The sequence below is a fragment of the Drosophila novamexicana genome, unplaced genomic scaffold (assembly GCF_003285875.2).
Source record: "Drosophila novamexicana strain 15010-1031.04,08,12 unplaced genomic scaffold, DnovRS2.1 tig00001209-arrow-arrow-pilon, whole genome shotgun sequence".
Taxonomy (NCBI): Eukaryota; Metazoa; Arthropoda; class Insecta; order Diptera; family Drosophilidae; genus Drosophila; species Drosophila novamexicana.
Genome location: NW_020824843.1, coordinates 999,982 through 1,144,160, shown reverse-complemented (window position 1 = coordinate 1,144,160; position 144,179 = coordinate 999,982). Strand labels below are relative to the sequence as shown.

General features: G+C 39.7%; 11 protein-coding genes across 14 annotated transcripts; 5 read left to right on the top strand and 6 right to left on the bottom strand.

The window, feature by feature from the left end:
- Positions 1 to 11,017: 11,017 nt before the first annotated feature.
- On the bottom strand, positions 11,018 to 13,345 carry LOC115766610 (glycerol-3-phosphate dehydrogenase [NAD(+)], cytoplasmic). Its single transcript, XM_030710599.1, has 7 exons — positions 13,048 to 13,345; positions 12,779 to 12,985; positions 12,528 to 12,716; positions 12,283 to 12,466; positions 12,073 to 12,226; positions 11,917 to 12,009; positions 11,018 to 11,853 (listed from the first exon to the last, which is right to left on the bottom strand). The coding sequence occupies exons 1-7, from the start codon at positions 13,267 to 13,269 to the stop codon at positions 11,823 to 11,825; spliced, it is 1,080 nt and encodes a 359-aa protein (XP_030566459.1). The 5' UTR covers positions 13,270 to 13,345; the 3' UTR covers positions 11,018 to 11,822.
- Positions 13,346 to 14,738: 1,393 nt separating this feature from the next.
- Positions 14,739 to 16,825, top strand: LOC115766603 (facilitated trehalose transporter Tret1-2 homolog). Its single transcript, XM_030710588.1, is given in 5 exon segments — positions 14,739 to 14,829; positions 14,894 to 15,312; positions 15,314 to 15,797; positions 16,175 to 16,460; positions 16,515 to 16,825. Coding segments are annotated over 5 exon segments (1,365 nt in total). The 5' UTR covers positions 14,739 to 14,787; the 3' UTR covers positions 16,649 to 16,825.
- Positions 16,826 to 28,930: 12,105 nt separating this feature from the next.
- Positions 28,931 to 29,405, top strand: LOC115766595. Its single transcript, XM_030710582.1, has 3 exons — positions 28,931 to 29,122; positions 29,180 to 29,260; positions 29,320 to 29,405. The coding sequence occupies exons 1-3, from the start codon at positions 29,038 to 29,040 to the stop codon at positions 29,346 to 29,348; spliced, it is 195 nt and encodes a 64-aa protein (XP_030566442.1). The 5' UTR covers positions 28,931 to 29,037; the 3' UTR covers positions 29,349 to 29,405.
- On the bottom strand, positions 29,406 to 31,226 carry LOC115766594. Its single transcript, XM_030710581.1, has 5 exons — positions 31,065 to 31,226; positions 30,945 to 31,007; positions 30,255 to 30,653; positions 29,883 to 30,190; positions 29,406 to 29,692 (listed from the first exon to the last, which is right to left on the bottom strand). The coding sequence occupies exons 1-5, from the start codon at positions 31,133 to 31,135 to the stop codon at positions 29,448 to 29,450; spliced, it is 1,086 nt and encodes a 361-aa protein (XP_030566441.1). The 5' UTR covers positions 31,136 to 31,226; the 3' UTR covers positions 29,406 to 29,447.
- Positions 31,227 to 34,875: 3,649 nt separating this feature from the next.
- LOC115766557 (mitochondrial cardiolipin hydrolase-like) lies at positions 34,876 to 36,071 on the bottom strand. The gene is made up of 2 exons (XM_030710536.1): positions 36,041 to 36,071; positions 34,876 to 35,984 (listed from the first exon to the last, which is right to left on the bottom strand). Exons 1-2 carry the CDS (start codon positions 36,052 to 36,054, stop codon positions 35,201 to 35,203), a joined length of 798 nt encoding a protein of 265 aa, XP_030566396.1. The 5' UTR covers positions 36,055 to 36,071; the 3' UTR covers positions 34,876 to 35,200.
- An 8,753-nt stretch (positions 36,072 to 44,824) lies between these two features.
- On the top strand, positions 44,825 to 46,321 carry LOC115766570. Its single transcript, XM_030710552.1, has 3 exons — positions 44,825 to 44,974; positions 45,029 to 45,124; positions 45,181 to 46,321. Exons 1-3 carry the CDS (start codon positions 44,938 to 44,940, stop codon positions 45,330 to 45,332), a joined length of 285 nt encoding a protein of 94 aa, XP_030566412.1. The 5' UTR covers positions 44,825 to 44,937; the 3' UTR covers positions 45,333 to 46,321.
- Positions 46,322 to 51,826: 5,505 nt separating this feature from the next.
- Positions 51,827 to 52,664, bottom strand: LOC115766566 (cuticle protein 16.5). Its single transcript, XM_030710549.1, has 2 exons — positions 52,244 to 52,664; positions 51,827 to 52,184 (listed from the first exon to the last, which is right to left on the bottom strand). Exons 1-2 carry the CDS (start codon positions 52,337 to 52,339, stop codon positions 51,918 to 51,920), a joined length of 363 nt encoding a protein of 120 aa, XP_030566409.1. The 5' UTR covers positions 52,340 to 52,664; the 3' UTR covers positions 51,827 to 51,917.
- Positions 52,381 to 57,523, top strand: LOC115766565 (RNA polymerase-associated protein CTR9 homolog). 4 transcript variants are annotated; one of them, XM_030710548.1, is made up of 7 exons: positions 52,744 to 52,811; positions 53,297 to 53,442; positions 53,513 to 55,080; positions 55,138 to 55,354; positions 55,455 to 55,912; positions 55,973 to 56,868; positions 56,954 to 57,247. In XM_030710548.1, exons 1-7 carry the CDS (start codon positions 52,772 to 52,774, stop codon positions 57,160 to 57,162), a joined length of 3,534 nt encoding a protein of 1,177 aa, XP_030566408.1. In that variant the 5' UTR covers positions 52,744 to 52,771; the 3' UTR covers positions 57,163 to 57,247. The 4 variants fall into 4 exon arrangements, with proteins under 4 accessions (XP_030566407.1, XP_030566406.1, XP_030566408.1 ...); XM_030710547.1 differs by lacking the exon at positions 52,744 to 52,811 and adding an exon at positions 52,381 to 52,458 and having other exon boundaries at positions 55,973 to 57,523; XM_030710546.1 differs by lacking the exon at positions 52,744 to 52,811 and adding an exon at positions 52,457 to 52,522 and having other exon boundaries at positions 55,973 to 57,523.
- A 1,667-nt stretch (positions 57,524 to 59,190) lies between these two features.
- On the bottom strand, positions 59,191 to 105,930 carry LOC115766571. Its single transcript, XM_030710554.1, has 14 exons — positions 105,851 to 105,930; positions 91,305 to 91,865; positions 73,409 to 73,544; positions 69,497 to 69,705; positions 69,186 to 69,430; positions 67,265 to 67,337; positions 65,934 to 66,085; positions 65,662 to 65,869; positions 65,472 to 65,602; positions 65,241 to 65,394; positions 64,384 to 65,136; positions 62,837 to 63,136; positions 62,307 to 62,704; positions 59,191 to 60,680 (listed from the first exon to the last, which is right to left on the bottom strand). Exons 2-14 carry the CDS (start codon positions 91,456 to 91,458, stop codon positions 60,105 to 60,107), a joined length of 3,489 nt encoding a protein of 1,162 aa, XP_030566414.1. The 5' UTR covers positions 91,459 to 91,865; positions 105,851 to 105,930; the 3' UTR covers positions 59,191 to 60,104.
- Positions 105,931 to 113,640: 7,710 nt separating this feature from the next.
- On the bottom strand, positions 113,641 to 115,007 carry LOC115766613 (splicing factor U2AF 50 kDa subunit). The gene has a single exon (XM_030710604.1). The coding sequence runs from the start codon at positions 114,940 to 114,942 to the stop codon at positions 113,656 to 113,658; it is 1,287 nt and encodes a 428-aa protein (XP_030566464.1). The 5' UTR covers positions 114,943 to 115,007; the 3' UTR covers positions 113,641 to 113,655.
- Positions 115,008 to 139,141: 24,134 nt separating this feature from the next.
- On the top strand, positions 139,142 to 140,570 carry LOC115766581. Its single transcript, XM_030710567.1, has one exon. The coding sequence runs from the start codon at positions 139,534 to 139,536 to the stop codon at positions 140,488 to 140,490; it is 957 nt and encodes a 318-aa protein (XP_030566427.1). The 5' UTR covers positions 139,142 to 139,533; the 3' UTR covers positions 140,491 to 140,570.
- The last annotated feature ends 3,609 nt before the right edge of the window (positions 140,571 to 144,179 follow it).

Below are 144,179 nucleotides of genomic sequence, written 5' to 3'. Positions count from 1 at the left end.
TCCTTCTAGGCTCTGTCTTTCGCTGCTCCAAGAACCTACCAAATATTTATTTCTTTCTAATTACTAATACATAAATGTTTCTTTTAGCACTGACAGTGTTGATAAACATGCAAATTCAGTTTATCTGCAGGCGCTCAAGTGCTTTCCTTATTCTCTCACGCGAACTGCAGAGAAAATTGCTTGCATGTTCAGCGCTTGACAGCTTAATATGCAACATTTGGGTTGAGACACGGAAATGCCCCTGCAGCTAGGTAGTAAAAAAGACTTTAGATAAGGTTTGCTAGAAATCAATGATAAATTAGAAGTAAGTTATATTCAGCAGTTAAATATTTATATTGCAACAAAAATAAAAGCTATGACCCAAATTAGGCAGAAAAAGAAATAAATGCAGTTCTTATTTATGATAATTACAATTGTTTGTTTTAAACTAAAGGCCAGCAGCTGCAATAAATGCAATATTAATTATACATGGCACTAATCCTTTTCATTAATTTTAAGCTCCGAATAAAACGCAATTTATTCGATTGCTTGAATGAGCGGCTGCGCTGGGCAGCACATGAATGTAATTCGTAATATAAATAAATCACTGCCAACCATCGGTGAACGACAAGCAGACGATACGGTCAACAGACGGGCAAAATGCATAGAAATTTAGAAGGCTATAGACATGCAGCTGACAAAAGTTTATTGGCCTGAAGCTGTTAACAAACAAAAGGCCGACAGTGCTTGGGATGACAGCAGCACAGGACAATTATCATTGCAAACATTCTCGGACAGAACAGAAAGAGCAAATAAATGACAAAAAGAAATTACAGACAATAAACAAATACACAAGCTACAACAAAATGTATCTTTATGCAGTATATACAAGTGCATACATTCTTGTACTTTTCTAATTTGCTCCACATGGTGTATACATAATAAGGAATCTAAATATGCTCATAAAAAATCTAGACAAACAGTGCCATAGGAAGTAATAGCACGAATTGCAATTCCTTAATATCGAAAATACAATTATTATTAGATTTTTTACACGGAAACCTAAAACACAAGTTGAAGGTCAGTTCTTAATCAGAGCTTCCATGTGCATTTCTCGCCATTAAGTCAACTGTCAATTTAAATTTCTAGAGTATCTGACGTTTTTAAATCTCAGACTCTGTCATTGCCCCGTCCACTTGATGTTAAGAGGGCAGCTATATAGTAGCCAACTATCCATTTAGCAAATTCCATCTGCCTGCAGCAAGTTGTTGAGTTCTTAGGAAGCACTTGGCAACAGTTTCAGTTTCAGTTGCAGATTCGGTTTCGAGCTTGAAGCTTCAGTTTGAGTTTTGCAAAGTGCATTAGACAAAGTAATCGATACACATTTCATAGCCCGTGCTTATTTGCTGGCTAGAAATAAGTTTTTAAAAGGATTTTGGTGGTGCCCACGAGTGCATTAAGTAGCTGCTGTAGCGATAAAGTTACTTTAAAATTGCGCTCAAACAGTTTACAACTAATACTAAATATCTACTGGATGCCTAGATACATGTACACATTAATGTGACTTATCAGTTTCAAATTGAAATATTTGCACTTGAATGAATCCGCACGCGTTTCCTTCCGGTTTTGTTGAGGCCTCGTCTGTCTGTCTGTGTTTATTTTATGTGCATGTGTGTGTGTGAGACATGTGTGCGTGTGGATGTGTGACTGTGTCTGCTCGTTTTGCTTATCGAATTTGCGTAGGTAGCAAAGGCATCTTTGCTGAACAGAATGAGAGAACTTTCTCCTCTCTAGCCGTTTTAATGCCAGGTAAGGTAAACACTTACGAAATGAATTAACTTTAAGCCGCAAAATTTGTGCCCGTATGTAACTCTCTTTATGTAATGTATGTGTGAATTTGTGTGTGTGTGTGTGTGGATCTGTGTAGCTGTTTGCTCTTGTGTGCGTGCGCACATAAATGCTCGTAATTGTTTATTTACATAATCTGACGTTAGATTAAATACGCTTTGATTAACGATGCACAGCGACGCTGAATTAAACTGTGGACATTAAATTTTGACAGCTACAATTTTAGATGGCACACACACACAAGCAGATACACACACACACACACAAGCACACACACATATATCACATAAATGGATAAATAACTATTAATTTAGTTATTTAACTTTTCCATACGACAGCCTATTTACGATATTAAATTGACTGCACGTTACGTATAATATGTAAATTGCAACTGACTTATTAGGATCAAGAATCTTACGCAAGCTACTCATATTACAAGTTCTTTGCTCATTTTACTCAAAGCACACAAATATTTTTTACAAAAACTTTTGTGCCAGCTAAAAACTTTGTAATTTTAACGTATTTTATTTTTGAGACTTTTTTATTTTTGGTTTCATTTTTCTACGCGTTTTCTTCTGATTTAATATGCGGCCTCCACTTTTCTGCACAATTGCGAAAACAAAAATTTGACTTTACTTACAGCTCAGACGCTGTGGCCGGGAAACTTATGCAAATGACTTATACAGCACATTTCTCTTGTGATCCCCAATTTCTCCCGCCTCTATCCAAAGCGAAGTCAAATAAATGCGAACTTTTGTTAGTTTGGCTTAAGTGCCGTGCCAAAGGTTGGCGGGGGCTAAATGCTGGGTTGGATTTGCTGGGGTCAGTTCTCCTTGTTTTAAGAATAGAGAATGAATGGGGGAATTGCCATAAAAATACAAACGCCATTGAGTACAATGCTGAAATAACTCAAACGCCTTGGATGAAAAATATTTGGCTGCATTTCATTTGCATTTCGCATTTCGCATTTCGCCAAAGGGGCTGCCAAACATTTTAACAACTCTCCCAAACACGTACAGCTAAACCAGAAAGTGAGACAGAGAAAGAGAGAGAGAGAGAGAGAGAGAGAGAGAGAGAGAGAGAGAGAGAGAGAGCGGAAGATGTGGCAGCAGATAAAGAGGAAATCTTAACCATACATTGCAAAATCTCAAGACCCTGCCAGCCAATTTGTGGCCACTAATTCGGTCGTCTTGAAGCACTTGTGTGTGTTGTGCAAGTGCTGCGAGTACGACAAAGTACTCGGCAGACTTTTAACGATGTCATCGCTATAAACTTGAGACCCTATCCAGCTCAATCTACTTTCTCTTTTGCTCTCTTTCTCCTTGTGTCTCGTCGCGCCCCACCCAGATGTTTCTTTATCAATTACGTTGGCTTTTTAATGATTTCGGCTTTGCTAAGAGCGCAGCAGAGTCCTTTTGGCCCCTGCTCATTTTCTTCTTACTTTCCGCGCTGTTCTTTGCTTTTCTTTCGCTGACAAGTGCACATTTTTCTTTGCTGCCACCACACCACTCCCCGTACGCAAGACCAAGCAGCACTCATACGACGTTAGCTGTTTTATTGCTCAAGAAAAAGCAAACTTTGTGCTGCTTCTTTAGCTGAAAAAAAAACTTTTTTACATCTCTTAGATTTTTTTATATACATACATATAATTTTTTTTTTTGAGTATCGACCAAGTTTGAAGAATGCAGCATTTCATCTTTTTTCTGTTTGCTCAGTTAGCTTTTCAAATTATTCAGCCGTAAACACTTGTGAAAGTGCCTCCTTGGCTTTTCTTTGGATTTCCTGCGTTTTGAGGCTGAATTTTTAATTAATTAGTTGGCATAATTATAATTCGCATCGATAGTAAAATAAAAAAACAAATTATTGTGTATAAAAAAAAAAAATATATATATATATTATGCAATTGAGTAAGGCTTAAGTTTGAGTCCAGTTTTCATTTTTAAATAAATTTTATTTTAAATGAAAACTTAGCTATATTTGTATCATTGCAACTTGTAAAATCACAAAGTAGAAATGCGCTTCCCTTTGATCTTTTTATGCCAGCTACATGTGTAGGACTGCCTTTATATGAAGAATTTCTATGATATCTCGCACAGTGCATCCCTTTGACTGACATTCTTTACAAAATTACAGATTCCTCTTCATGTGTGCTTTACTTCAATGTCCATTCGTGGCAGAAAATTCATATCGCACTGCGATAATCAGTTACACATGCGAATCTACCGTCAAATATACAAGTATATATCACTTAATCTAGGCAAAGGACTGCTGGAATGGGTTGGAGGAAGGCAACATACATAGCTGAGCTGAACACGTTCTGTAAAGAAGCACAAGGCGCAAATGGATGGCAACTTGTTGCAAATGCTTATCAATTAATAAACATCATTGCCTACTTTTTTGCGTTGGCCTTCCCCCAGGGAAATTCATTCGCTGCTGCCCTCTCTCTTGTCTGTACAAGTATTCGTATTTGTTTATGTGCTGAGCTTTTATTTATTACCAGCGTTACGCTTTATCCCCATCATTTATACCAATTTGGGCCAAATAGTTGCCATATGTAAGCAGCAGGCGGCCACTGAACAACAGCTGGTTATTTTATGTCCGCGTTAGGCTTCAGACGTAGTATTTAATACAAATATACGTGATTCATTTGCTAGCGTGTTTTAATACTAAAGGATCCTAATTGAAAACAAAAATAAAAACAACTTCACTAACACAGTACTCTAATTTCCACGTGAAAATGCACAGACATGTTTGCCAATGTGCAACCGAAATGTATTGGAAGGGACATATTAAACTAAATTGTTTTAACTTTTTAATTTAATAAGCCCGAACCTCGAGTCAGCTAATAAACTAATTATATTAATTGCAATATATATATAATGCCCATATTACACAAATAGCTTTAAATACGCTCACAATTTTTGCGCATTATTTATGGTATTTGTGTTTTCAATCAGTTTTGTATAAATGCAAATTAGTATTACAGCCATATATAATTTGTAAATAAAATTGTCTAACATTATTTTAAATAATCTTTGATATGATTTAAAGCAAACGTTTTTAAGCTAACATTGTTTCGTAAACTGCACTCCAGCCGCGACAAAACTTCCCCACATCATGGCCAACAAGCTAAGATACTTTTGAGTTCTGTGCTGTGTAGCAAACCGACAACAATTAGGCAACTTTCAGGGTCTTGTTTAATTGTTCTTGTCGCATACATAATAAACTAAACTGTAGGGAACTTTCACGCTCAAGTAAAAGTGCTTAGGCACTTTCTGCCTCTAATTCACTTGAGGCCGTGGAAGGAAATAGAATAAATTAATATTGGCCCCCGAACGGGATGCCGCCAGCTGTTGCCTGGGATTTTGGCTGGCTTGTGCTGAACTCCAGGCGGCCGTGTCCAGTGCGTAATTAATAAAGTTATTACCTCCGACGGGTTCTCCGACTGGAAACAGCTTACATGTGAACACCATTAAGTTGTAATTATGGCCAGTTGGCGAGATGCGGCAGGCTTATTGCCAGGTTTATTGGAAGCCTCTCGGGAGCACACAATTGCAGCAAAGTAAACAGAACACTTGAGGTATGGAAACCCCCAAATTGAGAAAGTAATCATCAGCACGCATTGCCATTTATTTCTGCAAGTTGTTTGTCAAAAATGAAAATGGTTTATTCTTCTTCTATTTTAATGCCGTTTATTTGTGCTCCTTAAAGTGTGCTGCTGTTTCTACTGATTTTAAGATACAAAGACATTATACTGTCACATTTTCGAAGGGCAGAGACAATATTTTGTATGCTGGCGCTGAGTTGTATTTTAAGGAATGATAAATCAAAACCCACGCACAACAAGGCGTATGTGAAATGCTTACATCTGGCAGCTGACAAGCTAATACAGCTTATTGAAAAATGATTGCATACTTTTCGGTATGGCAAAAGGCTCGCCAGCAAACCACAAGACCTGTACCATGGCAGCTATCTATTCTAATGATTTATGCTGCCGCATTTCATTTATTGCACATAATTCGTGGTAAGCCAGCGCCGCTCGACGGGCCGGCTTCATTTATCTAAACATTTGCAGCTTTCGGCTGGCCAAAAACCATTTGCTAAATAATCGAATGCCATTTTTTAGTGTCGCGTAAATAATATTTATTTACCAGCAACGCCAAAAGTAAAACTTGCACGTACTTCACCTTCGCATTGGCAGTTGGCTCGGGTAGATGTATGGAGGGGACTTGTCGTTAACATATTGTGGCATATTTATTTCTTTCATCCCGCTGCTGTCGCCATTCTCTTCGCACGTCAATTTCGCCAGCAGAGGAGAAAAAAAAAAATAAAGATGGCAGAAAGCAAAAACAAAATGAGAGGCAGCCAAAACGAACGAATTCCTTTTGTACGTGCTCTTACATTTCATTGTTGGGCTGCGGGAGCTGCCGCGGATGGCAGGCTAGGCGCAGGGGTGCCATCAGTGGCAGCAACCTTCAAATGTCGCCTCAAATGCGACTCGATGTCGATACAATAACATTTTGGCCTGTATTTTCTTTTAGAAGTTATCCATTATGTGGGGTATTCCGAAATAGTCACTCAATTTTGTGGGAAATATTAGAAGTAGTTCGATAAAAGATATTAACGCAATTCTTATGTATTTAGTTTATCTAAGAATATTAATGTGCATTTTATATTATGTATACATTTAATTAAACAAAATAATAAAAAAGATCATTGTTATTAATGTCTTCCAAAATTCGGTCTGTTTAACTTTTATGCTTGATGATTTAGTAGAGTATTTTTGTCACATACTAAACCTTTATTTTCCAGCTTGCTTCATTTTGGCTTTCGTTGTTTTTGTGTATTTTTGCCGCTATCGCAATGTGGCATGTCAATTTATTTGTCAAAGAGAAAAATAAGGCAGGTAAAAGTGTAAGCAGGTAGAAAAGCAATGGCAATAGCTGAAACATAAAAGCGTCACAGATACGAGAGCAAACGACGAAGGCGAAAACAATGACAGCCTTAAGTTGCCAGCTATTCTGGTATGCATGCGTGTGTGTGTGTGAGAGCCCATGTGTGTGTATATGTCCAATTGGGGGCGTGACTCGTGTGTCTAGTTTGTGTGCGGCTGTGTGTGATGGCAGCTTTAAGCACTCGCGGGCTATGCCTGCCAGCAAAGCAATCGATATTTATAGTTATGGTAATCGCATCGAGAGAATCGAGAAGCATGCCCAGTCCCCGCCCAACGGATGAGTATCACGTTGGCCCAAAGATAAGAAATAATATCGTACATTGGCATGAAAATACATGCAGGCATATAAAATGTTAGACTCCATCATATTTCTCGGTTGCCGTGACACCAGGGGTGAAGCTTCCTACTTTTTTTTTTTTTTTGCTCTGAATTGTAGCATTTAGTTTTAATCTATCAATTTTTAGAGCAAGCATATTTTTACTTCGTTGGGAATAAAGCTGTGGCCCTATGATGCGTGTGGTAGGCCATACTTGGCGCTCTCCACTTCCTTGCTAAAATGTGATATGACAGCTAAGAGAACTGACAGCTTAAACAGTCAGCTCTAATAATAAAACCCTGACACGAATTCCTAATGGCAGCTCAACTGAAGACAGCTTTGTTAATTAGGATTACGCCTAAGGCTGTACATTCGTTAATTATAAGCAGCGAAAGGTTAGCAAGAGAAAAAGAGTGTGTTATTTTTTAAATTCTTTTTGCTAGACTCTATTCTATAACTATATTCTAAACAAGACGTGTTTTCAGTCGTCAATCATGTGTTAAAATATTCTACACGTCTTTCATGATTGGAAACATCTATTAAATTATTCCACACAAATTACTCGAACCTGCTAAGCATTGTGTTTTGCCCATGACGCAGTTGTCGAAGTCTTAGATGCTGCTTAGCAAATTTTCACAGATCATTTTCAAAATTTGCTTCAATTGGCAGCTTTTCAATGTTACACTGCAAAGAATTCTGTATGAATATATTTTAAAGCTGTGTTTTATTATTATTTGAAAAACACCGAAAGCCCAACATACAATTTTAGAATAATTATCATGAATGCTGTACAATATTCAATTGTATTTTAAAATGCGTTTTTTCTTAGTGTATCAACTGTGAGTCATTTGCAGCTCTCATTCAATTGACTTTGACTGCGCAATGATGTGAACCGTGTAGATGCTTAACTTGCTCAGCTCATTTTGTCGATAATGTGCTGCATTATTGACAGTTTATTAAATTGATTTCGTTTCGAATTTAACAAACATGTCATGCTGCATCGTCATCGGTATCATCATCATCCTTAACTTCATCATTCGAGGCGCACGCACAACTTGCCATGACAAAAGCAGCTTCTCCAGTTGCCGCCACCCCTAAGCCAATTGAAGGTTTTCCCCCACAATGGAGAGTATAGCTACCCGGTATGCTGCTTCAACTCATATGTGACTTTTTATTGCAAATGTCTGCTTGTGGGTGTGTGCTGGGGCCAAGTTAAGTGCTCATAAAATATTTGCAAATGTTTCTACTGCGCGCCGACACACGACATTTTAAAGCATACTCACGGGCGTTGAAAAATGTTGATTTTTTTGGTTTCTAATGCTGTCAATTAGGCCCTGTAAATAGTTAAACGCTTTGCCAAACAATGGCCCATTAACAGACACAAGCTCTGCAATTGTGCTTACCTCCAAACTCAACCAACATGGCTACAAAAAACAAAAAGTTCTTGTTTTTGCTATTCCCGATTGTTGGTTTTTCACTTTTTCGACTGGAAAGTGGTCAAAGTTTATACGCTCAGCGCGTGTCCATACGTAATGTGTGTGTGTGGACATTTATCCACAATAAACTCTCATAAAACTTTTTCTTTTCCCTGTTGCCTTTGCTGCCAAAACATTTAACAAATTAATTAGCCAAAGGAACGAATCATTTTGCATTTGATATGCGAAAAATGCGAAATGCCACATTGAAAAGTTTTTGAGAAAACAATTACAAAACTGGTCACACAACTCGGGAACTACATAGTTGGATGTCTAAAGAAAAAACATGTCCCTTTGAAAAATCTAAAAATAAAATTGCACATGCATAAGATATTGATAAATTGCGGATATTCATTAAATTCAATTCCCTTTAGAAAAGGGAATTTTAGTTACAAAATATTTTTCAGCTCAAAAAACAGAGGCTGAAGCAACGAATGAAATCCAAAAGCAACTAGTCCCTGAAAACGTATTAAAAAAAAGGAAACTAAGGTCCTTAATTAAAATATAGCACAAAGCCTGAAAGTTATGGAAATCCGAAAATACGCAAGAATATTTGTATTTGCTAACTATCATTAACTGCTTCTACCTAAAGTGAATATATTTCTAAGGCACATAGCTTTTTGTTTTTTCTCTGTATAGGCGCTATTTGTTCAATTCATGGAGAGGAGAATCAAATACACATACATGCACAGATGGAAGCAACAACAAGCATGGGCAGAACGACAGCCCATTTGTAGTGTTGTCTATATGAAGTATTTGCCAAGTAGGTGGCTCTGGTGTAAAACAGGAAATGAAGTATACTTTTAGGCGCACTCCACGCACGCAAACTAACACCCATACCAACATACACAAAACACACGCACACAACGTATACAGGCAGATACGTTTACATAAGCAGAACGACGTGTGTTACGTACAAAATTGTTATTTATTTTTTGAAGTGCTTCGCAAGCATGTGTTTGTGTGTGTATACTTGAGAGCAGGTGGCCTCGTATCTGTATCTGTATTTGTATCTGTGTACACACCCGCAAATACATTTGGCGCGCCCACTCACACACACACACACACACACACACACACACACATGTAGTGCGTTCTGCTACATTGTGCATCTAGTTTGCTATTCGCCGTCACATTTGCCAAATTTACCGTGTAATTATCAGCAAAAACGAGAGACGCGTTTAACGCTACCCAAAATGCAACAAGAAATGCGCAAATAAAACCCCTACCTAGCAAGTCTCTCCATGCTGTCTGTTGATATGCAAATTTTGTAGCTTTTCATATCTTTGTATCTCTGTTACTGTTGGCTTTATTTGTTTGTCTAACTGGCAAGTTTGTCCAGGCGGACCGACGGATAGACCAGCCGAGCGCCTAAACGTTTGAAATTCGTTTTGAATTTTCATTTTCATTTCTACCTGTTTTTCTCATCACGTAGAGCGGAGCTTTGGTTGACTGCCAACAAATGCAACGAGACCAACAATAAAGCAATACAAACGTCAGCAGAAACGAATTGCGAATAAAACATTATTTTTAGTTACATATTTTCAGGTTGTCTATTTCAAATAAAAATTTAACATGCCTCTTTTGTAATCTGTAAGCATTACAGTAAACTATATATTTTGATTTTTTTTCTCATATATTTTTATATCCTGAACCCATTAAAAATGGGTATAAGGGTATATTGTATTTGTGCAAAATCCAAATGTATGTAACAGGCAGAAGGAAGCATCTCCGACCCCATAAAGTATATATACTTGATCAGCATCAATAGCCGAGCCGATCTAGCCATGTCCGTCTGTCTGTCAGTCCGTCCGTATGTATGAATGCAAGGATCTCAGAACCTATAAGAGCTAGAAACTTGAAATTTTAGATGTAGGTGCTCCTAGTGCCTGCGCAGATCGAGTTTGTTTCCGATAATCGATGACTTACGCCATTTCTAAGCAATCGATACAAATCGATATCGATATCCTGTTTTTTGGGCAATTTTGGTAAATAATAAAAGCTAGAGTCACCAAACTTGACATATAGCTTCTAAAATAGAATATATATATGCATTTGATGTTGGAAGAAGAGGGTTCAGGGTATTCCCTAGTCGGGAGCTCCCCACTAGAACCAGTTACTTGTTTGATATGTAAAATTGCGCCTACGCCACTTGTTCACTTGCCGTTGCCTGTGGCTACTATAATGTAATCAAATTGAGTAATTTTTCGATTTGCACAAATCCATTTGCAAAATCCCGATACGCATAACAAAGTCAGCGCTAAGCGCCCTTGTCAGTTGATTTAATTATGCAGAAAATATAAGTCGCGTATTACGTAATATTGTTAAAGTGTAACACAAAATCTAAATAAATTGCATACATAATTTATCAAAATAACTATTGACTTAAACAATCGCGATTGGTTCTAATGGCATAGTCAATGCTCACGCCAAGCTCTTTTATTTGATTGTTTTGCAATTGTACTATGACTCATATAATATTTATTGTTAATGCCCAGGAATTATGAAATCAGTTAAGCACAAAGTTTTGGAATTAGATGAAATTATTGAAATACTAAAAATGGATGAGCCCTAGCCAAGAGCAGCTTAGCTTATGATAACCGAGCATATGGGTCATTCATTTAGATCTATGGATAGCCTGAGGCAAGCAGCTCACCAGCTGCCTTTTTAGAGATTACAACCCTCAGCTGGTGTTCCCATTTTCCACATTTTCCATTGAAGCACCCAACCTAAACAATACCAAAAACTATTCGATACATAGTTGAGAAACAATAGCACTGTGGTTTTTCTTCCTTCTTTCGTTCTTCACCCCCTTTTAACCATTTTGCTTTACGCATTTATGAGTGAAGTGATTTCCGTTGTAGTTCAGCAGTCGTGCTCAGAGAGTTGCCTGCAAGTGCTTCGAGCGCCTGTGCATTCAATGGAGTGCACTTTCCGCAAGGAATACTTGAACCCCAAAGAAAAGACGCACAACAATAAAATGTAGTACATGGCTTTTGTTTGGAATACTCGCACCGAGTTATGCATTCAGTCTTGCCAGGAAGCGTTGCATACATATTTGTCAGTTCATTGGCATTGTTCCTCATTTTGCATACAGAGTTCGAGTATCCCCAGCAATTGCTCTAAAATATGGGCTGAATTCCGCTATTGTTTGGATATCATCTATCAAATGAAGTGAATTTCTGTTTTATTGACGCTTGTCATTAACAAAAAATATACACGGGAATTTTCATCGGACAAGCTTAAATTTTTACAGCTGGAAAATGTGATTGGGATGATAGCTAAGGGGACATGGAGGTTACATTTATAAAAATTATTTAACGCTACTTTGCATTTGTACTCACATGTCCTCGCGCGCAAAGCGCAGAGTTTCCACCAAGCGAGAAAGTGGATAAACGCCTGTGCATATGCGATAAATAGTGGTGAAAAGTGGAAATCTATAGAACAATAAAAATGATTAGGTGAGAAATGTTTTTTTGGTACACTTTGCTGCCGCCTACTTGTCTTCAAGTCCTTTCTTTTTAAGCATAATATGTACCAGCTCGGAGGTAATGGGACCCAAAGGTTCATGTCCTGGAACGAGAATGTGCTCCAGTTCGCTTAATGGTTGCCCAGTTTTGACAAAAGCCTCAGCCAGTTTGCGATTGCGATTGGCTACAAAAATGAGTCGTGAATACCGTGGAGTATATTTCAATTATTATAAAGTCTACAATAGCAGCTGGTAACTAGATCCGACAAACCGCACGATTCAAAGAAAGTGGCCAAGCGACTGCCTGGATAAAACACATCCACAAATTGTAAAATCTCCAGAAACCCACGTCTTATAATACCAGCTTTGGTGTTCTCATTTAAATCCATCCCATCTGCACAGCCAGCGCCAAAAGCAATGACATTCTAAGTGCAGGAAAATTCCGAATGAGCTCAGTTATGAATGAGGACCAGACAACTTGCTTACCCTTAGAGAGGAACAGATTTCGACACAGTCAGCATCATCTGTGACGACCACACGAAACGTTGCCGATTTGAATATGTCCTGCAGTATGCGCATATATTTCTGATCCCGGCAGCCGATCGTGCCCTCTGCAAAATTGTCATTGGAAATCTCATGAGCCAGATTGCAGCCTACTAGCACCGAGCAGGGTATCTAAAATAGAAATAATTAATAAATATCCTCTCACTCACTCTCTTTCTAAATATTATACTCACCTTCAACTGTCGCATTATAAGATGAGATATCAAAAGGATTTGACCGTCGTCACCGCGCTCAAATCCCTTTATAAGAGAGACTGCATGAGCCAGGGGCTTCACCTTGCCCAGAAGAGTTTTGCAGCAGCTGCTCACAAATGTTGGTGGTATGGCAAAGATCAGAATGTCAGCATCACGTGCTGTTGTTACCACATCATCCAATGCAAACTTGAGCGATAATCACTGGGTTGGGTTATCTGTTCGTAAGGAGCAGCTGGCGAATAACTTACCACATTCGGCGGCAGTACAAAGTTTGGCATATATTTGACATTGATATGCGTGGTATTGATAATCTCTGTTAATTTTCGGCCATCGATGTACTCCTCGTATACGTACATATTTACCTTAGGTTCCATCAACTGGGAATTGGCCACATTGATGCCCACATTCCGTGCAATAGTCGTGGCCCAGTTGCCAGAGCCAATAATGCACACGTTTAATCGATCAGTCATAGCTTCTCAAAAATTGTGTTTATCTTTTTTAAAAACGAAAAATAACGAGTTCTATAGCAACATCAGTTAGTAGAGCAGTATAAAGTTGTCGATTAATTCAACTATGCCAACTTGGCCTCAGACTATGCCCTTTTCCTGCTTGGAGGTTAATATTGGGTTAAATTTGCAATTCAACTATAGCAGCCACCGTCTCACGGTCAGCCAGTGGGCTTTAAGTGGGGTAATGTAAATTACATATTTATGCATATTTATATTTACATATATTCATTTATGTATATGATTCCGTGTGCCAGGCGCACACAAAATGCCACGCATGCATACATACAAACTGTGCATACTTATTGATTGAGTGCCGGGCAAATAATTCATCAGTGAATGCACACATTACATGCGTACATACATGCGCATATGTATTTTATATATTCGCACACCCACCCAGCCAAGCGGCAGATAAGCATATGCGATGGGTGAAAAATTACGCATACGTCACGTTCGCCAAACTGGCTGGCAAATAATTAACTGTGGCCAGCTCGCTGGTCCTTTCAGGCCAAATTTTATTGTGTATGCGAATTCATTGGATATCCATTCAATAATGTTTACCGTGTAAAATATGAAGCAGCAATTTGTATGTACATTATTTTTTTTTTAATTACGCGCCCGTTTAAGGTTCACTGCAAAAGTGGGGTAGGAAAGATGACAGCAGAATAAATAAAATTTATTTAATTGCGCAAGTTAAAATTTTGCAGACCAAAAGCCAAAGTGAAAGTTTTACACAGCGAAATCAATGTGGCCAAAAAGTAAACACTTTGAAATTGTACACTGACAGCAACGACGACGACGACGACGAGGGCGACAGCGACTGCAACTGTGACTCCGCTGCAGAACGTAACGAATTGCATACACACAAACCACCCAAAATCCCAATGGCCCACAGCTGCAACTAGCACACGTACGCCCCACTGCCCTACGATAACCACTCGACTATGAAATCAAAATGGATGATGGGCGAAATGAAAATGGAATTTTTAATGAGTTGGCGCAGGCAAAGGCCAAACGAACAAGCAAAACAATGGCGACGCTGCCTACGTGGGAGGCAGCTGCAGTTAAATGGGCGTGGCTGCCGGCTGACTGACTGACACAATGCTTGAAGGCAAAGTGAGATATATATTTGTAAACTATCCGCGGCTTAAATATTAAACAAATGAAAGCAATTATATTTATCTAAAAATGTAAACTTTTTGAAGGTATCACAACCAAACTAAAAAAACCTTTTAGGATAAATATAAGTTTTCGAACCACCTTAATGCCTATTTCTCTCTACTGGTAAGGGAGAATACATAATTTTATATCTGATATATAGCTACCCAACTCAACTCGTATTGCTGATCAATAAGGTATACACTTTGTAATATCCTCCTTATTCAATTGCTTCAAAGTAGGCTGCCATTCGTCTAAAACAATTTGATCCGTTTTGAACTTAATGTCTATTAATACTAACAAAATTTACAATTTTCAAGAATGGCTGAAGACTCTCAAAAGTCTGTGATAAGCCTGTCTCAGGTAAGCGAATGCTGGATGGACTATAATAGATCTTCAACTCAAGCAATTGACCAAATGTAATCAGTTTGTGGCAGCTATTGCTGTTGCCTTGTGCTCGTTCTGTGTTGGCTTTACGAATGGGTACACCTCACCGGCGCTGCCCTTGATGGAAGATCGATCTAAGACAAACTTTGAAGTTAGCCAACAGGCCGGTTCGTGGATAGGCGGCATAATGCCACTTGCTGGCTTAGTAGGCGGCGTTTGTGGGGGACCGCTAGTTATGTATGTGGGCAGAAGGTTAACAATTCTGCTGACATCGGTGCCCTTCATACTTTCTTGGCTGCTCATCGGATTCGCCACTTCGGTGTGGCTTGTGCTCAGTGGCCGCTTGATAGGCGGCCTAGCCGTGGGAGTGTCCTCACTAGCATTGCCCGTCTATCTGGGTGAGGCGCTGCATCCGTTGGTGCGCGGAACACTTGGTTTGATGCCCACGTTGCTTGGCAATCTTGCTCATGGTCTATACAGTTGGCACATTCACCACCTGGGCCCAGCTTGCTTTTGTGGGCGCCGGATGTTGTGTGCCCTTTCTCATTTTAATGTTATTTGTGCCAGAAACTCCACGTTGGTATCTTTCGCGTGGCAAACAAGAAAAGGCCGAGAAATCGTTGCAGTGGCTGCGGCGCAAGAATGCGGATGTGAATGCTGAGTTGCAAGGAATGGCAGGCACCTAGAGCGAGGATTCAGAAAACATCAAGGATACTTGTCGGGAATTGTGTAGTAAAAAGAATAGAAGACCTATTTTAATATCCCTCGGCCTGATGTTGATTCAACAGTTCAGCGGCATCAATGCAGTCATATTCTATACCGTCAAAATCTTTAAAGGTGCTGGCTCAACCATTGACAGCTATCTGTGTACCATTATTGTTGGACTGGTAAACTTTGTGGCCACTTTGATAGCCACATTGATTATAGATCGCGTGGGCAGAAAGGTGAGAGCTAGCTTAAATCTTATTCAAGTTGTTCAAACCCTGAAATGTAACAGGCAGAAGGAAGTATCTCCGACCACTTAAGAGTTAAGAGGAACTTACTCGACCAGTCTGTCCATCCGTCTATCTGTCCGTCTGAGTGAATATACATATACGCAAAATGTTTTTGAAAGTTTTAACATATAATAACATAAAACTACTCTTTGGTATTTACACACTTTTGGGCGTCATATTTATGCTCTGAAAATTCCAATGTAAAATGAAGAAGCACAGAAGGAAGCTTTTAGCTCAGCGCGGTTTTCAGGGTCTTTTTTGGTCGGGTCCACCCGAATAGAGGTTTCTAACTCATTTTTTTTTAATAATTACAAATTTATACGCAGATACTGCTTTACATCTCAGCTGTGACAATGATACTCACACTTTTTTTACTGGCCGTATTTTTCTATTGTAAGTATAAGGGAATGAAAACTTCAGAGTACGGCTGGATACCGTTGGTTTCTTGTGTGGTCTATGTGATGGGCTTCTCCGTGGGATTTGGTCCAATACCCTGGCTAATGATGGGCGAAATTCTACCATCACGCATTCGAGGCTTGGCCGCATCTATTGTCGTCGGCTTTAACTGGGCATGTGCCTTTATAGTGACAAAAACTTTTCAAGATATGATTGGTAACTTCGACATGACGTAGCTGCGATCATTTTAACTTAATAATTGCTGTGCAGATTCAATAGGCAGCCATGGTGCATTTGGAGTTTTTGGTAGTGTATGCATCCTCGGCTTACTGTTTGTTATATTTTTTGTGCCTGAAACAAAAAACAAAACGCTTGAAGAAATTGAAGCAGAGCTGACAGCATAAAAACTAAATTATTTTCGGAGTTCCAACCACATAACCTTAAAACTGTATATACATATTTACCTTATAATCATTACTGTATTTACTGCCAATCCGCATCGCAAACACATTTCAGGGTCACACATCTCCGCCGAGCACCGCATAAGAAGGGAATCCTCACCTCCAAAAGTCTCAATTTGAGTTTTTATACCCTGAACCCATTAAAAATGGGTACAATGGTATATTGTATTTGTGTGAAAGCCAAATGTATGTAACAGGCAGAATGAAGCATCTCCGACCCCATAAAGTATATATATTCTTGATCAGCATCAACAGCCGAGTCGATTTAGTCCGTCTGTCCGTCTGACCGTCTGTCCGTCTGTTTGTTTCTATGCGAACTAGTCCCTCAGTTTTAAAGCTATTTTAATGGAACTTTGCAGAACTCCCTCTTTCTGTTGCACGCAGCACATATGTCAAAACCAGCTGGATCGGACCACTCTATCATATAGCTGCCATAGGAACGATCGGTCGAAAATTAAGTTTTTGTATAGAAAACATTTTGTTTTTCAAGATATTTTGACCAAACTCGGCACATTAATTTTACTATGCTCCTCCTATATATAAAAAATCCTATTCAGATCGGACCACTATATCATATAGCTGCCATAAGAACGATCGGTCGAAAATTAAGTTTTTGTATAAAAAAACATTTTGTTTTTCAAGATATTTTGACCAAACTCGGCATTTATTAGTTTTACTTTACTCCTCATATATAGGCAAAATCATATTAAGATCGGACCACTATATCATATAGCTGCCATAGGAACGACTGGTCGAAAATTCAGTTATTGTATGGACAGATTTTTTGTTTTTAACGATATATTGACCAAACGCGGGAATTATTAGTTTAACCATGCTCCTTATATAAATACAAAATCCTATCATCATCGGACCACTATATCATATAACTGCCATAAGAACGATCGGTCGAAAACCAGATTTTTGATTAAAAACCTTTTTTGGCTATCAAGATATCTTGACCAAACTCGGTATTTACTATAATCCCGGTTCTTCTTAGATACGAGCGAAGCACTATGAGCATTATGAAAAGGTTGGGTCTGCAAGGGTGTTATATCTTCGGCGTGATGAAGATAGTCCTTCTTTCTCGTTTAATGATGCATTAAGATACACTAACATAGGCGGCCCCAACCCCATCCGAATCACCATCGCAAACCTCCACAGAGAAAACATCAAGATTTCATAGTTGAATCAAGTAAGCCCTGTCATAAAAGTACGGTAAGACCGGTAATACTTGATTCAAGTATGAAATTCTTATTTTAAGTAAAACTTTAAGTACGAAAACAGTTGAATCAAACTTTGTTTGTTACTTTTTGCAGCCTTATTACGTTGAATTTAAGAACGGAATAGTATTGAATAAAGTTTTCATGATTCTTAATATAAGAATCTTTATACAATCCCAGTTTGAGCTTGAAATAAGTTTATATAAATCTTGGTTTAAGAGCGCAAGAACTTAAATCGAACTGAATTCATGACCCAAAATACTTGTTTTAATCACATTTTGTTCAAGATTCTCTGATCATATTTCATGTGTACCTTAACCTTGGAATTAGATTAATTTAAGCTTGAAACAAGCTCCAATCCCTAACTAAAATAAAACCAAAGTGTGATTATTTTTTATTATACCCTTGCAGAGGGTATTTTAATTTTGTCGTGAAATGTGTAACACATAAAAGGAGGCATCTCCGACCCCATAAAGTATATATATTCTTGATCAGTATCAACAGCTGAGTCGATATAGGACATTCCGTCTGTCCGTATGTCTGTTTCTATGCGATCTAATCTATCAGTCTTAAAGCTATCTTTAGCAAACTTTGCAGAAGACCCTCTTTTTGGTACACTCAGTACACAGGTGGGAACAAGCTGGATCGTATAGCTGAATGATCGGTAGAAAATAAAGTTTTTGTATGAAATAGATTTTTGTTTATCAAGATATCTTGACCAAACTCGGCATTTAATAGTTTATATATCCTCGTATATATGTAAAACTCTATTTAGATCGGACCACTTTATCAGCTGACTAACTGATTGGTGACACAGCCCAAGCCGTAAGAGCTAGGAGGCTGAAATTTTCACTTTAGTGATAAAGGTGCACGTTAAGACGGGGTTTCATGAAATACCACCCGCAAGTATGGAAAAATCGGGAAAACCGCTTGTATGAAACTTTTTTGTTTACCATCCGATCGGCCTCAAACTAAATTTCAAGGCTCTTTGCTCAAATTCAGTTGAGGGGTGTTTCACACTTTTCCTAAAATGTATTCCTCCTTGATGGAAATGAGTGTCAAAGATTTAGTGGGTGACGTTTCGCGCTTAAATTAATTTCCAAGGATTCATAAGAAAAATCATCTGAGAGCTGTTTACATTTTTTGCAGAATTAAAGCATCCTCAGTAAAAAGTGCAATTCAAACAATTGTTTGATGATGTTTTAATTTTTTTCCGATTTGCTTCAAAATTATTTTTAAAGCTACGAATATCAGACAACTGTTTAGTTGTAGTGGACCTCACCAATATGCTGATATTAGGTTTTGATTTTTTTGTCCACTGTTGGTATGCTCAAATGGAAGTTTGGCAACTACGGTAAGTAAATATAAGATTATGTATCTACGGTCTTCGGGCACGGCAGTCACACCTCAAGCCCGAAATAGCTAGGGTCTCGTCTCTCTCTCGGGGGCCATTTGCCCTACGGCTTTTCTATGGGACCACCTCTTTCCATGTGGATCCTTTACGAAGGTTTCTTATTGAATTTGTATTAAGGATCGACAAAAGAAAACGTTTAGTAGCTTTGAACATTTCCGCCAGATGAGGAGCCAGCGGAACGAGCCCCACAAGCAAGCAATTTTATCAATTTCTGTTCATTTTAAAATACCCTGTGAAATTAAAAATTTTAAATAAATGAATAAACTTATATAGTGTTTATCACATTAATAGTCTCTCTATTAACTAATATTTAGGTTAAAGAAGTACAATATAGTGGGCATCTATTTCAAAGATCAAAAGAACGGCAAAATTGCTAACAAGTCTTCAAATCTCAATAATCAGGTTTAGTAAGATAATGCATAGTAGCTTTTAGTCGAGCACACTCGATTTATCGTTTTTTTTTTTTGCAATTTTTGCCAGCTCCATATTTTTCGCCATTCCTCGCATGTGCTACTGCTTGCATTTTATTACATTTAGGTCCAATAAAACTTGCCACCTTCCAACTTGCCATTTCCCTTTCAGACTTGTTTCTTAGTCTGTAGCTAAGCGCACGCACCGAATTCGCCAAGCTGCTTCAAAGACTTGGTAGAGAGATTGGAGGAGGAGCATTGCCGTTCGAGACGGAAGATGATGTTTTGTAGTACAAAGTTGAATCGTAAATAAATTTATGCCTGTGTTTTGTATGCGAGAACGTGATTTTGTCTGCGTCAACGGGAATGGAATTGAGGAAGTCCAAACTAAAATCATAATTCTAGAAAACGACGTTCAATAAAATGGAAAAATAGAAACAGAATAACTAAGAAATTGTGTTTTCATGCTCGCTGCGCATGGGAATCGTGCGCTTTGTTGTGTGTGGAGAAATTTGTGGCACTGTGGCATTGTGCCATTGTGCCAAAGAGCACTTGGCACTTTATGAGTCATTTTTAGCACAGCAGCGATCTGCAGCTGAGTTGCACAATACTAGCTAAACTAAGCACAACATGTGGATTGACACAGCAGCCTGCAGCTTTCTCCCAATCGAAAATGTAATAATCTCTATATATTAAACTGATCAACGTTGTCTCAAATTTGAAAAAAATAGCGGCTAACACATTCTAGTCGGATATATAGGGAAAATGGCTTTAACGAGTAAAAGCCCATCGCTACGAGACTGGCGTAGCCAAAAAATAGCTAAATAAAGAAAGCGCGATGTGTATTTTGCTATTTACGGTTGCCATTAGATAGCTGAAAACTTTGGCCCCGTCTTCTTTAAATGGCATTAAATTACGCGGCAAGCAAAGTTTGACAAAAGTTTAAGACTCCGAGTGGAAATCAGATACAGATGCGGATACAAAACGCACCCTGCTCGGGACTACTACGCCTGGGAATATAGAAATACGAATGCAAAATTGAGCTGGGCAGGCGGCCAGGCCAACTCCTGGCTACTATGCAAACTCAGACTGCACAGCATAGCGTGTGGCTGTCAATGAAATGAAATCAAGATAAACTACTCACAATATTTACTTTTAATTGGAGAAGTTCAAAGAATAAACAAATGCCAAAGAGGCGGCGTGAATAAACAACTTTTGTTTTAGCCACATCGATTGGCACTTGATTAAGACGGGGCCAAATTTTAGATAGTTTAGGTTAACACATTTTACGAGCTGCAATCCCTGCCCTGGATATTTAACGTCTCGCCAGCCAAAATTAAAATTCAGACAACAATTTTTACATTTTGTTGTCTGCCTTTCCCTTTTCAGCTTATTTTGTAGCTGAGACTGAGAGTCTAAAAAATGCAAACGAGACAAGTCTGCAGCTCGCTTTAATGTTTCTTGCTCTTTATTTATTTTGTTTTTGCTTTTTTTATTTTGCTTTTCCCTAAATGGTAATTAAAGTATGCCGAGAGATTCAGGCGGTCCGAGGTCAAATGCAATGAAAGTGAGCTCTTGTGGTGCACAACCGTCATCTAATGGCAAAGTGTGAAAAGGTCTTTTATATCAGCTCTTTCTCCCACTTCGATGCTGTCTGAATAATCTTTGCGGAGCTAGCTAGGGGTGTGGAAAGAGAATTTTAATTGGATGAGCAGAAACTGAACTTGTTTACCAGATGTTGAGCTCAACTGAACTGAAATGCTAAAGGAAAGAAATGTCTTAAATAGAAAACTTAACCACCTTTAATACCAATTTTTACACGGAAATATTCTAATTAAAGGTTTTGTCATATTTTGCCTTATTTTATATAATACTAGCGGGTATTGCCCGGTCTTGCCCGTGGAGCGTTTTGTGCTAAAAATGTAAGATATTTTCATTCCACTAAAAATATGTTTAAAGTGCATCGAATAAAGAACCGAATGTTGAAATCAGAGGTTTCCGCCTTGTTAGTCTTCACCAAAAAATCTTTAAATCGCATTTCTACCGAAGAAGTTTGGATTCTGCGATAAGTGTGAGACACGTCTCAAATGATTTTTTAAATAAATCTTTGGAAATGAATTTGATCGCGAAACGTCACCCACCAAATTTTGACCCCCCTTTCCACCTAGGAGGAATCCATCTTTGCAAAAGTGTGAAACACCCCTCAAACGAGGGGTAAAAGTTTCATACAAACATTTTTCGTTAATTACCCAATGCTGGTGGTGGAATTTCCCGAATCGCTGAAACACGTACTTATCAAGTTCTTATGTAGAGCTCTGAAAATAATTTTGAAGCAAATCGGACAAAACATTAAACTTCACCAAAAAAGTCTTAGAATCGCACTTTTTACCGAGGATGCTTTAATTCTGCGAAAAATATTTTTTATATAGATGCTTGAAAATGAATTTGACCGCGAAACGTCATCCACCAAATCGTTGACCCCTATATTTGGTTAAATCGGGTAAGTATCAAATTTGCCTGCAGCTATGAAAATATGTAAAACATACAATATTTTCAGGAGTGGGCAATAATAAATAAAACATAACATTGTCTCATTAACATTTAAAAACAAAAAACAAGTAATTGGTTCTAGTCGGGAGCTCCCGACAAGGGGATACCCTGAACCCTTAAATGAATATATATATTCTATTTTAGAAGCTATATGTCAAGTTTAGTGACTCTACCTCTTATTATTTACCAAGATTGCCCACAAAACAGGATATCGATATAGATTTTTATCGATTGCTTGGAAACGGAGTAAGTTATCGATTATCGGAAACAAACTCGATCCGCGCGGGAGCTAGGAGCATCTACATCTACATCTCTAGCTCTTATAGGTTCTGAGATCCTTGCGTTCATACATGGGGACGGACGGACGGACGGACGGTACTTTATGGGGTCGGAGATGCTTCCTTCTGCCTGTTTCATACATTTGGATTTTGCACAAATACAATATACCCTTATACCCATTTTTAATGGGTTCAGGATATAAATAGTTCGTATAGAAACAGAAAGCGGACAAGCGGACATGGTTATATCGACTCGCCTGTTGATACTGATCAAAAATATATATACTTTCAGTGATGCCTTATATGCATTACACATTTCGAGACAATATTTAAATACCGTCTGCAAGGGTAAAAAACGACAAACCTTGGTTTATGATTATGGGTAACCAGTCCCACAAGCCGAACCGTCAAGAACTCGGTGTAAGCGACGTTTTTTATGTGGTTTGCAGACCTGATTAAAATATAGTTCTGTACAAAAATATCAGGATTTAAAGAGTTTTCCTCTCCGCTCTTTTTGGGGCTGCCTTCGGGCCTCTTTAAGGCCCTGTCGCCAACGGCTTCTGTTGAAGCATCTGCTCCGGCGCTGAAACTGTGTCAACGGAGCTATTTGCTCCAAACGGCTGCCTACTTATAACAATTCTCTGCACCACTTTGCTGCTGTTGCCGCTGATGGTGGCATAAACATGTATGTGTATATGTGCAGCTTAGTAGATGACGAGCTGCCTGCCCCTAGCCGTATACTCGTTTGTAGGTAACAGCCGCGATGTTCATAAATGTAAACTTTTTCGGCTAGTTTCATGTAATTATAGCCCGTGCCCGGCGAAGTGTGTAATGCTTATGGTTGGAAGGTGTTGGGGGGGTGCTGGTGTAGCCCGGCATATGATGTGCTTTTTGCCAATTTTCATGGGCGTCGTGTCGTGCGTTGCCGAATCAACAGACTATGACATTTTTCACGCAGCTTTTGCGTTTGAGTTGATTGCCAATTTAATCATGCATCGCGAGCAGTTGCCGCGCAAAAGATCCCTACAACTAAGCTGCCCGCAGCTTATATTGAGATATGCACGAGGTATGTATGTGTGTGTGTGTGTGTTTGTGTGTGTGTGTGTGTGTGTGTGTATGTGTGTGTATTTGTGTGTTTGTGTGTGTGTGTGTGTGTGTGTGTGTGTGTGTGTGTGTGTGTGTTTGTGTGTGTGTGTGTGTGTGTGTGTGTGTGCGTATGCGTGTTGGCGGATGGTTGTGGCATGTGTGTCCATGTTCTGCTTCTCGTCCTGGTCGCGGCACATAATTCCGAAACGTGCCTTGCATATGTTTGCTGCCCACATTTTTTCGCGCTTTGAACTGCGTGTTTGAAAGGGACACATGTGTATATGTATGTATGCATATATGAATACGGACATCAAGTGAAAATTCAGGGAAAAGGAAAAAATTCCATTGCATTGAAAGCCTTTTAAAAGGCGAATGCTGTCAAAGTTGCGCGAGCCACTTAATTAACTTGGCGCAGCAAAAAATCGCAAAAGGAAACGCCACAAATAGTTGCAATGAGCCTATACGCAGATGCTGAAGACCTTTTTTATTTTGGGCATACTTTTTTATCTGTGCTGGAATGCACCTTATGCACCTCCTTCTACTATTTTGGCTCTTTTGCGACGTTTTGATTTTTAATAGAACAGAAATAGCATATGATTTGGTAAACGACATAAATGAAAAACAAGCTTTACATTCAATTCTACCTGACTGGTTGTACCTGTGTTTTTGTGTGTAGTAATGTTTAGGTAGGTTTATGTTTGCGCAGCTCACAAGAATTCAGTTGTTAAATTGTTGGCGATTTCTGAACCTAATATTTGCACTCCGTTTATCTCTCTCTCTCTCTCTCTCTCCCTATCTATCTATCTATACTTCTTTTTCTATCTCTCTGCTGGGTGCGTTTTTTGTAGTCTATTTTGTGACGCTCAGGTGGCTGTGTGCACTGCCATTTTATGCTATACACACATAATCATTGCCCCCACACGTGCACATAGTTTTACTGAGCGGGTTTTAGCTCTATTCTTTATGCTTTTTCATTTTCACTTTTCCTTTCTTTATTTTTAGTGATTTGTCTGCGCCGTTTTTCATAGATGTCTTTCATTGTTTTTGGTTATTTTATGCCAGCACACACAACAAATAGACATTTAAGTATTTTTTCACTAAATTTATCTGACTGTTTGGGGCGTTCACACATTCGCATGGCCAGAGATAAGATTTATGACAAAGCACCTGCGGTGCTCCGTACCACAATGGGAGAGACCACGATGAACTGAACTGAAATGCACACAAAAATAAACTCAATTTTCATGTGCACATATTGCTTTTGTGGCATAGCATTATACGATTGACACGAATCATATCTTCGTCACTTAATCAGTGATATGCTAACGCTTTCTGCTTGGCAGTTATTAAGAATTATTTATGAGATAAATGATGTGCTTTTAAATAATTCCAAATTAAACAATACAATAAATACATAAAGGCTGCAGGCGGTTAAAACCAAAAATTTCAATTTATTTTGATTTATCGTAGCAATTGGAAAGAATCAATTTTGAGTAGGGATCAAATTTAGCCCATAACTCTTGTATGAAAATATCTACGGCATGGAACACTTTCAGTGGAAAGGGCAATTATAAAATAACAACTTATTGTTTAATTTCAATTTTTCAAATTCGTGTCAAATTGGGTTCTCAAATAGAGGAAAAATATCTTTTGCGCCAGGAGCCCTGTTTTCGAAAATAAAGTGCTCGTTTTAGTTAAAAAGAGCATCATACCTCGTTTACTGTTTAATACCGCATATGATATTGTTCATTCAAACTCTGTCAAAATTAACCCAACACATTTTAGATTCAGCTACGGGCTGCACATATTTTTGGCACTTTGGAGCTATTTTTATCAAGAGTCTTAATATCAAAGAAACGTATTTTTCGCAGCCATGAACATTTCATTTAAATTTTTTTCTCCTCTTTACTTATGATGAGCTTCATCAAGCGTGGGGGCCTTTAATTTAATGTCTTACCGAATTCAAATTAAGCTTTTTGCAAATTCTCATTTATTTTGGTAAGAGTGCAGGCTGCGTCCATTTATCACCTTTTCGGTTGGCCCCATTTGCAGTTTCTTTAGGTTTATATTGCAATTTGCAGAAAATAGCAACAGTGGGCGACAACAAAACTAAAATACAATAAGAGAATGCAAGTAGTATATGAAAATTTATTTGCAATGCGATTCGCAAATTTATTCAACTTTTCGCATATTTCACTACAATAAACTTGAGCAATTTCAACTTCTTTGGAAATGTTTGCGATGTGCTGCTTTCTTTACTAAATTTATAACGAAAAGTTTTACATTTTGCAAATCATTTTTAACACCTGCGGCAGGTTAAAGTTCAGCCAGCGAAAAAACTTTGTGAATTAGAAGCCAAGGCAACATTTTGATATTTATTTCACGCTCAGCGGACATTCCATTTAAAATGAGTTAAGCCGTTAATGGCACAATAATGGGGAAAACAAAATGCCAAAAGCACAGATTCAGCAAGCGTTAAGTCTGATGTCAGCCATAGATACACGTGAGTTAACAAAACACAGCAAATGCGTTCAGGAAAACATAATGCGACCACGACCGCACACACCCGATCACAGTTCAGAGAGCAACACATGTCTAACTTAGCCCAGATGTGGTCCAGCACAAGATGCTGACCACAAATGACAAGATTTATGGCCAAGTAATCGACACTGCCAGGCCATAAATCTGAGCATCGGTTCGAATGTCAAAAGAGCCCGTCTAAAAGGTGCACGTAAAAGTCAACCAGCAGTAACAAAACGCATATTAAAGTCGTATTTGAATCGAGCTCTAGCTTTGATTAAAAAAAGGCAAAGTATCTAACTGAAAGTAAGCATTTATATAACTAGCTTTATTATATAACCAGCTGTCATATATTTAGATATAGATAGTAAAGCTTAAAACTAAAAAAAAAGTAAATCTTAAATCTAAAAAGGTTGTCACTGCACGTTCTTTTCACATATGTAGCATAGTTGAACACATTTGGAATGTCATCAGCAAAGTTAAAATGCCCTATTGAGAAGATAAAAATATAACATATAAAAAAAAATTAAATCAAGCTTATTAGAAACTTTATGCTAAACTGTTCAAATAAAAACACGAATATTAACGAAAATTTGCAAACTAAAAAAACCATGAAACAGAAAGTTTTATGCAAAAATATTGCGGAATAAGCTCTGTAAGCTCTGGAAAATCTCAAGCTGAGTTGCAAACAATTTACTAAAACAAAAAGGACGAGAAAAATTCGGCAAAATTACTGAAATGAGATGAAAAGTTGCATCAAACTCATTTGGTCAGTTTTTAATGGATTGTTCAATGTGCACTTTTCACGCTTTTTAATTAAATGTGTTAAGAGAAAAGTTTGCACTCAGTTTAGTCAAAAGCCGCCTACTGACACGCCCTACACAAACTACTTTTCAAAGACAATTTTTGACAGTTTAAAGAGTTTCACGCCAGCTTGGCATATTTTATAAATATGCGGCCGAAAAGAATGTTGCAGGAAAAACGAAAAAGTTAGGGGCATTCTCCTAGTCTATTTAATGGGTACCACTGATAAGTTTTCAAAGAACTTCCACACACATATGTTAGACAGCTGAGGCGTACAGAGACCCTAAAAGTAGGAAGAGGTAATCAGCTTAGCCACATCAGGTTGCTTTCAAATTAATTACAATTTGACTATGGGCGACCCAAATTCATTCTAGGACATTATCATCGACATGTGAAATATTTGAAATCCGAGTTGTAATTACCTCTTGGCACCCGCAAACATATAATTTACTCAATGATAACGGGAGGGGCATCCTTCAGGCTTGATTCTGGTTGCGAATTGTGTTTTGTTTTGTTAATAGCTTCCGGTGTGTGCGAAAATGTGTTTCTAGGCCGTTAACGGCAAGTGTAATTGCCAGAAATGTGCCCGACACTTGTGAAATTTGAAACTTTTCAATTAATTTGCACGACTGAAAGCTAGTCGTTCAACACTTGCTTTTGGGCCAATTCCACTCCAAGAAATTTTAACAAACAACATTTTTGAATATATCTGCCACATGGTGATACATTTTAAATTTACACATCATTTGCACCTGCATTGTATCTAAACAGAAACAAAATTGGTTCAAGGACAAAATATAAATTTTAGCTGGATTTTCGGGACTTTAAAAAGCTTTCAATTGTAGACGCGTACACGACTTCCACTCTGACCAAGTTATTTTGGCTTCACTAGCTAGTTGCCAAGTTCTGGCAATGACACTTTATTTTTACGGTCATAATTAAGCATTAGCCAGAAATATGTCACAAAAACGAAATAAAACCGCGTTACAAATTAATTGGCAAAAAACTTACAGTACTCGTTGCGGCTAAAACGTGGTCGCTGGCCAATGCCTGTGACCTCAAGCATTTCACAACTCCAACAAGCCGGCACCCATTCCCAATCTGCATAATGAATGTGTATATGTATGTATACGATATTAACCTAATGATTAAGAGGTTGCTTACGGTATGCGGTGTGAGTTAATGAAATACTGGTCAAAATTACTTGAAGGCAACCATTTTGCCTTTGCAAATATACAAATATGTTGCACTTGTACACCTTTGTAGACGTAGGTAATATAATTTTATCAAGAAATGTCCTACCCCTCAATGTATATGTATTCTCGAACGGATATAGCCCACCAAATATCTCCTCCAAACTCAACAATCACAAGGGTATTTAAACTTCGGAGTTCCGTTCTCTTTGTTGTTCTTGTTTTTGTCTGGCATTGCCCCAAATAATGAATACGATCAATATTTGACATCACAAAACGCAGACTCTATATAAACAGATATACATATATGTATATATATATTCATGTATGTGTGTAAATATATTTTTCCCTCGACGATATTGACCAAATCATATTTTTCGTCATTCAGTAATTGCATATTTAAGGCTACTGCTGAGAATAAGAATAATAATGATGATGATGATGGTTTTGAAGGCATTGCTGATACTGGCTCGGACGGCATATTACAATTATTTGTCCCTCTCCAGCTGTGCGCCTTTTGATGTCGTCCCCAGATCATCTACGGAATGAATGCCAAATATAAGTATCTAATTAAAAGCATATCCAGCCAAGCTTTATCTATTTAATTTATGTAGCATTAATTTTTTGCCAAAATTACCACATAAATAAACAAATATTTACTAAGGTTGTGTTTACCCCGTTAAAAACACAGTAGTCTATGTTAATAGAATCTCACATGTATAAGGTACAAAAATAAAATGTCAGTTGTTTTTCAGCTTAGTATAAGAGAATTAGTAGTAGTAGTAGTTTTATAGATAAACATTTTGCTTAATTTAAATTTATAGTAAAAGTTTGGTGAAAATTACTAGCACGATAAAATGGATATTGAACAAACGACTCCAGAAGTCAGCACGGCTCATACAGTAGATCTGAACAATGACCGCTTGGACTGCGAGCATCTTGGTAAGATCCGAAATATTTGTGAATAATTGATACATATTTCAACAAAAATTCGAACAGACGAGCTAACCGAAAGGTGGGTGGATCCAAATAGACCCTCCTTTATTACGGTGCTGTTGCGCTTCTTCGGCAACATCTTTGGTAAGCAGCACATCGTTGTATGTGGCTGTTATTAATTAACTCGTTATTTGTTATTGCAGTGGATTGCTTCAGAGCCATATTTTCTTAAAAATCTAAGATATGTACCATAATTAAAATTTTGGAAAATAAATATACAATTTCTTTAGTATTGGAATAGTTTATTTGTGGCCTTGTAATTTCACCAGAATCAATGACAATAAACAACGTCGTGTACGGGCATTTTGCAATGGCAATTGCCAAGATCCATCATAATGTCAAAGGCTTCATCAAGAAAATTTTCTAGATTTTCGGGATTTCGAAAGATATCCTTCTCCATTTTTGTGCCGTCCCATATGCTCCACCGTCGCATGCTGGCAATGACATCACCACAAAAATCTCGCTTAGATTTGTCTTTTTGTTCAAGTATCTTTCTTGAATGCGTGTGTCGCTTTCCTGCAATCGAGTTAAAAAATTAAAATCATCTGCACAATTTTCGATAGATCGGCTTGCAATATTTTCAACAGAACATGGCAATGTTAAAAGAAAAATTATATGGCTGAATTGTTTCATTAAAATTGTGAAAATATATGACAAGCCGAGGCTTTGGATTTAAATGTTTGGATTCGAACAAATGAACACTTACTTTCAGACAGCTTAGAACGCGCCATTTTAGAGGTAGCTTCTCGCTGCGATTTTTCATAAGTCTCTATGATTTTATACATTCGCCTGTCCATATCCTTTGTAGTGCCAAGAATATCTTCGCAATGAGGCTTACAATTGCCCTTGTAATTGGGTCCCGAAAAGGGCACTTCCGTATAATGTTTGGCATTTTTAAAATTCGCTCGTTGCCTCTCCAGTATGGCCTTTCGATTTATGATGGCGGCGTGCGCGCGTGCGTTATGGAAGCGATAGTTCATGCTAATCATCAGCTTCTCCACCCGAGACAAACAACTGCAAGATCGATCGCATTCGATGTTAATGCTATACGCGAGTGCGAACTTAGCTAGTTACTTACTGTGAGTTGCGTAGCGAGTATACGCCCGGTATGGAATAGGTGCGTAACAGATAATGGAGCTTGAAGGCCACGCAAGTCAGTAGATCCTCAGCAGCGGTGAGCTGCATTTTTTTCAGCCCGGTCATATCGTGCACCGTATGACGCTGCCACCAACCACGGAAAAGCGCTTGTATCTTCGTTGCCGCCTTATTGTAATGTTGAATCAATACATTTTGTAACTTCTCTTCTACAAACCTCATGTAGTTCCTGCGCACATAAAAGCCACGCCACCAACGCTGTATTACAATGGCTGCCCAATGGTTTTTCTCAGCTGAACGACGAACGTGATATCCACGCCAGTTCTTTTGTATAGTGCGAGAGGCCAAGAATTGTATGTAATCCATGATAAGCAATGGGGTTCTGTGAGTGAAATGTAGTTAGTTATCATGGTGCTGTGAAGAATTTTAACAGTCGGAAAGAAGCATTTCTACGCATCGGGACGACAATCTAGCCGTGTCAAGTTCAAAACTACAAAGGTAAGAGACTTGATGAAAAGAAAATCGGTTTGTTAGGCACAACTTGAAAATTACAAGAGCCTTGCGTGCATGTCCTACTTAAGACAATTTGTTAAGGATCGGACATTTGTTGAGGATCGGACATTAAGCAACGAAGTTATGCAAGACTGTAATTACATTAAGGCCAGACACTTACCGCGACAGCATAGAATTCGCGAGCTGATTATTACTTTCATTCTCATCTTCTTCATCGTAACTACTGCTGAGTATTTTAAGTAGTATTTTAGGTAGATTTGCTGTACAGTTGAATACTTACGGCAACAAAGAATTGGTTGTGTGCGTGCAGCGTCGATTAATCTGATTGACCTGATCGCGAAAAAAAGTCATTTTTGTAACTTAGAATGCACTTGTATGTGTTGTCTGGTTTTAATTTTTTTATATTTTAATTTTTGTCGAACGTTCATATACGTCTGTGGTTTTTATGTTACTGATTTTTTTCAGCATTTTTCTTTCTTTGCTTTTATCAATTCAGGAGTCGAATAGTTTTCAGTATGCTTTGCAATGATAATCTGTGTATACCATTATATTTGCATAAATCTTTGCAGAAAAGCACCGTTTCCCCTGTCCTACTTGCTGTCTTTTAAAAGAAATTCTCGTATTTTATTAAGTTGCCCGTTGTATCAACATGTTGCGCGCTTATCGCCATCAGCTTCAAGGAGCATATTGCAAAATTTACGAGCTTATATATATTTGAAAACGTTGCGCCTGCGGGTATACCATAATAAATATTCTTTGCCAGCAGCCAGAGTTGCATTAAATTGAATAGTGTTTCTGCTGGTCCCAACACGCGACCAGTTGGCCGTTCCCAGTGCCAGCCTGGCAATCAATGGACCACATGCCTGCAGGCGCACAACTGAGATTTCCCATTTATGGTGCCCTTGACATAGTTGTACAGGCTCTAATTGTGCTAATGCTGACAAATGGCAACTGGCCCACTGCAGGTGGGATGGAGGTCAAGTTGTGCACGGTACTGAGCATTGCAGATGCAGTTGTGGGAGGATCATAAATTTTATAATATATTTTGTCAGGCCGAATGCCATTAGATGGATTCACGGTAAAGTGGCTGCTTTAAATGAAAATCAATACGTGTTTAACCTACATTGCCAGGCCGTTCCGGTTTATTTTTTTTGGGTCTTCCTGTTACGTTTTCAAAACTCTCAACCCACAATGCTCATTATGCGCCACAAATGAACCACACAATCTCACACACGCAAACAACGGAAATGAGTCGGAAATTCTCATTTATGGCGCCCTTGACGCCATTCGCTATTTCCACTATCCTATCTATTGCCGGGCTGCCTCCGACAGCCATCGCATGACTGCCTAGGCAGCTGACAAGTTGGCACTGGTTTCTGTTTCAGATTCTGTTCCCGATTCCGCATCTGATTGCTGCAGCCATGAGATTTATGTTCTCTCGTGATATTGACGATGATGAGGCGGCTGTGGCTGGTGCTTCTCCTCTTGTTGATTTTGCGGTCGCTGGTCAATCTCATTGTTAGCATTGTGACTAGGGATGGGAGCGGGCAAACAAGCTCGGGCCCCGAAATTCATTTTCGTACAGTCCCAGGCCTGACCTCAAAAGCACGAAAAGTAATGCACGCCAAACAGTGGCCAATATCTGAATATCACTGCAAATTTTACCCCTATCTAGAAGTGCCAAAGGAAATAATTGAAAGAACCGCCTCAAAACCCAATAAAAATAGTTCCCAATTATTAAATAATATGCCTCGACACAAAATTGTTCTGTTCTGTTGTCAACTAACAAAAATGTAGCACTTTTCTGGAGTTCGTGCCGGGCCAGGCTTTTAAAAAAAAATTTTGTAGTGCATGTTTCTTGCTCGTGCCGGACCGGGCCTCGAGAATGAAGCCCGTGCCCATCTCTTTCAATGACCTACTTAGTAACTGAAATTGCGAATATGGCCCAGAGCGCGAATACCTTGAATTCGCTAAGTAAACAAGATGAGAGATTTTCAGCGCTTTAAGTTACGTTTAAGAAAAAAAAACATTTTTCACACCAGAACAAAAGAAAAGGCAACCATCTCATGTCTCTTTAAAAAACAGTCTGTAAAGAGATATATGTCAAATTCCATCCAACCAATTTTCCATTTAGCCTTTCAACCGCAACGTGGCACCAAATTTATACAGAAAACAAGGCCTAGGGCAAGGTTATTCACCCACGTATAGAAAACTTTTGGGCCATACATTTGCATTAATAGCCACGTACATAAATGGTCTCGAGTCCCTGGTCCCAATGTGTTTGCGGTTTTGCCGTGACCATTGTGCCTTATATAATTTTCTGTAAATTAGTTTATACAGCTGACTGAGCGCAGTACATACCTACATAGTGTATACAAGTCGCTGTCGATGTCTGTGTGCGTCTGTCGCGTGTGGGTCATTGGCTTGAGCTTGAGAGACATGTTGTTTGATCCCTGAAGGCGTGAACTTTATTTAATTGGTTGATTTTTGTTTTAATTAAATTGAATTGAAATTCAATCATAGCTGCTGCATAAGGTCCAGACTTGAAGGCAGTAAGCCTCGTCAACGAATGACTTCGATTATATCCCCCATGTAACTTACAATGTTGTGTTGCCCAGTCGACTACTCTAAATTGTGTTGTGTAAATATTGCAACGTTTTGGGTTCACCTCACATTTTATGGCAGCCAGTCCAGGGGGTGACAGGAAAAGGGCCACAGCGAGGGCTTGGACGTTTTCACGGGCTGCGACCGTTCCTAAATCTAATTTGAAAAGTACTAACCCGCAACGTAGCAATGGCCATATATCAAAAGCGAGCTCTACACACACAACACCCACGCTCACTGAGTTTACCGTGCGAATTTACGAGCGACTCTCCCAAAAAATGTTGGCTATTAAATTTGTCTGGGCACATGGGTGACCATATTGTGGATAGCAGTCGGAAGCTGCATCTGAGCTTTTCAGGTGTGCTCGTATTTTGTTGTGTTCTTCAAGCCATGTGAACATTAACATCTAAAGTCAACTGGCGCGTGGGGTGGATAAATTAAAGCAACAGCCACTTGCTGCACCCGTCTTTAGAATTTGTCGCCGGCTGCGCTTTTTGATGAATGAACTCGTTACGGCTATTGTTGACAAAAAAAAGGTCATAGAGGCAGAAAGTTTAATTTGTAGGCAAATCCTGTGCCTAAAATCTATCAGTTTATTTACCGATTATCCGCCTAAATGCATCTTATAGATTTTAGCAGACAACCGTCTGCCAAGCTTTATTCACCGACCAATTTATCCAATTAGTATACAAAGTGTCGGCTCTTCTGAGAACTATAATACAATCACGTTTTCATTGGCTTTGTTGCCAGTAGATATTAAAAGAAATAATTCAATTTCGTTTACAAATAAACAAGTCAGCATAAACACAACAGACCCACGCGAATATAGACTCTCTTTATGCAATATTGGAACGTATCTGCACAATGGAATATCTTTTAATCGGCGAAAAAATCAGTATTAGTCGAACCGACGGCCGAGTGCATACCGCAGTAGTTGACTCCAAGCAGGATGAAGTGCAGTCAATTACAGTCGCATGGACCGAGGGTTCAAAAATGATGGGCAAGGAAATACCCTGGAGCTCAATAGTGGCTCTCAATCCACACCTAATGGAGCGCACTCAGGCTAATGACGAACTGCTAAAAGTTTCTGAAACACAAGTAAAGGAAGAAATGTTAAGTCTATCTGATCTGGAAAATATTGAAATAGATTTGAATTTGGAGGAAGGTTGATTTTTCCTATTGAGATTTAAGAAGTGTTATTAAAAAGACAAGGGCCAGTGCCTTTCTTTTTGCCCATTTATATTTTTCTACACTGCAACCTACTACTACCTTAGACACATCGCACATAATTACACAATATTTATTTTGGTATTCTTCTGCACAACTTAAATTTATATTAAGCAAAATTGAAATTTGATGCAACTCAGTTGATGATAAAAAAGTGGAAAATAATGCTTATACTTTCGAATTATTCCAGCTATGCTTTTTCACATTGTGGCGCTCTAGTTTCACTTCAAATCGCCCAGGTAAAATAAAAACTTTTTGCCCTTTATATTGGCCATTCTGAAGAAGTAAGCAACTTGCAGCGAGATTTTTTTCCCGCTCGGATACAAATTTATGAGCGACCAAAGTGTAATCAAGACCGAAACAATGGGGAGAAAAAAAAAAGAAAACGTGGTGGATTTGTTAACTTGGTTAACTGCTGAAATTTCCGCATCATGTGTAACAAGTAGACGAGGCAGCCAGAAAAGTTGTGAGAAAAACTTTGCTGCAATAAACGTAGTGGGGTGGCGAAAAAGTATTAAATGCCCTTAAGAATGCATTCAGATGAAATGTTAATAGTTGGACATTTTTCCTTTATGTACAAAAATCTTATTGCCAGAATTTCCAAGGCATACAAGCGATGTCAGGCGCATTATTTGCGAACGTCTTAGTTCTAAAGCTTGTCATATTGAGAACCGGAAAATATTCCCACATATCATCAAAAAGCTTCTGATAAAGTTTGTTGACCACACGATTTGAAGTGACCACAACGTTCTCGTAATTGCTGCCAGTGCCCAGTTTGGTCCAGTTTAGAGAACCTGTCATCACGTAACCCTTACGCCGCCAAAGGCGACTGTGAACGCGGTGCTCCCCTCCATCAAGTTGCAGAACGCGATCGTCTCCATCGATAATGCAGAATTTGTGATGCATCATCACATGCACCGGGGAACAGCGCGCCGGTATTTCGGCCGCTATCAGACGCTGCACCAGCGAGCCCCGGGCGTAGATCATCTGGGAGTCGGTCACCAAGCGTATATTAACGCCCCTTAGCCAGGCAGATGCGATGGCGTAGTAGAACGTGGTATGCGAGAACGTCAAGTGGGCAATGTCAATTGAGACCTTGGCCCTGTTTATGTACATAATGACTCTGTCCACACGACAGGTCTCGCAGTATTTCTTTGGGCAATTTGTTGAAACATGTTGAAATCGACACCTACGCGGGAGCTCGTTGAAGATGACGGCATCTGTTTCATCTGGCTCACCGTAGATCTGCAGCCATAACCGGTATAAACTGTAGTCAAATCCATAAATCAGCTCGACAATTGCCTTTCTACTTAATCGCCCATACTGGAGCTTCAGAAAGTTTATGAATTTGTTTATGATCCAAACACATCTGTAGTAAAAACACTTTAAAACAGCTCTGAAGGTTTTTATCTTATGCAAACTTACAAAACTAAAACCATTTTGAAAGCGGCAGCAAATGGTGAAAACTTTAATTGACGGCAAAAATCCTCAGAAATTATCGAAAGCTTGTGTCTATCGATACATTTACTATAAATGTAAATTATACTTATCTGTTCTGCAATTATTTGCATCGCTGAGATTTACTTGTAGGCCCATCAGACTCCCTTGGCATAATTAAATATTTTAATAGGGACCAATTTTTATATTAAAATTTATTACACTTTCTTATTTAATAATACACATCAGTTATTTTTAGTATAATAACGAATATCAGCAGTATTATTAGAAGCTGCACAACTTCAATTGCGTCGTGCAGTAGATCAGCGATTTTAATGTGGTCGACGATCTGCTCGGGCTCGCATCCCAGATATATGCTGGCATCGTTGCCATTGTATACAATGTGGCCTGAATGGCGCTGTATTTTGACCATATTTGAGTTGCCAGTGATTTCCAGAACTTCAGAATTCACGACTCGGGGACGCTCTTCAATATCAATCACATCCATTTTGGTATTAGCTCACGATTTCGTCCTTGCTTGTAAAATTGCTGAACTTCTAAATGAAATTGTTTTAACATCACACTTCGAAGCTCGATATATGGTCTAATGACAGGGCTGCATTTTGCAGAATGCCGGGCTACATGTCAAACTATTGGAACGATAGAATGAATCACAAAAAAAAGAGAGAACAGAAATTAAATTGATTTTGCAACTTTTGAAACGCATTAACAATCAATTTTCAGAGAATGCGCATAACTTGCAAGTGCTTACAAAATATTTAGCTAGCAGTGCACTTGCTCTGCGAAAACCTCATCAAACTTCCAAAGTGTCATCTTTGGTGATGATGATAATGATGATGATGATGATGGCTCTTAACCACAAGCTGCTGTAGACAATTTCCTGCTTTTCCACTCGTTGGTATTGCTGCAGCCAAATGGTAAAATGTTCCCCAGATGCCGAAAATTGCAACTAATTTCATGCGAAGCCAGAGCCAAATCAGTTGTGCTGTAAACTTTATGCAGACACGCACACACACACACACGCACACATACGCACACACATTCACACTTGCAGATCTCATTTCAAAAACTTTAAAATTAGTTAAGTTACGCTCAGCAGATACCAATAAAGCTGCCCCAAATGTGAACAAACAAATTTATCTACTTATGGTTGAAGAGACTGTCTCCATATATCTTACACTCCCTGTCTTCTTCTCTCATTCTCCAGCTCTCGTGCTCTGTGCTTAAACTTATACGTTTTTGGCTGGGTTAGGTTTGGTTGAATGTAATTGGATCAACTTTGGTTGCTTTTCACGCTTTGATGTGGGCTCGGCATTGCGGCATATCAAAGTTTCTGTTAAACTTGATCAAACTTTCAATCAAATTAGCAGACACGTTGTTCTAGACGCCATACGAAAAAGTTGCGAGGAACATTCTCTAATAGATGTTAATTATTTTTAGAAGCGAAGCTTCTTAACTGATTTTCTCTTTAAAATACAAACATTTCATTTTGTAGGTTACTACTTAGGGGCACAAGTGAAAGTACATTTTACCAATTTTGTGCAACACAAAAAGCCAAAGAAGCAAAGGACAATTTGTGTCCTTACGTTCGGTTGGGAATGTGCATGAAAAGAAAAAGCACAAAAAAATACAAGCAAGCAGCTTTGGCTTTCACAACAAAATATCCACGTAAACTTTGCTGTTGTACTTGTTATTTTTTCGTGTCGGTTGTTAGCCCCTTTGCTTCATTTCGCCTTTAACTTGTTCTCCCTACTCTCGCTTGGTTAGAAGGCTTTAGCCCGACAAAGCACTGCAGTGACAAAGAATTTAAGAGCTAGGCTAGCTATGGACGCTGGAGGGGCCATGCGGCAACTCGAAGCAAAACACTTAAGTTTTAACCCAAATTGTTGCCAACAAAGCGGTTTGTCTAACATTCTTTCGAGAAAATTTTACGAAAAAGTGTTTACTACCAACAAAATACATACACACCCACAAAAATACACGCACAAAACAGTTTTCGCCCAAAGAGTAAGCATTGCCACTAACTAAAACCCAGAGAGCAGCCCAGATAAGCAGGGTACGGTAACAATAAGCGCAACAAGAAAAGTGCAGAAACGTAGCTTAACTAGTTATAATGGGTTCTCAAATTAGAAATGGTATGGAACAGTGGAAATGAAACACAAATTAATTATATATAATACAGAGAAGATATATTAAAAAATTGGCTAAACTAGCTAAAAAGGGTTCTTAAATTAGGAAGTGGTCTGGAGCAGTGGCAATGGCAAGGAATAATAATAAGTAGAGTAGAATATAATAGAGTAATAGAACAGGCAAGTGTGGATTGGAAGAAAACCTTCCAAGTGGGATCGGATAAATGATTCAAATTCAAAAGTTGTCGTAATAAGTGAAAGCTTTATCAAGTTTGTAATTGTTATCGACTATCATCGGTTTTCCCAGAGTAAATAAGTATAGTATATCTATCAAATATCCTTTTCATGAACGAAAAACCACCACTGTAGCCCAGCTTTGAGGTTTCCGGATGCGAAAAGCAATTGAAGTGCACTTAGAGACCGCGCATAGAACTTTTCCACTGGCCAAAAATGCAATTGTAATGAATTACTTTGGGCAAATGAGCACTCAAAGTGAAACTTTTAACAGCTTTAAGTTGCCGTGGCTGAATATTGAAAAGCGAGTTTCAAGTGGAGGAGTCATCGAACTATCCCACTGATAGGTAAACGATTTTAATCCCAAAAATCTGTGCGCACAAAAACGTGGGAAAAGCTGCACACTGCCCGACTAATATTGCGGTCTGGTATTAGTCTAGGACTGTCTGCCTGCCAGCGACATGTTGACCTTAAAAACTTGACGTGTTCAAATGTTGCAAAACAACTCAAGGGCTTTCGACTTGAGCACTTTTTCTGTTCAGTTCGCTTTTGATGGGGCTCTCTCTTTCAACCCCCATGCATCTCTGTCTAACTGTATCACACACACACGGCTCTCTGTTTGACGCACATGAAGTGCCGCACTTGAAATATGCTTTTGTGCCCCGCAGAAATACCAAGAGCTGGAGAGAGGGGCGAGACGGCGGCAACGACAACGTATGGTAGGTGTGGAAAATGTGTTTTGACAAGTGTCACTTATGCCTAGCTACTATGAAATATGCAAACCTGTCAGCCTAGTCACCCAGCCGCCCCCACTTCAATCCAGAGGCTGCTTGTTGTAATTGCAAACTGCACACATGTTGGGATCAGGATGAATTGCATTGAGATGCGGTTATCGAGTGTGCATAAAAAATGAAAGGGGATGTAATTAATTTGCAATAAGCAAAAAAATGTGTGTGAAAAGTGCAGTATAAATGAGAGCAAGGAAAGTAGTTGCTATATCAAAGAGATTTATGAATTCAATATACTAAAGAAACTAGGAAAAAGCCGGATTAAATGGAACGAATCATGTAGGTTATAAAGAAGAAGAAAAACGAACTGTATTAATTGAACACCTTACAGTTGCTGAGTTAAATTGGGTATTTAAAACTAAAACTTGTACTAGATTTGTCATGTCTTTGGCGCCGTCGCATGTTCCTTATAAATAACAGTGCCAAGATAAGTTACAAAATTAATATGCGAACCTTTTGCGTGCTTAAATTTTCAAATAGACACTAAAGCCATTGACCCTTGGGAATATGCTATAAATATTAAACCAAGGCTTCAAAAGGAACCCCAATGCAAAAGCATATTCAATATATTTTATATAAATTTGAGACCACTAAATTCCCAGGGGCAGTCGAACTGGCTCAACTGAAAGCTTGGAACGCGGCATATACGTAATCTGCTATTAATATTTAAGCCACGTTAAAGAACTTTCAGCTGCGTCTTAAAGCGCTAAACAGTTCGTTTGCAATCCTAAATTCCATCCCAGGGTTGAACTCATTTGTCAGCGTTAAAAGTTCTTCGAACTCCAGTGCCACTGTGGCAATAGGAACCCCTATTAATTAGCATTTAACCGCAATCCAACGCGTTTTCTTCGCTCTCCAGTGAAATATTTATTCTATGAATGGAAATTGGCCAAAGGTGTGCTACTTAAAATTAAATATAAACAAATCGCAGAATTGTTCCAGTGAGCAAACTCCCAAGGTTTCAATTACAACGCAAGCTTGGCAAACAAATTTGAGGGTTCAGTTTAAAATTTTGGCGAACATAAAACTCTATGAAACCTGTTCACTACCTCGTCTTCAATACGGAGCCCAGCCTTAGTGTAACTATGAGGAGGAATGAATAAATTTTCATTGGCCACTTTTTCAGCACATACTTCTGCATTGCCAAGGAAATGTTGCCAGCATGTGCCACCTATATCGAAACATAGTCTCAACATTCTTGTTGTTCTACCCCAGCTTTGGTTACATTTGCATAATAACACCTTTGGCTCGTAGTTGTTGTCCTCATTGCAACTCAAATGCAATTTGCCGCATAGCTTTCAAGTTTTTCACACCTTTTGCTGTTTCTTTGGCATTTGCAAGCGTCAATTGGGTCAAATGCGTAAGAATTACGGCAAATTTTTGTACGTTACGTTAGACTAAATACCGTAGGTAACTTTTAACCATAAGCCAGACACTAGGTTTTATTTCTTCTATTTTTCTCTTTCAGCAAATTGCAAATTGCTGATCAAAGGGTCCCCAATTGAGAGTAGGCCTGAAACGCTTAAAAGCAATTACGAATTCCGGCTGTCATTTTGCCGGCGAACCGGAAGTCATTATCATGGCAAACAAAGCGCAACATAGACGGTGCCCACAGCCAACCACAGCTACAACAACAACAAGAACTCAAACACACCATTACATACAACATTTTGCGCCTTTGCGACAACTTGGCTTGGGTCCGGCTTCGACTACGAGTTTGCCCTCATTATCGAGTTAATTATGTGTGTATGTGAGAGAGCTTCTACTGTCGATGTGTGTGTGTATGTGTGTGTGTACGTGTGTGTGCTTGTGACCAAAGGTAATTACAGCTACGCTTCCATTGTTGGCCAGCTTCGGTAGGTTGTCAATGATGTTCTCTGTTCTCTATCGAGTTTTACACCTTCGCCTCATTGTAATTAATTCGCAAGGCGACTGCCCTAATGATGTGGTTTGGTCTATTTACGGTGATGAATATCTCAGCAAGACTGCACACGAAACTCGCCTTCGAGCCGCCCATCAGATTAAGTACAAAGCATTTGCGAATTCATCAGTCAGTGTGTCTCTAGGTATATGTACATATATGCGAGTGTGAGAAGGCTTTCTAGACTGCTTAAAAACTATATGAAATCCTGTTTTATATTGTATTGATCTTTGCTATATAAAGATATAGCAACGGTAACGCCCGCCACCTGAAAGCATCTCGTTTGAAATATTATCGAGAAATAAAAATATTTTATGGCTTACATTACTCTTTAAGCATCCGTCAATCTCGGGTCTGAAGTGAATAATTATTGTAACAATAAATATTTTTAAATTTCTCGTGAAGCTTATACATTTCGAAGCTTGCCAAAATGTTTGTGAAAATTTGCCAACCGTTTGAAGTATTTTAAAACGTACTTACTGACTTTTTCTCTGTATTTCTGTTTCTCTTGCCCTCTCGCTCTTTTATTTTTCTCTTTCTCTCAGTTCACACTCGCCATTTGCCGTTCATTATCAAAGACCCAACTCAATGCTTATCCTGAAGGTTAATTACATTTATCCAAACGCAACTGACCCCGCAGGACATTGACTTAATTTCCCCAGCGTTTTTTTTTTCCACCCCTCTGTTTTTCATTCGTTGCCTGGCCTTATTTCGGCCCGCCTCTGTCTGTTTTTCTGTGCGCTTTTTTAATTTTTTAATGCCTAAAAAATACAGCGGCAACATCGAGCCAAATGGGCCTGTAAACGCTTCGAGCGATTTTGGCGATTTTCAGTATTTTTTCCTTGGGATTCTCTTCTGCTTCTCTCTGGTCCTGTTGTGCTCGTTCAAGCGCCTAAATGGTAATTAAAAATTGTTGCATTGCCGCTCGAATGCGTCTGATATTTATGTAGTTTGGCGCTTTTGTAATTTTCTCTCTTTTACTTATTTGCTCTCATATTGTTTTTTTTTTTTTGTTTTTGGGTTTCTAACGAAAAATTTAATGTTACTTACTGACGGTAAAGTGGTTTTCCGATGCAGCTTCTTATGAAATCTCAATAAAATAGAGTATAGAAAACTCAGAACAGAGAGCACAGCTTCAGTAATCAGAAGCACTTCAGCTTAAAACTGGCTTAATAGAAATTACTTAAAGTTTTTAATTGCTAATGTTCAATGAATATTGTTGAGATGCTCAGAAGCACATAAAGTTTTGCTTCAGTTTATAGTTTGATCCCAGCTTAAAGCTGCGTCCTATAAAATATGCAATCTGCACCAAATACTCCACAAAAGCAACAGCAAACCGCTTACTTTATTTTCAATTTTCGAGATAAAAAAAGACTCGCTAGGGGCTATAGGACGGCCAACTAACCAAGCCCTCTCACGTAGAGCTCGACACTTCTGTCTCTGTTGTCGATTTTCTTTTCCAACCAAATTGCCAAAATCGAATGCACTGCCAAATAAATTTTGATTTTGACAGCAATTTTCGAGAAAAATGCCAACTTTTGTGAGGCGTCAGTACGTTTCGGGTGCTGCATTGGATAGAGAGCGGCACGTGCAGGTGGAGGAGCACGAAAGCTGTGTGTCTGATGACGAAGTTGTTAGCGGGTCGCAAGCCCGTTTCTCTCGCTGCTGTCGCTGGTGCTGATGCCGCTGCCTGTGTTAAGTGTTGAGGCCAGTAGCAACCAAAAGTCTGCCACAGCTGCAAGCTGTGCCCTGGGCAGGAGAGACAGGGTCTAATCCTAATCCTAGTGCACGCAATGGATGGCCACTGGCGCAGTTACAACAGCTGCAAGAGTGGCTACAGCGGCAAAGACTGCCGTATCGTGTTATGAAACATGGCACAAAGCTAAGTTCCCTTTTCTATACCCTGTGCATAAAGTGGCTAAAGGGTATCCACAAATGTTGAGTTGCCAATTTAAAATAAAACACCTAGTCCGATTATGAACTTGGTAAATGTAATTGTGGGAGGGGGTTTGGTCCTTTCTGGTTTGCAAAAGCATACAGCAATACATACAGGATAGCTAAAAGCACAGCCAAGGGTGAGTACAAAGCATTCCAACTGGTTTTTGTCTCTGTGCATGTTGCGCTTTCACATAAAAACCAACGCCAAATCCTGCGCTCTGCCCTACTGCCTTGATGTGAATGCTCTCTGTGTGGAGTGGCTCATTCAGCTGTTGTAAGCTTAAATATTTAATTTTATTACGTCAGAAAGCGAGCGCAGCGGATTCAAACAGATAAATGCTTACTGAGGAGAGATCAACCCGCAGAACTCAGAACAGTGCAAAGGGACTTTGAAAAGAATGCGCCTATAAGGATATATTCATGCCCCATTGAAAGCTTCTTTGGTTTCGTATATGTGCCGACTGACGGAAGCCCTCTATATTGGAAGTCTGCCAGGTGCTTTCAAGCTGCAAGTGGCACTCAGAAGTGAGCCACTTCAAACAAAGTTGCCAGCTTAATTGGGAAGCAGCTAATATGTTTGAAATAGTCAAACGAATTACTAAGCATATTAATTTTGTTGATGCAGCTAAAAGATCTTCATAAAGCAATTTAAATACAGTTTACAGAATACTTTACTCACAACTGAACATCTTTAAATCCACTTTCTTTGCAAAGCAATTGCATTCCTATATAACATTTTCATCTATTGAGTTGGCTTCGCATAAGCCTTAGCTCAGCTCTAGCCGACATAGCCTCACAGACAGCACAACCACATCCGCAGGATATTGCGAGCTGCTCGTCGGCTGATGCCGCCATATGAGGAACATAAAATCTGCTACTCCTGCTTCTACGCGACCTGTCGGATATTTGTTGAATTCAATTAGAGTAGATGTAAGCTGCACAGCAATGGATTGCCCCCAAACGAACCCGAATCCCAACTGCTTGTACTCGTAATTAGTGTAGGTGGGGCTGAGCCTTCCATCTCGACAAATAGAACTCACACGCAAGCCACAGTACACGAAAAATTGCAAATTCGTCTCGAATTTGTTGTACGAAATTCTTTGGGGCGCCGGCAATAATTTCGTCAATGTTATTGTTTGGTTTTCTCTATAAATACGATTTCCAAGTGGATTAGTCTATAACCAACGATATTGATATATGAGCGCAAGTCATGCAATGCGGTAAATGATAAACAGCAACGCCTTCAATAAAAGATACAAACAACTGACGGTTGTGCCGGCAAAATATAGGAGAATGAAAGGTGTAGAGCTTTCGTACGATATGAATACTTAAAATAACGAAACTTTGGTGGCTTTACTTATGATATTTCAACAATATTTAGTTTTACATTCTATGTATATAATATTGCAACAATATTCAAACTTTATATATATTTATATAGTTTATTATTATTCACAAGACAAAAATAAATTATAAGATAATTAAAAATAATTATTTGAGTGGTTCTGTATATGTACGAAGATGGCGTAAAAAGAATTCGATCCAATTTCCATTTGCATATTCATATACGTTTGGGATCTACATCTGATGATTTGCACTTAAATAGCTTACTTATATAATGGCAGAGAACCAGCTGTAAGGTGTTTTTTTTTTTTCTAAAGGCAACATATGTTTCTGATTCTGCCTATATAACTCGCGACATATTGAAGGAGAAGTGCCAGTCTTCATTAGCTGTTTCTAAGCTCAACAAGTTGGCAGTCGGAATCTGACTGGACTTAACAGTGGCCTTAGTCATTTCAAGGTGGTAAGAGGCGGCTCATCTGTCAAATAAAAGCTATAGCTAATCAAACAACAATGTACGATTATGTAAATCTTACAGAAGAAATCAAAGGTTGTAACTATAATCAACATTAAAAAACTGAAAACTTACCTATAAGACTTACAGTTAATACCACAGGCAAGTCTGCCTTGGAAGAACATTCCAAGTACACTTTCATGATTGTCATTGCCACTATCACATGGCTGCTGCTCAGCTGCATAAGTAAGTTATATGCAGAATTATAAAGAGAAGCCCACAAAAATAGAGTCTCATTGCAGGTGCTTTCATTTACTGCTGCAATTACTGGGAGCTGTTTAAACCTTCCTCGAGAAGAGCTGCTACCGACGAGCAGTCGGACCAATCGGAGCAGTCAGAAATGGAGCAACAGAGCATGCTGCTTACACAGGTTAGTGAGGTGAGCAGCACCTGAGGATTGGGATTGTAGCACGAAAGCGCCGGGAAGGTCACAGCAGCGGCAGAACAAAGCAGAAACAAAATAAATAAGCCAGACACTGGCTGAACAAAGCAGAAGGAGTGAGCGATGCAAAGCAGGAGGAAGAGCAGCAGCTGCCGGCGATCAGCTGCAGGAGAGCAATATGGCGGCGTGCAGCTTCCATTTCCGTTTCCGTAAACTTAATTCCACACACACACACACACACAAGCACAGAGTAAAAAATCAGCATGTGCTGCTGTTTTCCTTTCTGTGTTTTCGGCTTTGCGTTTTACACACTGTTTAGTTGTTCATTTTTCATTTCTTCTCGCTTTTTACGCTTTGGCCCAAAAAATATTTTATTACAGCTGCAGCTCCAGTGAAGTGTATATTTTCGGGTTGGTCTTTCGTTCCTTTGCTAGCACTAAAATAGCGTCTTTTATGCAAATTTACAATGCCAGCTGAGAGCGTGGGGGAGCGTGCCGGAGCCAACATGACTTCCGCTACGTAACTGGCTTAATTTGGAGAGTAAAGCGCAGAATAACAAAAATTAAAAGCGACCCGAAAAAAGGTACAAATTCAAGGAAGAGCCACAAGCAGCAAGAAGTTAAAGACATTTTAAGTCTTTTGTGTGAGGTATGAGCTGAGTGAAAGGCTTTAACTCGTTGGGCTCGTTAGAAAATTGTGAAGGGTACTTTTCAATAAATGTGCTCTATTAATATTTAATGCAATGCCAAATTTTCGAATATAATATAGGCTTTTCTGGTGGACATGGTCCATTATCCCTTTTACTTGAGCATGAAAACTTTTTTCACCCTGGACCTGACCAATTATATTATTTTTGTCCCAAAAACATGCCAACACATCAGTACAGGCCGTAAAAGCACATGGCTGCTGGCTATGTTTGTGTTATGCCTGAAAGTTTGAAACTTTTTCTGGCAGCTTTTGTTTAAATTAATAAAACAACAGACAATTTAACGTACTTTGTCGTACAAACAAACTAAAATTAACTAAATTTTCTCAGAGCAACAGCAGCAAAACATTAAGCAAACAGCCGAAAAGTATGCTTTAACTTTGCGCATTAAATAAATTCACACACACACTCTCACAAAAGCTAAGCGAACAAAGGTTGGGAAAAAGAGTGAATGAAGGGACTGAGGAGTGGCACAAACTAGAGAAAGAGCCATAACATTTATCATGACCACTTAAGGATGCTTAAAATACACAAGCAACGCACGCGTCTAGCGTTTAGGGGAGCGGGTCTTGGCGGAGGGAAAGCGGGTGCGTGGGCTGACGTATAAAGTAACCAACAAGCAGCAACAACAATACGCTTTGTTAAATCAATTTGATAAACTGTCAATAATGCGCCATAATTTAATGTGCTCTCTCAAGACACCTACCACCAAACCACCCCAGCCAGGCGGAAACAACCCCGAAGTTGTTTTCAGATTCGCTTTGACTGTTGTCATACGCAATTATGATGAACTTGGGAGCTCAGCCACATCCTCTGACAAGTGCCCTATTAGCACTTTGTAAAGCACAGACAAATTTTTGGTTTGCTGGACAAGCGAAATGTTTGATTTTCTACAGATATCCCCGAGACGGACAAGGAACTTCACTGAGGATAGCGGCGATTTAGGGAAAGTGTCATAAAGCAAGAACACATAAGCAGATGGAGCTTAATCGGGAGCAGGATAACAATGGCAAAACTGGTGAAAATGATGACGACAATGATGACAACGATAGAAAGAGGGAGCAGTGGGCGTGGGTTGGGGTAAGGGGTGCTGAGCTGGTTCTGTGCGTGCGTGTATTGAATCCTTTTGTTCCGTGCGGTGAGGGGCTGTTGGAAACGACCTTCATAAAACAAACACGCCGATAATGAGAGGCAGGCGAAGAGACGCCCTTCGCTTTCGCAGCGGGGTGAGGCAAAAATAGGGCCCGGATACGACTATCATTGGGGGTACCTTCGCAAGTGGCAGATGTCATCGAAAACGAAAGCGCACAGTCGGTGCCAGGCGCCAATTGCCCTTCGCTGCTAATGTGAAGACTTTAGGGCACTGGAAACTGCGCCTTACAGTTCCCCGGGAGTGCAACTAACTAGGCGATAATCGACATTTGATTTGGTGCGGCAAAAACTTTCATTGGGGTAGTTGAGTAGTTCGTGAACGGATTTCCAAAGGGCTTAAGTGAGGCTCTAGATATCGACGAAGGTTCAAAATACGTGACAAACACAAGCGCACAGCCAAAGACATTTCCACAATTTTTCTTTAATAAACCAATTTAAATTATTCAGCATTCATTTAAGTGCAATAAATTATTTATTTACTTTTGGCATTTGTTCCATTGGTACTTGAAAAATAGTAAAGCACGACCTATTTGGTCAACGGGATAATATCAATAATTAAGCAACAGTGTAAATAAATAAATTAAAATGTACATACACATACATGATAATGTTTTTGCTCACTAGAATTACGAGGCAGACCGACTTTTATATACACACATCACATAAGGGATGGGAGAAAGTTTAAAAGAGTATATTAAACATAGAATATGAGCAGAAATAAACTTTTTTAATTTCCAACACAACTTGTTACTGAAATAACTGCTTTATTCAGAGCAGAAAATATCATAGTAGGACGATACGTAAATATTAGTATTATATAATTTGCAGCGGTAAGCAAACATGTGTGATACACACATATTTACATCAGTTTATAGATACATACATATCAATATATGCACTTTAATATATATTCTAGCGGGTATTGCCCGGCCTTGCCCGTGGAACGTTATGTGGTAAAAATTGTTGCCTTCCTTACCTGAATTAGTGGAATCGCGGGATAGAGCAATATTTACAAATACTTTTTTTTTTGTTCATTTTCAGCTCAGCTCATTTTACATTACATTACATTTTACGCACATTTAAATACATGAATTTATTTAATTACATACAAGCCAACACGCATACATACGATTGTAATAGTTGTTACTTTTATTTTGAATATAATATATTGTTATGTTTATAATACGTACCAGACACATTTAAAATTGATGCCGACTTTTCCGCCAAGGCCATATCCACGTATCTTCCAATATTTAAGCCATCGCCTATTCAACTATTCAAGTCGCCTTGTCCTCCTTTGCTCAAGCTGCCTTCTCCACATTTGAAGCCCCTCTTCCACTTAAAGTGGAAATCATGAATTTATGAAAACCGCGTAGCAGGTTTTAAGAATACGTTTTTTTCATAATTGCAGCGCAGATTCATATAAATATATAAAATATATGCATAAACTCATTTACAAATATAAATGAATATATATTAAAATTCATATATGTACTCACTCATGCACTCACATATGTATATATAATTACATACATACATGTATACACACACACATACATACATACGTTCATACATACATACATACACACATACATGCATACATACATGCATACATACATACAAACTTACATACAAACATACATACACACGTACATACATACATACATTCTTAAATGCATACATACATACATGCATACATACATACACACATACATACACACATACATACATACATACATACATACATATATACACACTACATAATAGAGACTTACATACACAACACATTCATAGCCTACATTCAAATTGTATTTAAATATAAGTAATTACTTTCTAGCTTAACGTGCGCCTCCATCATATAAGGTAATTAAAGTGAAAATTTTAGCTTTCTAGCTCTGACGGATTAGGCTGTGTTTTGATTGGCAATCAGCCAGTCAATACAAACAGCCTTATATATCGAGATAAATAATACACAATTATATGAAGAGTTTGGGGAAAATGGTTAAGTTATGAAATGAAATTATGAATTCTTAGACTTCTAAGCCAATATTTTTATTTGAATTCAAGAAAATGCTGGTCGTCATAAAATGCCATGAACCGGGGATTTTATGTAGTCAATATTTTAATATTTGTTTCTAACTTAAGGTTGTACTAGCTTTCGCAATACCTTCACGTAACATCTTTTGACTTTCTGCACAGATGCACTTCAGAGTCATTTGTCATTTGGCTTTGTGCCTGGCATACACGTACGTACCACCACTGCCACCTGGTGGGCATGACTGGCTGAGGACGTGGCCGTGACGGACTCGCCATTGTCAAGGCGTCATGCAACAAACAAACAAATAAACAAACAAGAAAATCAACAAAAGAGCGAACGTGTAGAAGGGTTTTTTCTTTGCCTGAAGACGCTGAGCGAAGGGATTTCCCTCTTGAGACAAAGCCAAATGCACGCGAACGTGTTTGATATGCACTTCACTTGGCATAGGCTTAATTATTGGGCCGGAAAGAAGCTAGCCTTGTTCTGGCTTAGAAATGAACAAACAAAAAATTATAAAATTTAATGAAATAAACAAGAAATAAAGAATTTGGTTTTGGAACTGTCAGAGTCCGCAGTTCAAGCTAGAAAGAGTCAAAGTTGGTGGATCTCCTACAAAATTGAATCTCGGAACAGCACAAATAAATACTTGAGAGGATGTTGTCAATTTATGCGCGGCAACGCCAACACTGGTGGAATGAGAAATGAATATCGGATTAGTTCTGAGCTGTTGCTTTCCACTCAATTGTCATTAGGTTTCTTGTGTTCCTTGCTGTTTTCATTCCATTTGCAATAGACTTTTGTGCAGAAAGCAGGCTTAGGAACACGAGTCCTTAAGGAGATCCTAGTTTCCGTTGCATTATTACTGCGCTCTTCCTTGCGCCACAATTGAGCCGAATGTAGAGTGTAGGCGTAAAATGGATGAATTGGTTGCCTGCCTAATAAGCTGCTCTGATAATAACATAGTAATGGAAATGGTCTTCTCAACAAATTAAATGCCCCTTGTCGCTCGGTATTATATTTTTGGGAAAGCGTAACTGAAAAAATCTAATGGAGGACGGACATCACGAGAATGAATACTTTATGGACTTGGAGCTGCGTCCTTTAGCATGTAACATACATTTGTTCCAAACTATAAACCCTTTTTTATAAATTTTCAATGTGTTTGGCGCATAATATATCCAACAATTACAACTTCAAACTACTTATATAAAACATCATATTTGTAGGCTGATGAAGCGTTGGCAGCTGTTGCCAAAGTTTTCCAGCCAAAGTTTCGCAGTTCTCGCATCCCTGACGACTCGGTGCAGTCGCTGACACTTGTTTTTGGTCTAAGTGATTTAGGTACAACTTGTTGTCCCGCCCCCCCCTAAAAAGTGCGGAAATGTATCGCTGAGCGAGAGCAAAAGTTTTGTTGTGCATAATCGTTGCTCGTCCCGGCGGAAACGGATCAAAAGAAACAGTTTGCAAACTCTGTTTGACTAAATGAATTTTTCAAATCTTCATACTTGGCCTCTTAAAGCATTGGGTTTTGCATTAGCCGGCGTCTAAAATTCTGCATAGTCCTGTGCCACTTTGCGAACAGTTAACACCATTCGAGTGAAGTAAAATCAATAAGCGTTTGTTTACCTAGCTGATTAGTTATTCAACGCTTTATGTGTGTTTGTGGAGCATTTACGGGCGGATTATGTGACGACTGACGGTTACCATTTCACGTGAGTATGTGCCGCGGACAAACACGTGCCACGCGGCCGCTCCACAGAGTCCGGTCATAATTCATTTGCATAACATTAACGGCTGTCCGGATGCAAGAGCATGCAACGAAACCAGTTAGAGGGAGTCCAAACTGGAAAGTGGGCTAACAACTAGATTTAAATAATATATTTATATACTATATAATAATATTTTATATGAATTTGAAACCGATCGGTCCGTTTTCGCCAATTTACCACCATTGCGGGTGAAGCTTCGCAAATCTCTGAATGACATATTTATTAAACTTTTACGTAGAGCTTTGAAAATAAGTTTGAAGCAAGTCGGAGAAAACTTGAAACTTCACCAAAAAATTTTAGAATAGCACTTTCCACAAGTTTTAAATGATTTTTTATGTAGATCCTTGAAATTGAGTTTGGGGAAAAGTCGAAAAGTCGTCCAGTAAATCTATGACCCCCATTTCCACAAAGGAGGAATACATTTTGGATAAAGTTTTTCGGTAATTAACCACTGTTGTGGGTGGAATTTTCTAACTTATTAACACAAGACCGTTTAAATATGAAGATGGGAGAGCATTACTAGCTGGCTGTAAATGTTAAATGTTCCTTGATGGAGTTATTTCAGAACTTTCTTGGTGTGTTTTTAATTTAAATGTTACAATTTCTGTCCAGCTTAGTTGACCGAATTTTTCATCTCGAAATTTTCAATACATATAACACCCTTAATTATAGAAAATAGCCCGAAAATTACCACATTTTCCTTATATAAGAAAATTTGATAGTTTTAAAAAGACGTTTTCTTTTGTTATTGTAGTGCGATTCCCGCTTGGGTTTCTCTGCGTGTGAATGAGATCAGGGTAATCCCTCAAAAAATTGACACTTAGCTCAAATCAAACGGGATCTTTTGTCAATCTTCGTTTCAGCTCAATTTATTTTGATATTCTCACTTAACTAAATTTGCATGTGATGTAGCAGTGGCTTTTTTGATTGATTTACTTCTTTAGCAGGGTAGAGACAAGAGCGGGAGCGGCATAGGTGGCAACTGGAGCAGCATAGGATGAGTAAACCGATGGCGCCACATACGAGGCGGAGTAGACGGAAGGAGCGGCAGCGTATGCGGTGTAGGCACGTGGAATGGCAGCCGAGTAGACCGTAGGTGCGGCAGCATACGTGAGGGCAGGTGCAGCGGCGTAGGTGGCAACTGGTGCCACAACATGGGCCTGGGCCACGGCGACGAAGAGAGCCAAGCAAATGAGGAACTACAAAGGAATACAATATTAGAATATCTTCTAAGCAAATGTTGCTTTAGCTAACTCACTTTCATGATGATTGTTTGGGTTTGTGTGTGTACGACGAACGTTCTCAGAGACTGGAGTGCGTTGACTGATGCTGGTCCATAGACAGTCTGCTCCATTTATACTCGCAATCGAGGCACAACTGTGTGCAAGAACAAGTTTGCCTGACACGGATGTGAATTGGTAGCACGGTGGACACTAATCTGCCATATCGAATGGATTAGCTGCGTTCACCTAGGTCTCGTACTTCATTCGTATGCTCACTACCTAATGGATCTTGATTGACAGCGTACAGAAATTGTGTAGGTCGTTCACGAAGAGAGAAATAAAGCCTACAGTTTGGGCTTAGGCTTATTGTTTTCGATTTCATTGCGCCGGGTCGCACCTGAGCGGTGACAAGCAACATTACTAAGCATAAAGGCGACTTACAATACAATATAGTAATTATGGGTTTGTGTATCTCTGAACAATTCAAAGACGTCATGTAATTCACGTCATAACTATATGTTTACAACCAATTATGAGTTTGACATTGACATTGTCCGAGGCGAATGGAAGGTGTTGAAAACCACGTAACGAGAGCTTTTTGCAGTGGGTATTTCTAGATTTTATTCTTTTCAAAAGCTATTTTTAAAACGGAATTAATACGTGTACGGGTTCATGATAAGCTACATATTTGACCTATAAAAGTAGTTAGTGTTGCCAATTTAGCCGTTTTTTAGTTATGGTTTAAAAACTGATTCAGCTATTATTAGTATTAGACTTAGCTACTTTTTAATCAATCGGAACGCTGGAATAAAACGAATCTTTAGATCAGGTTTTGGTAAATCGTTAGGTAGCACTTGCTCCCTATAATAGGTACAATAACTTAGCTTCTAATAAATTGTAGCTAGCATTTTCAAACTGAGCTGTACTTAATGAAATTATCGTTCTGGCAGACATGTATTGATTTATAGTATATATGTAGTTATCGATAGGAATTTGACAGGCATGCCTGCATGCTTTTTTTTCATCCTGCAAGGAGATAAAGCTAACAGAAAGTGAGAGTCGACAGATGAATAATTTTCTGGTTGCAGGTATGTCTAATAAAATTGGAAAAATTGAAACAGCTCAACAATCGCGAAACAGTGGACAAGTAATGGAACCACTTTGTGATGTGCAGGAGGTGCTTAACGCACTCTGCTCCAAGCGGGTCAAACTGCGTGAATGGATACAAAAAGCTGTAAGTATCATAGAGAAACATTCAAGATAATGCAGTCCACTGCCATCGCGCTCGTTGCTCCCATTGCTAGTGGGCGTATTATCACCAAAATCAGTTTGAAGGTTTCGTGCTGCTGTTGGAGAATGCCATTACCCGTGGCTTCAAGACCTATCCGGGCTACAAGGAAGATTTACTGAAAATCCACACTCTGTTGGCAGCGCACTTCTTTCGTCTGGCCTGCAGCGAGCATGGCAACCGTCGTGCCATGTGGCAAGAGAAGGTATCGCAACAACTGCAGATCATGGACAGCATGCAGCTGGTTTCCAATGACTTGCCGCATCTCTTGTGTCGCGGCTTTGCGCTGATGCTGACGGAGGCGCGTCTACAGGACGCAGATAATCATTTTGTTTCCGTGCTGCGACAGATGCCGTACAGTGTCCCCGCCCTGCTGGGTCGCGCCTGCCTGGCCTACAATCGTCAGGAGTATCGTGTGGCGCTGGGCTACTTTAAGAGCGTGCTACAGCATCATCCGCACGGACCGGCCGATGTGCGCGTGGGCATTGCCCACTGTTTTCTCCAGATGGGCGATTTGGACAGCGCTCGACGTGCCTTCGAGATGGCCGTACAACGCAATGGACGCTGCATAAATGCGCTGCTGGGCATCGCACAACTGAAGCTTAACGAGCGCCAGCGTGCAGCCAATATGGAGGCCACAAATTTACTATGCGCCGCCTTTGAGCTGAACCATCGTCATCCCGTGGTGCTCAGCTGGCTTGCGTGCTACCTTTACTATTCACGCAACTACGGCAAAATGCAAACGGCCGCTGGGAATGCATATTTAATCACAGATAATCCACTGCTGAAGGCTCAGAACTGTTTTCTGATTGCGCGCAGCTTTCACGCGCAAAGCAACTTCGATCGTGCCTTTGATTTCTATGGTAAGGCCTTGAAGTGTCTTTCGGAATATGCGCCACCTTATCTGGGCATCGCCCAGATGTATGTGCGTCGCGGACAGCTCGATCTGGCGGAGCACTCGCTGCGCTCCCTGCTTAAACTGTTGCCAGATAATCCTCACGGACTGCGCATGCTGGCCACGCTATATGCCCAGGCGGACTCACCCGGTAAGCTAGACAAAGCGATACAGCTGTTTAAAAGTGCTTTGGAGCGACCAGGTGCGCGGGATGATTACGACACATGGCTGGGTCTGGCTGGCACCTACGGGCGCCTGCAGCTTTGGGGGGAAGCCATCGACGCCTACGAGCAGGCCGTAAGCATCTATTTACGTTTACAAAAGACTACCAAGGAGGCACCTATAGCTTGGCTTAATAATGTGGCAGCTCTGCAGTTGCATGCCGGGCAGCCGGAAGCGGCACTGCAAACGCTGGATAAGGCTTTGTCTACGAATCCGAAAGGTGCCACTCAGGAGCACAGCGAGTGCAACATTCTCACGATGAGATTCAATAGGGCGCGCGTGCTGGAGGAACTGCACTTGGCAGATCGGGCGGAGGACAGCTACAAACAGTTAATTGCTGAATATCCCAATTATTATGACAGCTATCTAAGATTGGGCATTATGGCCAAGGACCGCAATCAAATTATCATGGCCATGGAGTATTTTAAGGCTGTGCTACAGCTGGAAAACGACAACGTGGCAGCCAGGTGGAAGTAAAAAATATTGTTCTTTTAAATTATATTTAAATTTAACTGCCTTTGTAGAACTTATCTGGGCAATTTGTATGCCAAGCAAGGCGCACTTTCGCAAGCCATGTGCAACTATAATGTGATCATGCGGCGTCCGGGCAGCTTCGGGGACTCATATATGCTTGTCGCCGTGGGCAACGTATGCTTGGTAAAAGTACAAAGGACCACGGCCAATGGCCAATTGGAGATGGCAAAGCAATATCAGGAGAATGCACTGCAGTTATTCAGAAAGGTAAGCGGCAGGAAATTCGTATGCGTATGCATTAGAGCTCTGCATTCGCTAGATAATTGGCTTCAAGCTCGGATACTCAACTCGATTTATTACATTTAAGGCCCTTGAACAAAATCAACGAAATTTGTGGGCCGCTAATGGAATTGGTGTTGCGCTGAGTAATCATGGACATCTGGCAGATGGAGAGTCGATCTTCAAGCAGATTGTTGAGTCTAGTAAGCGCTGTACTGAGGCTATTTTAAACACAGCACACATTGCCATGGAACAGGAGCATTATACAGAAGCAATAGACATATATAAACAATGTTTGAAGGAGTTTCTGCCCTCCAACAGTGTGAAAGAGATGCACTTGCTAGCGAAAGCTCTCTATCAAACCGGCCAGTTCGAGGAGGCCAAGCAATTGCTGCAAAAAGCTCGTCATGTGGCGCCCCAAGATCTGATGATACTCTATAATTTGGGAATAGTTATAAAGCAGGACATCAGAGAAACATATGGCAAGCAGCGAACCGATAGGACAGAGCTGCAGCGCGCCGAGAAGGAGCTTAATATGGCTCAAAGGTTAGTTGAGAAATTATTTGTATTAGGTACTTTGAATGTTTCTTGACTTTGTTGCCGCAGCATCTTTCAATACCTGGGGGGTAAGGAAGAGTCACTACAGACAGCTTACAAACAGGCGAATAAGTGCAGCAAATTGCTTGCAAATGTGCTGGAAGATTTTAAGAACTTGAGTGATCTTGATGAAGTGGAGAAAAAGACTGAAGAGCGTCAAAAAGCAAAGAGAGATAAGGCAAAAGCTAAAGAAAGCTCACGAAAAAAAGATTACTCGAAAAAGCGTGAACAGAAAGAAACTGAGACCGAAGTCCCTCAAAAGAGTGAGAAAGAAGAACCGATGAGTAAGGATCGTTACCGAAGAAAAGATCCCTCGAAGAAGAGCCAAGAAAAGATAAGTTCTACGGATGAGCAGGTAAAGGTTGAGCAAGAGAATTCAATATGTACGGAAGGCCTTCGAAAAAAAGAACACTTAAAAAAGCGTCAAGAGATGGCAACCGGTGCAGATGAACAAGAAAAGTCTAAAAACGACGAAAAGTCACGCAAAAAAGAGTACCCGAAGCAGAGTCAAGAGAAACCCATTCACTATACCGATCTCGAGAATGATGAGCTTGAGAAACCATTAAGTGATGTACTCTCTACTCATTGTAGTAAAAAAGAACACTCGAAGAAGCGTAAGGAGAAGGTTTATGAAACTAGCGATAGGCAGAAGATTGAGAAATACGAATCGGTAGATAAGGAGCGTTCTCGAAAAAAAGAACACTCAAAAAAAAGCGAAGAGAAGCCAACTGACAGCCACGAACTCCAGAATGTTGAGCCAGAGAAACTAGTATGTGAAGTAATTAATGCTCATGCCCGGAAAAGAGAACACCCGAAAAAGCGCCAAGAGAGGTCAAGTGACGCGGAAGAGTACCTTAAAATTGAAGATGGATCCGAAAACAAAGAATACCCGAAGCAGAGCGAAGGTAAGCCATATTTCAGCAACGAGCTCCTGAAAGTCGAGCAAGGAAGTCCAATAAGTGATGTACTGAATACCGATTCCCTCAAAAGAGAACACTCGAAAAAACATCACAAGGCAACTGATGCTGACGATCCCCAGAATAGTGAGAGAGAGGAACCGAAAAGTAAGGAGCGTTCCCGAAAAAGAGAATCCTCAAAGAAGCATCATGAGAAGCCAAGTGATAGCCACGAGCTGCAGATGGTTGAGCAAGAGAAACTTCTGGTTGGGAAGAAATTCAAAAGCCCCGCCAAAGTTGTGATCATGGACCAGGAGTTGGATACAGTTAAACCAAGGCAAAAACTGAATATTGAGGAACCTACTAAAAACACAGCAATTGAGATGACAATGGCAAAAGAAGAATTCAAGCTAGAAGACGCACGCAATGAGGAAAAAATCAAATCGCGTAAAAGAAAGCACAAATCTAAAGAGTTTGAATGCGAGGAGGAATCTAAGCCTGAGAAGAAGCACAAAAAGTCGAAGGAAAAGAAGTATAAAAGTGATTGCCAGAATATTGTTGAACTTCCCTAGATCGACAACCCGTTTGAATTATGGAATAAACTGTTGGTTTTAACTAAACTGATCATAATTTGAGGAATGACAATAAATGTTGTGTAAATGTTGTCGTTTGCACTCAACATCATGTTATTTTTTGTAATTCCCGCGAGGTAAAACAAATGTACAAACAGAAATTTCACATACAATTTATTTGCCGAAACGTGCGCCCACAGCGGGGCTAGTCGTCAGGTGTGAGGGACTAGCCCCGCTGGGACTTGGGTCTGTTACACATATGCATGCATTTATGTATGTATCCGTACATACGTGCTTGTTCATTTGAATATCGAGTCATGTTAAATAACCGCAGGACATTGGTCGCCGACTCAAATTACGCACACTTGAAGCCACTTTGTAACTGTCAGAGTCAAACGAACCGAAGTCAAATTCAAACGCGAAAAAATACGTTCGCTCATTAATATCAATTTATGAGCTGAGACACGAAATTAGTCTGTGACAAGCTTCGCCGCAGGATGTGGAATGCTTGAACACACACAAGCACACACAGGCATCTAAAGGGATATTTGCTTGCTTTTTGGGTGCTTTTGTGGGTTGCGTCTGGGGTTCTGTTCTGTTGCGTTAATTAATTCCAAATGTATTGCGTGTCCTGCCAAAAGGACAAATATGCGCACACGACTTCATGTCATGTGTGTCCTGTTGGTTGGGTGTGTGTGCGCGCCGCTGTTGTCATTAGCAGCGACTCGAGGGCTCGCTTACTCTTTAAATTATGAAAAATGTCTATAGCCTACGACAAATCAAATCAACGTCAACTGCCAGCAGTCAGATTCTGACAGGTGTCATATATTCTTTAGGTTAATTAAGCGCTCCTCCAAGCTTGTTTTTAATTTTTAATTGTATACTATTTTTGTTGCCATATTTAAATATACAAGGCTATATTGTGACATTTGTAATAAATGCATTAAATGTTTTCCAGTCAAATATATCCGCAAAAAAACCCTTTGCATTCATTTTCTGATTTAGTTCTTTATTTATTCTTGCACATATTTCAGATTTGTTTCCTTCATTTTTTTAAATATTAAGATTTATTTGTATAAGACGTTAAAAACGCTTTGGAAATCTTACGAAAAATGAAAATCCAAATAAAAATTAAAGATTTCGCTTACAACTTAAATAATTGACAGAAATGTTGAAAATATTAATCTAAGTTTAGTGACAATTTCAAACAAATTTTTTTTTTAAAATATATATTTTTGGGAAGTTATGTAGATAACTATACAATATATTTATTTCCAATTTATTTATTTTTTATGTTAATTTACAATTCGAGTCACAATATTATTTGATTCTGTCTATTCAAAAAGCACTTGCAATTTATTTATTTAGATGTGGTTCCAAAGAAATTCGAACACTGGCAAAAACTTGTAGTTTGTGTGTGTGTTTGTTTATCTTAAAGAGTTTTTATTTGAATATTGGGCGGGTGGCAAAATGTTTACATACACATGGCGCGGGCATTTTGGATTTTAATTACATATATACTTACATATTTGATAAAGTTCCGACAACAGATGCTTATAAAGTTCTTTCACATTTAACAAAAATATTATCGTTGATATACGAAATACATATATATATATATATATATATATATGTATTATAATTTATGCATACACATACATATCATTTGCGCCTAGCCAGATTCCTTTAATGTTGTGCTATATGTATTCGTATATATATTATCTATATGCATGTATATAGTAAGTATATATAATATATACATATATGCCTATGTTATGTTATTTATGCCATATAAGTCAATAATATACTCAGGATTTGTTCATTCATGAAAGGGGGATAGTCTTTTCGTAGATTCAATGTGACTAACTAATTTAGTTTAGACTACATGAGTTAAATGGCTACAATTAATGCTATATTTTATGGTTCACTTAGTCTTAGCCTAGTTAATATATACAACTCTGGCTACATCTAAATTCTCAAGGGATTTTTAGATATACATATATATAGATTTTATTTTTTGTAATTTTTACCATGGTGTATTTCCATTTAGTTGTTAAGTATTTGTTTAAACTAGTTTCTTGATGAATTCACAAGCATAGCTCATTATTTTCACTGAAGTATTTTTTGCGCACAAAGTATGTCAAGTATAAGTAGTTTATGTGGCTCAGTATTTAACTGATTCTTGGTACATAAATAAAAGCTACAACTATTAGTATTGCCTGGTTTCACCGAAATATATATATGGAATATATGTCATCATTTCTGCACACACATATACATACATATAAACAACGCTATGAAAACTGTGTTCCTGGTACAAGTAAACTATAAATGCTTTGTTCTCTTGTGGTTTACAGTTAAGTTTAGTCGATTTAAGATCTCTCACTTACCCATATAACATTCTATGATCGCTCTGCCATTTTGGAAGTCTTATTATTGTTTTTTTGTTCGCTTCGCTTTATGCCATTTTCAGCTGGGTGTTATTCCAAAAAGCTAAACGAAAGTGTATGTTGGGCAGCTGAACTACATAACTATAATACAATATGGGATTACAGTTCTGGTTTTGGGTCAGGTTCTCTAGACGATGGTGGTGCGCTCAGCGCCTGACGTGGTGCACGTACTGCTCCCCCCAATGCACACGATCTGACATTTAATGTCATCTTTGGCTAACTCTCAGGAGCTCACCGTCTCATAGTTACCGCCCACACCGCCACCGACGACTCCCATCAGGGAGCTGCCCACGCTGAGCAGCGGCGATTGCGTGCCAGCTACACTTCCCAGTGTGCTGTAGGCTGTTTGGGCACGTGGCGAGGTGAGCAGCGATTGGGCAGCTCCAATGGTTATATTACCGCTGGTCACTGAACTGGTCATCGCTGCCGAAACGCCGCCCAAGTGCAGGCTGCCTGGATGCGGCAATGTATTACACGTTATTCCACCTCCAATGCTACTGCTGTTGGTTTGCAGGGAGCCGTTCGACTGGCCGTTCAGCAGCGGCATCGTGCAGGTGGTTGTCGAGCCGTAGGGCGAGGTGGGAGATGTGCGGGTTTCGTAGGCGGGAAGATAGGTGGTGGCTCCTCCATTGGGACCACTGCTGCCACGTCCCGGTATTCTCGTATAGATGTTTGGTGGTGTTCGTGTCGACAAGAGCGGCGGTGGAGCCGTGTATACCGGACGCTGTGCAGCTGGCGCCCTCTGTGGTGTGTTGTATAAGCTAAAGGCGGGATTGGTGGTCAACGACAGTTCCCCATACTGCAAGAGAGAATGAGAGTGGGTGGAGATTGGGGTGGGGCAGTAGGGAGGTTCGTTTAGAAGTACTCATAAATAAATAAAAAATCCAAAGTGCAACTTTTATTTATATTTGGGCTGCATATTAAAATTTAGATAACAAATTTGTTGCATGTGTGCTAAAAAGTTAGTAGTAGTTGTTAGTAGCAAAAACAACTTTAACTGCTAATGAGCTTGTTAGGCAACGGCGCAGGGCATTGGCGGCGGGAGGTAATACAACACAAACTAAAAGCCAAACAAAAGTAACTTAAAATTTGGCCAGTTGGTTGGCCAGTCAAAGCAAAAACCATTTTTAGCTCATCACAATTTTATGTCGGCCCTTGGCTGAAAAAGCGACAACAATGATAATATTTTTCATGTGTATAGAAAGTGAGTTGTCCAAAATTCGAGAAAAACTGTGTATGCCGTGTAGGTTATACATAGAAATTATTCATCTAAACTATAAATAAAACTGTTTACTGTGTCCTAAGGCTTACGTATCACGACATCCCTAACCAAAACTAAGGGTTTGAGCACGAAGACCGGCAGCTCAATGGCCTTAATGACATAGCTTGACAGCATTAATGATTAACAATATGGTTTTTACTATTTTGAGTTTAAAGTTTATCCTTAGAATAGGCAAAAAAATATATCGATTTGGGCATAAGAGACCATAGTTACGAATTATTTATTTGCGATCTTTGACTAATTGCTTTCAAATGTCGTCAAGTTTTCCTTCGGTTTGCAATGGCTGTCGGTACATATAATTCCACGCTTACATTTTGCCAACAGCTCAAATTAATTTGTGTCAATAATGTGTAATAATAACTTGTGTGGTCCATGGGCATAAACCGAGAAATTTCATATTGTCCATACAAAATAATCGTATTAGCCAATATCTGCCTGCCATATTTGAGGATATTGTTAGTTTTAGAGACGAAGCCGGGGAGGCGAGCCTCGCATATCAAAATTAATTTCCATATGCATTGGCTAACCATGAATTTGTATCTGCGGCTTGTGGTAATCAGGACATGGGGTGGCATTGGCTAAATTTAGACTAAACTTGAGAGTTTTCATCTGAGCCCAGTGTCTGGCGGCCATGAAAATACTTAAGTTAAATGGCTTCTTATATAGCCAGACAAAAAAGTAAGCAAACTTGGAGAAATTTGTGAAGCGCTTGTCTTGACTGTGTAGTGTATCTTGCCACAAAAATCGATTTAGAATGTTTTCTGTGACACTTTTATAAGGCAATTGTAAGGAATTCACATTTAGACTACTTCAATATATTTACAACTTGTTGTAGTTCTTTAAAAAAAGGCATTTAAATTTTAGAAAAAAATATTTTCAAATTGGGCCCGATTAAATATGCAGCAAAATTAACAAAAGCATGAACAAGCCTTAAGGTATGCAACATAATTTAAATTACATTTCAAAAAATGTTTCGAGAATGGAACCATTTAAACATCGCCAAATGAGGCGCAATAAAAGTGCGTGCACTCATTAATAATATTTTGTTTTCCCAACTGTAGGCTTTTAATTTGTGAGTAACCACTGTAGCATATATTGCCGGCGGGGAAGACATCGGCAATTCTTCCCTATCTAGCGACTCACCTGTTTGCCAAAGGTGGGCGAGAGCGAAGGCGGCGGCGGCGAAGCGGTGTTAATGCGCGTGGGTGGTGTGTACAGAATGCGCTGTGATTCCATATTCAAGCGGTCGAAAGCCTTCTCTTCCAGATGGAACTCGTCCTCGCTGTTGGCCTCCTGTGGCACCACATCCGGGTTTTTGTCCTCCAAACTTGAATGGCTGCCCATGTTGCGCGACAGCGGCTCAGCGCTGCCTTTGTCCGCCTCCGTTGTGGTGGCATCACCATTCACATGGCGGCGGCTCTGTTTGCTGCGGAATTTAATAAAGATCACAACGCAAATGGCCACCAAAAAGAGTGTCGCAATGACGCCAACTAGCGCGCCCAGCAGCGGTGTCAATTGCACTAGCACCGCGGTCGAGGATGCTGCAACAACAACAACAACAGCAACAAGGTGCAGAAAGAGTGCATGAGTAAAATGTTGCAAATGAGAGAATACGGAAAATGCCAAAAGCAGCAGCTGGTGGCTAAACTGTCGGCTTATTCATTGTGTCTTACCTGTTCGCAGAAGGGGCGCGGAGAGTGTGCGTCCACGCACGCGATATGCCACCTTGCTGGCTCCCTGTGCATTGACAGCTGTTACACGTATGTTGAAAGCCGAATCGCTAGGCAGACGCTTTACTGTAAAGTCCGCATACTTATAGGAGGCATTGTAAAGTATCTGGCGGGTGAGCTCATCGTAGACCTGGGCATGAAAATGCTGTGGAATGCCGCCATCATAGCCGGGTATGCATTGTATCTGCAACGAGTTAGCCGTGGCATTATACGTCGTACAGTTTTTTACCGGTTCGGGTAGATCTGTGAATTAAAATAACAATAATATTGTATTGTTAAGCTGTTTTAGTCTATGCCAGGAAGCTGTTGCAAATTCAACAGAAATTTTCAATTAGTATTCTTGATGTGTGGTGGTAATTTGTGGATTTGTCTAAAGCTGGCGAAAATATCAAAATTTGCAATTGCATTTGCAGCAAAAATAAATTGTTAGCACTATTTTAAATGGAGAAGTAAAAAGCTGCCGAAAATAAGCTTCTAAGACATATAAGCTAGCGAAGGGATACGATATGTGACAGATTATAGCACCGATTTCTGCCAGCATCTATAAAAATCAAAAGATTACGAAAAGCTCCCAAGTTTACATGAATTAAGCAAGTCGTTCATTGTATATTGCTGTATGTAATTAAATGTCTGGTAGATAGCAATTATCTAATAGAAACCATCACGAAAAGTAATTGACAGGTTTAAAAATAGAATTTCATTTTGAAACTAAGTAGATTAGCTGTCAATACTTTCAACAACATTTGAGAACATTTTTTTTGAAAATTCGTTGCACAATTAAACTGAGTGAAAAAACAATCAGCTTTAAAATGCATTGATTTACATGAATTTGTGTATACTAAGTTTCAGGGTTATGGCGCTGCTGTTCCATTATCCTTTTGGCATTTCAGGCCAGGGTCGTTGTGTATTTTAATTTAACGGCAACAGCCATTGGGCGATAGGTAAATAAATGATGTGCCTTGCAATTTATTGCATTTGATTATCAGATTATTGGCGACACAGATTGAAGCTGGCTGCATCAACACCAACAACAGCAACAACAGCAACAACATGAATGTTGGTAAACGTGGCTTTTATTGCTGCCAGGGACAATGGCAACACGGACAACTGGTCAGCCGGACGGTCCGCTGGTGCTGCTGCGCCAAACGACAAACAATTGCGACGCGTAAAATTGCCACATCGCTGCAATATTTCCCAGCAGCGAAATGTAAATAACGCGCGCAGAGATTCACGCACCAAATCGCTGCCACTTGGCCGCGTTACGTGCAACAATTATCTGCTGGCCACTGCGACCGCAATCGATTCCAACCCTTGCCCCACGGCCAATCGCAGCGGCATCAGCAGCAGCCGGAATTGAGTAAACATGTTGCACGTCAAAGTGTTGGAAATGTTCGATGCGAAATTAATTAAAATATATATTTGTTGTTTTATCAATTTTCAACTAACTGACGACCGACTGACTGGCCAGGTAAGTCAGCAGATGCACTCACCTGCCGGCTGAATGTGATACCAACAGGGCTGGCTGTGGCCCATGGGGCTGTTGGCCACGCAGGAGATGGCGCCAAAGCTCTCATAGCTTTCCACATGATAACTGTAAACATTGTTCAAGGGGGGCGCTGCTGTAGTCGCAGGCGTGGCCAGCAACTGGCGATGGTGCTGCTGTTTATGCAGCGCCGCCAACCGCTTGCGCTCTGCCAGCTGCACACTGCTGGCCGCATTGCTGTGATGCGAAGCTGAATCGCCGCTGGGTTGGAGGAGCTGCTGCTGCTGTGTTTGCTGCTTGCGAGGGGGCTGTTTGTTTTCTACATGGTTTTTGTGCATCATGTTCGAGTAGACCATTTGCGTGTAGGGCTGCTCCACATAATCCGTATAGCTGTCGAGCTCTTGCTCCTCGTGCTCCAGCTCGTAGTCATCCTCGAAGTGTACGGCACCAGCAGCTGTCATGTCCACAATGCTAGCCACGCGTCCGTGGCGACCGTGCAGCAGACGTTGGGCGCCATGTGTGTGCTTCCGTTTGCTGCGCTGATAATATCCGCCGGATGGCACTTGCAGCGGCATTGGCAGCGTGGCGGGCACTAGCTGCGCCAGCATCGGCAACTCGATGAGACTCTCCAGCGAGTTGTTGAAGTGCCACTTGTAATTTAGATTATCGAGTGGATTGGCATCCACCTCACAGGTAATGTTGATTGTCTGCTTGAGTGCGGCGCGTATAATCGTCGAGTCTGACTTGCACACGGGCGGATCTGTGGGGCAGATGGAAAAGAAGAACAAGAGCAGGACAAGTGCCACGAGTGCAGGATGAAGACGAATGCTCAGGTCAAGTATTGGTCGCTTGTCGGTCACTTACATTTGACATCCAGGTAAACCTCGTTGCTAGACACGCTACCCTGCAGATTGGTAGCGCGGCAAAAGTATTGGCCATGTGACGACTTGGAGATACCCTGGAGTACCAGTGTTTGATTGGATATGATTACGCCACGTGATGAGTGCAGTTGCTTATCCTACATAAGTTGTATAATATTTAAATTACAATGCTAGGTTTAATAAAAGTTGTGTTTATTTAAAGAATGCCACATACATTGTGATACCATTCGACGCGGGTAATCGCAGGATTAGCACGCACATCGCACTCCAGATAGACATCGGAACCCTTGAGCAGGTTATTGGGATCGAGTGGCGCGCCCAAATTCAGATTAACAATGGGTGCATCTGCAAGGAATTGTGAAGTGCTACAGTTCGTATTCGCTTTAGAGTTAATGTCAACCTACGCGTCACATTGAGCACACGGGAATCCTTCAGGTAGAGGCCCATGTTCCCATTTCCCATTGTTGTCATTACCGTGGTATCACCTTCGTGCAGTTGCTGAGATGTTATGCCAGAGTTGAGAGCAATGGAGCATACCACTTGACGCTCATTGTCCTCCGGCACGGGTATGAGCATCAGCTCAGATATGGTCGTATTGCCATCGGAGGCAGTCTGTGCATTGAAGTAAAGTTGTTTGATTGATGGCGTGCCTGATTAGTGCTAGTCTCTGACTTACCGACTGTGAAGCACCCTTCAGTATCTGACCAGCCTTGGACCATATGATGTGTGGCGGCGGACGAGCACCGACTGCCGTGCAGGTTACATGGGTGCGTGTGCCGGCGACTACAGCGTGGTTGAGTCCCTGAAGCAGCAAACTCAGTGGAGGTACTGAGTAAAAAGCGAGGGAAGAAATGTGTATATTAAGTCAAATTAAGTAAATGATTAAAAACAAGTAAGAGGTTCTAGTCGGGAGCTCCCGACTAGGGGATTCTATTCTATTTTGGAAGCTATATGTCAAGTTTGTTGACTCAAGCTCTTATTATTCACCAAAATTACCCAAAAAACGGGATATCGATATCGATTTTTATCGATTGCTTGGAAACGGAGGAAGTTATCGATTATCGGAAACAAACTCGCTCTGCGCGGGACCTAGGAGCATCTACATCTAAAATTTCAAGTCTCTACCTCTTATAGGTTCTGAGATCCTTGCGTTCATACATACGGATGGACGGACGGACAGACAGACGGACATAGCTAGATCGACTCGGCTATTGATGCTGATCAAGAATAAATATACTTTATGGGGTCGGAGAAGCTTCCTTCTGCCTGTTACATACATTTGGCTTCCGCACAAATACAATATACCCTTGTACCCATTTTAATGGGTTCAGGGTATAATTATTAAGAATAATTGTTTCAAATCATATTAAAAAAACTATTCCTAAAACATTGAATTTCTAAAAATTCTATCTCAAATTACGAAAAGGATTGAAATTAGAAATGGAAGCTAAAATGTAGAATATATTCGGGCTTTATGTCATTCACTGAATTACAATTTTTGGAAGCATTTTCCCAGTCACATTGCCTTTATGGAATAAAAGGTAATTTAATTATGCCTAATACGCTGTTGTCTATGTACTCGATACCATTTTACCACTAACATACTATAACGATATACAAGCTTATTATTATTGTACTGCCCGCACCTATGGGATTCACATTGCGAATAGCATATTCACATAGTAGCCCAGCCCACCATTTTACTAGGTTTGATGCTATAAATGCATAAACATCGGACTATACGCGCATTAGAGCCAACCACAATGACAAAAACTTTAATTACATTAATTTTCATGAAATAGCCTTCAGTGGTGCACTGTGCGCAACCTCAAACAACCCCACTGCCTGTGCGGCCTTGAACTGTTGACATTCGGCAAGCGCCCACGTCGAACCATAAACATTTCGAAAACTGACAAACAGAAGCGGGAAATTTTTAGCATATATTATTTGAATAAAACTGTAATATGAAACGAGACATGCTTATTAAAGATGATTGCTTCAACTTACGGTTCATGTCCAGGATAACTTTTTTGGTCAGCGCCGGGACGACATGGCCATTGCTGGCCTGGCAGGTGTACATCTACATGGTGGAAAGAAAGTAAAATAAATAAATTGATTTATGCATAATACGATAATTGGCCTACTATGAATACAATATACTATAATATGCGATAAAATATTGGCGATAATGGGAGAACGTCTGAAAGATGATAAATTAACCTGACCAAGAGGTGAACATTTAATTTTAATTGCTTGAAATGCTTCACGAGCACGCACACAGCTCCACCGAAACAACGCCCCCCACCCACCACTCAGAAAATGTTAATCAATTATGTTACGTTCCGTCGTAGTCAAACGGCAGCTCAAAGGCTCGCTCTGTTGTATTAATATCATAAATTTTGTAGCTGAATTGTTGTAGTTGTTGTTTTGTTGGTAATGCGATACTTTCTGGTCATATATACGTTTCCAATTCGGACATTTTATTGAGGCACGAAAATTGTAACGATGTCTAATAAAAATATTTGCATAACTCGGGGAAAATTAAAACAGCCTCGTTTCGTTATGTTTCTTGTTCGCTTGCTTGCTGCTGCGCAGTCTGTCAAAGTGTCGTTTTTGGCTAGGAAATTAGGTCATAAATTTCTTTGTGTTATACAATATTTCTGTCGCATCGACCGCTCACCAGGTGGGGTCGCAGTAGGTCATCGTTTTCCCGATGTGTTTATTGCTAATGTACAATGTATTTTCGTATTGTTTGTTTTTCGTTTAACGGTGTTGCTATTCATGTGTTATATCTCTAAACTATGTCGCTTTTAAACACCAATTGACTTTGGCTTTTGTTGAGGTGTTAATGATGTTTGGCTTGGGTTTGGGGTATGTAGTTGTGCACGGTGATTTTCATGCCAGAGAAAATATGTTGCTAAATAGATAATGATTTTAATTGCCTTTTCCCTTTGAAGTATTTCTTTACTAACTTTTCGAGCAGCTAGTATTTTAAAACGTATTTAAGGATATTAGAGAACATGAACTTTCGTCGCCCGGGTTAAAATCAATACACCAACTTAAGACAGTTTCAAACAGCTAACAATTCATTAATTGGAACTTGTTTTTGCTTTTTTCTTGATGAATCATAACAAATTCAATAAACAAATTTTTAACTGAAAATGGCTGCTAGATTTGACCCGGTGATTTCTCGCTTGTGAGTGCGACGCTCAGACACCAAAATAGCTTATGGTCACGTGTCTCAGACCCAGGAGCTTAGTTCTTATTTCTCTCCGGCCGAGGTATATACATATTTGTCATAGGCTTGCAAGCCAGCTGGAAATTATTCAAGAACTATCTTTGTTGTGGACTCATAATTCTGGGATTTACACCGCACAAGTTTCAAGTGATTTCTAGACCAGCATTAATTCGGTTCGGTTCACAATGCTCACCGAGCACAAAGACTACCCATTCACAATAGCAGACAATTTGTACAAGTGGGCCGCCCGAGATAGGTAGGCTGGAGAGAGGCAGAGGTACTGTTGTGTACGAGCGCTGAATCGCTGGATTAGTGGTCTAACAATATTGTTCATTACACCAAGCAAAGTTAAATCGGCTTAGAATCAACTGCCAACTGGCAACCGGCAACTGGCAGTCGACAGCCTCGGACTGAACAATTCCCAATGCAGTCGCGGCTGCATTCATTTCCCAGGCGCTTTGATTTCTATTAGCCATTGTGCGGACGCAGATGGGAATAGGGATGGGGCTGGGGACTTGGCCACACCGAGCGCTGTCATTAATGGTGCGCTGCTTTTGTGGCTAACCGAAATAAATGGGCAGCATTGGCTATTGTGCATGGGTTCTAGAAGCGGCCGTCGAAGCGAGCGTCTTTGTTTACTTGGCTCATAAATAAGGCTTAAGAATTTTCGGATGTCATTTGGCCACTTACCGTTAGCAGATCCTTGCGCTGAATGTTCTTCAGGTGCAGTGTGTTGCGCACCGAACCGTCGGGCAGCACCTGAAGCGAGTCATCGACGAGGGCATGTTCGCGCCACCAGGAAACTCGAGGTGGTGGTACCCCACCGCTGGATAGGCAAGTCAAATTGATGCTATCTCCCTCCAGATAGGGGCCAGCGGTCTGGTCGCGCACTGCTGCTCCATGGTGGTCCAATATGGTCAACTGCGTGGGTGGCACTGCAAATGAAAATGTAAAATAAATATAATCAAATAGTCAACTAGAGTCTAAGGACTTCCACTCACCCAGGACTGTCACATTAATGCGCCAATTGCGAGTTGGTGATTTATGGAAATCAACACGACATTTGTAGAGCCCAGCATCTGTGGTCTGAATGTTCTTGATGCGTAAAGCCGGCGGATTTGTGTCATAGTAGAAGTGAGCCTTCTTGTTGAAGACGTTCTCATCGGCCCAGGGTATTGCCTGATGCAGCGGTCGACCCCTGGCATCAAAACTGATAGGGTAGGCGGCAAAACAAAAGTGAAATATTCAATTATATTATCGTAAAATTAGCATATTTCAAATGTCACTAAAGGGATTTTGAATTGTAATTGAATTTAGCAAGTGGATTTTATATACTTATATAAATGATTTTATATAAAATCTTGTACATTTTGAATGTACAAGAAATACTGGGAACAAAATGTTGCATAAATATTTAAGAAATGTAGAAAAATTGTGTTAAATTGAGTATAGCGTCTAATGATGTTGTCTCTCAATCAAATCCCAATCATGTCTGGTGCCAGTGACCACGTAAATGTCTTTACGAATATCTATAAAAATCACAAAGTCTCTGCGATGGCACACCCTAGAGATTAGTGCACATGCCAGACATTCACCTGGGTACCGTTTTATGGTCATCAATCGATTTTATTTGGCAGCAATTAAGAGAGGAAAACTAAAATGCATATATACAGAAAAATGTGTGTCAAATCAGAAATTAAATGGAAATAAAAATTGCTGAAAATGCAACAAAATCGACTCGTAATCGCCGTAAAAATAGAATGTCTCATTAACTTTCCCCAGCAATCAGAACAGCAGTCCAATCAGAACCAACTGCAAACAATGAAAATTGAAAACAGAAAAATATAGAAACGGCCAAGCAGTTTTTATTGTTATTGCCAAACGTTTTTTGTTTATAGGTGTTCCTCTGCATTTTGACAAAATGCCCCATTAAATGTCAACGCCCCAAAGCTACAGCCAGCAAACAGAAGCAACAACAAATCGTAAATAATCCAAAGTGCATTCGGATCTTTCGATTTTTGTTTTTTTAGTTTTTGGGGTTTTTTATTTAGTTCTTGGGGGCATTCATTTTTTTTAAACATTTTAAATGGTTATATTTAAATAGTTTTCTGGTTTTCCATCTCACTCTGTGCCTTTTTACATCTCTCTCTTTTACCTAATTTTTTCACTTTTTCCCCAGGCACATTAGTTTGGCTTTTTATGTGTGTGGCACTTAATTTGATGACACTTGTACATTTTTAATTTGCTTTGTGTTTTTTGTCCCCGAATTTGCGTTGCCCTTTTTGTGTGTTCGCCCCCTAAGACCCGCCCATTGCTGTTGTTGCAGGTTTCTCCTCTTAATGCGGGCAAACAAAATAAATTTGGCTGTTTATGTTAATGCATTGGCCAGCCCTGTGTGTTTTTTTTCTTAATTTTTTCATTTTATAGTTTGCTTCAATTAATTAATTGATCAATTTAGCGCTTGCTTTTTATGAGTGCATTTTTTAAGCCGCTTCCATTTGAATTTTAGTTTTTTGTATTCCACTTTATTTGCCTATAGCTGCATTTAATTTTGCGTTCCCAGTGCCAACATTTAAGCAGCTTTTAATAGGGAAACGCACTGGCATTAAAATACATTTTACTGTTGGCTCTTATCATAAAAAACAGAAGCATCCATTTACATTTTTTTCTGGAAAGATAAAATGCAAAATATTTACTTTTGCGTGGATATATTATTTAGTATGTGATATTCTGGAGTCTCTGCAATTAATGCGCTTGTGGAAATTGTGGATAAAAACGTTTTCATAAACGGAATAAATGTATTTTATACTAATGAAAGTAAAGATATATTTAAAAAATTGTTTTTGGTGTGTTTACATACCCTATAATTTATATTACTAAATAGCTTATAAATTTGGTGCCGAATGCGTTTATTTTGTTTATCAATCCTGCCTTTTAAAAATATTCAATTTCTATTATATCTTGTGTTCTATCTAAGCCTCATAGAGGTCAGTCGCTGGGCTGTCCAGCCACGCTTTACCCTATTCTCATGGCACATTATTTATGATCGCCTGTTATCAAAGCATTCCCCTAGATTATCGCACATCTTGAATATATCAAAAGCTTATGCATATCAGCTACGTTCGCAGCCCTCATGTCGCTGTTGATTTATCACTAGAAAAATTCAAATGCACCCATAAGTAACCCAGACTCCCAAAAGAAAAAAAAAATTGAAAAAATATCCAAAGCGACTGCAATGTGTAGCAAAAACAATAACAGGAGTACGAGTAAGTGCCGCATGATGGATGGTTATTTGTTAATGGATTTTAAGATAATTAAATTAGGTTCAACAGCCAAAAATGTGAGCTGCCCTCCTTCACCCACAACAGTCGGACTCGATGTATTGCCACCATGCCTAATTCATAAGTACATGCGCCCTGGGCAGCCAAAGGTCATTGATTGGGGCTAGGGCCTTCAGACAGTTGTACCTGGGTGCCCTGCAATTGGGCAACAAACTTCTCATGTAATTAATCTTCCGACCTTCTTGGCATATGGAAATTTCATTCTGCTTTCATGCTGTAAAAGCTCTAGAACAACAGTCCCAACGAAAATTTATGAAGTGTAGAAAAAGCAAATTAAAATTGATGGAAAACAATAAAACGAATGCGGGCACGAGAGAAAAACGCTTTATTTGGTAGCACTCCAGATCTTTTGTAGAGGCGCGAGGTGTGATGAGTGCATTTCGATGGGCAGAGCCGTAAAATTTATGTGGCCATAAAAGCGGCACTGGCAACTGTAACTGCAGTCACCGCAGCGAGTTTATACTGTAAAATCAATCGAACCACATGAATGCACATTTAACTTTGACACTTTGACTCGGGCATAATCGATTCTGGTTGCGAGTCTTTGAGATGCGAGGGAGGTTGGTGGCTGTGCCAAGGTTACCATTGTATTCAAAATCAATTTCTGGTCTAGTGCGCCTCAGTCCATCAGTTTTTACCCTCCTAAAGCGACGCCGTGTGCCTTTGAGCCCAAGGTAAAGCATTTTCTGCGACTTTCTGGTTGGTTAACATCACACGACATGTAGATAAACCTTTATATATATATATACGATATTCATATGTATTAGCCCATGCCACCCATCTTGTGCCCACCTGCCAACATTTGGCATACCGCGGTACATATTTCTGATTGCCTTGCTTGTTAAAAACCATTTGGCTTCAACCTTGCAGCTACATACACCTGCTCCTGTCCACCCACAAAACAACACGAAAACAACAAAATATCAGGCCAACAGATGCACGTACTTATGTGTACATGTCGTCTTTTATATACGAGTATGAATGTATGTTCGTAAGTAATGTTTATATCGTCAAATTCAACATAAATGCCCGACGTTAATAGAATTTATAATGAGCGCACCTAGTCGCGAGTGTCGCAGTCTTCAGCTTTTCATAATTGGCCCAGAGACCTGGGATCAAACCAAAACCGTTGACATACACTCGTTTGGGGTGAGTTCTTAAATATGCTGCCCTTTTTCCCATCGAAAATATCAAAATATATTTGGCAATTTTGTCAGTTAACTTTTTAGGGGGTGTTACTTAAAAGGCAACTTATTTGAGAGATTTGAACGCCTTATAATCAAATTATATTTAAGAGGCTTCTAGGCGTCTTAAAGTACTTGAGAAGATGGCAAACATTTTATATAATGGTAAAAAATCCCATAATTAACTGAGTTAATAACATGTGTGTAAAAAGCCAAGAATTCATAAATAAAAGCCCACGAGCGGGAAATGGATAAAAAAAATTATCTCTAAAATTTTTAGCATAATTTGTGCACTGGGCAAGGCCGGAAATATAGGATAGTATTATAGAAAAGACATACACATTATAACTGAAACTAATATTACTAAAACTATAATCATAGTACTTACGTGTAGATGGGTTTCACGTTTCCCTGACGATACCAAATGACCAATTGGACCTTATCAGCGATCATTGTACCGGGCATTAGATCGCATGGTAGCGCCACCTCCGAGCCCACGGCTGTGAGCACATCTGAAAGTGGACCTGAAAGGCAAGAATATAATTTGGGGATAAGCGTGGATATCAATTATAAATATTACACGAAATGAAATGCAAATGACGTATGTTATTCAATGGAAATAGTGACTTCTGGGTAATGTCAGCTAGTGTAATGACAGCTTTTTTTCGGGACTGCACTTAATTGAAATATATGTGACCTTTGACATTGTGCGTGAGGAGCTCTGCCGCTGGCAGCGCTTTGTGACAGTGGTGCGTGCGTATCTGTAACTTGCTTTGTATACTCTGCTATAACTATAAATTGACTGACAGCTTGATTTCCTTTTATGATAAGCTGGCGCTGAAAGGGTAAGCGAAGGGCGCACAGCACGGACTGGCCTGGCCGAGCGGGCCCATTGTGCGGATAGGGATTCAGATATGGAGTCGTCATCATCGTCATCATCTATGCATCTACTACGTGGCAGTGTCAATGCACAGCGAGTGCGTAGCCTCGGAGTGTCGTGTGGCGCCTCAAAACTCGCAGCTCGCGACGTGGTGTCGACATCGATGGCTTCTACGATGGCGACGCGCTGTGCGTGCCGCCCGCTGTGGAGCTCAATGAGCCGCTCGGCTGGCGGGCAATTAGTTGTGGCCCTCCTCCCAGGCGGTTCGGGGCAACTGGGTGTAGCTCAGGCCATTTGACAATTGAAGCGATATTGTTATTGTTGCTTTTCTTGTTGATTGGTATTTTGTATTATCAAAGCATTGTAATTATACAAATTATATTTCCCATATTTCCAAAGGCAATGGGCGTGTCGTACGTGCCTATATGTTATGTATGTCTGAAGCCCCACTCTTTCGCTTGCTCCACTATGCCAAGCTTATCAAAATTTTTAGTGCCTCGGCAATGTAAATAGTTATTTTTTTTTGTTATTGTTTGCTTTGCTGTTAAGCTTTTAAAAATATTAGTCAATATCTATTAAGTAGATTATGAAAATGTAGCTTTGCCGCCTTCTTCGTTACTGCAATTTAATTAATTTAATGCATTTTTATTTCTCTTAATTGGCGTTATATTCGTAATATAACTGTAAACTTTTCAGCCCCGCCCCATGCAAAAGTAAACCAACTAACAAACTTATATCCATGCCCGATTAATTTTTGTAATAAGCACCACACGCTTTGCATATGAAATGAATATGTCATGGGAGAAGCTACAGTGGGCGGGGCAGGGCGGAACGTTTGGAAGTGAATTATTATTAGCTAATGAATATTCGTGCATGGAATGGAATGTTGTGGCTTAAACTGTTGTGGTTTTAATAATATGATGAGTTTCGGCTGAGACATTTACTGAATAATGGCACAGTAAAAGCTCCTAAATTCAAGTGAAACAATTTAAGTTTAAAATGCTTTGGCAAAAAAAGGAAATGTATAAATAAAACCATGGCAATCTTTGAAGCCAATAGGCGAAGAGATTTGGAATTTTAGCCAAACTTTTTAGGGAAATCTAAGCATTGATGCAAGAGTGAGAGATATATTCTATTTCGGACTAACAACCCGTTGATCGCTGGCTTAAATCCCGCAGCAATTATTAATAGGTTTATTTACTTATGGAATTTGCTTTTAGTCACAAAAAAACGAATCACAACGAGTATGCATAGCATGGAAGGAATGTGACTGCCTATAATATCTGCAGGACGACGCCGGATTTCTTTTTAACTTGAAATAAACCCAAATTGGATTGAAATTTATTCTATATGCACTCATTTCCTATCCATCGATTTGTTTCGAGTTGATGAAACACAAACGGAACCATCGTCCGAGCCTACCATCTGCTTCACATTCATTCAAAGTTCCACTAACAAATTGCAGCAGAGAATCCGATTTGGGGCTTACTAGAACATGAGAAATGGGCATGGCCATTACTTATAGCCCTAGACGAATCGAGAAAGATGTGTCAAATCAGTGTAACAAATCGAAAGCCTCTACTCGTCCAAAAATATATATACATAAGTCCACTTAACCACCACGGGTTGGGGGCGCCAAATATATGACCGCAATTGTTATTGAACGAATGATTTAATTCATTGAGGGCAAATGCAATTTGTTTGTCTTCAGAATTAAAGCGAAATGAGGTCAACAGATCAAAGCGATACACTTGCTGCCGCATCTAAATGAGTTACGGATAAAGACGGGTCAGCCATCTGTATAAGTAGGGGCTAAGGCTCCAAGCAAAATGTTCAATTGTTAATTGAAGTCGAACAACAAATGTTCACACACTCTAAATAACATTCCGAAATCGAAATTGAAATCAAATTGAATCGAATGGGCATTCAAATGATCCGTTGCAAGCTTTTGCAACTGTCATTTGTCGGGTGGGTCATCCGATCAATTTGGCTTTGATACGTAGCGGAAATTAGGTGACGGGGAAGTCGTCCTTCTACCCAACAACCAAACGAGAAGATTTATTGTCACACGCTCTGAATTGGACGCATTGATTGAATGAATGAATGCATGAGTTTCAGCTAAAAGTGCGTTTCAATGTTGTGTCGCATCGTAATGGGTTGATCTCTGATCTGCTTTGATCTGCTCTAGTCCAGGCATAGGGCCTATTTTTATTAGTCAACAATATTTTGACAAATTTCTTGGTCTCCGCCTGCGCTTGTCCCATTGTCAAGTCCCACACCTCCCCACCACACCCGTCCCGCTGACGGACACTATGCTGCTAATGGCGCATGCAACAAATTTCTTGCATGATGTATTCTATAATTACGCAGCGACATGGATCTCAGTCTTTGCCCCAGTCTTTGGGGGCCGGAAAAGTTGCTCGGTCCGATGTTGTCGCCTCATAATTCTGCCACTTAATGTGGGCGTCAACATGATGCATCCAAGTTTTTCTCAATTCTCTTTGCCTCTCTCCTGGGCATTTACAGAGCTGCTTCATATAAAATATGAAGAACATGAGCAATAATAATATTGTATACAATTCAATATTAGGGCGAAGAACACTTTGATACTACTATGGGGTTCCAGTAACTCAGTTTATGAACTCCGAACATCAGTATGCATGTCAACTGCATATGATTCTTGGAATTTTGTAACAGAAATTTGTCGTAAATTAAGAGCGACGGGTTTTCAATGAGTTTATATTATAGAAGAACTCTGAAAGCTTTTCAATGTATTAAAGTTATCTGTCGTCTAACTTTTATATTGAATTTCCATACAAAATATGCTACTTCGCACCATCTATTTCCTTTTTTCATATATCAACCCATTTTCCAATAGACCCATTTTGATCTTTGGAGCACCGCTGCATCCAATTGCCTCAGATCATTTACACCGCTTGGCAAAACAATCAATGTTAAGTGCAGTCCAATTATACAGTCAATCAGTCATTCAGTCAATTTCTCCCCGTTGCTTCCGTAAAGGAGCATTTTATTTATTTATTTTGCCTGCAGCTTGAAATTGAAATGAAAATATTTTGACAATCAGCTGCATGTGGCGAGTAATGCTTAAAACTCCATATACAATTGGAAGTAATTATTTAGATCATTTGTTTCTTTACGCCCTCGGAGCCCCCATTGGCAATGGGAAATGAGAAAGCAGCAGAGGCGACTAGCCTTGAGAGCTTTTCGCCGCATTTATAAATAAGAAACAACAACTTGGCGCCTCTTGTAAAACAAACACCAGCAGAAGCAACGATCTAAACAGATCACCAAATAAATCAAATTGAATGTTTGTATTTTATAAAAAAAGGGAAAGGAAATAGATTGTGGCATAGGGACATGGAACTAGGTAAGAGCTTGTAATGGACTTTTTTTTTAGCCTAAAAGCTTGAGTGTATACTGAGATCTGTTGTGATATATGGCTAAGATATTGACAATTAATGAAAAAAAAAAACAAAAGCTGCTCTTTTCATTATGCTTAATGCGTTTTTAGCAACGTTTGTTTCTAAATTCATTCAAAATGCAAGCCTTTAATTTTTTAAACCGTTCTTTACATATCTTGCCCGTGAGATAAAAGAGAAATTATTTGTTTTTTGGGAAAACATATTAATAGTAACATGATTGAAATTCATTATTAGAATTAGAGAATTAACAGAAGCTATTACCCGGCATCGCATGGGTCAAATGAATATTGTTGGTACCAAAATTGTTTGTGTAAATACAAAACCGTAATTGGCACCAACTTCAGGCATCAAGTCCATTAAAATTATAAATAATAATAATATTAATACATTTAATAAGCAAGCAAAAAATTTAAAATTGGTTGCTAAATTTGAGCCAACGACCTCCAAGTTTCAAGTCCGACGCTCAAACACCTTAGCCAATTGAACTTTAGCCAAGATTTTATATTGTCTTTGAGCCACATGTCAGCACAATTCAGTAACATTGACTGTGGCTGGCGACAAATTGGCAATGACTCAAGAAAACGTCTCCATCCATTCAATAGGCGCCACTTGACAATGGTTGTGCAGTAAATGTGTCTTTGATTTTTCCTTTATTTCTGTATTTTCAAACAGCAACAACAACAGCAGCAACAGCAATGCTCACAACTCTGCACGTGACCATTGACAATTTGCGATACAAGTTGCTGGCCATTTATGACCCGCCCCGGTTCCGTCCTGGTCGCCCCCAACCTGTAGCCAACTGAGTGTATTTTTTTTGTATTTTATTTTGTTGCCGTTTATTTGACTCTGGGCCAAATGGCCTGGCCACCTATCCACCACCGCACACAGTCAAGAAGTTTACTCGTTGTCGTCCATTTGGGCTTTAATATTTCCTGCAGGCACATTTGTCGAGTTTTAGGGTCTGCCCCAACATGAAAGCGTTGGCGGAAGTTCAAATTGCTCTGACAGCCCATACACTTGTTATAGCTGACGAGCCCCGAGAGCTCCGGCGTAGTCATAATACGATTCCGATTGCTTATGGCCAAATGTCGTTCCAGTGACAATCTCACCTAAATTAACTCCAAAATTAGCCAAGTGCTTTGATTGCCAGCCATATTGGGCCTTTAAGAGATTTTCTGAATTTCCTAGAAATGCTTGGGCTTTCAATAAACTGCCCTTTGTTATATGCCGGCATAGGAAGTTATAAAATATGGAAAATATACGCATGTGTGTGGCAGGCTTTGGCAATTTGATTGGATTTTCATTAGATTGAGTTGGTCAATGAAAATTATCATCATAAAAGTTTTTGTGCAAAAGGTTCCATTAGATACAATTTTAAATTGATATTATCTATTAAAGCTTTTCCTAGCGAAAATTAAATAAGTAAATGCTTGGATCAAAGGCTTAAAGGCATTGGGTAAATTTGAGCTTTATTTAGTCAACTGCATTATGATCATATTTTGATAAAAACTACATTTAACAATCGTGTTTCATGTCATGTCTACAATTCGAGGCATAGAACGTGGACCAAGCAAAGCCGGGAAATACCAGTTAGCATTTATGTAGTCGTGTACAGTTATTTCGAATTTTATTTATAACAAGCTGCTCGCTGCGTTAATCTATTATGAAAAATCTTTGTGCAAGCGCAGCAAAACTAATTTTATGATGGATTACCTGAGGCTACCTGCGAGCGCAAGGGAATATCAATCGAAAAACTCAGATACTGAATGTTTGCCAGTGGTCGGTCGCCAGTTTTCAGGTGGTTCCACTAGGTTGCACTTATCGTGCCCGCTTTGCTGTCCATCAAGTGCAGCGCAGCGTGAGGCTTGCCACGCTTATCACATGCACACATACACACAGGTACTCTTCACGTCCGCGTCGAATGTGTGACTGCCTCTCCACCTCCTTTGCGCTAATAGAAACCTCAAAGTGCATTTTCTTTTGTTGACATTTGTAAAATGCAAACAGAACACGCAGAGGCGATAGATAACCTCGCGTATGGACACGGATACGGACGCGGATATGGACACGAACCGAGGCCTCAATGGTTAGAGGCATCACTCAAAGTGATTAGATCATGCCAAAGGGCAGGCCCAAATGGCGGATGGATAGATAAGTTAAGCCGCTGTTAAGGGCGGGCTCTATAGAAGTATGCGCAAGTTCTAATATGTGGGAGCTTCAATTAGTTTCGATTTTATTGTCCAAATGGGCATGAGAATGGAACGATATGGATATGGCAACGACTTCTTTCCCTATTTAGCCAGTTTGCCCATTCCTTTTACGATATTGACACTAGAAATCGTGACTTTTTCATTATGAACGGGATTTACACGTGTTTATGGCAGCTCATAAATGGGTATGCTTCGCCCCACAGGGAAGTTCCACGGGTCGCAGTTTCCAGTTTAGTTCAGTTCAGGGCGGTGTGAGTGTTAAGTAAGTTGCAAATTTACGTTATTGTTGGCTGAAATCTCCAGGGACAAAGGCTGTACCGAGACATTGCACATTAAGATCTTGGCCAAGTCTTGGCCTCCTTCTGTCCGGGCTGCCATTGTTTGCAGTGCTTAAAAGCAGTTGCAAATGGAAGTTTGCTTTGAACGTGGAATGACACCTTTTGACAAATAGTTGCAATAAAATGTCTAAGTGCTGCGTGTAGTGTTGTCGCGTAAACTCTGTTAAGCTGTGTCCGTCTTCAGAGCCAAAAGGTGCCAGCAAAACTAAGTCTGTGTATTTTTCGACACATCTTACGCGTGGCTGTCTGGTACACCCGCTTATGGAGACTAATCGTTGGGTAACATGAAATTCATGCCGCAACGAATTAGCTCTTCTAGCCACGTCGTTGACAGGCACGGAGCGCACAATTTGAGCCAGAAAGAAGATATTATGAAAAATAATATATAATTTTGATAGCACCCAATTTGAGCCTGTCATAACAAATGTGCTGAAACAAGTCCTGAATATGTATAACCAAACCGACCTAGCCCCCCACATCCCAGTCGGGGCACGCAAGAAAATTTCTGAATGAAAAAAACATCGCAACAACAATAAAAACAACCCACAAAAAATCGATATATGTAAAAAATGTTTGCATGACTTTAGGAAATTTAGCAAAGTTCTGTTTTTTTTTTTTGTGTGCGCTGCCTCTGGGCTCGATGCCTGCCAGCTCGTCCTCACTGCTCGTTGGGCCTGCCCAAATAAAGCTTCATTGATATGAAAAATATCTTTTAAATGCCATAAAGTAGCTGCGAGGCAGCGGCCTCTGTGTAGAGCGGCAAAAACAACACTCATAAAATTAATATGATATAATAAAGAAAAATTTGCAAGCTGCCAAAACCATAACGATTGATTCTGAATTATAGCCAGGAGTCACAGCGCAAGGGACGCTTCCGTGCTGGGTGGGGTACTAAGGTTCCGCCTTCAAAGGCCACTTTGCCGCAATATGTTTGTGGGGCTCAAAGCGAAACCGATTCGAATAAATAATACGGGGCCACATAAAATCAAATATGTTGCGCTATCGAAGCTAAAAAAAAAGTATGTGTATATGGTTTGGCTGCGTCTAGTTGCAGGCGTGGCCACAAGGAATTTTCTAGGGATTAGTGCGCCACTTGCTCAACTCAAGCGTTGGGGAGGGGCAGGAGTTGGAGGTTTGTCAAATTAATCACTGCATTGTTCAGCGCTTTTCAAAATAATAAATACTTCAGCGCTACTATAAAATAAATTACTCAAAATCATTTTACTATCGCTATGGAACAGCACATAGAACAAAAGTTCACTGGAATAGGCATATGTATAGTTTTTGGGAGATCGCGGCGGAAAACGGCAGCATAGTGTGTTTGGACAGTTTTAAAATTTGGTTTCAGTTTTCCTCTCTCCACCACACACACACACGTTCTAATGCCTTTGTTCGTTGTCATGCGTTTTGTGTGTCAACTTCAAATGAAATGAAATGTCTGGGGAATTTGTAGATCATTAATAACGTCGCATACAAAGCAGCAACAAAAAAACACACACACACACAAAAAAGAACGCATTGGGCCACTTAGGAGCCATGAATGGGCGTACGTCTAGAGACAGCGACGCATGGCAGTCGCCAGTTGTCAGTTGGCCCTCGAACACTCCGAGGGAGCAGCAGAAATACGTAATAAAAATGCCGGGGTGAACACCGAGCGGCTGTGGCATAAAAATGGAATGGCAAAAATTAATCACAGCGGGCGGAATGAATGAAAAATGCAATCGCTGCCGGTTACAAGACACCTTCCAGTATATAAATACGCTAACAGAATGTCTGAGATCAGCTGTTGTTTACTCCCTTGGGTGATTCTAGTGTGCGAGAGCCAGATTTGCTTTTGGAAATATGCATCTGTTTGAGTTGATGAGGCAAGTTATGTACGATTTGTGACGATTATCAATCAGAAGCGCATTTCTCATCAAAATTTCAACTATTTATAGTTGATTTATTGAACTATATAAATAAAAAAAACGTTTGATTGATCAAGCAATACATTGCTGCCAACATAATTGAAATCCTTAATTAAAATTTTGGCATTTAAACTAGCTAAAGTCCACCTTAACCTTACTCCCTAATAATCTGCAAGCAATCACACTCAATCCTCAATTAAATTCTTATCAATCAAATAGGTCAAGGGACCATTTACAATCTCAATCAATTTCATTATACTTCAATCAGGGATCAATCATAAAAGACAATCTTATATTGAAACTAATTTCTCGATTTTGCTCTTTCCCATTTTAAACGTCTCGCAATCAAGTTGTTATATTAACTCACAAGTTGATATCTCTACGGTATTTTGATGTATTTTTAGTATCTCAATGGCATTTGTAAGCCCTGCGATTTATATGGAAATGAAACTGAATTCATGTGCATATATATTTGTTGGGTTTTTCATTTCACATACTATGTATTTCGTTGAATCTGCCCTTACTCCCCCAATTCAAAACTGGCACAGCAATTTTCCATTTTCGTATTCGCCTCTTTCTATTATTATTTTTGTTCTCGCTGCATTTCGTTTTGCCTTTGTGTTTTGTTAGTGTTGTTATGTTGGAGTTTTTTTTTTCTCGGCATCGCGGCCACTTCCGCTCCAAGTTTTGGCTATTTTTTGTCTACTGCCACGCTTTTTTTTTTTTGAACACTGCAATTGGGAATACGAACTAGCATAGGGTATGGGAAAGGGAATATTTATACGTCAGCGCTCCCCCACAAAAAAAAAAGTTTCTCACTGGCGGGGTCTATAAAATATGGCGTGTGCATCTTTTGCTTTGTTTGCGTTTAATTTGGAGCGAGAAATGTCAAAAAGCTAGACAAAATTGAGTAAACAAACCATAAAAGCAGATAATCAGACTTATAAACATAAGCTAAACGATATAGCATTTATTTAAAAGCAGACAAAAAAGATGACTGCAGCCACCAAAATATGCAAATTGAATAGTGAAGTGAAGAAAAAAATATAAGTCAAGCGAGGGCGCTCACTTTAATCGCTGTTAACTTAATTATCAAATGGGCCTTTGAGACTTTTGTCAGCTTAACAGTTTTTAGTTTTTCTCGAAAATTGTGAAATATGCATTGTCTTTTTTTCGGTGCACGCTCATGAATATTCAACGGACCCAAACACTTGATGAAACTCGTAAATTTTCCGACACTGCCTTTTAAATATGCATGAAAATTAAATTCGCCTTTGGCTGCACATAAGCTGATATTTAAATTTGTATACATATATTTTATTGCCTTGCCGTCACTTTCATGTGTCCGGAACAAGTTGATTTGTATTTTATTTTTGTTTTTTATCAACTTAATTGCGGGGGCGGCATAGGTGGCATGGACGGCGGCCCTGTTGATAGGAAATGTGTCAAAATTTGGTGGAAGTTCTGTAATTTATAAATATCAAACTCAACGCACACCCACGTTCATCTAAAGACTACACAGGTTTTTGACAAGATTGATGGATAGATAATGTGACTGATATATCTCCATTACGAAGCATCCTTTTGCTGCCTGCCATCCGTAGAGAGTTAATTTCAAGGCAGTGAGACAATGATTCGATTTTGGCAGTGTCACTGTCCTTCTTAGCAAGGTGATTTGTGGACACGCCCAACCATTGGTAAACTGCCAAGCCAACTTCCTCTTCATTTGTCATGACCCGAAGACAAAGTAGACATAGAATGGGCTAACACAGAAAGCACAAAGTGATTGAGAATAGGAAAAAATGTTGGAGCCATAAAATAGTCGATTGATTGGCATCAATGATGATATTTTAACCAAATCACAGACGCATTTACAGCAGATACCTAATTCAGATGGGCTGACTGACAACTTTACTGGTCGACAGACCGCAAAACTCAACGTGTCATCGTTAAACCGGCCACCAAAGTCATAAAGTTTCATCTGCAATTGACTGAAGCAGTCTGTGGCCAATGTTCATCATATAAAACTAGGAGCATAAATCGATGTATGTATATCAGCTTGATAGTAGCTGAAATGAGTTGCCAATGAATTCACTCAAAGTCCTTGCAAAAAAAATTAACTAATTATGAGGCACATTATTAAATCAACAATAATACACATAAACTAATACCCATAATCAACAACAATACCCATAAACTAAGATATTTGCAAATGGAAAAGCTTGCGCCTATTGACTGACTATGGCTGGGAATCATAACACTTTACATAGACATACTCGTGGGTCGTAAGTGAGCAATAGGACGGAGTTTTGGAAAAGTCGACATGGAATTCGGATAGCCGGTGGGCAAAGTGTTAATAATAAAACATAAAAAAATGTGCTTAAGAACGTGATGTCATAAAGCTGCGTGGAAAAACAAGGGGCGGGTCGCCGGTTCAAATTTAGTTAATAGATGTTGATATTTATTAATTTAATTTTAAACACACCGGGTAATATCTTCTACTCATAGATAAGCCCGAAAGGGAGAAATTTATTCATTTGGTTAACTGACTTAAATATCACAGAATATAAAATTTAAATGCAATTTATAACAAGAGGTTCTAGTCGGGAGCTCCCGACTAGGGGATACCCTGAACCCTCTTCTTCCAACATCAAATGCATATATATATTCTATTTTAGAAGCTATATGCCAAGTTTGGTGACTCTAGCTCTTATTATTTACCAAAATTGCCCAAAAAAGAGGATATCGATTTTGATCGATTTTTATCGATTGCTTGAAAACGGAGAAAGTTATCGATTATCGGAAACAAACTCGATCTGCGCGGGAGCTAGGAGCATCTACATCTTACATTTCAAGTCTCTAGCTCTTATAGGTTCTGAGATCCTTGCGTTTATACATACGGACGGACGTTCGGACGGACGGACGCACGGACGGACAGACAGACGGACATGGCTAGATCGACTCGGCTATTGGTGCTGATCAAGAATATATATACTTTATAGCGTCGGAGAAGCTTCCTTCTGCCTGTTACATACATTTGGGTTTTGCACAAATACGATATACCCTTATACCCATTTTTAATGGGTTCAGGGTATAATCAATGCTCTCTCGTTGCGGTGTTTCCAATTATTCAACTTAACAAGCTGCTCAAATTTCTATTTAAATTCAGATAATTATTCATACAGCTAATTAAATACATGTACACACGAACTTGTATGTATAAATAAATGTCTGTTATTCTATTCAATGGGATTATTTTAAAATATGAAAGTGCCAGGGGGCAAATTGTTTTTGGTGAAATGATATAATATCGATTACTATAAGTAAGCAAAACAGACAATTTGTTTTCCATTCGCTGTGTGCATAGACAGAGCAAAAGAGAGAGACAAAGGACACTGGTATGAGGATAGTAAAAGCATTTCGAGTGAAAATAAATAGTACGAGGCAGTGGCAAGAACAACGGACAAGAGCAACAGACATCAAAGGAAGCACCACACACACACAAACATACACACAGGCACACACGTCAGCACACATTCACATAAGTAGAGAAAATCGCTTATGCAGGAAGCACTTTTCTTAGGGGCTCCTGCTGAGATTTTCCACGCAGCGGCAACGACTGCTGCAAAGGATAAGAGCCCGAGCTCTTATCCTCTAACTCTGCGGGCTCTTTATCCCGATGTGCGAGTGCTGCTGGTTTGTGTGGGAACGTGATTTCAGCATAATTCCGTATATCAGCGCATAAATGGAGCATGCCTGTGACACACACACACACACACACACACACACACACACACACACACACACACACACACACACACACACACACACACTCACACACACACACACACACACACACACACAGACATATAGAAATAAACACTCACACAGTCGACAGTCACGGCCACATGCCGCCAGGAGCCAAAGGACCAAGCTGCACTTTTCCAGGTTATTGCGGCTGGCAAACGTCTGGCTGTGGCCTCTGTTCTCCGCTTCTTAGCGCATAGCTCGCTCGCATTTATCGCTCACGGGTCAAGTACATTAAAAACGAATGCCAAATTTGTTGAAAATCCCTGCACACATGTGTGAAGCACATGCAAAATGCCCTTAAAATACACAAAAGTCTAACAGCTGACTAAATATACGTCTATGGGCGGTTTAAGAAGTTGTGTTACCTGTTCATAATTTTGTCAAAACATAAGCGACTTTTATGATCAACAACATTTCGGAATTTATTGTTTGAAATCTAGATGCTGCATTTAAAATATTTTCATTTTTTTTAAATTAAAATACTTTTGTTTTTCTTTTGAAAGAAAAACGAATTAAGTTTTGTATTTTCAGTTGATTTTTATACCCTGAACCCATTAAAAATGGGTATATTGTAAGGGTATATTGTATTTGTGCAAAAGCCAAATGTATGTAACAGGCAGAAGGAAGCATCTCCGACCCCATAAAGTATATATATTCTTGATCAGCACCAATAGTCGAGTCGATCTAGCCATGTCCGTCTGTCTGTCCGTCCGTTCGTCCGTCCGTCCGTCCGTATGTATGAACGCAAGGATCTCAGAACCTATAAGAGCTAGAGAAATTCCCGCGCAGATCGAGTTTGTTTTCGATAATCGATAACTTACTCCGTTTCCAAGCAATCGATAAAAATCGATATCGATATTCTGTTTTTTGGGCAATTTTGGTAAATAATAAGAGCTAGAGTCACCAAACTTGGCATATAGCTTCTAAAATAGAATATATATATATGCATTTGATGTTGTTCAGGGTATCCCCTAGTCAGGAGCTCCCGACTAGAACCTCTTACTTGTTGATGTCAAGTATGATGATCAACAAGATTGTCCTCTATATTGATTTTGTTTTTACTTCCTAATGAAATAATTTTTTTATAACATAAACAGCATCAGTAGAACTTTAGAAGCTGCCCAGGACTTGCATAAGACCGAATCGACCATCATTCAGTTTTCGAAAATCGAAAATCATCGAGTGCCAATTTACAATTTGCAAATCGAAAGGGCAACCGACGCCATTGCGCAATCCTCAATTCCCATGCCGCAGGCATATGGCCAACAGGCGGATGAAGCGGTATCGTCAAAGCCAAGCCCCTCTACCCTACCTTGACCGCATCAATACACATGCATAACGTACGCACACGAGCTAACACTCCAGACACAAGCGTGGCATGGTTGGCACATCGATAGGTGGTTTGCCAAGCCCGAAACATGAAATTCGAGCGCTTTAAAATTGAGCCCATTGATTTTTGAGTTGAGCATGTCCTTCTGTTGGCCCGAGCTCCCCTGTCGTGTGTGTGTGTGTGTGTGACTATTTGTTCTAAAAATATTTCTGGCTTTTCCGCATTTTCATTCATGCCGCACAGCGTCAAAGGCACATCAATTCATTCCCAAATACATTCACATTCCCATATCCATTCGCAGGATGTTGTTGCGGGAGGGTAATTTTTCAAGTACTTGGTGCCATGTTCCAATGTGTTGTTTACTTAGCTTCTGTGACTCGAGAGCAGCGGTAGAAAAGGGTCGGGATGTTCTATGTGTGTGTTTTATGGTTTTTCCAATATGTATTGGGACACGAAATCAAGGATTAAAATGAGCAACATCCGCCCGGACTTTGCTTATTTGCCTTCGCGCTTAACGCCGTCAAGGGTTTTGATTTCATCAAAGAGGATGCTCCTCAGCTGCGGGCACCCCAAAAAATTCCAGCATTTATACAAATTATTGTACAAATATTTGGCTTTCAAAGTTGGCTGCAAAAGAAAACAATGGGAGGACCTCTGACCAGAAGGGACACAAAAAAACCAGTAGCGACATTCCCGTTATTATTATTTATTGAATTAATGGATTATTTCTGTGTCAAAACATCTGCGCTCTCCACACGTGTTATTTTATATTTATTTATATATTTTTTTTTTGTTGTTTTTTATATTTTATTTTTATTATTTATTCAAAACGCAAAACGCAATCTTTTTCGGTGGGCGTTTAAGTTTTCCATTTGTGTACATACTTTTCGGAATTGTTCTCGTTTTCGGCATTGAAATTTAAGTTAGCGTCAATAATTACATAGAAATTAACAATTAAATCTGCAAAGAATTCCTGGAATCCCATTGCAGCTTAAGTGCTCATTACAAAGCGTTGGCAAGGGACCTCGACAAGAGGGTGTCGCCAGGCAACAAATCGTTGAGGATAAATTCTTAACGGTCATTGTTAATTTTTAATGCCCACATTTCAAGAGTTGACTCCACTTAAAAATGTATTTTGATTTGTAAATTATTTATAGCTGCTAGTTCAAAAGTTTCTCGTGTTCACTTTTATACGCCTTGCTATTCTTCAGAAACTAGCCTGTTTTCGCATTTATCGTAAGCAACTAAATAATTGTTGCCCCTTTTGAGCTGCAATGCTGCCAAATAGTTTGTTGCATGCTTAAATTACATTACGGGCAAATCACAAAATAAAAAGCAACGCTTGCCAAAAAAAGGCCACAATCACAGCTGAGCAAAGCAAAGCAGAAAAAGCCATGTCAATTTTCTATTCCAATTGCCCAAACATACAAAAGGGAAGGGCAGGGGCGCGAGTGGGCTGGCAAATACAGTTCGTAGGCCTTTTTTATTTTTATTGGCCGCATTCATTCCAATTGCGGCTACTCACACACTACCATTCACACACACACACGCACACACCAGCTAAACTGGGTACCTAAACACATGCCACAAATTGGCCAAAGGAAAATCGAAGCGCTTGTAAAGTTTTTTTTTGCCCTGTTCGCATTAAAATGCACTTGTTAACAAGTAATTTGTCGGGCAATGGCAGATATTTGCTTATCGCAGTCATGAAATCAGTTCAGCGAAATAAAAAAGGTTGAATATTTGATTAGACAGCAAGGACGTCGAGCTGCTAGGGAGCTATTGGGGGGCCGTTGGCTGTCTGTTAACCCCGAACCTGGAAAAAAGGACAGTTTGTTTTCTATTTTACATTTAATGTAGTCCAAGCTGTTTGCATTTTGTAGTTTTTTTGACTGCCTGATAGCTAATTGAAGTTGATACTTGGCTATATTTGGAGTGAAACGGATTGGGGGACTATTTATATTATATGAGTGTAGACTGAAGATGCACTTATAATTAAGATAAAGACAATTGAATTCAGTGTAATGAATGAGGAAATGTGAAACGCTCTTCCCACACATAAAAGTAAGTACTTCATAAGTCTCAAAAATTTATTCTTTTCTAAAGCAGGCATTAAGAATTCAAAAAACATAACGAACGGCGGGAAAGAGCGGAGGGCGACGTCTTTTTGTATAAATACTACTTATAACTTTAACACTTAAGCCGCAGCGAAGTCAGCTTGAGCACTTGAAAATAATACTGCAATATGGTTATGGTTCTTAAAAAAAGAAACAACAACAATATGAACAAGGAGAGAGTCAAATCAAATCCCCAGCGAGACAAAAAATCAATTTCAATCAAACAAATGCAACCGTCCGAGGAGCGGCTTAGGCATCGAAATCCACTCAAGTGAACCAACAAAAAAACAAGAAAAAAACAATACATGAAAAAATCGAGCAGGAAAATTCAAAAAATGAAAGCGGTGAGGGGTGAGAATGAAAGTGGAACCGAGTTTGAGCATTCTTAAAATGAAATTGAAATGAAATGCATGTTACAAAATAATTGAGAATAATCGAATTTAAATCACATTTGGTTGACGCTGATGATGATCAGCTGTAGACGGCATCGATAACAACGACAACTGTTGTCAATGGAGCGCGGACTGAGGCTGGGGTGAGCGAGTGTCACAGTTTGTCACCAGCAGCAGCATAAATCCAATTACACATGGCACAATTTGTTCTCAAATTCGGAGGGACATTCGACAGGCGATTTCTATGAAAATGTAGAGCCCACCCCGCAACTGAATCTAAGTCACATCCCGGTCACAGTTGCTGTTGTCACCGACAACAAATCGCTTTTCCATCCAAGCGCAACATTACAAACTCGAAAAGTGCATTTCCATTTGGAATCCCCTAGTAATTACCGCTGAATGTGAGTGTGCGTATGTGTGTGTGTGTGTGCGATGACTGAATTTCGATGCCAGATGTTTGACCTGAAAGGTTGCGCCTCCGTTTGAACACAAGCGCTAAAGTCAAAACACAGCCGGACATACCTAATATAAACATAACAATTTACAATCACGAAACCAAAAACCCTAAAGCACCCATTAACATTTTTTCGAAATTCATTTAATGTGCACGAAAAACATTGAAATCAGATTGGATAAAATCATCACAAATCATAGATTCTGTTTCGGAAACTTCTTGGGCAAAGTTTGATCCCAGTGAGATAACTATTGGATATATCGATTGTTATTAGATATTATTTTATTATTATTAATAATTATTTCTATACAAAAAAGTGTAATTTTCACTGCATTGAAGGTGCACGCAAGACGCGGTTTCTGAAAATTCCACTCGTATGTATGGAAAATCGCGAGGATCTATATGAAAAATCATTTGAGATGTATTTCACACTTTTCGCAGAATCCAAACTGTCTCGGTAGAAATGCGATTCAAAGATTTTGTTGGCGAATTTTTAAGTTTGCATGTTTGTGTCGCATATATGTAAGCATACATACATACATACCAAAAAAATCACTACTAGTTAAGCATCAAAAACTGCAGAGCCTACTTTGTCTTGAGAATCGGGGAGTAGAGCACATGGTAAAAATTCGATTTATTTATTTGTTATTATATTTGATTATTCTCAAAAATGTTGTATTATTTATTATAGGTTTGTCCCAGCAAATTCCCTACGTAGATGTTAGCTGCTAATTTAAATAAGATTGTTTTAGAACGAAAGAAAATTTTTCAAATTATTTGTAAATTTACTTTTGAATTTTAGAGCGTATTTAATTGAAAATTTAGCATTTGTTCCTACACATATATGACCCTTACACCTAGCGAGCCAAGTTAATAGCCAGCCTTGATTGAACCACATGGTGTTCTTTATTATGGGCTACTGAACCCAAACGAACCTCAAAATAAAACCTGTCAAAATGTTATGCCCATTTTCTTTTTTTAATTTAACGCTCATTTTCTAGCCAACAGCGAAATACAACAGAGCTTCCGAACAATATAGCAACAACCCCTCCATTGCGCTTGCCCACAAAAGTGTTAATGTCTAAATTGTTTTTTTTTTTTTTTTTGTTGCTGTTGTATTGTTTGGTTTGGCTTGGTACGGTTTTATTTTGTAACCCTGCGTAGTTTTCAACATTTCTATTTCCAAACATTTCGACTTGTGTTTTTGTGGTTACACTGTTTATTTTTCAATTGAGGTTTTGACGCAATTTCGTCAATGGCTCCCAATGTTTTATTTATGCCAGCCCCTGCCTAAACTGCGCTTGGCTTACAGTTCGGAACAATGTGATGTGTGTGGAACGATTCAAGCATTGCAACCCTATCTGTTCGGGTTATGTATATGTGAAATGGTATCTTACACTCACCTTCATCAGCCGTCGCAGGGTGCTGTTCGCTGAAACTGCCAGGAAGGTTCAGCGTCAGGACAACGCCAACTAGGGAGACCCATAAGATTGGCAAGAAACAGTGCTCCTTGCTGCGGTTGCTGCTGTTGTTGTTGTTCCTGTTACTTGTGCACATCGTGGCAATAGCTGCGCTGCGGTTTTTGCTGAGTAGGGACAGGCTGTATTGCTCTATCTATTATTTTGACTTTAATGTGGCTGACTTATTTATTGGCTGGCAGGATGGTTAGCGGGTGCTGGCCCTAACCTGGCCCCGAATTCCGACTCCGTATGCGCTGTCTGAGCTTAAAGTTGTTCGCTCTACTTTTGTTAATTTAACGTTTTTCATAAGTTTTTCATTTCGCCAGGCTGCTTTTCCGAGTTCGCTAGAGTTGTTGCAGTTGATGTTTGTTTTGTGCTCATCGTATTTATTCACACTGCCTCTCTCTCTTCCTACCAGTTGTTTTCCCGCTCTGAATGTGTGGTTTTTCGTGCTCTTTCAATTTGATTTAATTTGCATTTGGTTTTTGCCACTGTTATGCTCCACTGTAAATAGAAAATAGAGAATTTTCACGAATTAGTTTTCATTTATGCATAACAAGAGCGATAACAAAAACAACAACGGCAACAAAATATTGAATTGCAATTGGATTGTATCAAAGAATGTATGTAAAATTTCTATTTTCATGTTGTGGCATGCAACACATATTTTAGTTGCTTCTTTTGTAAAAACATTTTGTGGCTGTGGCTCCCACGACTTGATAGGATTATTTGCTTGCGAATTTTAGTTCATTGTTGGGGAATCTTTTCAATCCGATTTGCGAAAATGCAGCCCAAAATATTGCTTTTAAGGTAGATGCCAAAACATTTTAAATAAAAGGGTTTAAGTTGCATTTGATAGAGTCATCATCATAATAAATACGTATTAATAGATATAAACCTTTGTTATAAATTTCTAAGGTTTGATTTAGAATACCCTTTAAATTTAAATAACATAAGAATTGTCAGTAAATAACTGTTTTAAATTTCTGACACCGCAAAATATGCATATCAATTGCAATTAGCTTAGAAAATAATATACAAATTTTAGGATATTTAAAGTTTTCTTATTTCACTCGTCATTTCGTCACTTCGTTCACTGCAATATCAAATATTCTGTTCATATGGTTAGATATTCCTCTTTGAAATTGCACCAACAAAGAGTTGAAATAATAATTTGACACGCACATCAACTGAGAAAAGACGAAATGAATTTGGCTAAGCAGAAGCAAAGGCTTCTAGGGGTCCCTTTAGGAAAAATAACTCATTTGGAATGCATGGCTTCTGCCCAAGAATGAAGTAATCATTTTTGATGGCAACTATTTAAATATTAAAAATGCCTGAAAGCGTTCTCAATGCTCGACAGACACAGCCTGGGAGAAATATATCTGATAGAATATAATCCCGCCGCGCCCTGAGCAGCGAAATGACCAGGTTGCATTTACTGATGTTCTTGTTGTATTTGGTGTTGTCGTTATTGTTACTGTTGGTCAACGCCGGAGGCCAAGTAAATAATAAATAAATAAATATTTATTTTAATATTAAACAACAACAAGAATGCTGAGTTGTCGCTAGGGTTTCAACATATAAGGAACATTTTGTGAGGCTTTCAACATGACAAAACAAATTGACCTCAATTTTTTTTCTTACAGCAAATAACTCAGGATTGTCGTAAAGTCGACCAAAAGGTAGCAAATGTAACCAAATAACAACTCACCGGGTAAGCACAACTTATTCACAACTCACACATACTTACGACCGCACTGGGGGGGCTGTCATTCACAGTGAAAGTCTCGTTGTGTGGGCAGGTGAAATATTGCTTAATATGAAGTAAATACAAAGATTTAAGTAGCAATCAGGCTGCAGCAAAGTTTCCCCTCGACTTATTACCTATGTGCTCTACTTTATTTCCTTTATTCTGCTTTCAGCAATTTCGCAAGATTTTCTTTGGCCAAGGGGCCTTCCAGTGATTCTTCTAATTCAAACACATATACACATACACATACACCCGCAGAGACACATACGCATACACCTGCATTGACACTTTAACAGGCCAAGAGAACGAACTAGAGGGCGTGAATAGGACAGGGTCGGAATCAGGGCTCGGTGAAATTGGGCGCTACGGAAGAAAATTTGAGCTATTCACTAATAATGTTAATTAGAAAATATATTAACATTATAAAAATAAACATATAACTAAGAAATTTAACTTTTTTTGAAAGATAGACATTTTCTAGTGATAATCATTGTAGCTCTTCTAGCTCTACTAGTTCTTCCTCCTCCTCTTCCTCTTCCACCATTAGCTCATCATCATAATCACTGTTTTCGGATTCAGATTCATCATCATCATTAGACTCGTCCTCATCTTCGTCTACAATAACAATCAACGGTTTTCCGTACTTTTTCTCATAATATGAAAAGCTTTTTCGGCACACTGGACATCGTCGATTGTAACGCACAATCTCGCAATACGCCTCCATGCAATTAAAACAAAACGAGTGCTTGCACAGGAGGATTACCTCATCTTTCTTTGACATCAGGCAAAATGCGCAACAGTCCAGTTCTTCATTAGTTTTATCCATTTTCTTGCATAACAAATTTTAATAATTTATAAAAAATCTCGTCTGGACAAGTTAAGAAAAGTAAATGCCATACAAGAATATATGTTTTGCTTTAAATAACATTTATTTAATTCTTAAACTTCTCGAAGTGAACAAATATAAAATATTTTTAAACGGTTTGAGTTAGTTTTCAAATGAAAAAAAAAATGATACGCAGCTTGCCCATTATATGAATAGCGCTCTTCTGGGTTTTGTCACATGAACCGCTCCAGTACACGTGCTTAGCTCGCAGTGGTGAGCCAAAGGTGTGCCTTGCTTGAGCCACGAAAAGTAAAAGTAGCAGCCAGCTGGCAGTGGAGAGCAACTTCCAACTGGCAACTGGCTACAATGCATGAGTTGCCATTCATAATATTAGCGCGTCGAGGCGATGACGATGACAACGAGGACGGAGACAAGCTGGAGCAAACAAAAGCTCGAGCCATGTGCAAGGACGATGTTATGGGCTTAACATCGCATTGGCAAATATATATAGAGGCCAACAGTTGGGGGCAGGAGTGCCACAAACTACACGTGTACGCAAAGCAATCAACAAGCAGGATACGAGGCGAATGAGTAACATAAATAATAAAAATGAGAGTTGCTGGCGCAGTCACCTCCTTCACAAGGCACCGGCCCCCTCTGTATAGCACTCACAACATTCGCATGAATGATGTCTGAATGGTAAATGTGTGAGTGGCAGGTAGGCTGGCATGCTGGCAAGGATAACTGAACTGAGGGCGCCGCACATCGTGTCGAGGGAGTCCCCGCAGCACGATTGCCAGAACGCTGCTTATTTATGCTGCGCCTATTGGCTCCACTTGAGACCCGAGAGCCCAGTGCTCCGACCTCACACCCCAAACCTGAATACCAGGACTGTCTGCCCTATTACAATCTAGCGTAAATAGAAAATATTTATGTATTATGCAAAGCGAAATGCGTCGTACACATCGAGTTGAATATTCGGGACGTTGCCAAATAATGGAAACCTGTTGGCTGAAAATCTAATTTTCATGCACGCATCGAAGCCGACAACGAGGCCAAGGTAAAAGTCCCCCATGAATCCCAACGTGTAAATATACACAAATTCACCGATCTGAGACAGGTTCCTCGCACACTTCAAATACCCACGCAGCATCTCATGCATATAACTCACCAGTCGAGCGGTTGGCATAAAGTCGAACCTTCACATGGGTATTTAATTTGGGTTTACGCATCTATTGCCTGCGGCAGAAGTATATGAGAGTGGCCAATGCAGACGCCAAATATACGTTTCCTTTGCTATATATATTCTATATACACATATTATGGGCAGTAGCCAAGAGAGATGGCCAATTGTTTACGTTCCTATTGTAGATTTGTGCAGCCTTGAAATATAAATCGTATTGAGCAAAGGCAACCTCTAGCGAGTTCAGAATATACTGCTTGAATCTGGCAAATGTAAATACATTATTTTTTGTAGGTCTATATAACTTTTAAGGTAATGCAAGGAGAAGTCTCATTTAAATTTGGCCCATATTTTCCAGTCGGCTTAGCTGCTTTCCAGACTAAATTTTAAAATAAAAGTCCCTTGCTTCTTGTAAATATTTTGTTGGTTTGCTTTGCTCTTAAATTTTCCACTTATTGTCTACCATTCTTGTTTTATCCTGAGTATATCTGCCTTTAAATTGTCAGCTCTTTAAGCTGCTCAATTCATTTTGTTGATTTTCGATGTAGTCATTGTTTAGTTTTCCGCAAACCCCCACAGACTCATGAAATTCTGCATGCCAAGCCAATTTGCATAAGTGATTTGCTGCTGCTGCTTCTTCTACAGCTGAGTAATGTCTGCTGGATTCTAGTTCGCTTCACATGATCTCTTCATTCACACCCTGCGGCGCATCAATATGCTGCTTTCCTTCATTGAGGTAAACTGCGTCAAAATGGGACAACGTGACGCCAACAAATTTATGAACACAAACTCTACATGCAAAACGAATTCGAGACTCCGGTCCGGCTTGCTCCGGGAGTTGGAGACTGGACCATGTCACATTGGCAGCTTGTAGCTATTGTTTAACTGGTGTGGGGCTTGGTGAGGCGCATGGTGTTTGGCTGCAGTACGTAAAATTAATTAAAAAGGACGCATAGCGTTAGTCAAGGATTGTTGGCAGAGACTGCGCCAGACAGTAGAGACAAAGGACAGACTTCAACACACACAATGAATGGGCAAAAAGATGTCAACACTTTATTCAAGATGATGACGTCGTCGTCGTCGTCGTCGTTGTCGTTGTCGTTGTTGTTGCTATGCTGTCCATTGTTGGCTGTCATTGTTTCATATTGCTCTTCTCATCGTCGGCGACAACGACGACATCCTTCGCCGTCCTTCTGCTGTTTATGAAGTGCCAGGATATCTGCACGTCGCCTTAGAACGGGCGCATTGTTAATAATAGAATCTTCTATTTTTTTCTGCTTGTTTCGCGTTACAAACTGGCAGCAACAGCAACAACTACAAGGAGCACACTTATTCTTTATTTTGTTTCCACTTGAGTCTGCAGGGAATTTCCTTTGAAAGAGGTTACTTTGCTCTTTCAGTTTCTGTTTCTGTTTCAGTTTCAGCTTCTTTTCATTTCATTTCACATAACTTTTGTTTTACTACTTGGAAGTATTTTCTTTTTAATTTATTTTTATATATTTTTATATTGCTTGTTTTTTTTCTAGCTAAGTATTTGGCACAAGTGTTTAGCGAATCTTTTTGAGGAAGCGGCTTGTCATTTAGGTAATTGTATTTATTAGTTTATACGAAAGTATTTTCCAGAGTTTCATTTCTTTGAATTTTCCCCCCGCACACTTTTCACCACATCAAATCAAGTGCAGATTTTACCACAAAATTTAAGATATGTGTGTACTAGATAATTAATTAAATTTTTTTCAGGAATCTTTACTTTTCATTTTTGGTATTCCTTCCTTTTAGCAAAGCAAATATTTTAGCTAATAAGTTTATGCTGAAAATCACAAAATTTAAAACTTTTGCATCAACTTTCTAAGCCACTTGGCTTTAGACACAAAAATTCTTGCCAGAAAGCCACATGAAATCGAAAAGAATTTCCGAAACGTTCTTAAATTTTGCCAACTACAACTGTTAAATGTCCTGCAGCCTCTGTGCTGTCCGTTGCCCACAACAATTTATTGCACTAAAATACAAACTTGAAAAGTGCATAAACCAAATTGCGTTTCACATGTTGCGTTGTATATTTAGCAAAATGAAAAGCAAATAAGTTCAAATTGCATAAAATTTTCGGTGTGAAAATATTTGCCAAGGAAAATGCAATGGCAAGCATAACAATTTTTAACATTTTTCTTCTGTTGCATATTTTTTGATAAAAATACAAATGTGTGTGTATACTTTTATTTATACACATATGCACGGCATACATATTATTATTATTTCAACGAATTTTTTTAATTAATATCAAAAAGTCAACGCGGCGCGCATTGTCGGTCATTTCCCCTGGAGGGATCAACTGGCAGGACATGGACACAGGACACGAAACAGTGAGCGGCCACAGAGCACGTAAAATGTCAATGCCAACAAAAGGAGGAATTAAAAATAACAAGAAACGTTGAGTTGCTGTGGTTGAGTAGGTTATACCCTGCAATTATTATGAAGAATTTAAGTATTACAATCCAGCATGTGATATTTTCTAAAATATATCATCAAAAACAAAATCCTGATAATTCAAAATCTTGTAATAAATCATTCGAAATGTAAGTTACAAATAAATAAGTAAAACTTTTCCTTAAACCCCTTCTCTGAGGTGGTTTGTTAACTAAAGGCACACTGCAGGTATTATCGGACTGATTACTATTTTCTTTCTTGAATACAGGGTATACTGTACCGCAACAGCTGAAAGTCATAAAATATGCATATATGTGCGTATAGTTGCTATGTAATTGTATTCTCTATAAATATGACAAAAATTGTTTATAAAAATGGAATCGAGCCCTCGCCGGCTTCTTCTCGCTCATGTGGCCCAAAAACTGTTGCATTTTTTATTTATGTATCTTTCCCTTTCTCTCTCGCTGTTTGGCTGTCGCTTTGTTTACTTATAAAAACGAAACTGATTTTTATTTTTGTCGCCGCAGGGTTGAAAAAAAGGAGCAGCCAGAGCGAAGCTCATGGGGCTTTCACCGAAAAATTCCGTGTAACAAGCCGAGAAGTGTGCCAGGACACCTACACCTGCACCTAAACATCCGCCCACCTACACACATACACACACACACATACACCCTCGTTTAGGTACTCTGGGGATCCTTGGCATTTTTCAAATGGATTACAAAATGCTTGGAAAATTATTTTCGAATGTGCCGCCAGAGAGTTTTCGTTGCCTGGTTCAACATTTTGCAGCCCTTTTACTCAGAAGTTAACTGTGGTTGTCAGCAAGAGGAAGAGTTATGGAGGGTTAGTCGAAGGGTGGGGGGCGGTAAATGCAATAGCTCCGAAGGTGGTTAAAAGATGTTTTATTGGCTCGCTCGCTTGTTTTCAAAAAAAATTTTCGTGGTAAAGGTAGTGACTTACTAGAAGCAATGCGGCTTGTGTGGATGAAGACTGTGTTGCTGTTGGGGAGTAAGGAGGCAGCTTCTGAGTGGTATAAAAGGAAATGTGTACAAGGGGCCATCTGCCGGCTACGGCTCTTTGTTGGCTGTGAATGCGTTTTGCGGTTTTCATAGGCTACGCACGTGCCAAAGGCAAGTTTGGTTAGCTGTGCCTGCATGGGTGTGTGTGCGTGTGTGTATTAATTGATGGTTTCTATAGCATATATATGTATATATAAGTTTATGGGTGTGCGTACAGGCAAACAGGATCTGCTACTCATGGCAGCAAGTGGGCGTCTCTGCCGACTGTCAACTTAATTGGCTGCGGTGTGAAATTAATTGGATTTTTACGCACTTTATCTTTGTTTTTAATTACCACCCACAAGTTAACAATCGCAGCTACTGTAAGCAATTTACACAGCCAGTTGCTGTACGCTATTAAATGGGATAGTGTAACACAATTGTTTACTTATAGAATTTTCTTTGGAACAAACTGCATTAATTGAGCATTTAGTTATCGATTTTCCCTATCGCACTTGTAAGTAAATGGACAGCAGCAACAACTTTATCTGGCGACCATTAAATATCTTATGCCCCTCCTGCTGCCGCGCCTTATGCAGTAATGTACTATGAATTATGATGCGTATGGCACGCTACAACCACCACAGAAACTAGAACAATACCTGTAAATAACACACGCACACACACACATACACACACACATAAGCAACCGGCGACGGCACTTTGGACATTACGGAAAGTTCCCTAATTCGCCGGCCAGACGCTCTGCCCTAAAGCTGACGCCAACCAAGCCCCCGGACACTCTCTTTAATGGAGATTAACTTTAACACACAACAACGACAACATATAAATACGCCGTTTAGGGTGTTCGGCTTGCTTGTCTCTGCGATACCCTTTAATACGCGCTTAATTAACATAGAATATTTTTATTAATAACAATACATTTCGTTTAGCCAAGTTAAGCCATCAACTTAATCAGTTTAATAGCAATATTTATAATACAAATTCAGTGAATTCTTTAAGTTAAAGAATGCGATTTTTTAGTAAAACATTAGGTAAGCACATCATATCCTAAATTATTACCACATATACAGGGTATGCACAGTTTATATTGCGTTTTTGTGTCCCCGGCTCACTTTGACATATGCACGGGCACACGAAACAGCAACACGCAGTCTAACGCTGAGGCTGAGGATCCGTTTAGGCGAGAAGGGGCTAACTTGCTTGGAGTTCGCGGCGGGAGTCACGGGCGCTGGGTCACGCACAGGGCACAAATTTTTCATCGTTAACAGCCATAAAGAAGGCAAAAACCAACGTGGCTGCTAACAGCCAAGTGGCTATCCAGTGTCTGCCACTGGGGTGGTGCAGGGCCCTGTGCCAGACCGCAGCTAATGCAAAAACAAACACAGCGGCCAAACAAATTTACACAATGCACACATACACATACCTTGCAAAACAGGGGACGCAGTGGCCAGACGGAGAGGCATAGAGTATTGGGTAAAGGAAGATGAAGAGATTTAATGCAAGATAACCCACACAGGCAGCGGGTGCTAATAACAAAACAAGCGACACTGGCAACAACAACAACAACCGCAACAACAACTACAACAAAACTTGATTGCGGTTTTTATACCCTGAACCCATTAAAAATGGGTATAAGGGTATATTGTATTTGTGCAAAATCCAAATGTATGTAACAGGCAGATGGAAGCATCTCCGACCCCATAAAGTATATATATTCTTGATCAGCACCAACAGCCGAGTCGATCTAGCCATGTCCGTCTGTCTGTCCGTCCGTCCGTCCGTCAGTCCGTCCGTCCGTCCGTATGTATGAACGCAAGGATCACAGAACCTATAAGAGCTTGAAATTTTAGATGTAGATGCTCCTAGTTCCCGCGCAGACCGATTTTGTTTCCGATAATCGATAACTTGCTCCGTTTCCAAGCAATCGATAAAATCGATATCGATATCCTGTTTTTTGGGCAATTTTGGTAAATAATAAGAGCTAGAGTCACCAAACTTGACATATAGCTTCTAAAATAGAATATATATATGCATGTGATGTTGGAAGAAGAGGGTTCAGGGTATCCCCTAGTCGGGAGCTCCCGACTAGAACCTCTTACTTGTTTCTTTTTAGAACCACGTACTCCCCTTTGTCGGCAACTGCTTTGGGCGCTTTGTGCCTCGTGGCTGTTGTCGAAGTTGCACAACGGACAACAATTAAAAAAGGGTTGCAAAAATTATAAATAATTTACAAAAATTTAATTGTTATGCGAACTGTGCGAGCAAACAAAGCTGTCGTCGGAATATGTTATTAGTAAGCCACAATGGGCAAGGATTTAAAACAATACTTTTGTTCACGTTCTTTTTTTGCGCCTTTGCATTTATCTTGGAAAAATTACATCAGAAAAGTTATTCTACTTGTGTTTTCAACATTATTTATATAGCCCGGGCAATACCGGGTAAGTTCGTCTAGTATTTACATAGGCTACTTTGTAAGTTGTTGTTGTAAGTTGTATGATTAATGTTTCTCTTGCTTTAGGTAGCATATATGAATGCATGGGACTAGTATACATAGAGAAGGAACTAGTATATCATATCTGCCAAAGGAACTATCGTAGGAAGATTAACTTCTTTTACTTATTTCCAAAATATATTCAATAAATTTATCACATACAAGAATCTTTGTGCTCCTCATTTCTAAGAAAATATCGTCAGCATGGAAAATTATCCCAAATCTTCAATATTTTTACAAGGGTATTTAATATTGACCTACCAGATATAACTGTTATGTTTTCCTTATCTGATAACAGCTACATATGTAGAAAAATTGTACTTTTTCCCTATTATAATCACGCAACTCATTTTCTCAACATTACCTCACTGTGCGTTGAATAGTGCGTCACAGAATTCAACAGTGGTTCGTTCTTGTTCTGCATTTATAATATTGGCCGTGGCCGCAGAACACATCTGTTGTGTGTGTCTGCTTTGTGCGCTTTTGAGTGTGGCGCCAACGTCATGTGCATGCCACCTAGCTAGAATCTCTCGTCGGCATGTCCCCTTTAACCATTGCAATCCCTTTTGGCGCCACAGCACTGAGGTCTCGGCAAAAGGGGCGACTAGGCGTGAATTATGACCTATTGAAACCTCAAACAAGTCGCACCACAACAACAACAGCAACAACAACAACAACAATAGCAGAGAGCACCACATAGAGCGTTACAACACCTACGCTCCCTGACTCATTCCGTCATTTGTTGAGCAACATATTTACTCCTTTCATTCTCTCACTCTTTTATTCTCTCTATGGTTCACGGGGCTACGTTACGCCAGCAATTTTTACTTTATGACTTTATTTTGTCCTCGTTTTATGCATTTTTTATGCTCGACGTCGCGGTTTTTCTCACTTTGTTGGCCAACAACATATCCCCTGCCAGTTCCCGATCCCCATTAGAGAGTATTACCACCCGCCGCCGCCGCCGTCGCCGACGTCTGTGTCTGGTGTTGTTGCGCTTCAGTTTAGTTCTTGTTGTTGTCGAAAGAGTTTTTATTATTTATGCATTATTTAGTTGAAGCGACAATTATTGGTTGTTAGGAAGTTTTACGAGCCCAGAGGATAATGTAAGACATGTGTGTGGGGCATAACTTATGCAAGGGGTCCCCGAGGATGCACACACCCCCGACTGACTAACAGACAGACCGTCAAAGGCGTGGCCTTTTAACCCTTTTGTCAGACACATTATGAGTCAACTGACACGCTAAGTTGAATAAAATTCCAGCATGGTTGTGGGTATAGAAAAGTGAGTTCTTATAAATAACCCAATGGGAAGGTAATTAGAAAAATGTAAAAAACACAAATCCGTAACTAAAGAGCATTAACTTTCTTTTATAACTGGCAAAACCATTAAACGAAACTGTTATAGCATAACTAGTGTACAATCTGATAAAAATATAAATGTAATAAATAAAAAAATGAATAAAAGAAAAATAAATATAATATAAACAGAAAGCAGGTTAAATATAATTAAATTTAGCTTGTGAAAATGAAATTAATTTTTTAGAGAGTGAGAGAGGAAGGAGAGTGGGCTGGCAGTTGGGTGGCTGAAGCCAATTTATTGGAAAAAAGGACGAAAGAGAATATGAAATGAAATGAAATAAAATGAAATGAAATGAGGAAAAGCACGCGCAGCACTGTGCATAAAAGAGGCAACTGAATTATGTACCATAATAAAAAGTTATGACTGTAAAATTTTTTAATTGCACATTTGGGATTTTTTTTTGTTCTTGTCGTTGCTTATTTAATTTTAAATTCAAGCACGGGCTGTTAACGTTTTTCTTGTACCTTCTATGCTCGGCGTATTTTTGGCATGTTTTCATTAAGCGCTTTTTACGGACGGGCGGCAGTAAAACGACTTCATCGACATTTACCATTCAAATTTGTCACGAGACAATGACAAAGTTTATTTTGTTTTTGCGGTGCTCGAAAGTGAAACAAAAGCTAAACATTTCCAACAACAACAAACAGCTGTTGTTAATGCTTGTTGTTGTTGTTTTCTTTGTTGCTGCTTTTGTTTTGACTGGGCAAACATCGTCAGGCGGTTTTTTGTTTATGCGAAAAATGAGCGATTAATGGCCTTTAGGAAAATGTTTTTCACCGGCTTTTCCTCAATTTGCTTGTGAGTGTGTGCTTGGGTTATGTTTGTGCTGTTGCTGTTGTTACTGTGTGAATAAGGAAATTGAATTTATTAGCACAATTTTGTGGTTGCGGTGGCTTTAAAAACTGCTGAGTAAAAGAAGATGAATTGGGGTTTACAGGTTCACTTGATGCATTAAGCTTATTCTTTGAGGATCTGGAAAAAAATTATACCCATTAAAAATGAATTTTATGATGCAAATAATCATATTGTTTTCAGCTTTACATTTTTTATTTAAATTAAATATTTTAAATTGCATTTCTGATGAGCGTATCATTATCAGGAAAAATTATTTCTTAATTGTTCCTTTTATTTTTTACATACATAATTGAAATATTATTAAAATTGTTGTGTTATGTGTACTGGCGTTAAATTTCACATTAAAGAAAATTATCTTAATCCTCGGGCTTACCAAGCCTGCAAAAATGTTAACAAAGCCAAAAACTTTTATAAAATTCCGAACAAAATACTTGAACTGAATTTATGTATGTGATGTGCCATTTGGGCTACAGCTAATTTGCTTCCTGCTTCTCTTTTTCTGCATTTTAACTTTAATCTCGCCAAGTAAATTTACAAATTAATTAAAACAGCAAACAAAACGGCGACAAAAAAGGACAAGCAACAGTCGCTCGATTCCGCGGGGTGCGGACCAGAAGTCACAAATTTCCAAATAAAAAACTGTGCCGACAAAAAAACCAAAACCGCAAAGCAAAACCAAAACCAAAAGCAACAGCAACACCACACAAACACAAACACACACACACCCACACACACATACACACATATATATAGAACGAAAACAAAATTAAGGCACTAAAAACAGCAACAAGCAACAACAGCGCGCAAATGTCGGTGAGTAGTTGAAAAGGCAATTTTCACAAGCGTCTGGCTGTGGCACACAACATGGAATAGGAGCCGCTAGCCAGGACCAGGACCAGAACCAGGACCCCAACCCCAAGGACCAGTATATGAAGGGACACCGCAACAATAACAACACCATGGACAACAACAACAACAACAGCAATAAGAAGAACCACAACAAGGACAACGACAAAGAGTCCGTCGCGCCGACGGCAAATGTAAAAAAGTCAAAACTCGGCGAATCGCATGGAAAGCGCGCAAGGCTCGGAAAAGCGCGTAGAACGCACAGAAATAATAATAATAAAAGTGGGCAGAGCACCGCCGAGTGGATGCCAGTTGGTGGTGGGTGTTGGTTTTGACGGTTTCAGTGAGCACAGTAAATTATAAATTAACGCTGCAGGCGACACGAGGTCAACGTGGACGAGCGGTGCTCCCGTGGCAGCTACCTTCCAGCACTCTGCACCGCCAAACCTAACCTAGTGGTTTTTGTGTTTGGCTCTTGGCTTTTTATGCTCACACACGCGCGTGTGTGTGTGTGTGTGTGTGTTGGTGATGTCCTTTTCACGTGCACGCCAAAAACTCGGCACGCGGCAAACTGACCGCAACAAAAAAGGAGACCAAGGGCAAAGAGACGCATGGCACGCAGCCAACTTGAAGCGTTCAAGTGGTTCGGAAATTGGTGGCCAAGGAGCAAAGCGTGGCACATACTAAAATTTGTGTGGGGATTTTGAAATTAAGCTGGGGCAAAATGAAACGACAGAACGGAAAAAAAAAACATCAAACTCCAATTGAAATTAAGATGTGAGTTAAGCATAGCTTAAGAGCTGTTAGGGATAGAAATGAAGTTGTCCGACAAAGATTTATAAACAGTTTTGGGGATAATTGAAAGTGGAATAGCAAAGAAAAATTAAAAATCTGGTAAAGCGTGCTATGCGCGGACAATTTATTTATACAAAAGTTTACACTACATATGTTAGGTTTTTAATACTTATTAAATTTTTAATATTTACTTAAAAACATTGCATAGTATGTGTGCGGGGTTTTTAATACATATAAATACGGGAACACACTGGCAGGGAAATAATTAATATCATTAGACAGGATTCTCCAAAATTGTGAATCGCCCCTTTTATATATCATTATTTTACATTTCCACCTACTGGCGATTATAATTGGTTTTATATTATTGTAAATTAATGGGTAACAATGGTCACAGAAGCTGCTCTGAAAAAAATATAATAATAAAAATGCTTAAAGCATAGTTCGCTAACTAACTTTCTAATTGCCCTGCACATTTAACTAAGCACTCAAAAGGGCGGATGCTAGGGTGCAGGGGGGTTGATTGCGGATTGACCAGAAACGGTTGCAAGTTTACCAGGTATGGTAAATATAATACGCATGACAAATATGCGGGTAACATGCAGTCTGGACGGGGGCGTAAACATCACGGCATACAGGATACGCCCCCTCTTTTTTTAACCACCCAACCCCACACAAACCCATTGGTTTGATTGGGGCGTAGCGCCGTTTGGGGGTCACTTGCGACACGCGTGCACAATTAAAAATTTTCATTGACTCAAAACATGGACATGAACGGACATCCGCCAGTGGCTGACCCACAGTAAGCGTGTGTGCGTGAGTGGGCAGGTGGGCGAAATGGGGGGTGGGTGGCATAAATTAATGTAAAATTAGTGTTATGCAAGTGGAGGGCATACATAATGTTAATTTATTTTCAACATATGCAAATTACTTTGTTATTTAATCCTTGATGTAATCCGCTTTTATCCCGATTTCGTTTTCCTCTTTCTATTCGTTTTCGCTTTTTCGTATTCGTTTTTGTTTTCCTTGTCCCGCTCCGCTGAGCGCTAATTTAATAATTTACACTTTTGCACACACACACACACGCACATACACCCACACAAATTTTTTTGAGCAGCACAGCTGCAGCGTTCATAAGCTGCATTTGATTTAACGGCAACACATAAAAAGGACACGCTCTCAATTTGGTTGCTTTGTTTTCATAAAGATGTTGGCTTTAAATCTTGAATATTTCTCAATTGTTGTTTTAGGGCCCGAGGAACAGTTTTTTTGTTTTCGTTTTGGTTTGTTTTTTGCTTACAATTAAAACGATCGTACAAGGATTGGGCTAAATGATGCACGCGTTGGTCAACTGGTTGCCGCAACAGATCTTGGCTTTTTAATCGCTATTTGGGCAGTCGAATATATAGTCGGATAATACGATATAACGACGACGAGAGCGACGAACGTACGCACGAACGAACGAACGCGAATCGGGTTTTAAACGTAGCACCAGCCGCGTCCACAACCAGCACGCTTGAAACTCTCGGCAATACTGAGTGGACGCTTAGTTTACCAACACGCACGCATGTTAACTAACAGAATTTGTGTGTGGTACGCATTGCTCTCAGCAACATGCTGAGATATGTGGATTGTGGTATGCTCGCATGCGCTGCTGAGAGCGGCGGCTGTTATCTGCTGAGTACAGCAGCTGTTAATGCGGCAGCGGTAAATGCATTCTGTTAACTGGCTAAAGAACTTTGTGGTGCAGAGCTGGACAATTATGCAGCCGACTATACTAAGGCATGCATATTAGTCCTTTTTATTTAATGCATGTCATTAACAAGTGAGCCAATAAAACTGTCATTATCATCATCATCATAATTATCATAAATCAATGTCATTAAGTTCATATTTTCGACTAATTGGCTGCCATTAATCGTAATGTGCCCGTTGTTTGCATAAAGTTTGATTAATATGTTATCTACTTACATGGAAGTACTTTGTGGGTCTTGGCAATATGTCTTGAATTTAACAGCATGACATACTTTCTTGCATGCAGTCCACAGAATAAACATAGCGCTCACTTTGTGTTAGCACTCTGTTGCTATAGGTTCTCTGCAGCTCTTCTTGTGGATCTTAAGTGACTGTTAATGCTAACGGTCTAGTTCAGCATTGGCTGACTTTTTAGGAGTTTTGGAAATACGTTTAAAAATGTTAAGAAAATTGTTTACCGGTAGCCATAGTATTAGAAATATTTTAATGTTAATGTATTGATCCTTGCCAAACTTTTGATCTATTTAATTATATATAATTATTAATCAAAATAATAGCTTTTGAGGATCGTCTCTAAAGAGAACCATTTACATTCACCCGCTTTCATTATGTTGAAAATTCGGAGTAATGAAATCCACATGTAGCCAAAGAGATTTTAGCGCTGTTAACGACAAAGAGTAATTTGTAAAGCTAATTTTCGGACTAATGTTAGACTAAAATAGTTAACATAACTTACATTTAAACTGACCTACACAATACAAATCATGTAACGGTTAGGTATGATTTACAGACCATAGCTCATTTTGTTTTATGATATCAGATCCAGTTTTATTTTCGTTTTTATTGGGTGTAACTGTTGGTAACTATTTCCCAAAATAAACGGGCTTAAAATAATTCATTTTAATTATGTTGGGCCGGACACTGAAAAGAATTGATTAAATGAAAGCAACTATATTTTGACATGATTTAATTACGTGCCGTATTTAAATTTGTGCTTACTTTTATTTCCAAAGAGAATTTCCTATAATACCTTATTTACCAAATACCGGGAAAGTAATCGGGCTCTGAAATCGCTGGCAAAGCAAAACAGAAGCGATTTTATTTTGATTTTTATCAGAATGTAAGTGATTAAATCAGAAAATGCGCAACTTAACCTGAACCTCTCGGTTTTGTTTATTTGTGTTTTGGGGCGGTGAATGCAATTTGAATACGGCTAAGGATAAAGCAGAAAATGCGTTGGAATCTGCCTTTTAAAGTATCAGAATACAACAAAAACCATTCACGTCAAGACAGGCCAACAAAGGTTGAAAAAATAACAGCGATTTTAATACCAATTAGGATACTTTTTCAGACTTAAATCGGGCTACAGCAAATGAAATGCGAATGAAACGTCAAGACGACGTTGGCCAGGGCAGCGAAGGAAATGTGCGTCCAGTAACAACAACAACAACAACAACAACAGTAACAACAACAACAGAAGTGCAGTGGGAAACCTAAAGAAATGGAACCTGTTCATCTGGGCACTCGGCAGGTACGAGGGCACAACAAGAATAACAACAACAACAAATCTGCAGGGCAGTGGAAAAAATTAAAAACTAAATATATCAAGTAAGAGTGCTTCAACCGGGAGTGCTCGGCTGGAGGGTAACCTGAATTTGGAGCTAAGCTGCCGCTATAAACGTTCTGGCCGTCAGAACGCCGTTTGTCCCACACCATGCATTGGAAATACAATCTTCATTTACTTTAAAGTTTATAGTCCTATATATATGTAATTTTCAGGACAAGATTCTACCTTTAAAAATTTGGGCACAACAGGAGACGGTATTTAAAAAGTGATATATAATAAATTATGTTTGGCCAATGTTGCTCCTATAAACTTGGATTGTAATATATAAAAATCTATATTATTTGTACAAAACTACTATACCCATATTCAATGCGTGCAGGGTATACAAATGCAGAAGCAGCATCAGGCGGCAGCAGGCATCGCAGTAGAGATTAAAATCAGAATGACAGTAAACAGCGGCAACAGCAGAAATGAAGAGCGAAAGAAAATAATGCAAATTCAGATGGGTATCACAAGTTGAAGTTCTTGGATAGGTGGCTAGGGTCGAGGGGTCGAGGGCCGGACACCCAACAGACAAACGCCAGGACAAATGAATAGGCAAAATGTATAGAGATGAGGATGACTATGACGACTATGACGACCATGAAGCATTCATCAGCAGCAACAATGCGCGTTACATGGCACAAAACTCCACGGTTGCCCCCACTCCCGACCGCTCCTCTAGCTAGAGCAGGTCGTTGACCCATTTGGTGTGCAACTGACAGCCGCATAGATAGCCAGCAAGTGGCATTTTGGCCTTGCCCAGGCCCTGGTAGCTCCGCTATAATGAAAAGATGCAGCTGCCAGAAAGGATAAACTTGTCAGTCATGATGGGAGTGACAAGCGCTCCAAAAGGAAGCTCACCAAGTAGGTGCAAATATCCCCTCTAACTACTTACATCTCTCTGGTCATGGAAATACTACAAGTTTTGCATGCTTTCATAACTTCAGATTAGTTGCACCGAGTTTATATAATTTTTAACTACCTTTACAAAACAATTATTAGAACAATCAGCTTACATCAAGCCCAACTTTTCTTACTGTGTATTTACAACAATTCAAGTTTAGTTCGGATAACGATTGCGAGTCGAGCTGAGCAAACAGCTTAAATTGTTTTCATATTGTATTTTGAGCGCTTATTGTTTGCGTGCATCCTTCGGCTTATGGTTTTTGTTTCTCTCAAAAGATTATGCGTTATGCATTCACTTAGTTCAGCTTGGCACGCCCCCGTCCTCGGTAGTACCCTTTTGACATTTGCATAGAGCGAACCAATTCTTCGGCTGGGATTTTATTTCTTTTTCGGTTTCGGATTCTTTTAGTCCGATTTCCATTTGCACAACAAATCATTTAAAAAGGGTATCCGTCGCGTCGGTAAAATATCAAAGCAAATACCAAAAATTAGAGAATGGTTTTGCTTTTAGGTCGTCGCAGCTTTAAAATGCTTTCAACGTGTTACCTAAAATCCTTCGCCTGCTACCTAAACGAGAGGCCGCACTTTGTTTTACACATAATCTTCATTATAATTTCATTGTCTTTTGGCTGCTGTCCAGACATTCACCGGTTTTTGTTGTTATCGCACCTGTTACACTTCTCTGGGGCATTTCGCCTTTTTTGAAGGCCCTCGAAACTGGCCCGGCGCTTCGATTTTATGGCCCTCATTAAATGCTGTGCTGCGCTCTCAGGTATTTCTGCTGCGGAAAATTCATTCAGTTTAGCATTTTCATTTTATTCGTTTTTCGTCGTAGGGCCTCACGAACGGGCTCCACAGAGAGCGAATACCGGAATTTGGAGCTCTTACAAAATCTTCACCCAAGTAAGCAATTGAGTTTGATTTATTCAGATATCAGCAGGCGATTTAAGTGGAATTGAAGAGTTATCATAAATTGTTTTAAAAAATACGCAGTAAGTTGGATTCCATTATCAGCATACCCGCCTTAAGGCAGTAAGCAGGTTGCCAAACGGTTTTCAACTGAACCTATTTGAACCCGGAATAATATTTATTTTTAGCTTCAGCCAAACCAGTTGCTCAAGACTGAATCGAAAAAACGTCTTAAAAATACTCAGATAACAAAGCATATATAACCGGAGACCCAACTATTGGATCCCGCCGGTTCTCTATGAAAAGCTGCAAAATGTTTTTAGTAGAACGGACAAATTGTTTTATTAATATCTTTTAAATATTTCGGAAACTAAGGCTCGTGGCACATCCAGTGTTTATGGTTGTGGAAAACCAAACCACCGACCCTTGTTTTCGGTGGCTTGCAGCCCCTGGATTTGAGCCAACCCTAATCATTCATTCGCAAATGGCGCATCAATTTGGTTGGCATTTAAACAAATTTTATATTATTGTGCGCCTATTTCGCGTTTATTATTTTCGTGGCAAACAGTTCAAAGCCAACGTAAAAGCCAAACAAAACTGACGGGCTTACCGTTTAATGAATTTTTATCTGAGAGCGACGCTTGGGCCGTCGCCGGCCCCACCCTCTTGGAGGGTCATAAAAAGGGTTCACAGACGATTTGCTCGAATTAATTGCGCTGCCATTAACGAACTGAGTCAGAGACAGGAACGTCACTTGGTTCTGCCCTGTGGCACCCAACCCCTTGAACATTTTTGCCGAAATTACGAGTATTTGTGTGTAATTTGTTTTCGCCTTTGTTCGCGGCCTGAACCAAGAGAAAAGCAAATTACAAAACGTGTTTTTTTTTATCTCTCTGTTTCAGTGCAATATTTGTTTATTTGATTTTATTAAGCATGGGGAAGTCAACAGGAAATGCAAAATTGAATTGGGGTTAGCAATCGTAAAGCTTCACATACAGCAACAGGTTTCATTTAATTGAATATTTTTCATTTTCATCATATTTGTGCAAACTTTTGAGGCCCTCGAAGTTTATTTTTATTATCACAATATTTACGCTTCTGGATGTATAAACAACAGAAAAAGCATTTATTAATAGGCTCTAATTGAAGAAAGTTGATTGGATTGACGGAAAAGGTCAGAAAGAGTTTCGGTGCACGAATAGAAATAGAGAATGCCAAAGTTCACTGGCAGATTGTATCATTACGGTATTCAAATCACTTCCACAAAAATCTAAACATTTTGCCTAGAGCCAGATTTTTATTACGGTTGGTATTGCTTAATATTTTTTCATTAAGACCTTACAAATTGATCAGATATCTGAGCATCAGATAAATTTGTTGATCATTAGAACTACAAATTTTTATGATTCCCTAATATGTTTATCAAGGCAAGGCAGCTTCGTGCAGAGCGACTAAAAGATACATTTAGCATAGATACGAATCTAGTGAGCATTAAAATGAATACCGTGTAGTGGATGCTCTTAAGGTATTATTAACAAGCAGTTAGCTCAGAAATACGTTTGAAAATATAAATATTCAAGCCAAACAAAAGCAAGTGTTCTCAAAATGAAGCAACCGAAGGCTAATTAAGTCTGCTTGTTTTTTTACTGCAAGAATTATCAAATGAAGCGCTTTAGACTATTCGAAAATTGGTTGCATTTAAGTTAAGGTTTCATAGCTGTAATCATAGTGTATCGGTAGGTAGCTGCTTTTAATGACCATCATCAAGATTACGCCCTCAACATCAAGTTCATCCTGTGGCCTATAATTATCTACTACATCATATTCAAATTCTCGCCCCAAAACAATAAATGATGAGAATGCAATTAAAGATGCCGTAAAAGCGGCTAGCGACGAGTTCACTCAACTATTCAGAGTCATGGATTTGATTTCTTAATTTCTTATCGCGGCGATTACCTAACATCCGAATGGTTTCGAATTTCAGAACCGAGCTCGACAATCGACAGGGCCCTAACCTAAGACACCACTTGGTCAGCAGTCAGAGAAGTTGCCCAACCGGTCAGAGTTAAGAGAGTGGGAGTGGGGAGACGGGGTGAAAGACTCATACAATCCAGTTAATCCCGACATGGCAGCTGCATCTCATAAAAAAAACATCGATGAAAGAAACCCTTTTTGAGTAACCGAAACAAAGCCGAACGATTTTTCCAGTCTCAATCCTCTCGCTTGGAATTTTTATTGTATCCGCATCTTTATGGGCGTTTATTAATTACCCATCGAGGCATTGATTTTCAGAGGAGTCTCGTGATGTCGGCGACGGCGGCAGCGCTTTTATCACGAGCCTCTACCTAAAAGCCTCCAAATGACAAATCCAAGGCGTTGAATTAATTTGTGTCCAGGGGAATCGCAGCCGAAGTCCACATTTACGCGTATCTCTTGACGAGGCTTTTCGATAAAGCGTTTAGTTTTAGTCGTTTCTCCACTGATAAATCGAAGTCTGTTAAAGCTTCGCCTTCAGCAGTTTTGCCCGCCAGTTGCATTTCATTATTGATGACCGGCTGTCGGGCAAATGACCAAAATAAAGATAAGCTTGGGTCCAACCTGGCTCTGGAACCTGAGAAAATGCAACCGTTGGCCGCGATAAGCGCAGCTACCTCAACTTCCCGCCTGTCCACACATTTTGGGTTCGGAAATTGAAAAAGCATTAACAATGCGCTGCTTGGCCGTAATGAGCTGCCCGCCTGTTTGCCTTCAACTTGAAGGTATTTCACAGCTTGTGAAGGGAGCCGCGACGGGGTATAGGTGTGAATATGTGAGAAATGCTTGCGATAAGGCGCGCATCTAAAAATTTTAATTAAGCTTCTGAGGCTTTAAGGATTTCACTTTAAGTCGCCTGCCTTATTGAATCAGCCTTCAATCTGAGTGAAGGCGTATCCTGGCTTGCCCACCGAGGCAAAAATTTTGAGCGCTTTGCTGATGATATGACAACAAAGCGTTGAAGCGTACCGGCGATTGGCGTGCGCATGCCCTGTACTGAAAATACAAAGGGTATTATGGATGGCAGATGGTCATTTCTATGCCGTTTAAAGCATAAACCGGACAGTAACATTTCAGTCATAGTTCTAGGGTACCTGCAATTTGTATGAAAAATTGATAGTATGATAAAGGTTAGTATGAAGTTTTTGTTATTCTGTATTGTTAGAGGCAACGATCTTAACTGAGTAATATTTAGTATCTTCGACAATGCGCGAGTTCACAAAATTGATAAGTGTCGATTGTATGGCAGCCCATTCTATTAGTACTCTTGACCATGCTTGTTTTGTGTGCGCAGCTCAGTTGCATTCGGCGAAAATAGCGAAACCTGAGCTCTTTGGGAACGAGATGACCGTCATGGGCTAAAATAACAATCTCGATTCTAACGCTGATCTGTTATGAAGCCAGAAAACTTGTAAAGAAAGCTGCGTTAGCTACTTAGTTTTCAGATCTTTTTCAGCATTTCGCAGCAATTGCTAATAAAAGATGATCAAACTCGACTGTTGAAATCGAAGAAAACCACAATATTAATGAAAATCTTTGCGTTTGTATTTATCTAGATCGTAGAAGGATGTCATCACAATGCGTCCGCTAAACTTGCGGCCACTCAATGCGTTCAGTGCCTTCTTACAGTCTTCGATAGACTCGAAGCGCACGAAAACCTTGCCACAGCCGGTTTGGGGTGGATCGCCGATCGGACGTGGAATTTTTAGACTTTTCACCTTGCCATATTTGGCACATTCCTGCTTAATATCCGTGCGAATGTCCTCATACTCATCATTGTCCAGTAGCTCACTTGGCAGCACCATGTTCAACAGGCATAGCACTTCGGTTGCCTTGCAAGTGGAGACATCGATGGGAAAACCAGGCACCTGCAGCACGGGTAACTGACTGGCCACCATGTTCCGTACGCCGGCAATGGAGCGCTGCACAACAAGCTTTCGATCACCCAGCTGCATGCCATTAAGACCGGCAATGGCCTGTTCCGTAATGGACGGATCTAGATATTCGCAAAAGGCGAAACCCTTGCTCTGGCCCGTGATGGTATCCTTCACCAGATTAAATCCCCGCAGCTGTCCAAAGGTCACCAGCAGCTCCTTCACTTGCTCCTCGTTCAAACAGGTGGGCAAACCACCAATGTAAATTTTATGCGGCGAATCTGGCACCACTGGCGAAATGGGCAGATTGCTGGCATGGATCTGCGCTGCTCCCTTGGCTATTTCAACTATCTCCGCGGTGGTTATTGAGGCAACCGGATGATAGTCATGCGGTCGTCGTATCTTGAGCGTCTGGCCACGATAGCTAATACCGTCAAAGGTAATTGCCTGGGTTGCTTCATCCATGGAACGGAACTCGAGAAACGCAAAATTCTTGTCTAGATTCGTCTGGCAGGTGAGCACAGCGTTGCCATCGTGACCCTGTGTTCCATTCAAACGGTGAATCTGCTCATTAAAAAACGCCATCATATCCTCGTCGGTAGTGCTGAAGGGAATATTGCCCACATACAGCCGACGGGCCTGTCGCGTTACCGTCGCAATGGCCGCCGACTCACCCGTGGGCGGTGCGTCCGGCACAATTCTGGAGGCAATCTGGCCACTTGCCTGCATCGCCTTGTACTGTACGGGCGAGAGATGCTCATAGCCCATCGGTGGTATATCCCATGAGGAGTTTATGCGCTCCTTGCGGCGCTTTACCTGGATCGATTGACTTGTTATGGAACTGGAGCGTGTCGGACGATGCTTGGAATGCGAACGGGAACGAGATCTTCGATTGCGACTACGTGATTGATGCTTTTCTTTGCGACCACGACCCATAATAAAATTGGAAAGCTCGCAACACGGTGTAACAATGCGATAAAAACAAATAAAACTAGATTTTAGCTTATTTTTAATTCCGTTTTTGTGACAGCTCTTTGGAGAACAAAGGCGACTATGTTGTACTTTCGGATCTGGTCAAGTATTCTCCCATGGTTGTATTTCAATTGTGAGTGTACACAATTTACTTCATCGAAATTTACTGTTAATGATTTGAAAATATCATGATGAGCGGAATTTTCACTTAAGTCTTTAAGCTCTAATAGTAATTACACCAAAAATTAAACACACGTTGAAGTTTAAGTATGAAATAAATTGAAAATTCCTTTTCGTTCTGTTTATCTTTCTGGCATCAACATTCCAAGCGGCCGTCCTAAATATGCAACATTAATTTGATTTAAATATTTCTAATCAAATCAAATATTTGTTGAAATATTAATTTGAAAGTCTTACTGTTTGTTGAAAGCCGCAATTAAGTCATTTATCATTTATGGAGAATTTAACATAATGGGCTACGCTCGAAATGTTTTGGCCAGCGACAGAGACAAAAATGTAGCTGCGGTTGCAAACACAATCATTTCATGCGAATCATCATCATAATAATATCCGTTAATATCGCTAATCAATTATAATTAATTGGCAATGTGACCCGCAGGCCGCGCTAATCGAGAATATTTTCAAATTTTCGATGAAGCTGCGTGTGTCAGGGCCAAAAATTTGAATCTCATTGAGTCCCACTGTGAGAGTGGTGGGTCTCTATGTGTGGTCCCTGATAGATACGGCGTAGCTTAGGTGTTTAGCATTCCATGGAAACGACTTCATTTTGAAGGCAACCAAAAAAAGCGACGCTCAATTAATTCACCAAAGGCGACACAATCAAAATGTCAACTGACACGACTTTGGAGGCGGAGGAGCAGGAGACGAAGTTGTGTAGCAAGGGACCAGGTCGCACGATTGATCCTCCTACACGAGAGCCCTCAGCAACAACAACAAGAACAACAACAACTTTGTCGTGAATCAAAAAGGCATTCGATCGAAAAACTCAAACTGTGTGATAATTAATGTCCAGAGAATTGGTATCCCCTTGAGTTTCAGGGTTCGTGATCATCATCAACTGTGCGTTCTGGGGGTTCGAAAGCGATTTTCTGTTGGGTCTCACTTAATGTGCTTGGGATACGAGCAAATAGACAAGGATAATGGCCGTGCCAGCAACCGTTTAATGGACGTTTGATGATCAGACGCCGATCGCCAAGATAAGAAGATTTATAACGATTTTAAAGATTCCAATAATTCAATGCCAATTGGCACTTGTTAAGTGCAATGCAGAGGACAAAATCTCTGTTGTGTATTGTCATTAATGCTAAATTAAATACATTTCGGCGCTGTTCAAAATCCAATTAATTCCTATTTTTTCAACTGTTTGGTTTTTATTTAGGTCTCATGAGCTGCGAACGCAAAACCAGAACCCGTCCCGGCCACATGACAAACGCAATTAATTTGTCCATTTAAATTCAGGCAACGTGTCTGCAGACATTGACGATGACGGAGCCAACGAAACATTTTTTCGATCGCTCGCTTCGATTTCGATGGTTTTCGGTTCGTTATTATTTGAAGGCGATAAATTAATTTTGAACAAAAAAAGAAAATAATAATAATATGATAGGACGCAATAAAAATTCATAATAAAGTGCACAGAATGGAAACGAGAAAAAAGAGCACAAAAACTAACTACAATATTTGTTTTTATTTATTTATTTTCAAAACTGATTTGGTTTAAAATAAATTCTTTTGAGTGGGGTACTCAGACCTGAAGCATAAATAATTCGAGCCCCAGCCTGTAGATTAATCTGACCATATTTGGCTGATGTCAATTTGGCTAGAGTTTAAATGTAGCTCGCGACTTCTATATGAAATTATCCAATATTACAATATTTTCAGTTGGACGGGCAATTCTAAATTAAATACCCTGGTTTCAGTTGTATTTCCGCTAAGCAATAATACGCCTTGTAATTTCAAGTATAAAGTTTTAGAATCCTCTAGATTTCAAGAATCTTCTCGCATTTGCTTGAGTTCCTGTTCCCACAGCTTACTGCATCACTAGTCATTTAGTCACTAGTCGCATTAGTCATTGCCAATCCGATGCGCTAATTTTAAGCTTAAAATGTTCATGTTTCGGCTTCTAATAATGTTGTTGCTGACATTTATTCACGGTTTCATGTCGGTTAGCCACCAGAATTTATTACATACACATATCAAACGTGGTCGATGTTGTTGAAATTGCCAACGTTTAGGGGTATTTATATTGAAATGTTCATAAATATTATGCTATAAATGCTTTTTATTCAGCGACGGTTAACTATCGCATGAAATGCAAAGTTTTTGACCGCACGCAGAGGTTTTTTATTGGGGTTATAGGAACGATAGATGAATGTCTGTTTGTGCCCAGGGGCAAACCGAATAGAAAGGGGCTAACCAAAACGTCACAACGAATTTGAAGTTTTTTGGTTGCGGTCACTGTATTCCACGAAAATGGGACTCATTTTTCGACAAACATATGAATAAAAGTTTTAATGAACTGGTTGGTTGGTCTACTGGTCAATTGGTCGATGCGTCGATGGGTCAATGGGTCGATTGGTTGGTTAGTTGGTGGGGCTTTTTGGTTCGGTTGTTCTATCGGTTGATGCGTGTTTCAATTGATTTGTGGCCATAGGCGTGTGAACGTGATTTTATTATCAAATATTTAATGCTGTTAGTTTTAGTAAATTAAATAAATCAACAGAGCAAACACAGCCAACGACAGTTTGGCTGAATCATGACACAGGACGCAGTTTGCTGCTTCTGCTGCTGTTGCATGTTGTATTGTTTTTACTTTTTTGGTGAATGTCAACAAGAAAATTTCAATTTATTTTCTGATGAATCAACAGAAAAACAATTCGCATTGAGTTGTTTTATTTTTTTGTTGGGTTGCCCTTTGCTCTTATTTGCAGCTTTGCTTTGGCTGCGCACTCGTAAATATCTTTTGAGTGCATCCGCAACTACTTCAGATTACAGATTTCAGCATAACAATTTATTTTGATATGTATTTTTATGCAATTTCTCGACAATTTGTCGTCGCTGCACCCGAAAAGCTGCCTGCATCCTTCATTTCATGTATATATATATACTTTTTTGCGTGGAATTTGCATCATAAATTGTCAGCAATGTCATAAAATATTTTCTTTTTGTTTGCATTCTTTTTTCATTTTTTGGCAAGCCATGTCGACGTCATCATCATCATTGCTATTGTTGTTGTTGTAGTTTTTATCATTTCATTTCAGTTTTTTGTCCGTTACTCTTGTGTTTTTGCAGCGAAAAATTAAAACTAAAGCGCTTCTAGAGAGAATTTCTAATGATATTCGGAGCGCGACGAAATTATCTGCTTAGAGCTTTTGAACCTTCCGACAGCGAAATGCGACAAAATTCTGTCAGAGCACTCAGTAATCCAATAATATTCACAGACGACTTCAAGGCAGCATCTTGAACTTGTGTCTCTCTTGTAGTTGCCTGCTGGTAATTGCATTTGCAGAGCTTGCAGGCTCGATTGCAGGCAGCTTTAAGCCTTAACATAAGAGAGGCTATGTCGACTGGCAAAGCCTGACTAAAATTTGGCCTTGTGTGCTGCATCTTCAAAGTAGTCAATATCAAAGAGTCTCTATCTGTAGGACAAAGTTTTCTAGATGAAGAAAGGAAAACCCACAAGTTCTCTAAGTCCACAAACTAATACACACCCTTCCCGGTCTTCACGCACATACACACCCCCACACAAGCAAGCCACCCTGCAGCAGTTGCCCTATGTGGTCTTTACTGGGGTTTTGTTTCTCTAGCTGCATTTTCACTCTCTATTTACTTGCTGGTCTTTCCCTCTCTAAAATTTAACCCTTGAACGCACTTCATGAATTGATTTCTATGCATTGTTGTTTCCGCTCCCCCTTTAGAAACTTTAACGGCAAAATTTATGTTTTTCCTTTAGCCATTATGGTAGAAATTGTTATAATTCAATAACAAGATTCTTGGATCTGGAGTCTCTTGCCCCTGCAATGTGCTTTGTTCTGATTCCCATTTCATGGTCTTCCACAGAATGCGTTAAAATCAATTCAGAATTTATGCGATTTCGCTTGTAATTTATTTTATGAATGTTTAATAATCTGTGCACTGGATAAATTTATGACAATTGCATGTTAATTGCCTGCTTGGCGCCGATATGTCAGTCAAACACAGTTACTGCGGTGCCCATGGGGGCTTGAATAGTGGGTGTCGCTGAGGGACATTTGACGGAACGCTCATTTTGTTTACATTCAATTTCATAAGTGGCACTAGGGAGACCAGCCAGAGGAGCACCGACTGTTGTCCATTGTTGACTCAGAGCTGAGCTGAGCTTTGACGCCCCATCCCCTTGCATTAGCTGGTGGGGCAATAGCAGTTGACATGCTGAGCACATTATTAGACGCCCTTTCAAGTTTACGATATTGATTCCAAGTTTGTTCAGGCCTTTTAAAAAAATGAATGGTCGCCCCGGACTTATAGCTTTGTGTGGCGTCTGGGAATTGTGTAAGTGAAAGCTGATTAATAATGAGCATTTATTGAGGGGCAATTACTGTGCAAAGAGAACAGACTGCTCTTTTGAAGTACTTCAAGATTATGGTGGATCAACTGAGTTTTTGTTATCTTTTGTCTCTTTAATATGCAGAGTTCCCGGCTAGAAGATACCCTATAACTAAGCGCCGATTATATGGAAATATGAGTAGATATCAAAAAAATATGTACATACAAACGACGGTGACGTATAGTAAAATATATATTGAAAATGTAAAATTTTTAACACTTGTAGGTTTCGAGATCACAAAGAGATAGCTAGGCATATATAGATTGAACTACTTTATGTCATAAACGTTCCCTGCTGTTTGTACATACATTTGCACAAAACCAATTTACCCTTTTTACCAGTTTACATTTACATAGGTTCAGGGTAGATAAAAAACGATTTTTTTGCCCCCTGATTGCATTCTGACCTCCATTTGGGCACATCTGCTGGATGTCAGCCTTGACTTTAGCTGCTTGGTGGCACAGTTTATGTCCAGAGAGGCTGACGCACTTGGTCAGCGCTGGCAAATCGCTGCATAAATCGCAGCGACAACTCTGGTCCGCTCAGTGTCGCTCTCTCTCTTTTCTCTTACATTTTGCTGGCAGCTCTTCATCATCTTCAGTGACACTTGTTTGTCTAAATGCTGTCGCGTGGCGACCTTAGTGGCTCTGGCTGGAGACCTATACCAGCCACTGACCTCGTGATCTCCCCCATAAACTTTTACCAATGCACCAGCAGCACAACAACAAGGAAATACACGAAAACTTCAAGCTTCAACATGATTTATGAAACTCTACACATCATAAGCGAATGCGTTTATCATTTTTTACTCTCGCCGAAACTGGAAAAATCTTGGAACTGGCGACGTTGACAAATGACAAAAAACTGCGTCGCCGTCCATTTATGCTGCTGTGGGTTTCTCTGCCCGCCGGGATACAAGCTGCTCTTAATTTTATCCAGCACGCGCATCCGGCCAGGCTCAGTCAGTGCAAGAATCAAAACACTTGGACAGGGTGGGCAGTGGACTAAGTAGGCGACAACCACAGGCTTGTCATTAAATATGCAATAGAATTCGCTTTTTGCACGCTTCTCTCCAACTTTTAAAGCGTCACAAATCGCATAAATTATTCTGTTAACAACTTGTGTCAACATGATCATTAACAATAACACATCCAAACAACAAACCCAACAACAACACACGAGGAATAACTCATCTCAGATACGACGACATCAAATGAAACTTTTCTATTGGCCAATGGGAATTGCTAAAAACATACATATGTATGACAATACATGAGAACATTGGCAATGATAATGGAATCAACTGCTTCCAAAAACTTATAAAGGAAATCCTCTCGGATTGCAATACCCTTCAACAGGGTGCTATACATTTGTCGCGAAATTTGTGATAGTTAGTCTGTGACTTTTAAGGCCACCTTGAATCTTTATCTCTTTGGTGGGATCGCAACATATCAACATCAGACCTTTATTTTATATAGTTTCTACAGGAACATAAGTATAATATATATATGTGCGCAAGGGTATTTAACCTTCGGCTCTTCAAAGACAATTGTTATTTGATAAATATTAATTGTACTTGAAAATATACGAATAATAAGCATGAATGGGAAATGAGGTAATGAGTTATTTAAGTGTTGATTTCACATTCATTCCCATTATTTTAGCTGCATATTGAAAGAGTCTGTTTGATGTGAACAAACTGGCACAAAGGCCAAATATTAATTGGACGATTTCTCAGCTTGAAGCTATAATCAGTTGTGATTAACATTATTAAAGGTAATGTATTCTTAGAGCTAGACCATGTCGTCTGCGACGCCTCTGTCGATGATTTTTGCCTGGCTCCAATGGATCGTAACCATGATAATTATGAATCCGTTGAGCAGGCAGGCAAGCAGACACACTGCGGAAGTCCTAGCACATAAACAAGCGCCACAACAAAGTATCCAGTCGTCATTGTCTAAGCGCCTGGACAATCATTTTTTATGATTAGAATGCAATGGTCGAATAAATCAACTTAATGCGCGCATGATTCATTTGTTTATCGAGCTTGAGTGAATCGCGCATAATATGAGTACGCACTTCCTTGGTGCCCGGGACAATGCCAAGTGAGAGGAAACCAATGAAGGGAGCGAAGAATATACAATAGAAAAAGCGATGATTTTGAAGCGCAAAACGGCGCACATGCGACGCCTAATTGGATTTTTGCCCGCTCGACTCGACTCGACTGTTGACTGTAGACTGGTCAGCATAAGTATTGGGTTGTAGGTGGTGACCAGCCAGCAGGAGGCAACACTAAACAATAAATGTGGCTCGAATGTACAGACTAGAGATGGGCGCGTGCCTCATTTACGAAGCCCGTCCTGGGTACGAGCACGAAACATGCACTTAAAAGGCACAGGCGCCCGAACCAGTCCAGCCCGGCTTGACATAAGGACAAAACACATTAAAATATACAATGGTTAATTAAATACATTTTTTGTTTAATATATTTATGCAAATTAGGTTTTCGTTTACTGAATTTGTATCGACTCCCCGAGCTTCGGATGCGATTAGCTGCGATATTCATATACTGGCTAATATTTGATGATGTTGTTACTTTTTGCGGCTTTCCTAGCTTTATTGTAGCTTTGTTTTAGGTGTACGCACGAGATGCAATTCATGGCAGGAGCTCGTCGTGCCAGTTTCGTGATCCATGGATCACGGCCCGCGCCCATCTCTAGTACAGACACCAAACACACCGCACTCATAGAGCTCATTCAATGGCTCTCCAGGTCGCTGTTCGCTTTGTTCCGCTGCAGTCGCCGCATAAAGTGAAATTGTGCGTAAAATTCGTTGGTCACGTTTCCACGTCTGTTGACAATTGTTTTTGCCCCTGAATGAAGCATGCAACGTTTGCGCTGTTTGCTGCCATTAAACGCGTGTGCACATGCTGACCAACTCTGGTACCAAACTGGCAACAGATCCTCCTCATCCTATGCTGCCACACAGTTTCCATACTGCAGTTCGTGTCGTTTTCAGCGCTCGCAAAAAGTGCTGCTAATCTTTTGTTTAGGCCCGGCATGTGGCACAGACACAGGCACCACTTGGCACCATCCGGTGTGGTCCAGTGAGCGTCCCTCAATTAGGCAAAACATTTTCGCTGTCCCCGTGTCAATTGAGATCATATCGGCTAGCCAAATTACACTGGCGGCAGTCCCTAGACACTGGACACACACCTTTGTGTGCCTTATTATTCGCTGGGATTCGGATTCATTAGGCGCATCGAGTGACGCATTCACTCGATATCCCAAATCCCGTTCGGTCAATGGCAGATTTAACGAGCTGCCTGCGTTGTGGTTTCCGTTTCGATTAGAGGCAGACTTTTCAATGGGCCTGCATAGTCTAATCAATGGCTCGGAAACGACAGATGAGCGAAAGACGAGTGGGCTTATTCGCAGTTGAAGTTTATGTTGTTTTGTAGTTAAATAAATGTTAAGGAGTAGTGCTTTATATTCACTAAACAAATATTTTTCATAAATTCTCATGCATACAAAAAATAAGGCATAGAATTTTAGCATAGAAATCAGAGAGCTACGTGAAGAGACTTGAAGTGGGGCAGAGTACCAACGAAGAGTAACCACTTAAAAAGGTATATACAGAGCAACGTGGATTAGATACCCTATCTATATATATTAAAGAGCTTGTTTCGACGGACTGACTGAACAATTAGGTGGTACGAAAAATATCATCAGCCGCTAACGTGGCGTGATGAGCCTTACATGCAAAACGACGCTAGTTTAAATCCTGCAATACTACTTAAATATTTATATGTTTCATTCAATTTTTATTATTAACATCGCAACAAATCTACAATAATATTTAAAAAAGCTGTTGTCAAGATATCCCTCCAAAGTGGAAATATTTTACCTATTTCTATTAATGCGTCACCTATTCGGTGACAAAATAATAATAATCTCTGAAAGGGCACAAATACTTAATGTAAGTACAGTGTTTGCCGGGCTGATTTGTTTGCTGGGGCTCAACAGGCAAATATTTTCATACAAATGAAATGCTTAACAGAACAAAGACAAAGGGCCAACACAGAAGTAAATAGGATTTATGAAATTGTTTCTCTGGCTGTTTGGCTATTCGGGCTATGCCAACTGAAGTGCGTTTTAAGTTGCGACACTTGAGAAAAAAACCCCCAACAGGCATGCTGACCAGAAGCAAAAGAATCGGAACTCTTGTTAAGGGGCAATTGGCTGGATAATGTCAGATGACACGGCTTAAAAAGGATTGCGTTGCCTGGGCAACGACTTATTATATGATAGCAACAACAATAGGAATAATACGAAGCCAACTTCCATAACGTTGAGGTACTCCAGTTTATGTACTCGTTCCAACTCTTACTTTGCGTTGCGGTATTGTGTACATTATAAACTGACTTCGCCTTATTTTTTTTTATTATTTTCATGACGATCCTGGCTCTGGTCCTGAAATGCAAAAATTATTGCACAATGTTTTTATGACGAGCGAAATATTTGTTCAGTGCTCTCTTTTTTTTGTTCGCTTTTTATGCGGCTTTTTGTTTTTCTCTCACACTTTCCGCTCTGCTTGCTTTTTTTCAGATTGTTCGCAATGGCGTTTGTTGGTATTGTTGTTGTTGTATTTGTTATTATTATTGTTGTCGTACTCGACTGTGTTTGCCCTGATGCCATCCTGATGTCATGGTAATTTTTAAGCCTTTGGGCATTTTATTTGTTTTTAAATAAAACTCGCAAATACACGAGAGCAATGCCCTTTCAGGCAAAGGAAACGTTACGATATTGAATTTTATACTATTATATTGAATGTCTAGATTGAATTTGTTTAGATACAGTGATACGAAATTAGCTATTTTTTAGCTAAAGTTAATATATTAAAACGATTTAGCTATTTTTGAGCATTTCCCTTGCTTATTAGCCAAATTAAGCTCAGAAAGATAAAATCTTAACAACTAACTAAGCTAACTTTAATAGTACTCAGCTCTATTTTGAAGGGACAGTTGGCAACTCTGGTTGAATGCCGGCTCTAATTGGTATGTTGTTCGTATAACAGTCATATTATCAGCTAGCTTAATATCCATGTTAAGTTGAAGTGGTCCGTATGTAAACTGTTACTACTGGTTGTTGTGACTGTAAGGTGTCCTCTTGCACACTACAGCTACAAGTTTCCTGTCAAATGTTAAGCCCTTTTTGAGTGGCCTTGACTTAAGCTACACGCTCTGCCCTTGTCTTTCAGCAAAGACCACCAAGGCAGCAGGCAGACCAAACAGTATCCAAGTGTCCGCATGTTAACCCCACCAAAAGCAAAATATTTGTATTTAATAAAGCCAGGGCAAGTAGCAGCGATGGGTCGCTTCACTTTGCATACGACTTGCGGAATTTAATGTAGCCTACGGTGCAGGTCCTCGACACAAAAATAACAACAAAAAATGTGAAAATAAAAAAAAAAAAAAACGAAGCTAAAGGCAAATCATAAAAAAATACAATAAAATTCGAACATGAAAAGCCTATTTAAAATGCTGACATACGAAATGCGAACGAACGAATGAACTGAGCCGTCCAACACTTGAGGGCTCCATAGTGCAATGCACGGAATGGCAACGAGCGTGGGTGTGGATGTGGTGTAGTTAGGGAAAGCGACGAGCCGTGGGACCGAGCGAATTACCATAAAATGAAAAACAAAAGGCGCGAATTGGAGCTGGGGCAACAACAGCCCTCACAAAATTTATACAGACCGCTGCAGCACCCCTTCTTTGCAACGGCGCGAATGCGAAAATATGAAAATTGAGTGAAAATATGTAAATGTAATGAAATATTGTTTTTCGCTGGCAAAGGACACAACAACAGCGACAGCATTGAGACGACTTTCGCACATGACGTCAAGGATTTACTTAGTTACTCAGGAGCCCGAATGCCCACTTGGCACTTGTCAGGACCCACCAAAATTTATGCGTAACAAGTCGCTGCTCCATTTATCATTTGCCCGCGTGCTCTCCCGCTCTTTATATATATATATATTTATATATGTCTTTCTTGCTCTTACTGACTGTGATTTACACTCTCGTTTTCTCGTCGAGCCCTTGGTTAGCGTATGTCTGACTGTCTAACTGACAGACTGTCAGACTGCGGCAAAGTATTGAAGCCGTTTTGGCTCTTATTTAAATTATGAAAATTATTCAAACCACAAATGAAATCATCATCATCAGTTATCGCTCCCTTTCCAAGCATCGTAATACACGCACTTAACTACACTGAACTGAAGCTAAAGGGATTTCGAATGAGCCGCAGTTACAGGCAGACAAACAGATAGACAGACAGACAAACAGACAGACATACATATATGTAAGTATTTTTCTCGGGACTGAGTAGGTGGAATATCCGCTGCGAACTGGCAATAAAAGAAAAGCTCATTTATGTGAATAATGTGCACAGATTTTATGACAACCATTGAAATTCAATAGAATGTAGTATATGCTTCATAAAGGGCTGTGCTAACAGATTTTGCAGATTAACTGGATTACTGCTTAAGTGAATTAAGTCAAACTTAATATATGAGTAACTAACAAGTAGAGACTGCCACAAATAAATTTGCTAGCAACTTCTTCCAAAAAAAATCTCTTTCAACTCAAACAAAAATCGAACGAGTCCAGTGAAACGAAACAAGAAGCAAACGAACAAAACAATTCGAGCTGTCTTCCGAAATATCTTGATACTAGCAATCATTTCAAATGCCTACTTGTTTCTGCTCGTTCAACACACACACTTGTACGAACTGGTATTTAAATTCTAAGCATGCATCTGGTTCTAGCAAATGGCAGTATGATGCTTAGTTAGTTATATTCGTTCAAGCAAGTAGAATTTCGGAGCGGTCAAAACGAATTTATGAATGTCTCTTTTGCCATTCAAAATGGATTTGTGCACGGCTCTGCTAACAAGCTAAGTTTTCACTTATGTCGAGCTATCCAAGTTTGCCTAAACTAAATAATTTAGATTGCAGCCTGTGCTCAATTTCAATTCAATTGGTTTGACAGCAGCATTAGTGTAACATTCTCTATGGGCTCTCTAAATTAATTATTGCACTGGCAATTCACAAACAACCAAAGATATTCAATCTGAAGCTGAAATACTTAGCTGTCACAGGACATGAAATGCACAAATTATTGCCACTTAAAATTAGAAAGCACTCAAAATGCATGACCAGAGCCAGAGACAGAGCAGAGATTAGAGATTTTGCCCTAGCCAAATAAATGAAATGAGTGTTAGCCTGGATTCGAAATGTCATTAATAAATCCCAGACGAGCAAATTTTGTGTTTGTGCCAATGTTAAACAAATGACATTTGTCCAAAATGTTTCCAAACACACATGAAAAATTCTCGAAATATTTGTATGACAGGCCGACTGACAGCTGCATAGATACACAGTTACAAATATAGCTTGATGTGCATAATACAGATGCAAAGGTACTCGCAGTTAGATGAATGTACAGATATTTACTGCTAATGAGTTAATTCAATTAAGAAAACCACACAGCAGACAGCCAGAGGGTGGAAAGTCCACCATGATCCCGGCAGCATTTTACTTGCAATTTGACAGTTTTCAATTAGTCAAAGTGTCATTGGGTCACGATGAAATGCTGGCCACCATCAGGTAGACAACGGTCACAATCAGAGACTGAGGCAGAGACAGACGCTGCCCAGCGCCCGCTGTGAACTGCCAGCCAATGCAGCAAACTCTGAATGCTCTGCACTTAATCGAATGAATAAAAAAAAAAAACATACATACAACAGCTCGATTTGAATCGGCGAAGTCTCTCGTACATGTTCGACGCTCAGACAACTAAGTAACATATGCTCTCGATCTTCCGAAACCTCATCATAGTGCTTACTTGCGAACTAAGAGAACGGCTTAGACTGTGTCACAGTCAGACTCAGAGATAACACTCTTATTTACATAGATTTACTGGCGAAAATATCACTACTATTCGAATAGACTCTCTTGAAGATCTGTGCATGACCTCGAGGCCTCTCTTTAATTGAGCATTGACACAAATGAGTTATAAATAAAATGACAATCATGCGAGAACGAACTGCATCCGGAGAGTTGACAGCCGTGAATGATTCATGATTTCAGTGCACTCAAATTCCTTGTCGAGGACATTAAAATCGACATTGCTAATTTAATGAGTTTTCTACTCGTTCAAACGTTTGAGCTTTGGCCCTGAGCTAAAATAAACACTCGAGCGTTAATGTACAAGATATTTAATTTATACGTACTTATGCAGCATCTAAACCTAAACATGCAAAAGGCCGTGGCCAGCATTTATGTGCCAGGGCTGATGTGAGTTTGGCCTGGTCAGCCGACTTGGCAGGTAAAAACCAAACGCCAAAGGCGCCACTTTCTGACGCGCTCTGGTGTCCACGTTGCCACCAGCGGCTAATAAAAATCAAATATGAGGGACAGCGCAGGTGCACGCTAAGAATGTTGCCCAGCTGCTGCTCAGTTGGGTGGGCAGCTCTTTTGAATTAGAAGCTGTCTCGCTCCGATGAGTGGCCTCTGACAACGTTGAGGTTACGACAAGGACTTGCATTTTGAAGTCTCTCTCAGGTCCCTGGCCTGGGCACGTGGCGATAAAGAAGACATTCATGGCACTTTGTTCGAACATTAAGTGGATTTAATGTAAACTTTATGTATTCCTTAGGTTACGTGGTCGATTTCCGTTTTATTGCCTTAATTAAAAGATTGCCCAGTCCTTGGGTACGTTTGTTTGTATATTCAACGATATTTATAGCTATCTGAATTATTTATTCGGCTTCTTAACATTTTATAGTCTACCTGTCAAGAGGTGGGTGAACACTTTTATGACCAAATTCGAAAATGTGCACAAAAATTAAAACCGCATAAATTCGACAGTTTTTTATGGCAATTGGGCGGCCTGGACTTACAGTATCGTGGAAAATTCCTATGAGAGCATGCACGCCCTATAATAAAAATAAACGCAGATGAAAAGCCAAGTCGATTATACTCTAGTGCTAAGAAAATAATACGAATTCGCTAGGGACCAATAGCTTAAAAATTCTCTAACTATATTAATGCACATTAATCATAGACACTTTAAACACTTTATATGCAAAAAATGGCCCAAGATGGCATTAAAATACTTTAAACAGAGTTATCAAAAATGTTATCTGATTATATTACCAAATCGAAACACATATTGACACCTTTAACCAAACGCTGGTGTTGGGTGGGTGTTTATTGGCTGTCGCCACGCATTGAGAGGGTTTTATTTTTGGATCAATGTAAAGTTCAGTCTTATGTAGAGATCAGCCATAAATACGGTCATAAATCGACCACGCGATTTACAGAGCTTGGCCTTATAAGTGCAGCTGTTGTTGTTGCTGCAGCTTATCGGAAAGATGAAAAACACGTCCAACCGAACGTTCCACGCAGATAAGGCAGATACTTTCGTTTTCAGCCTAGGTTTGGTCTCGAGCCAGTTTAATCAGCTGCATTAGCCGACAAAAGTCCAGCGCATAACACGACTTAACTCTGATTTCCAGAAGTCCAATTGTTTGCCAGCTGGGATTACTGTTGGACTTCGATTCGTAGATATCATAAAGTTGAATAAATAAAAGAATAGATAAAATAACACTACAAATAGCTTACTGAATGGACCATCTTTTTACTGGCCAGGCTTGAATTCAGTGTAGTTGCAGTAAGCTGCGTGAAATTATAAAATAAATGTTTGATTTCCGTCTATACGGGGTTAGGTTCAGACGATGCGTCATAATAAAGAGCTAAGCATAAGTTCCACATAAAATTAAGAGGATTAGCGCTTGGAAATAACAATGAAAGATTTAAGTTGAAGATTAGCAATTGTCACAAACATTTCTACTAATATAAAGTTTAATTGGAATCAAATATCAAATTCTGAGGTACATGAAAATCCTCCTGCTAGAGTTTATTGTTGATTTTATTGTTTTTATACCCTGAACCCATTAAAAATGGGTTTAAGGGTATATTGTATTTGTGCAAAAGCCAAATGTATGTTACAGGTAGAAGGAAGCATCTCCGACCCCATAAAGTATATATATTCTTGACCAATAGTCGAGTCGATCTAGCCATGTCCGTCTGTCTGTCCGTCCGTCCGTCCGTCCGTCCGTCCATCCGTCCGTATGTATGAACGCAAGGATCTCAGATAAGATAAGAGCTAGAGAAATTTTAGATGTAGGTGCTCCAAGTTCCCGCGCAGATCGAGTTTGTTTCCGATAATCGATAACTTACTCCGTTTCCAAGCAATCGATAAAAATCGATATCGATATCCTGTTTTTTGGGCAATTTTGGTAAATAATGAGAGCTAGAGTCACCAAACTTGACATATAGCTTCTAAAATAGAATATATATATGCATTTGATGTTGGAAGAAGAGGGTTCAGGGTATCCCCTAGTCGGGGGCTCCCGACTAGAACCTCTTACTTGTTATTTTTTGTTTATGTTGTTCATATGACGAAATTACTCAAAGCTGCTGCATTTTTTTCTGAGCTCACGTTTGTAAATTTAAATAAATAATCAAATAAAGGTAAACAAAATATTTATACTTGTACGCAGCTTTTCTTACTTAACAAATCCACTTGCATCTACAATTTGTATTGTTTTTGTTGTTTATTGTTGTGTGTTGTTGTTGTCATTGCGGGTATGAAACGCATTTTACAACTTCTCTTGACAACGACTGGCTGCTTGAAATCCGGCAGAGCGCTTGACACTTGTGGAGCAAGCACCAAGGTAAATGCAAACATGCGGTAGCTAACAAGAAAGAGAGCAACAGCATATTCTTTTTGGCTAGCCGAAACTGTAATACTCTAGAGAAATTGTTAGAACTAATGTTCAAACATGAAAGAAAGACTTTTGTGAAGTAATTTTTCATTTCGGTTATTTGGGAATTGTTTTTCTAATATATATATGATATAGCAGTCCGATATTAATAAGATATCTTGAAAAATAAAAAAGGTGGTCATACAAATACTTTATTTAACAGCTGGTCCGATCTGATTCCCTGCAATGACGAATCAATGCAAGGTTTTATGACGACGACTAGTTTACTCTGAAACAGACAGATGGGCGTTCAAAAGTAATATCATATCATTATTTAAGATTCGTAGCTGTTTATCATTGAATTACAAGTGTTACTTAAGCTTTCCCCTCTCTCTCTCTCTCTCTCTGAGAATCAAACATACTAGAATTTCTTGATGATATTCATAATAAAATATCTAATTGAATAGTACAGTTGATATGGTAACAGGTGTTTAGCTAGAATTCGCTTACAACTAACTGGTATATCAAAAGCACAATTTGTGAGTGTATTCAAAAACCAAACGCTGTCGGAAACAATGTTATTCAAAGCCTTTTGAAAGCTAAAGCAGCCGTTCAAGTGCTCTGTTGTGAGGGGGTCGGGAGTTGGGCAGCTGCTGCTTCTGTTGCGACTTTAATGCAAACAAAAAAGGTTAACTGCGTAGTCAGCGAGAGAAAGAAAGAATTAAAGAAAGAGTGAGAGTGCTGTACAGAGGTGTACAGCTGGATGGGTGGAGGGGTGGCAGCTCAGTATTTATATAGAGTGAGGCCTTTCACTCGGTGGCAGGTTCTTATTTTGCTATCGCCAACATCATCGTCGTCACTTAATTGCGTAGGTTGGTAGCCGTGGAGACGCTGTGCTCCAGCAGCTACTTCACTGGGCACTTTACGAGCCTCTGGACCAAACCCCCCATTTGCCCCTAACAAGGCAAGCACCTTAACCTTCCAAAGCTCGCCCTCTCTTCCGCCACAAACCCGCCTGTTCATCTTTGCTTCACACACCTTTTTGTGGACGCTGCTGCTTCTCTTCAGCTTGAGTATGCATATGTGTGTGTGTGAGTGTGCGTGTTTACATTTTTACTAATTTACAACAATTTTCGTTGTACTTGAATACAAAATGCAACACACTTCCCGCCTCGTCCCGGCCCACCCGGCGTACGTCTCGTGTGCTACTTTATGCGAGTGCGCAGGCATTAAGAAAAAGCAAAAAGTGTTTGTGTGTGTTGATGCACCTGTGGTGGGGCACGGGGAGCCCAAAAATAACAAGATGATGCCGAGCAGCAGTAAGAACAATAACAACTACCGCAACAACAACAACAACAATGGCAGCAGCAGCAGTGGTTACGGCAAAATATTTAAATGAGGTTAAGTTAGTGTAACAACTATTTAGCCCATGTTCTTGCGTCTCCCTCTCTCTCTTTCTTTATCGCTCTCTTTTTCACCTGCCCTCACTGCTCTCTTTCTTTTGCCGTTTTTGTTGAGATTGGTACAAAAACTTCTAAATTTATGCAGCTATATATGTAGTCCCCTATGCCCTCTTAAAGGGTATAATAATTTTGTCATGAAATGTGTAAAGTATAGAAGAAGTCCGATTAAGCCGAATCGGACCATTCTATCATAAAGCTGCCATACGAATCTTTCGTCGAAAACTAGGTTCTTCCATCAAGAACATTTTTGTGTTTTGAAGATATCTTTGCGTTGGCTTTTAAAAATTCTACCATGCCCCCTACATACCAACGGATTCTTTTCAAAATCTAACTACTGTATCGTCAAGATATCTTAACTAAGTTCGGCAATCACGAGCTAAACGGTAAGCGACATGTCTTAAAGGGTATTTAATCGGAGGCATCCCGAGGCTAGAATTTCTTGCTTGGTATGTGTGTGCTTTTGTGTGTCGGGTTAAATTTTCCATGCAAACGCTAATTGGGTCAAGTGCTTTCTAAGAGTTGACAAAGAAACCTGTTACACCTGCCGACCAAAGTTTGACTGAAACTTATTTGGCGAAGGCGGGGCAATATATGACATATTCAAGCGTAAACTGAAAAATCCTTAAGGAGCTACTAAAGATGTCGCTTATATAAAGATTATTTTTGCTGGACACTTGTCACTTATTCAGCTAATAATCTGCTGACTAGCTGCCACAAGTTCCAGTTGGCCAATTACTGTTATCACGCCCATTGATTGCCAGACATTGAGAATATTAAATCCCGCCAACTGGCAAACGCCTAGGCAGTTGCTGCTTAAACGAGAATTGCTTATTTCGAAATTAAATATCATAATGTACAACGTTAAATGCCAATAATAAGGACACAAACCATAATCGTTGCCAGCTTTTATGTAAATTGAATTGCACATTGTGAATTCTGGAAATGGGTGAACTGAGATCAGAGCTGAGGAAGCGCCAAAAAGGAATGCAGGCCACTTAATCAAATTAAAATTTTGCGTTATAATTTTCATATTTAATATGGAATGCCGCACTTCATTTAAGTGATTGAATAACGACAGCTATTCGACGAGCAGCATCGCCACGTGAATTTCATGTGGCATGCGAAATTTAATATTACATATAACGCATATTGACTCACACTATAAAGTCTAGCTACGAATTTTTATGAATATATTCGCAAAACAGGCATATATTGTGTGTTTATATGTGTGATATGCCAGTGCAAATACAATACAAAATAAATAAACAAGCAGCGCGTACAAACAGACATAATAAATGCGTGGTTTCATTATTAATAATAAGTATCTGTATCTGTATTTGTATCTTTATACGCCATATCGTTTCTGTTTGTTTGTGTATTTAGTCGTGTTTCACACCCTACCCAACCCACCTCTTCCCCCACCACCATCCGACACCATCCGCTTCTGCCAACGTAGATAAAATGTCAAAGTCTCAAGCGAAATCAACAAGCATATATCCTGCGGTTATTTTGCCCAACATTTTGTCGGCTCTCAGTGGAAACGTTGTCACTCACTAGCAGCCACTCTCTGTTCCTATCATCCTCAGCATCATCAGCATGATGATTGTGTTGGTGATAATGATGATGAGCATAAAACAAGTGAGACTCTGAATAATAAATTGCAATTAGCGCAATTACAACAGATTGTCACAAATATACAAGTATATACAACTACCTGAAGGCACCCTAACCCACCCATTTGTTAGCTCTCCTTTCCAAAACTTTTGATATACGTGTGTGCATTCATTTTACGAGTATTTTTGCCAACGTTATAATTTGAATAATTCAACAACTGGACTGAGGTAGTTAAATACAACGACTGACGACTAAGTTAGCATATAACAATTTGGTTCTAGGCCACATCTGCTCAACACTCTACACAATTCACCCAAAAATTATTCAACCAACCCCAGTTTCAGACCCTTTCACAATTTTCTACCCCACATACGTACGACACGAGACAATTCTGTAATTCACAGTGGACAGTGGCAAATGTTTTAAAGGGGGAGCACTGCCTTTGCAATCTCCCCTCATTGTTTATGAGCGTATCGAATTTTTGGGGTTAGTTGCGGTACCATTGGGAACATAAATATTTATCCAGCGATAAAAGAATTTGGGTTATTTTCGTGGTATATAAATAGCACAATTTAACTTGGTTAACCTAAGCCAGTTCGAAATGAGGCAGGGTAGCGAAAGCAAAGAATACGTTAGCATAGAGTTCAAATACCAAAGGAGCTATAAAGGGGGTCCCGCATAAGAGTTATGCATGTAAGCATTAGCTCGAATTCCTAGAAACTAAGAAAGTGCTTAAAATAGTATAGCTTAGCAGAGGGTGGACAGATCGATATCAAAAAAGATGGGTTAGGAAATAATTTCATTTAAAAGGGAAACTTGATATGCTAGAATTTGCAGTTAATATTAGCTTGAAAGTATGCAATAATATCTGTAAAATACCCCGAACAAGCTTAAAGCTTAGATAGATCCATGGTAATTTGGGGTTGCCTGTTCCAACAGCTTTCAACTTTGAGCCAAACCAAAAAGATGTGGTTCGATGGGCACTTCGTTTGGCTTAAGGTTCACTCATTGTAAAAAATAAATAATAGTCCCGGGCTTTAAACGCTGCAGCTTAAACCCATTTTTTAGCCGTGCATGACATAGGATGCTATAACTTATTTGTTGCCACAGTGCAGTAATTGACGCTGGTTTGCTGACAAACAGCGTGTGGCACGTTGCTTGGCCTGCGGCCTTTACCGCAAAACAATGAAAATTACAGAGACGCTGACGTAGACAACAACGTAGCTGCCGCTAAGCCACACAGGTTAACAGCTGAACAGCCCCTTATCCCCTCCCCACTACCCAACCCGCACATACGTTACGTTGTAGTGCCAGTTCACCTTGCCCCTCGTCCCACTCAGCGCTTGTGTCAATATTGACGCAGACCATATCTTTTTATGACATATTTTTTGGCTACTGTCAGCTCAGGCAGTTGTCGGGTTTGTTTGCATCCTCCTCCAGTTTCACTACTTCTGGTTGAGCATTTTATTTTCGCTCTTTGGAAGCAAGTTGATAGCGAGAGGTAAGCATTATATATATATTTGTATATGTGTATGTCTGCATATATGCAGACTCGCAAAGGCAACTGCACATGTGGCTGGAAAAAACAACCTAAGTCCCGCACTCGTCTGAACTTTGCTTTGGCTCTGCTTTGATGCCCCAGGTATTCTATCTGGGTTACTGGGTAATGCAGTATCAACTGATGCATTTGGGTAACCAAGCGAGAAAACTAGCTCAGCTGATGGATGATGTTGCTGGCCGGGCCAAGTCGATCACATTTGCATTATGGCCGCGTAAACAAGCTACTTGACAGGTTCCCCACATTTTTTGGGTGGCACTTTTTGCTGACAACTGATGTGGGCACACAAGCCGCATTAAAAACGGTCAAGAAAATATATATTAGAAGCAACGACGTGGTAATGCTCTAACCTTACCAAATGAACACGAATATACAAAATTTACAAGACAGATAAAAATACAAGAGTGCTTGCAACTCTTATAGACTTATAGTCGATGGAAATGACAATATCGACTTGGCTATTAATGCTGATTATTATTGATCTTTACTTTATGGGGTCGGGAAGCCTCATTCTGTCTGTTAAATAAATTTGCACAAACATTTTTACTTCTTAGCTCATTATTAATGGGTTCAGGCTGTAAAAATGCATTGAAAACACGTCTCCTTATGCGTAAATTAACCAAACGTGAAGCAAAGCTCCTTATGCCCCGGAAAAGAGCACTCAAACTCTAATACCATAAATTAGACGATTCGCCCAGTTTCGAATGGATGGGGCCGCTGGGCGGGGGTTAGCTTATGCTGATATCACACCCAGGCTATTTTCTTGGAAGCTCAAGACGGTTTCACGCCAACACCAGCACCGACCGCGTGCAGTGGACGAGTGTCAACTGTCAGTGGCTGGACTTAAGTGGCCATAAAGTAGGCACATCACGTGGTGTGGCACTGACAGTTGCAGGTGTTGGCCGCTAGGTGTCGCACTGACAGCTTGGCAGCCAAAGCGCGCCCTGGAATTTTAAATGACTCAACGCCGCCGCGAATGACAATCGAATCGTCAGGATCAGCGCATGCGTGAGAGTATTCAATTACCAGGCGTATCCCAGTTGCATTGAACTGTGCGTTGAACCAAGTCTTTGCAATTTGACCGACCGGATTTGAAGCGACTTAGTTGAACCTGCTGCTTCCGCAGCAGGCATCATTTTTGCAAGTGGCGATCAATTTGCATGACAAATTGAGCACCAGCCAAGACCTCCACCGCAAGGAAACTGACATTTGCTGACAACTGAAACCCTAGAAGTTGGCAACCGTGAGCAATTCCTCAATTTGCGGCTGACAGTAAGATCACCTCATGATCCCCGCAACTCGTTCGTTTAGTCCCTCGCCTTGCGTATCGCATTTCAATGGCACGACCACATTCCGCGCTTTGCAGGGTTTCCATAGAAACTCTGATATGGATTTCCACTTGGCATTGTTCCACTATGGCACGCAGAGCGCCTCATGATTTCTGTGGTCAACCTCGTTTAAGTGGGCGCCCCTTTCTTCTGCCCATTTTTCAGGTCTCTTGTAATTCGATACGAATTTGATTCAAAACTCAATTAATTTAACTCTAAGTAACATTTGACATAATATGCGTTTCCATAACGTTTCCGGCCTTTGCAGCATTTACCGACAAAGCACCAGCACCAGCAACAACAACAACAAAAACAACGACAACAGCAACAGTAGAGCACGTCGCACACGTTTCTATCTTGTCAATAAATCTCAATATCAAAATATGCTAAATGACCACCCGTATGAACCAGACAATAGTTCACCAGATGGAAATAACTAAAAATGCAAATAACTGCACGAATAGCAAATGCAGCAAGTTGTGTGCGATTATATATGTGTGTGTGTGTATCTGTGAGATACGCGCATAAATCTACAATATTGCCGCCCCCTGCAGACCCTCACTCCCGCATCGAAGGCCTAGTTGGGTTCGCTTTCGATTCGTTTTGCTATACCCCGAACCCATTTCAAATGTGTTAAAAGGGGTATCATGTTTTTGTGCAAATGTATTTAACAGGCAGAAGAAATTCTCCGGCTCCAAAAAGTGTTTATGGCCTTCAAATTTAACAAGGACCGGACTATTAACACCGAAGCTATTCAAGACTACATTTAAGCATAGTGTGGGGCCAAGTAAACTAGAAAACTGTGCATTTATGTTTTGTGAGAAGGAAGCTTGAACATTTGGAGCGGGGCCTAGGATATCTCCTAGTCGAGCACTCTCGGCTAGAGCTCTTTTACTTGTTTTGTTTTGCTTTTGGTTTCGGGGCGGTTCTTTCATTAAACGCGGCGCATGCAAACAATGAACCGTGTTGACAGGTTTCGTTTTTCCAACTCTCGTTTGATTGATTTAACCTGAATCGCCTGACAGGTACGAGAGCATTTTGGCATGCCCATGTCACGAGATACGAGATACTCGCACAACAACAGCTTTAGATATGGAAATCTACGTATACTTATGCTAAGCGCAGTCCAACCACTTGGGAGGGAAATCCATGAATGCTGGTACACATGTCAACTTCCATTTTTGAAACTCAAAACTCGAACTGTCGATCAGAAGAAAAAATGTGCGACAATCAAAACGAAGTGCGGAGTTATGCAGAGCAAAGTGTATACGAAACCCCATACATATTCATGAATAATTCAAATCGTTCGCATTGTCTGCTCTATATCGTATTGCTATAATTACAACAGAATATTTGTATGTGATAACCCAGTTTTAAGTATAGAGGAATTTTCCCTGGCGGGCGTCCTGTTCAGCGTTAAGAATGAGAAGTGGATGTGGAATGAAATGAAACCAGAATTGACATCAAATTTCAATTATGTTAGGTATTTCCACACATCAATAATAATTTATACATGAAACCATGTTAGACATGCATAGAACAACAGCCAAACAATCCACATAGAGCTAAATAGTTGACCAGTTTATATAGGAACCAATTTACCGCTATATCCATTGTTGAGTCAATGAAAAGAACGAAATGCGTGCGGTTTAAAACAGTGGATGTGAGTAATTATATTGGACAGCGACTGCTAGCCGATGATGACGATTTGAAAAATAAAGATATTTCCTTTGGCTATGTGCCGAAGACAATTGACGACTGTCTTTAGCTGCAGGCTGGACCCGACGCGACTCCACTCCACACCACTCAACTAAGCTCGACTCGACTCGAATCATAGATGCAGCTCATGAGTGGCACAACCAATGCGAGACGAATGAGTTGAGTAAGGGGAAGTTGATTGACAGTTGAATGATTTAATGAGCAACAAGATAAACGATGCCCGTTGCCCGATGCCCGATGCTGGCCTGCCAACCGCAGCGAAATGAATTACTTATTTTCATTCGAATTTCAATTTGAATCTCAAAGCACAGGCACACTCGCAAGTGTGCATAGCGTTCAAATAAGTATCTGTTAGTTGTGTTGCCATTGTATAGCTGTAACACGGCGGTTCAAAAAAGATGCTTATCGTTGGTAGCACTGAAACTCTGGCGGCGTTTTTCTTGCCCCGTCATGTGACGTCGTTGATGACGACCACGCATTTTGTGTCAACCAGTCAACGGGGCTGGGAATTGATAAACTAATGTTAGCTTAAGTTGTTGTTGGAAAAAAATATACATTCGAGTTTTCATAGTTGCCCATTTCCAGAGCATAAGACCAGGAATGAAATGTTCGTACAGCAAACGAATTGTGATTCGCCGCAAGTAAATGGAGTTTTTTTTTGGTTTGACTAACGCCTAGAAAGGCCTAGAAAGTTGTCATATCACAGATGTCTTATTTGGGGTCGAAAGAATTTTATAGTTCGATTTTCAACGTTATTTATACAGTTGTTATATTCCATCCTGAATTTAAAAATTCTATTACATTAATAAACACATGCTGATAGTATAAATGAAACAGACTTGATACTGATTTCTCAGCTTTTACGAACATTTCTCTTAGTGTGTCGCTACCTTAAAAGTCTTGCACAGCTTCTCTTTAATTTTCCATTAAATATCTTACACATAATTAAATTTGCCTCGCCATTTAAATACACATCTCGAAAGCGCAACAATTGCATTTAAAGCTTTTCCATTTCTTTTATTTCATTTCGACAGCCGCCCGTTGTTCATTTCTGTGTCGTTTGCGTGTGATCAGAGCGTTGGAAAAAAGGCAACCCGTAGCACTTGTCCCACGCCACGCTCAGATACTCAGACACTCACGCATTCAACCCAAGTCGAATATAATTTATGTATCGGCCAAATAATTTTTAACGATCTTTACGATGTTGGGAAAGCATTTGCTTTGCCCAGCAGGGTGAATCTCAGCCACAGATATTTCGCTCCTTCTCTGTCTTTCTATATGTGTCTGCTTAAACACTTAACTCTTTCGAATTATTTGTCAAAATTTCTTGTGTTTATACACACACAATCAATAAATTGAATAAAATATTAAAACGATTTTTGGTCAAATCAAATTGCAGAAAAATGCAAAGCACTTTACATCTGAAGTCGATATGCTAATTAATTTATTTCTTAACAACGGCACAATGCGTACATTCACCCTGGATAGCTGCATCGCCTGCATCTCGTGTCGAAGCCACCCCTGCTTAAAGGCAACTGAGTCACCTTTGAACACCCGCCAGGTGCACGGTAGTAGATGGAAACGCCAAAATGCACTTAACGAACAGCGGCGAAAGGTCATACCGAAACTGGTGTATCTGCACAATCCTTGGAAATATTTAATTACAAAGTTCAATATGTGGAAGCTTAAGTGGTTGTGGGATTATGGCTTTAATGAGGCCGAGTTCATTGAAGGCTCCAAGCAGGCGGCCATTGTGATGACAGACATCATACGACAGCAGAGTGCCGACAAAATAAGCGAGTATACCACGCCAGTTGGCTTCCAGCAGATCACAAGGGATATGCTGCTCTCGCGCAATGATTCACGACTTCAACTAGTACGCTTCGAGAAGGAGCATCTGCGGCGGGCCATACCTATGAAGGTGGCAACACGTCAGAACTATGGCCGAAAGTACGCTTTCATAGATATGTTATTTGTCGGTCTGCGCAATACGAAAGATTTTGATTCACCCACCGAGCTGGTGGAAATCAATGAGATCCTTCGACGCATGGATAGCGAACTTAAGACGCCATCAGATGTTGTGTCTGTGCCACATCGCATTGTTTTTGCCGAGATTTTTATTCGCTTTCGTCGAGATTACACTGCAGAGTGGAGGCGCAAGCAAGAAGCTTCTAAAAGTCCAACCACCGCCTCCAACACAAAGCAAGATGATGCTAATCCGTTGGACCCGCCGGGAATGTCATCATCTTCACCATCAACGCAAAACCTGATGATGGGACGCGTTCTGTCGCGCTTAAACGATCCCGGCTGGTCGGTGTCTTTTTACAAGATTCTCACATTTGATGTGCTCAACTTTGATCCGCAGCCCAATCGTCGCTCAGATTCTTGACAATTTCTGCTTTAGGCGTAGTGCACGCCCAGTTTATTTTTGAATAAAATTTTGCGTATATTCATATAAACGGAACCCCTGCAAGCGATCTGATATTATATGCGGGCTTCTTCAAATTTATTACCTTGAATTGCGCTCACACCTTTAGTTTCATGTTGTTGTCGCGTGCTCACAATGGAAACAACGACAAGAGATCTGATATAAGGTAGATGCATACATATTTGTACAAAATGATGTTGTAATGAGCCACATTACACGATTTTAGATTGTTAGCTGTTACCATTGTTGCTCTTGTTGTTACGACTCTAATTGGTTTTCAAACATGGGCTCGGCCTTGCCATGTTCCAATCATTATCACACTGTTAGGCGAAAGAGTTTGAAAGAAAAAAACAACCTATGTCATTATATTTATCTCCATGTTTTACACATTTTTGCATAATTTGTACACCTTTTCCACATTATGAAGGCTGCTGGAGGTCTTATGACTCTTGACATGTTACATGATTTTTTAGTTTCAATTGAAATTCTTGCTTTAGGTCTGAGGAGATGAAAGCCATCGAATTACAACGATTTTATTAGAAAATGGGGAAAGTAAACCAAAAACACGAACACGAAACTAACTTTGTAAAATACTGTCGGAAAAAATAAATCAAGGCACAGGCCAAGACTAGAGAAGAATTTTATTAATTTAATAAACTTTGGGCTTAAGATAGCATTCAATATAATTTAGTTCATTTTTTTTTGACAAAAATAAGAATTTCTTATGGGAGATCACACGGAATCCGTACGAAATAGAGTTTTACAGCAAGGGCCCATCGTGTCATGAAGTAAAACACGGCACATCTCATCATCCCATCACTATTTTCTACTTTTCGTTGAACTGTATAAATAAAAATTGTCACATAATTTGAAATTTGTTTAAATTTAAAATAATCGTTTTCTGTGTCCATACACATTTGTTATTTCTCAAATCCCTGCTAAACCCAATTATGTTCGAAATATTTTGCATGCTGCATTATCGGAACGTAAAAAGTTTTGCTGACTTTGCTTTTTATAAGGCTATTTGCACAAGTTAAATAAGGGCAAACCCAAATCCCAACAGCTAATGGCAAAACACAGCATAAGACGAGAGTCGAAAAGAACAAAATAACAACACGTCAAAAGGGAGAAATAATTTAAATAAGAAAACACAAACAGCTGTTGCAGTTCAGAGCCCGACTGGGAATGAAAATGTGCCAGACACACACACACACACATACGCACAAATCCTTACACAATAACACACAGTTACAGTTACAAGCAAAAAGGATAATCTCATTATAATGAAACGCAAGTTATGTACGCGCAGTCGGCAGCCGCTAGATGGCGCCAGCGAGGCGTCAGTCAAGTGTCGCCCGCCCAGCTTAGAGCAAATGAAGGAGTAGGCGAACAGGCAAAGACGCAGCTGCTGCTGCTCCTGCTGCTGCTGGCCGAGCACCAGCTCTGGGAATGATGAGGAATGGCAGCCTGATCTGCTTCTCCACTGCCATGCTATGAGCTGACATGCGAAACACGCCGGCATAAAAAATAAAACAGAATTATTATAATTTATGTATATTTTTATTCCTTGGCCTGACCATTCAATCTGCGGCGTGCAGTCGGCTTTTCTATCTTAGCGTTCTCCTTAGTTGGAGCACATTGGTGTCTATCACAGAGAATATCTATCAAGAAATATGAATATAAAAGTTAATTAAACACAAAATGTCCATATATATAAAAGGGTTTGAGGTGTCATCAATGCCTAGCCCAAACCAAAAGGGCATGGAAGTCGAATGTTTTAAAGAAGCTTCCTTTTGGGTAATCATCAACAACACGGTCATATAGCTTAGGTGCCTGTGCATCGGACTAGCAAATGAAAGCAAATTTGTTTATTTAATTTGTTAAAGAAGAAAAAAGCTAGAACTATTGAAACAAAAAGAAATATTTGGGATACTTTACAAAAATAATAATTTGTTTCGAAATTTATTCTAAAAGAAAGGAATGCAAAAAGCTTGGGCATTCCGAATGTTTTAAGCTCCGCTTGAAAAAGGCTAAGGATTTATTGAGGAATGTAGGTCTGATATACCTTTTTGATATATTTTAACAATTAACAATTTAAAAATTTATGACCCGTTTGTCAATATTTTCCATTACTTACCGCCGTCTCGAACCAATGTGCGACCATGTATCCTATGTCCACGACTGAGGCGTAAGCTGGCAGGGCTGCTGCAGCAGTGGGTGAGCCCCTGCCATAAATAAAAACAGCCGGCTTAATTTCAAACTCATTTGCAAATATTTACACACAAATCGAGGAACCCTTTCGCAACGGTTGCGCATCCCGAATCCAAAACGTGTAACAGGTGCGCAACCCCGACACAAGTCGGGTTCAAGAGTTTTTTCAGAAGCTCTTCCTTATTATTGTGTTTTTTTTTTCCTTTTACAGATTAATTACAAGCCTTGCGTAATGAGCGGATTTCCGGAACGTGCCCCAACGGGCAGCTCCCCGTGCGGCTCGTATATCTTGTGCGTTTAATAAAAATTGAATGAAATTTATGAATTATTTGCGCGGAACGCATAGAAATGCGGCCACCCACAACGGACCGGAAAGGTGAAACGCGCCGCGCAGTTTTGTCTGGAATCTCGGCAGCGTCGCCGTCGCCATCGCCGTTGTCGTCGTGCGCCAATCGTTGATCTTCATTAGCGGCGCCGCCGACGTCTTCATAGACATTGTTGGAGTTGCCTCCGCGTCGCTCTAAAGCTTGAAATTTATGGCAACGCATTTGCAGCGGGCGCGCGCTTACGGACATAATGTCTTGGCCAACAACAACTACAACAGGGCGTAGCTAATAAAGCGTCGGCGTCGGCGTTGTTGTCATGACTGTCCTTTATTAGTTCATTGCTTGGCTGCTTTGGCTCTTGCCGGTTTGTTGGCGCTCGTATCCATTTACACTTGGATATTTATCGTCGCCGAGCCGTTGCAGTTGCCGCGTCGACCTCCTGTGCCGCTTCAAATGGAGTTGTCCCATAATTTTAGCCGCGAACAAGCTAAATACGCCATTTAACACAACATTTAAAATGCATATCGATCGTATATCAAAAGGTCGTTTCATTTTCATTGCATAATCACAGTCAAGTAACGAGTGTGTGTGTGTGTAAATTGCTGCTAAGCGTAAAATATTCATTGGAACTTGAGTGCTTCGTAGAAAGGTAATGTATAAAAGTAATGTGGAGCCTTGTAGAGTTATGATAGAATAATCTAAAAGCAAGTGGAAAAGAAAAACTAAAAATGTTGCAGTCGGTTGCAACGATACGGTACACAGATTGTCCCAGCAGAAATGTGTTTAAATGATCAAATGCCCAACTAAGGGATTGAAAATGTAAGCTGATTAAATATAATATGTACCATTCAACTTTAAACTTGAAATTCAATAAGTCGAACTCTTTTGTGTAAAAATCTTTTATTTACGATTTTCTCAACAGTTTAAATGATTCGCTGGAGCTCTCAGCCAATTGTAATGTCATTTGCATTCAGATTTCCGATGCTTCGGAAAGCGTTTAAGCTGCTTTTTGGCATTTAAAATATTCGACTCGCCCCATTCTGGACATCGCTCATAAAAATGTCGACAATTTCAGAGAGAGACAAGCCGAAACAATATTTATGATACACTCGG

Excerpts from the sequence above, each read along its gene's own strand:
- LOC115766610 (XM_030710599.1), bottom strand. The coding sequence starts at position 13,269 with ATGACTGATCGATTAAACGTGTGCATTATTGGCTCTGGCAACTGGGCC. Across the intron at positions 12,227-12,282 it reads TCTAGTTACCAGCTGCTATT|CCAATCGCAATCGCAAACTG; the intron begins GTAGACTTTATA and ends TCATTTTTGTAG. Across the intron at positions 12,010-12,072 it reads AAGAAAGGACTTGAAGACAA|ATTTCCACTTTTCACCACTA; the intron begins GTAGGCGGCAGC and ends ATTGTTCTATAG.
- LOC115766595 (XM_030710582.1), top strand. The coding sequence starts at position 29,038 with ATGGATATTGAACAAACGACTCCAGAAGTCAGCACGGCTCATACAGTA. Across the intron at positions 29,123-29,179 it reads CTTGGACTGCGAGCATCTTG|ACGAGCTAACCGAAAGGTGG; the intron begins GTAAGATCCGAA and ends AAATTCGAACAG. Across the intron at positions 29,261-29,319 it reads CTTCTTCGGCAACATCTTTG|TGGATTGCTTCAGAGCCATA; the intron begins GTAAGCAGCACA and ends TTGTTATTGCAG.
- LOC115766594 (XM_030710581.1), bottom strand. The coding sequence starts at position 31,135 with ATGACTTTTTTTCGCGATCAGGTCAATCAGATTAATCGACGCTGCACG. Across the intron at positions 31,008-31,064 it reads ACAACCAATTCTTTGTTGCC|TAGTTACGATGAAGAAGATG; the intron begins GTAAGTATTCAA and ends AATACTCAGCAG. Across the intron at positions 30,654-30,944 it reads GCGAATTCTATGCTGTCGCG|AACCCCATTGCTTATCATGG; the intron begins GTAAGTGTCTGG and ends TTTCACTCACAG.
- LOC115766570 (XM_030710552.1), top strand. The coding sequence starts at position 44,938 with ATGTACGATTATGTAAATCTTACAGAAGAAATCAAAG. Across the intron at positions 44,975-45,028 it reads TCTTACAGAAGAAATCAAAG|TTAATACCACAGGCAAGTCT; the intron begins GTTGTAACTATA and ends TAAGACTTACAG. Across the intron at positions 45,125-45,180 it reads GCTGCTGCTCAGCTGCATAA|GTGCTTTCATTTACTGCTGC; the intron begins GTAAGTTATATG and ends GTCTCATTGCAG.
- LOC115766566 (XM_030710549.1), bottom strand. The coding sequence starts at position 52,339 with ATGGAGCAGACTGTCTATGGACCAGCATCAGTCAACGCACTCCAGTCT. Across the intron at positions 52,185-52,243 it reads CCCAAACAATCATCATGAAA|TTCCTCATTTGCTTGGCTCT; the intron begins GTGAGTTAGCTA and ends ATTCCTTTGTAG.
- LOC115766565 (XM_030710545.1), top strand. The coding sequence starts at position 52,772 with ATGGAAGGTGTTGAAAACCACGTAACGAGAGCTTTTTGCA. Across the intron at positions 55,081-55,137 it reads AACGACAACGTGGCAGCCAG|AACTTATCTGGGCAATTTGT; the intron begins GTGGAAGTAAAA and ends CTGCCTTTGTAG. Across the intron at positions 55,355-55,454 it reads CACTGCAGTTATTCAGAAAG|GCCCTTGAACAAAATCAACG; the intron begins GTAAGCGGCAGG and ends ATTACATTTAAG.
- LOC115766571 (XM_030710554.1), bottom strand. The coding sequence starts at position 91,458 with ATGTGCACAAGTAACAGGAACAACAACAACAGCAGCAACCGCAGCAAG. Across the intron at positions 65,395-65,471 it reads GCGTCGAATGGTATCACAAT|GATAAGCAACTGCACTCATC; the intron begins GTATGTGGCATT and ends CAACTTATGTAG. Across the intron at positions 62,705-62,836 it reads CGCGCCCCTTCTGCGAACAG|CATCCTCGACCGCGGTGCTA; the intron begins GTAAGACACAAT and ends TTGTTGTTGCAG.
- LOC115766613 (XM_030710604.1), bottom strand. The coding sequence starts at position 114,942 with ATGGGTCGTGGTCGCAAAGAAAAGCATCAATCACGTAGTCGCAATCGA.
- LOC115766581 (XM_030710567.1), top strand. The coding sequence starts at position 139,534 with ATGCTAATTAATTTATTTCTTAACAACGGCACAATGCGTACATTCACC.